The 144,179-nt window shown below is 47.4% G+C and overlaps 1 protein-coding gene across 1 annotated transcript; it reads right to left on the reverse strand.

Moving 5' to 3' along the window:
• Positions 1-51,689: 51,689 nt before the first annotated feature.
• Positions 51,690-54,080, reverse strand: LOC138473421 (nucleolar and coiled-body phosphoprotein 1-like). Its single transcript, XM_069612084.1, has one exon. It carries the CDS (start codon positions 54,078-54,080, stop codon positions 51,690-51,692), a length of 2,391 nt encoding a protein of 796 aa, XP_069468185.1.
• Positions 54,081-144,179: the final 90,099 nt, after the last annotated feature.

Here is a 144,179-nt window from a genome sequence, read left to right on the forward strand (position 1 = left end):
GGGTGGACCAATGGCAGCAGGCTAGCCTACACGGCGGCTCTGGGTCAGGAATCGTTGTCTCAGTGCTGGTTGGCACGTCTGAGAGCACTGGTCGAGGAGTCTTTGATGGCGTGAGCGACTGCGGCGTGACAACAGTCTGCTGTGCAGTCGGTTGCAACTTGAGGGGCTGGATTGACTTGAAAATGTCCTCAAATGTGGACGCTGGTTGATGATTGTTTGTGCACACCTCCTAGCTTCTTTGCTGGGCTTGTGTCGTCCTTTAAGGCCGATGGCCCAAAGCTGAGGAGAGTGTTGCAGGCAACGGCCTTGTCCTTCTTTTAGTTTGGAGACTCTCTGGCATTTCCCACCTAACAAGCTTTCTTGCAGAGCCCAGCAGAGCATGTGTGTGTGCTGGCTGGGTACTGGTTCTGGAGCTGCTAGAGGGTCCTCTGGATTCAGTATGTCCCTCTGTTATCTGGCAGATGTTTAGGGGAAGGATCTTGCTTCCATCTTGGAAATCCTTCACTGGAGGAGGCTGTAAGGCAGACTGTACCTTCAGCCAGGGTCCAAATGAGTCATTCTTGTTACTCCTTGCGAAGTCTTCAGATGATCTGCTAAGAGAGGGGTTCAGCCCTCTTTTAAAGCCAAATGGGCATCAGTGATTGGTGCAGGCTAAGCCTACCTTAATGACCCATTCCTAGGTCCCCAACAACAGTCTTCTGGTATGCGTGCAGTCATAACCAGAGTGCCCTCCAACATGTACTAGTAAGTCCCACCCATCTTCCTGTCTGTTGTATATCAAAGTGTCTCTCTGGTTAATTGAGCTCTCAGTGGCTCCTGATCAAAGCGCAGGTCTCCCTTGAAGTTATGGCAAGAACAGACTTTCTGTCTCCATAAAATCACATACTCATACTTTCCTGAATTGGATCCCCCTGCGGGAATGACCACTGTAAACAGTTGTCCGAGACATGACATTCACTGACTTTCATACTAAGGGGCAGGTGCTGACTTCATGTTGACACAGATGCATATCAAAAGGGTGTTGGGTATCCTGTCCTTTGTCAGTCCTGCGACCAGGACTCCTGCCGGCCTGCTTCAATTAACTCTCATCAGTATGCGCTGCCACCAGAAGTTGGGCAAAGCATAGGGCGGTTCTATGGAGCCTTTGATATTTAATTAGGCTGACCATGGCAGGAGGAAAGTGTTGCCCTTCTCTTCGTGATGCTTTCGTGTGTTCCTATCTGTCACATTCCAACTGAACATGACAGGAGGACTGCGCCTGTAGGCTGTGTCCACCCCAAGTACACGTGTGTTTGTTGTGCAGTGAGCACAGGAAAATGTGTGCGGATTAGCCCCACACATATTCTGAAGTTGATCTCCCATCATTCAATTCTTTAAAAAAATATCAAAAGAACCCAGGCTAGTGCACACCCGCTGTGTGGATGGTCGAATTCCTCACATGCACCCCAGCCTCAACATGTGAACCACCACCCTACTGGTTCGTCATCAAGGCAAAAGTACCGGCTGAGGCCATCTGCATTTCCATGCTGGGAGCCTGGCTTGTGCTGGATATTCATATCTAATCCCTGTAGGGATATGGCCCAACGCAAAAGCTTAGGGTTCTCCCGTTGCTTGGCCATTAATCATCGCAGAAGCCAGTGGTCTGTCTAGATCTTAAAGTGAGACCCAAAGATGTATTGTTTCAGCTTCTTTATGGCCCACACGATCATGTACGCCTCTTTTTCTATGACATCCCAGTTACTTTCCCTTTTTGTCAACTGCCGACTAATGTAGACGACAGGTTGCCCTACTCCTCAAGAGTTCACCTGCGCTAACACTGCTCCAATCCCAAAATCACAGGTGTGTGTCTGGATAATGAACTCCTGAACATAGTCTGGCACTTTCAGAACTGGGGCCCTGCACAATCCATCCTTTAAATCCTGAAAGGAAGTTTGACAGACGGGTCCAAGTTACCTTCTTTGGCATCTTCTTGGAAGTTACATCAATCAGGGGCATAGCAATGGTCCCATATACCTTGATGAATGACCAGTAGTATCCAATGAGACCTAGGAAGGCTCTCACCTGTGTCTGTGTGGTGGGGATGTCCCAATCCTTCATAGCCTGTACCTTTGCTTCAAGAGGTTTTCTCTTACTTCCACCGACTATGTGGCCTAGGTAAGTCACTGTGCCCATCGTTATCTGGCATTTCGTGGCCTTGATAGTCAGACCTGCAGTCTGCAGCGCCTAAAGCACTTGTTTTCAGGTGGGATAAGTGATCCTCCCAGGTGTGGCTAAAGACAGCAATGTCAACTAAATAGGCGACACTGGCATTTTCAAAACCAAACAAAACCAGGTTAACCAACCGTTAAAATGTGGCAGGGGCATTCTTCAATCCGCAGGCCATCACAATGAACTGATAATGTCCTTCCAGGGTTGAGAATGCGGACCTCTCTCACTCCATCTGTCTAGCTGACCTGCCAATACAATAGCTTGAGGTCAAAGGTACTCGGGTACTTGGCAGCGCCAAGCTTGTCAATGAGCTCATCTGCACAAGGAATGGGGTGAGCATCTGTCTTCATGACAGAATTGAGCCACCTGTAGTCCACACAAAAGCGAACTTCAGTCTTCGCACCACTGGCCTTTTTAGGGACCAGTACCACAGGGCTAGCCCAGGGGCTGTGGGATGGCTCTATCACTCCTAGGGACAGCATTTTGGAAACATCCTCCTTGATGGTGTCTCAGACCTTATCAGACATCCAGTGAACCCTACTCTTCACCAGTTTGCTGGCTCCAGTGTCCACATCATGGATGCACCAATTTGCGCATCCTGGAGTCAGAGACAACAGACCGGCAAACTGTCCCAGTAAACAGCAACAGTCTGTCAGTTGCTGTTCTGACAGGTCCGTTGCAAGGTTGACACCTTCAATTGACCCATCTGTGGCTTCAGTGTGCAAGAGGTCAGGAAGAGGATCAGTCTCTTTCTCAGTCTCTCCGTCAGTCACTAATGCCATGACCAAGTCTCCCGGCTATAATGGGGCTTTAACCGATTGATGTGAAAGACCCTGCACATCTGTTTAGGTCCATTCACGTCAATGAGGTAATTCACCTAACTAACTTTTTACAGCACACAGTAAGGCCCAGTCCACTTGTCTTTAAGGGCACTGGGTTTGACAGGATCCATAATCCACACCCACTGGCCTGGAGAATAGACTGTCACTCTGGCCTTCTGGTCGTGCTAGTGCTTCATCAGCTCCTGACTGACCTTTAGGTTCTTTGTCGACTGTTCCATGTTCTTTGCCATTCTAGACCAAAGGCCGAGTACATAGTCCAACACATCTCGTGAAGGGGATGAGGGTTTGCTTTCCCATCCATCTTTCAATAGACTGACGGGACCTTGTACAGCGTGTTCAAACAGAAGCTCAAAGAGGCTAAACCCGACTCCATTTTGTGGCACCTCCCTGTAGGCAAACAGAAGGCATGGCAGGGGAATATCTCATTTTCTCCTCAGGTGTTCTTCCAAGCCACCTATCATGCCTTTCAGGGTTTTGTCGAAACAGTCAACAAGCCCATTTATCTGTGGATGGAAGAATGTAGAGAACCTATAGATGACTCCTTTCCACATAGCCTTCATATATGCTGATATGAAGTTTGATCCCCTGTCAAAAATGACTTCCTTGGGGAATCCAACATGGAAGAATATCCCAATCAGAGCCTTTTCAACCACAGGGGCTTTGATGCTCCTCAGAAGGACAGCCTCAGGGTATCCTGCATGTGGCACGGTCTACCAATACCAAGATGTATCTATTCCCTGAGCTTGTTTGAGGAACCAAAGGACCCACAATATCCATGCCTATTCTCTCGAAAGGCTGCACAACCACGGGTAGTGGAATTAGAACTTTGTGGCACCACCGGACTTGCCAGAAGCTTGACAAGTCGGGCAGGAACGGACACATTCCGTAACCTTTATGATGAACTTCAGCAAGTAAAAGTGCACAGACAACCGGTCTGATGACTTAGTCACTCCCAAGTGACCGGCTAAAGGAATTTGGTGAGCGAAATCCAAAAGGAACTTTCTGTGGCATCGGAGAATCACCAACCTCCTGGTGCCTCACCCTTAGTGTCTTTTGTCTCACTGTACAGGAGTCCATCCTCCCAGTACACTTTAAACAGGCCAGAGGCCTCGCCCTTAACCTAATCCTCCACCTGCTTCCGCAGACCCACCAGAGTGTGACACACATTTTTCCAGGGCTTTAAAGAAGTCAGTCTGATCTGGGCCCCCAGCTGATGCAAACTCAACCAGCTTGGGCAGGCCCTTCAGATCTGCACCCACCTGGTCCTCCACCTCAAGTTCCTGTGCTGCGTCAGACAACTCTGAAGTCACTGAGTCCCCTTCTACCAAAGTAGGGTCCTCAGTGGCTAGTGGCCCCTCTCCCGCAGGAGTAGGCAACTCAGCAGTCTGTGGAACTGGACTAGGGGCTACCGGGCCACGAAGGTTCTTCCAACAAGCCCTCTGGAAGCACTCCAGGCCATAAGGCTCTGAGAGTGTTTAATCTGGTGATCTCTTTGGTCCTCGATCGAGTAGCCGCTGCAACTATTTCAGGAGCAGGAAAATCATTACCCTACAGAAATGAGACAGGGATGGAGTCTTTCACAGCTACACGGCGCTGGGTCATTTCACCTTGCCAGCTGAACTCTACTATCGCCAAAGGACACTTACTCTTTCCGTCAAACCCACTGACACTACAATCAGGTCCATCAATATACTGGCCTGGATGTACCCACTGCCGGGTGACAGCAGCGATGCTAGCCGTGGTGTCTCGGACCGCAGGAATTTTGTGTCCAATGATATAAACATGTTCTAGATAGAGTTGAGTATTATTGGAAACTGGGATCTCTTCTGGAGACCCGGTACCATTCACACTCCGGTGTAACCAATCCACATTGGGCCACCCCCTGGCCTAGTGGGAAGTCCTCCTCTAAGAGACCCACACTAATGATGCCCTCTTCCACGAGTCCAACCTTCACTATGGCTTGCATGGGTAAACCCTTGCACGCAGGATCCCCTTTCCTATGGCCCAGCTCCTTACACACGAAACAACCTTTGGGTAGAGGGAACAGAGGTGTCCAAGTATATGGGGTGCCTGCGCCCTGCTTTTCGGTGTGCACAGCTGAACTAGAGTTTTGGGATTTCCCTTCGTTCCTTTGGGGCCCTGGCTTCGAATTGGGTTGGACCTTTATCCTTCCCATCATTGTTTACTTTTTTGTCCGCCGATTTCTCTTTCGGATTGGGTGTGCTCGCTTGAGCCTTTTTCTGGGCTCAAGTACTCAAAACCTGTCGGCAGCCTTTGCAACCTCGCTAGGGTCTGTGATAGTCTTGTCCACAAGATGCTGGTGTAGGTCAACCTTACGATTTTTCAATATATGCTCACACACAATCAAAGTGTACATCCCTTTAAATGTGTCAACTTTGTTACCAGTCACCCACCCGCTCAGATATTTCAACGGCAGGTGTGTGGACTCTTCAAATGTCTGCCCACTTTTCTTTTTCCGAGCTCTCTGCAGCTCTTGAGATACTGTTCTGTGGTTTTACAGAACTTCCTGAGGGGGGCTGCCTTCATGCTTTCATAAACGGGCCTTTCCTCAGGAGTTAACTGAAGAATTGCATCAGTCCCTGGTGTCGGTAAGTGACTCATCAGGGCTGCACCCCACAGTACCCCAGCTAGCTCCTGTAGCTGAAAAGCAATCTTGAGCACTTCAAACCAGTCAAGACTATCCTTCCCCACTTCGTAAGCCTGCACTAAGTCTTCGGCACTCTGGTTTGAGCCACTAGTGCTGCTTTCGCTCGAGGTGGATCTGTTGACCTCCTCCTTCTCTTCAAGCGCCAACTTGCGCAGCTCTATGGCAGCCCTGTCCCACTGTATGGTGACCTTGTCCCGCAGTTTCTGTTCCTCTAGCGTTAGTCTCCTCTCCTCGAGCAGGAGCTTTCTAGCCGTTGCCTCATTAACAGCCGGAACAATTACTGGGCCACGTAGAGATTGTGCTGAGTCCTGGGACCTGCGGGATGCCGCACTAGCCCCTGTCCTCACTGACACTCTTGAGTGTTAAGAAACCACACTTGCCCCCCAAGCGAGATGATTGGCGAGAAACACCACTCATGCGGTCGTTCTCGATCTTCTCCCCCTCTGGAAGGTCGTGTTCATTCGGGTACACAGGGCCTAGCCCATCCCTTGGGGTCTTTTCCCCACTGCATTCACTTCTACACAAGCTTGGAGGCTGGTCAGCAACTCAGGTTTATTAACCTTAGTGCTGTGGGGAAGTCCATTCTCTTGACATATGACGCGCAGGAAATCCTTGGTCATGCCTCTTACAGTCTCCATGTCAAGATCCATGACTATTACAAGTACCTAGCAATGACTAAACATTGCCTGCAACAGTACTTTTATCATTGGTTGACTAAGCTGTGTGCATGGCTCCAACTAATCCTACCGCGTTGCCACCAATATGATGATTCAACTTCCAGGGCACAAGTGGTCCAGGGATGAATATAGGTTTTGAAACCATCAATCAGCCCCACACTTCTAGTACACCAGAAGGGCTCCGAACAGATTGGAAACACAAGTCAATTATAAACCTCAATGTCCAATTTCGGTAACGTGGATGGAACAGCAGGCTTATCTCTGCAAGATAATGGATCGTTGATTAGTTGCAACACAGCGGAAATACAATTATTACCCAATGATAAAAGGGACTGTCCAGTCAAGGTTGTATACACATATATACTTTATTATTATCCCAACAGACAGTTCTAGCACACTACAAAATACAACCTACCCTGTAAAGGAATACAGAGGACAGACAGTTTGAAGAAGGAAAGGGGGTGCACTCTGGATACTGACAGGAGGGTAGTTGGTAAAGTAATTAATCACAATGTTCAAGGATACTTGGTTTCAGCACAAAGGGAGCAATGGGTCGTAAAATGTCACTAGGGGCCTTCGGAGAAGGACCAGGAGGACAGAACCACAATGTACCTTATGCTTGTAGAGGTTCTTGGTGCTTGACATCATCAAGCCGGTTTCAGGGAACTTTGCAGCTTCTGCTACAGAGTTCAAGATGGGAGACAGCTGCGGGTATCAGGTGGCAGGCAGTTTGGCAAGCAAGGCTAGACGGATGGCAGCAGGCTGGCCTATACAGTGGCTCTGGGTCAGGAAGCATTGTCTCAGTGCTGGTTGGTGGGTCGGAAGCACTGGTCGAGGTGTCTCGGAGGGCGTGAGCGACTGCGGCCATACAACAGTCAGCGGTGTAGTCGGTTGCAGCTCGAGGGGCTTGACTGCCTCAAAAATGTCCTTAAAAGTGGACGCTGGTTGATGCTTGTCAGCGCATGCCTCCTAGCTTCTTCATGGGGCTTGTGTCATCCTTTAAGGCGGATGTGCCAAAGCTGAGGAGAGTGTTGCAGGCAACGGCCTTGTCCTTCTTTCGGTTTAGAGACTCTGGCACTTCCCACATAGAAAGCTTGCTTGCAGAGCCTAGAAGGTCATGCTGTGTGCTGGCTGGGTACCAGTTCTGGAGCTGCAAGATGGTCCTCTGGATTCAGTATCTCCCTCTGTTCTCTGGGAGATGTTTAGGGGAGGGTTCTTGCGTCCCTCTTGGAAATCCTGGCCTTCCTTCACTGGCGGAAGCTGTAAGGCAGACTGTACCTTCAGCCAGGGTCCAAATTAGTAATTCTTGTTACTCCTTGCAAAGTCTTCAGATGATCTGCTAAGAGAGGGGCTCAGCCATCTTTTAAAGCCAAATGGGCATAAGTGATTGGTGCAGGCGAAGCCTACCTTAATAAACCAATCCTGGGTCCCCACCAACAATGTTCTGTTATGCGTGAGGTCATAACCAGAGTGCTTCGCAACAGGAAAGGTAAAGGGGTGACAACATGTACTACTAAGTCCCACACATCTTCCTGTCTATTGTGGATCAAAGTGTCTCTCTGGTTAATTGAGCTCTCTGTGGCTCTTGACAAAGCGCAGGTCTCCCTTGAAGTTATGGCAAGAATAGACTTTCTGTCTCTATCAAATCACCTTCCTGAATGGGGTCCTCCTGCGCGGGTGACCACTGTAAACAGTTGTCCCAGGCATGATATTCACTGCCCTTCATACTAAGGGGCGGGTGCTGACTTCAATTTGACACAGATGCACATCAAAAGGGTGTTGGGTATCCTGTCCTTTGTCAGTCCTGTGACCAGCCCTCCCACAGGCTTGCTTCAATTAACTCTCCTCAGTATGCGCTGCCACCAGCAGGCAGACAAAGGATCAGCAGATCCATGGAGCCTTTGATATTTAATTAGGCTGGCCATGGCAGGAGAAAGGTGTTGCCCTCCTTCTCTTGATGCTTTCATGTAATCCTGGCTGTCATATTCCAACTGAACATGACAGAAGGACTGTACCTGTACACGTGACTTCTGTGTTTGTTGTGCGGTGATCATAGGAAAACCTGTGCAGATTAGCCCCACACATTTTCCATGATTGATCGCACATCATTCAATTTCTTTAAAAAATATCAAAAAGCCCCAGATGCGTGCACACCCGCTGTGCGGATGGTCGAATTCCTCACACCTGCAGAGGAGAGATATCTACCCCGCATTCTCTGCTTGGAGAAGCAACTCACCTGCAGAAAATTAGAAGTAGATGAGCAGAGGGCTCTAGGAGGAAGGTACTTAGGAAGAGAGAGTTATAGGTAGTGAAGGCCACAGCCCGAGAAAGCCTTATGGATGATACAGAGGGTCTTAAACTTGATCATTGCAGCCACCGGTAGCCAGTGGAGGGATTTCAGGGCCAGAAAGCTGCGGTGCCTGGGCTTGAGGCCAAGGATAATTCTTGCGGTCCTGTTCTGGATGAGTTGAAGAGAGCGAAGTGTAGAGTTAGTCAGATTGAGAAAGAGGCTATTGCAAGAGTCCAGCCTAGAGAGAACCAGGGCTCTGGAGAAGGTGAGCTTCTGGGGGAAGGTGAGAAAAGGGAGAATACCTCTGAGGGGGTAAAGCTGAAAATGGGCCTCCTTGGCAAGGTCTTTGATGTGTGGAGAGAAGGAGAGAGTGGAGTCGAAGATAACCCAAAGGTTTTTGGCCTCACAAAAGCATGAGGGCAGAAGGTCCAAAGGAAAGGATCTCAGTCTTACTGGCATTAAGCAGACATTGTTAGAGGTGCACCATGCTTGAATAGCAGGTAGACAGTCAGGGATGAGCAAGGAGGTGGAGAAGGCAAAGGGTAGCCTGAACGAGAGCTGCGTGTCATCCACATAACACTGGAAGTTAGAGGAAAAGGTAGAGATTAGGGCGGCCACAGGGGCCAGATAGACATTGAAGAGGAAGGGGGAGAGTATAGAGCTTTAGGGAACACCACATGTGGAGAGAGATGGTAGAGAGAAAAGACCCAAGCTGAAAATGGGAAAGTCGAACCAGGAGGAAGGAAGTTAGCCACGCCAGAGCCAGATCCAGATCCATGATGTCCAGGGTCTCACGGAGACGAGTAATCAGGATGTTGTGGTTGACAGTGTCAAATGCAGATGAAAGGTTGAGGAGAATAAGGACAGATGGAGAGTTAGAGTCAAGATCAGAGATCTTCACAGGTGTTCAGGAGTGCAGTTTCTGTGCCTCTGGCTGCTCTGAAGCCAGGCTGATGGTCAGGCAACCAACAGATTCAGTGTAGAGAATTAGCTTGGAGATAGCCAACTTCTCCAGGAGTTTGCCCAGGAAAGCAGTGACATATTTTTTTTTTTATTTATTGTGTTATAGTCAAAAGACGTTTCACAAATACAAAGAATACATATACAATTATTTCTTGTCAATTAAAATACATAAAACAATGTAGGGAATGAGGAACCAAATAGGGCAGAAAGGAAAGGAGAAAAGAACAATGGAGTGATAGAGATCTACGATAATTTGCTGGAAAGGAGAGGTCGGCAGAAGGCTTTTTAGTAGGGGGTGCACAAGGAAGTGCTTGAGAAGAGAGGGAAAAGATCCAGTGGCGAAGGAGTGATTACAGAAATCAACCAAGGGTGGGGCGAGAGGACCAATTTTGTCCTTAATGGTTCTGGAGGAGCAAGGGGTCACCTGTTTGGATGAAACTTTCATAGACCAGACCTGTCTGGAAACATCATCAAGTGTTGCAGGAGAGAAGGAGGAGAGAAGGAGAGGACGGGGGCGGCCAAGGTGGGCCTGAGAGAGGTAGAGCGAGAGAGAAGAGAAGAGGAGGAGAGAGCCGACAGGATGTCCTGGGTTTTAGTGGTGAAATGAGAAGCCAGAGCCGTGCAGAGGGCCTGACTAGGTGTAGTAGAGGTAGATACTGCGGTAGGATTGGCCAGTTCCTTGCAGATTTCGAAAGGTTCAGCTGTGTTGTTAGAGGCTGCAGATATACGGCATGAATATGGACCCTCTTTTTAGAGAAGATAGAGAGTCTGTATTGCCTCTGGAGCAGGCAGCAGGCCAGTTTGTCACAGGTTGCACCTGAAGCTCCCCATTTCCGGTCAGCTACTCTGCACTAGCATTTCAGAGCGGCCAGAGCAGAGTTGTACCAAGAGTTGTACTTGGTGGCAGGCTTCAGGCGGATCCTCATGACAGGGGCAAGGATATCCAGAGTGTTAGAGATGGAAAGGTGAAGGTTTGAGAGGGCTGTATCAGGATGGGAGTCAGCCTTAGGAGTAGGTGGATGTTGAGATCTCCATGGAGGAGAAGCTGGGAGGTAGAGGAAAGGAGAGAGGAAGTTAGGTCAACCCATTCAGAGAGGAAGAGGGTGACCTGGCCAGGTTGCCTGTAGATGGTGGCAAAGGTCAGAGAGAGGCCAGGAGAAATAGAGAGCCTGCAGACCAGGCATTGAAAGGAGGAATAGATCTGAGTGGGGATGATGGAAGCAGGGATCCACTCAGGAAAGATCAGAGCCACTCCGCCTCTGACATATTGTGCCTTTGCTCGGAGAGGATCTTGTAGCCCTCAGGGAGAGTGGGTCAAAACTTGTGACAGAGCTGGCCTTGAATCATGTCTCTGTAAGAGCGAGAAAATACAGGATCAGGATTTCAAGGAGATGGCAGATGTCAGAGGAGTGTTTGACAGCACAGCGAGAGTTGAGAGTAGCCATGTGATGCAGGTTGCCACTTTTGAAAGGCTTCTGGGGAGGGGTACAGGAGAGAGGAGTACCCATCAGAAGTGGCAGAGGAGCTAGAGAGGTTGAAGGAGGTGGCGACAGAGGAGCCAGAGAGGTAGTGAATGGCAAGGGAGATGGAGAGGTGGAGGAAGGAAATGGCAGAGGAGCCAGAGAGGTAGTAGATGGCATGGGAGCCAGAGCAGCAGAAGAAGGAGGTGGCAAAGGAGCCAGAGAAGTTGCACAAGGAATCGCAGGAGAAGGAAGGAAGTTGCTGAGACGTGGGAGGCACCTATCAAATAGTAGGAGATTGGGCTGAGGGCCCTGGACCATGACTCTGCCGTTAGGTAGACATTAATGATGATTCTGGAGGACTGGAAGGAGGCCAAGAGAACCGCCCACTGGGTTCCACCATTAATAGGGAATGAGGAGGAAGGAGAGAGAAGTGCGACCATATGAAGGGTTCATAGGTCGGAGAAGGGATGACAAAGAGGATGTCAGTGAGGATCTGTCTGGAAGAAGCACTGACATTGGTGTCAGCAGTGGGAAGGCCTGGATTGGAGACCTTGGTGTCCTTCTTGAACTTCTTCGTTGCAGTCTTAGTGAGAAGAGCAGGATAGGAGATAGAAAAGGAGTTAGAGAAGATGGGTGAAATTGAGAGCACCACTGTGGGTGTGATAGAGGAAAGAGAAAGGGTAGACAGGAGGAGGAGAAGAGAAGGAAACACTGCACAGAGTTATGCCACACAGAGTGCACAAGGAGGGGATACGGGAAAAAGGGGCGTAAACAGAGAAAACAACAGGCAACAACACAGTGCAGACAGAGACAAGTAACAGGCATTGAGTGGAAACATCGATGGGAACTGACCAGGCTTAGCTCAACCTAGAGGGGAAAAAGGCCTGTAGGGCAACAGTAGTGATGACAGAATAAGAGGGAACCTAGAGAAGAGGAGAAAGGCCTAGTGGACACAGCAAGCCATGTGCAAGCACACCCAGGAACACTTGCCTAGAGGAGAAATGCAGAGAATGCAGGAGAAATGCAAAGAACAGTGATGGAGGCCAAAAACATTCACCTAGAGGGAAAACATGCGGAAGATGCAAGAGAAATACAGAGAAACAGCTGCAGATACACAGTACCGCTACCTGGGAGAGGGGCAGCCTAGTGGATGTGTGGAGACAGTGCAGGGTGAGGTTCACATTAAAATGGAATTAAGCGCTATGTAGGGTAGTTTAGTAGGGCGCAGTAATGGCTACGCCCCCACCCGCACCTGTCTTACCTTGCGGTCACTGCTGGATGACAGCTGCGCTGCATTCTCGCACTCTGCCTTCCGACCCCTTCCTCGCCAAATGGCTGCATTGCACAACACTGAGACCTTGTCCTGTGAGGGCTTTGCCACACAGGGTCCGATCCTAAGCTCTTAAAGGTTTGGAAGCGTGGAAATAGCGCAACGTGCTACGTATCGACAGGGAGTGTCTCCTGCAGTCTTGCATCGCACAACATCGCAGCCTTGTCCTGCAAAGACTTTGCCGCAGAGGGTGCGATCCTCGTTTCTTAAAGGTTCGGGAGTGTGGACGCAGCACAACATGCTACGTATTGATGGGCAGCGTATCCTGCGGTCCTGCCATCATTAAATACTATCATCATGCCAATATGTGTTACCTTGTCACTCTAGCATAATTCCTAATGCATTCCTAGGTCTTGCTTACAGGGAGACTAGCACATCCCTAGGTGAACAGTGGGAAAGGGCTATGCTAGGAATCCTAAAAGATAGTCTTACAACATTCTTGTAAGAGGCCCCCTATACGAAAGCCCTGTATGTTTTATTGTCCTAGGGATTGTTATAGGATACCAAATTAGCATGCAACGATCATGTAGATTTCCCATTATATTCTATATGATTCCAACTTGTTTTTTTTACGGAAACTCTTAAGATGACTTCGTACAAGATGGCAGCAAATTGTGCATGAATCGCGCTGAGGAGTATTTCAAGAGTAGTGCTTGGAAGAGCCCCTTACCATAATGCCATCAATAGCCCCACAGCAATAGTGTGGTTTTAACATTCAATGTAGCCAGATACCTAATTGTGCCATTTAGTTCCGTGTGTGCACAAAAGTGCAATTTGTGTCTACCCTCTGCTTAAATTGGGGCTAAAGACAGCCCAACCACCACACCTACTGCTAAGAAACAGCACACATATCCGGTGCACCCACGCACCTTACACTCTCTCAATCTCAACTGACTTGAACTACGGTTCCCGAGGGCGTTCAACCTACCAGCGCTTTGAGATCATACCAATTATACATAAAGCGCTATATAAATGCAAAGTAACATAACATAACATTAATGTATGTCTGAATCTTGTGCATTTCCTCCTGTGGTTGCATCCTAGAATGCAGTGGGTTAACCTTTTCCTATCTTCCTGCTTTGAAAGGGACAGGACTCCCAGGGACAGTGTCATTGTTTGTCCCAGGTGACGGCGTGGGAGCAGGTTTCCCAGTAGAGGGCAGAGCTGTGCCCTTTCAGAACAAGGAACCTGGGAGGTGTATGCTGACTGGCCTGCTGGATGACCTTTCAGAATGCAGCAGTTTGATAGTTGGCTTACGGTTGTGAGAAGAGAGAGAGGACGAAGCTGAGAGAGATTGGGTTTATGTTAAGGGGTCCCATGAAAATGTCACTGAACTGGGTTTTTTAAATTCCTAAAAACACTCCTGGGGCTCGACTTCCTTCATTCATGGGATGGGGAGCCCTTCCCAAGAAGGAGAACTGCAGAATGTCTCTGCAGCGCATCTATGGCTTTCTAACTGGCAGTGACCCTTCAGAAGGGGGGTGTTGCTGCTGAATTAGGAAAAGCACAGCCCTTGTTTAGCTTTGGCTCTTCTGACTAGGTGTGTTTCCAAAAATGTGCGCCATGAGAAGGTCAAGCTTATCTATTCCTGTGGTCTTGCCAAAGGGTTGAACCCTACTGTGTGTCTCAAGTCAGGGCTTCGAGACCCACGATCCAATCGCTGTGCCCAAGACTGGAGAGAGGATTTCCACCAGCCAATAAGAGGCCATTCTAAAAACAGGTTTGAGAGCCTAAAGGCCCAGCTTACTTGCAGTTCCTTTTGTGGCTGTTCTTTCACTTTTGAGTTAGGTGTGAACAGGACCAACTCACAAACTGGTAGTTTTGGAGGGATTTTGGAGAGTTCCCAGAAATTGTAGGATGGTTTAGAATTGCTTTGGGATAGTATGTCAGTTGTTTGTGTGGTCAGTATTTCTGTCCTAACCCCTTTTAACTGTTGTGTGTTTTCTTAAGGCTCACTCTCTTATCTCTCGTATCTTCCAACTTTATCCTTATTACCTTGTAAAAAATGTTATAAAACAATAAAAAGATCCTCTGATACTTTCCCCTGTCCCTTTTCCTCTTTTCTCTCTGTGTGACCCTCACAGATGTAAAAAAAATACGTTTCCTAACAGCTTTCCTTTCCTGTGTTTGCAGAGAAACCATTGTGTGAACTGAAGACGTCTTGCTGTTCAGCGCGTAGACACCTTTTCTTCTATTTGTGTATGTTTTAAGAACCCTTTTTTTTACATCACATGAGTCTAGTTTGAATCATTTTGTTTGTCTTTCTCAATTCTTTTGTGTTTTGTACATTGGCACCTTAGCCATACTTGTGTTTGGCATATTGGGACCATAGGCAACATGTCCTTTTATTTGGAGGGAGTGACTAGGGAGAGGTAGAGCTTGGCTGCTCCTCGTCTTCCATGTCAGAGGTTGAGGTAGTCAGCCAAAAGGGGCAACCGGAACCTAAGGAGGATCAGACAGGCATTGAGACATATGTGGGGCTGGGGAGTGGATGTGAAGGGGAGACAGAATGTGAGGAGGAGGATAAGGTGTTTGTAGCTGCAGAATCACTCGGGGAGTGCCTGCAGCGGGTGGGCATACACATTGAACCTGGAGTTGACTATGAGGAGGTGGTAGTCAGGAGCAGCACAGCTAGGTAGCAGCAGAAATGCAGGAGGATGAGGGGCAAAGTGAAGATGAGGAGGTGTTAGTGCAGGAGACCAAAGAGCACCAGGCAGAGGAGACACTGGTGGTCCCCTGGCAGAAACTCAAGGGGGCAAACAGGAGCCACAGCAGCATTGCCTGCACATGTGGACGGGGTAGGGCAGTATCAAACGTTTCTCAAAAAGGTGAAGTTTTATCACAAGACATCCACAACCATAACTTCTCCACTCATTTGATCATGGATGTGGGACTACTTCCGCTTCCCAAAGGATATGACTGTCAGTGGGTAGGATGGATATGTAACATGCTACCTCTGCCAGACAGCTATTCAACGCAGCAGCCAAAGTAATAGCTCCTTGTACTCCTCCTTGATGCGCAAGCATGGCAGGCAGTGGCACAATGGTGTGTTCAAGAAGGGCGCATCACGTGATATAGACCCATATAGTTGAGCACCCTCCACCAGCCAGTGAGAGAGGCTGCAAGGCAGTGTTGGATGACACTCCAGACCATGACCTGTCACACGCTAGCAAGTGAACCCCAAGCCCTTCTGACTCTGGGCCAACCCAACCGTCTTCCCAATCCCCCATGTCTGGCCCAACACATCCAGACCCAGTGGAACCATCGACTAGCAGGGCCACTTTACAACCACCTAGAAGTGCAGCATCCTGTCGGTGGTGGTAGAATTCAAGTTGTGGTGCCATTTGGGCACAACAGGTGAGACAGAGTGATGAAGAATGCAAGCACATACTGCACTCATTGCCTGACCTCTGTCAGTCAGGGGGAGGTGGATCCCAGACAGTGGTAGATTCCACAGAGAGGCACATGCTCCTACTCTTTTCTAGATAAATGGGCAAAGGGGTAGTAAAAGGGGGTCATGGTCAACTGGGAGAGTGCAGAAAAAAGGCATTACTGTCTCAGCTGTTTGGTAGAGCCAGATAAATTAATGCAAACCCTCCAGTTTGTGCATGTGGTTTTCGTACTCATAGAGTGGCTTTTCTTGGTAGAGCAAAATAGATTGAGGCAGAACCTTCAGTCTGTGTGTGGTGCTAGGACTCAGAGAGTGGCTTTGCTGGTTGGTAAATAGTTTTAGGAAGAACCTCCAGTTTGTGCATGCAGTACTAGTACTAAAGGGTGGCTCTGCTGGTTGATAAGAGTCAAATAAATTGGAGCAGAGCCTCAGGATTCTGATTATAGGCACTGGGACTCAAAAAGCGGTTCAACTACTTGGTAGAGACAAATAAATTGAGGCAGAGCCTCCAGATCATGAGCGTGCGCTACTAGGATGTAGATGCTAGCCGCTCAATGAGATGGTAGAGCCAAATAAATTGAGGGTGAAGGAAAAACTAAACGTTTTACGATGCACTCAACATCTGCTCCAGAGTCAAAGTCTCCACCACATTTCTGCAAGCCGCTCCATCCGCATTACTGTGGCTGACTTGCACACACATCTTCACATCTGAGAATGTTGTTGTGTGTTTGTCCAAGAAATGGGCCTGTTGCTTCCTCCACTGTAGTCTTATATATGGCAGGTGGCAAGATGTGAAAATACAAAGTAGTGGTGGGCACCACTTTTCTGTTTCAAATTTCCTTAGTCTTAGAATTCTTCGAAAGTTGTATTGATACTTTCAGTTGCTTTGGCCTGGAGCTGCCAAAAAAGAAATGGTCCTATGACACAGGGACCATAAAAATATAATAGCAAAAAAACGAGGTGACACCACCTTCTTAGGACTGGTGCTCTCAGTTGACTCCCATAGGAGCTGTAATAATTAGTTAAACTCCTTATTATAAGTTCTTCGGCAATTTGTGTTCTTTTTTAGTCAAAGACAAATTAATGTCTCCATTTGCACATAAAAATTAAAAAAAATTAAAAAAATTGGAAATCATGAAACTTATTAAAACTCCAGGAACTGTTTAATGCACATTCCTGTGTCAACAATCGTTTTCCTGTTGCGATTAGTGAGGCGAAAACAAAGGTCTATTGTATGTACATATGACAATGCATTTCGGTGTAACAGGACACCATCTTCAGGGCTGTACAATATTCTACATGTATGTTTATATCATTGTTGTTGTTCCAAACATAATTTCAATATTTGTATTTCAACAAAACATAGTCACCATTTCCAGAGATTCAACATGTAGTTCAAATTTTCAAAAGAAACATAAATAAAGGTAACAAACCAATGTATGCCAATAGTGTTCATCAATAGATGCCATCAACAATCACAGGTTAGAAAAAGAGTTAAAGTGTGTCAATTATGATTCAATTTTAGCTGTAACTCTAGTTCAAATTTGACAACTAGTGCGTGTGGCTGAATCCTACCTCTCTCTACTCGTTTCTATTACGTATCATTCGTATCTTCTAATGTTGTATCAGTGCTGCCACTGAAAGGAATGCGGGACCTACGTGAAATGGAAAATATATATGAGCCATGTCAAGTTTTTGTGAAGATCCGCTGTGTAGTGAGCACTCACCTCTTGTTTCTTTGACCGTCCATCTACGAGTGAAGCGTGTGCGCGCGGCTTCACTTTCTATTTATATGTTGCCATGGTGACCAAACGAGGCGTTGTGCTCCCGCTGAACTGCAGGAGCATGTATGCCTCGCGCCCCACCCCTCCGCGGTCACGGAGGGGCTGGAGTGTCACCATGACTATGTTTGTGTCTATTCACCCTGTGGGCGTGTCTGTGCTGCGGAAAATTTGAATCAGTAAAATGCTAAATTGCGTGTGAGCTAAATAAATGTTATTCCACATGTATCTGTGGGTGTGTCTACCAAGCATAGCGTCTATGTTAAGTTTGCGTCCAATGCGCCTGAAACTGTGTATGTTTCAAGAGCATATTGTCTCTAATCAAGTTGCGTACAATAACAGTATAATGCTATATTGTCTCAAGGTGGATGGAGCTTTCAGGAATCTGGTCTAATAATGAGTAAAGTGTTATTCCTACTTACCGTGAATGTTATATGGGAAGAGCGATGGTCCAATGGTATTATATATGTTGTAATTCAAGCACTACCATCTATATTTATCTCCACTGAATCTCTCGAAAATAGGAAAAAATCATAATAATAAAGAACTTATAAAAGACATAATATTCTACTGAAACATAAAACTTTCGGTAATTATAAACCGATCCTGCAAACCACACTCTGTCTTCTTCGCTTGGTTTGTTAACTGTCTAAAGGCAACATTCAGGACCTAATGAAATTATAGATAACACATGTAATTAATATCTTCATTCAACCCCTTGGGTATCAGTGAGCTCATTCTGTCTATCCAAAATGTTTCCCGTTGATCTAGTCTTTTCTGAAGGTTTTCATATGGATTTCTTCTTTTCACAACTTCCAAAACCATGAACTTGATGTGTGCCAAAATGTGCTTTTTCTCTTGCCAATGTCTGGCTACCGCTGAATTGACATTATGATTTCGTATACATGATCTATGTTCATTCCACCTGGTTTTGGCTGCCCTTTGGGATTGGGCTGTGTAGTAAAGGCTGCATGGGCATTTGATTGCATATATGATACTTTGTGAAACGCAGGTCCCAAAGCTTTTGAATCTGATCTTTTCCCCTGTATATGGATGACTAACAGATTCACCCTTCTGGATGTATCCACAGTTACTGCAGTTAAGGCAGGGGTAGGTTCCAAATCGATCTTTTTTTTGTGGAGGTCTTGTATTCACCACAAGATGTGCACACTCCTGATTTTCTCAGAGGGCTACGATGGGCCCAAACCTCTCTACCTTCTGCAGTAGATGCTCTGGGGTGCTGTTGAATGTGGAATCAGGGCTGTTGATGTGACTGACTGCCGAGTTGTACTATAAGTTGCATGGGTTTATGCAGCATGTTGGAATACACACTAGCACACAGGGACTAGCTGGTGCTTGCTTCCTGTGTTCAGTGCTTGCACCTGACAATTACTTGTGTTTGTCAATGCTTGCACCCTCTTGTTCTTTCACTTGGTCTCCCTCGCTACCTATGGTATCATCACAGTAAAGGTGACCAAGTCTCGATCTGGAATCAGAGAATGCAGCATAATCTTTGTCATGTTCTTTATCGTCGTCCGTTTCCAAGGAAATCAGAGGTGGGGACTTTTCATGGATCCATTCCCCTTCTTCTAGGAGACTTTGACACGGTTTTTAACAAACTGACCGCTGAGTTCATATATGGGGCTTGGAAAGGGAGAACCAGCAAGATTCACTCTAGATTATTTTAGCTTCAGGTGCACATTAGATAGGGGCTACGAGTGATGAAGTCAAATGTCTCTTCTTTACTTCTCTCCCCTGGTGATGATCTTTTTAATTTGTTTTATTTTATATATGTTTTAGAACCACTGACTTAGGACATGTTTGGGCCAAAGTTTGTTGAGCATGATTTTAAGATTTTATGGATGGAATATGTATTTTAGCTTCTCTTTTAGATTATTGCATTTTTGTATTTGTGGATGCTGTATCCTTTGGTAAATGAGTGCACTCTGGATTTATATGCATGTTTATTCTGTTCATGAAAGGACTAACTAGGCGAAAATGCAGTACTAATCTTTCAAACTTTCCACCTCCTTAATGCACTAAGGATTCTCAGTGCTCTGGCCTACTCCTCCACCTGAATTCATCTGACGTTCTCAGTGCTCTGGCCTTCTCTGCCACCTGATAAATGCACAAGGGGTTCCCAGTGCTTGGGCCGATCTCTTTGCCTACAAAAAGCATCTGAGTTCCTGTTGCTTTGGCCTTCTCCTCTGTCTACTATATGTGTGTGGGCTTCTCAGTGCTTTCACCTTCCCCACCTACTAAATGCACAAGGGATTCTTAGTGCTTGGGCCCTCTCTTTGCCTACAAAAAGCACCTGGGTTCTCGTTGCTTTGGCCTTCTCCTCTGTCTACTATATTCGTGTGAGCATCTCAGTGCTTTGACCTTCTCCTCCGTCTACTAAATGCATGTGGGGTTCTCAGTGCTTTGGCCTTCTCCTCCGTCTACTAAATGCATGTGGGGTTCTCAGTGCTTTGGCCTTCTCCTCCTCTACTAAACAGACATGCGGTTCTCAGAGCTTTGGACTTATCCTATGCCTACTAAATACACATGGGGGTTCCTATACTTCTAAGCCTACTAAATGCGTGTGTGGATCTCAGAGCTTTGATCGTCCGTTCTGCTCCTAAAGTGCACATAGAGTTTTCAGTGCTTTGGCATCTTCTAAGCTTAGTAAATGCATGCTGGATTCTCAGTGCTTTGGCCTTCTCCTACACCTAAATGCATGGGAGATTTTCAGTGCTGCTTGGCCTTCCCTTGAACCTACTACTGTCCCCCCACCCACAATTCAGACCCACACCCACCCACAAACCATGTATCACCAAACTCCTTCCCTCCAGAAAATGTAACCTGATCCCCTAAATCTATCTAGGCCCTATTGTCGATTTAATTCTACTCTAGCCGACACTATCATAGCTACAACATTTCCTTTCTAATAAACTTAAGCCACCCTTCCTCTTCAAAGGCCAACCATCGCTGTCCCGAGTTTCTACTCATCTGCCTTTATATAGACGGTAGGTCGAACCCAGTGGAACCTCATCTCCAGATCCTCGGGAGGGGGGCCCCATACAGTTCGACCTGGTCAAACCCCTGGCAATGCTAGCGTAGCTCCCCCCACCTCCTCACTTGCAGGGAACAAAGAAAAAAATAAATGAAAGTAAAAGGATCTCTGGCGCGAGAAGCCACAAGGGGATCCTGTCAAACAAAAAGAAAAAAGGACTCTGGTGCAAGAGGAAAAAACGCTGCTCTGCGCAAGCGGGGCGCCTTCAGATAACGGTTCCCAGCCCTCACTTAGAAGGGTTGGGAGGTACTCTGCTTTGCGCTGTAGCCACCACACTGCCCAGGCTCTCATGATGGTGCTCCCCCTTCAGGCAGGGGAGCTCCTGAAATCAATGATGCCTTCCCCGGAGCAGCTTCTGTCTCTGCCAAAGGCCCAGGACATCTTCAATAGGAGCGCTCCCCCTTCAGGGAGCGTCCAACATTACAGCTGTCTTCCTGAACATGTAAAATAACCAAAAAACAAATGGCTCGGCCCCTGTCCGGTGGCCCCCAAGGACTCCCGGGGTCACTGTGAACAGACGCGGCCTGGTTTGAATGAGGTCTGTGGGCCTCCGCATCACCTGCAATTAATGCCAGGCTGCTGCTAGCATACACTGCCTGGCCATAGAAAAGTAAAGTGACTCCACCTATGTTGTGGCTCCTGAGTGCTGCGCTAAACCTGGCATAAGCAACCCTGGCAAGACAGGACTTTGGGGCCCCGCACGCTGCTGCTGCTTTCCTGTGAATATCCTGCCTGCCAGAAAATCATCTCAACACAGAAAAACAAACGTCATGAACTGCAGCAGTAAGGACCTTGTGACAGCACTGGCCAGGCTGGCTCCCAAGTAAGGGTTTTATAACGTTTTACAGTGCAGTGTACATAGACTTTATAAATATATTATTAAATGCTTTATTTATTTTTTTGCACATTTTTAAAAGAGCTCTTTATATATTGTTGAACTGTTTGTTAGTTATGCAGCTGCTTGGATAGATTTATACTGTAAATAGTGTTTTGTGATCCCTTATCATAAGGCACCTCTAAGCTCTAAAGAACCTACTTGTGAATTAGCAAAAGGTATAATGATGGTAAAGAACTTAAAGAACAACTAAAGAGACCGTACCCCAGCATATTGTTGTCTGCCTTTCCTTTTTCCTTTTCACCACACCCACTTGTGTTTTGCAACATTTTGTGTAAGTCATGCTCTTGGTTTCGTTTCTTGTTTTCTGGGGCGATGCACCTATATTTAATACATCTTAGCACCAGGTACCTAGACCTCCATCCATGTGAGAAATCTGAAGACATGCATGTAGAAGCCATCTACTTATTTAGTACATTTCGGTTCAACGACTGCTCATAATTTTTTTCATGACCATCATTATATATGCATTTCACGTAATAATGACCTCTTCATTGTAACCAATGTCACTTGTGACTTGGTGCAGTAAAAATAATTTGTGTCCTTGTTAAACCCATAGTTGCTTGTGTGTTACCAGCATAAAAATGGGTTTCATTAGTATTCCAATACAAACATCTCACTGTATCCATAGTGATGTACTCTTTTTCGTTTCTGAATGTTAACGTTTCCAAAGTTTTCATTCGCTATCTTATTAATTGCACTTAACAATGTTTTGGTCTTCATGTTTTGTTTATATCTGTCTATATCATTCATCGTTATTTTGGGCCTTTACAACCTTTACAATCCCTCCTTCCATGTTCATTTATAGCACTTTGTGCTCCATTCCAATATGGCGCCCATTTGTCCAATCAAAACAAAGGTTTTTTTTGGCAAAATGGCTGCTACAGTTTTGACAACGTTTTTTTACTAGTAATCCACCCTATAAATGACCTGAGTACGTTGTGCAGCTCTGCACGTATTGTCAGCAGTGGTCGCACTTTTTCTTAATCATCAGGTCTCCAAATACTAGTAACCCAAGACAATATTTTGTATTTAATCTTTCAATTTACATGTGACTTTGGACCGTATTATACGGATATTTGGAAGTTTTGCCCTTCTAGACAGAACACCCTTTTAGTTGGTGTTTTTTCTCCTTATTTTCTCCCTCTGTAGATTTGAAATTGGACTCTACAATACCACAGAGATACACATTTCGAGAGCGGCCAATGGGTGAGTGTGGTTATTTATATACTGCTATCCACACTCACTGCCAGAGCATTTCATTCTTTACGGATTGTTATTTAATTTCAATTCTTCTCTTTCTTAGGGTTTCCCCTCAATATATGGTGCATGCTGCAAAAAATGATTAGGGAGTGACAAGCTAGACCCGACACGCATTGGCAGTGTGCTCACTTGCTTTACAGGCATACTTACTCACCGACCATGGGTAAGACACTTCTAGGTTTTACCTGTGATTATGAATGTTAAAAAAATATTCTTAGCACATGTTATGACATCCCCATTACCCGGTATATCGGTAATATTTAAGTCAATTTCACCACCCAACAGACTCTGGCCCCTGAAGAAAATCACCATATCCACAAGGAGGGTTTGAAACATGTAGGGCAACAACACTGGGTTGAAGATAATTCACAACAGGAACAAAATCAGAAGTGTGTGAGACCCCAAGAATGTTGTCAATGTCTTTTTCCTTGATTAACTCAAGCACAATTATGTGTTGATATGAACAAGAGTATTGTAATTGCTCTGTTTTTAATTGCACAGCACTAATTGCAGCTTGTATTTGTGATATCAGACATGTGTACATGTTGTTCTTTTTAATGCCGCATATTTTCTCTCTCTATTTTTTTCTAATGTATTTTTTAATAAAACGTCTTATACATTTTTCATACACGGTTTCTATAAAGTTATATTCTACAGTTTCTTTAAGGCATCATTTCCTCCTTATACACTCTCTATCTGAGGATGCATTTCTAACTGACTTGGGCAGTTTTTGTAACTATTCCAAGTTATTATAACCCAGTGTTTGTTTCCTTAGGGTTTGGGGAATCCTGTCCTAACCTTTGCCTTTCTGTCCCCCATCAATTTTCAAGAAAGGTCCACCAAGGTGATCTTGAGCTCAGGTAAGCGGTGGTTGGAGACAGGTAAGAGGCGAGTCAAGTGTTAAAGTAAGTGACATAAAAGTATATTATTGTGCATGCCTACAACTGTTTCCCAATAAGCGCGTAATGACCACCCCTTGCTACAGTAGGGCTCCACGTTTTTCCTGATTCCCTCCCCATGCTTACCTCTTCCCAGGAAGCTCCGATTGACTTCCGTTGTACTACTGACAGCATGAGACATTTACCTTTGGAAGGAAAATGGTAGTGTGGATGAAGATAATGAGCACTACGGGTTGTTCTCACAAGACCCCCTACTGAACTGCTTTATGTGAGATAGCTCAGTAAAGTTGAGGGTCTAATGCCACAACTTCCTTGAAGATCATTTGAGTATTAGGTGCTAGTTAGACCTGATTCCTGCTGATTCCCTGATCCTGCGCAAATGAGCGACCTCACAAGATTGGTTGTATAGGCTCACATCCGGATCAGACTGAGGAGCAGCTGGTTGAACGAGACAGGTGTGTGCAGGGCTTGAAGTGGGCCCGGTCTAGCCAGGCAATCTTCCGAATCCTCTCCAGAACCGGCGCTCTGCCGGGGCTGACTGTAGTCCCCCGCTATCCCTGGTCAGTAACAAAGCTGGCCTGAAGTCTCCTTTGCATGCACAGCGCTTCATGGATCATGGATCAGGCCTGACCCTCTCCCGCCAACTCAGCAACGTGTCGAAATACTGTCACTACCACCTCAAACTTCTCAGATGCATTTTTCCCTAGCGCTCCTACCCGAACAGACTTGCCACAGTAATGTCTATTGTGATGTCGAGACTGGACTATGCCAACTCGCCATGCCTAGGAGCCCCGGCATACCAACTCAACAAACTCCAAAGAGCCCAAAACGCTGCTGCAAAATGGCTCCTTGCCCTGGGTCAAAGAGACCACATCTCACCAGCTCTCCGAACCCTCCACTGGCTCCCAGTCGGTCGAAGGGCCACCTTCAAGATCCTATGCATCACTCACTGAGCAGTGCACAAAACTGGCCCAATATACCTACAAGAAAAGATAAAACCATACCTTCCATCCCGCACCCTAAGATTGAGCACTGCCCTCCTTCTAGTGATTACAACCTCTAACTCTGTCAGGATCGGAGGATCCGCCTTCTCAACCTTGGCCCCAACTCTGTGGAACTCGCCTCCCCGTCATATTTGACACACCCAAGACTATATGTCGTTCCGTGACTGTGGCTCTTTCCACAATACCAATCACGACCATCTGATGCAATTGAACCCTAGCAACCCGATGACTAATGCTCAATGAGATCCCGAACAATGTCATCACTGAATATGCTCACAATGAGATCCCGAACAATGTCATCACTGAATATGCTCATTAATTCGCTATTAGCAACCGCATGCCTGGAATGCATACAAGAAAAGATCTCCTTAGATCATAACTCCACACACTCACCTCCCATATCACTATGCGTACTCTCTACACCATCACACAATTAGAGTGCAGCTACACCCCTTAATCAATTTGGCCTAGCTGCTCACATACGAACATTACCCCATGAACACCTCATCATTCTAATAAAACGCAGCTATACCCCATGGCAAACCGGCCTAGCTGCACACATAAGCGTCCTACAGGCTTAGCGCAGCCAGACTCCAGTCTTGGTGTCCACCCGCCAGACTGCATTCAACGGATATCAATGCCACCACACCTAATTCTAGGATGCAGCTACCATCAGGCAATTACATCAGCTGCACACATAACTGGTGCACCCAAGCACCCTACGACACCTTACTCTCTCAATTGACCTGGACTACGGTCCCAGAGGGTGTTCAATCTACCAGCGCTTTGAGGTCATACCAATGATACATAGAGCGCTTTATACATAACATAAATAAAAGCCTTTGCTTTATTTGTTGACAAGGGGGATGGGGGAAGAAAGGGAGATGATCACGCAGCTGCAACGTGTGAAAAAGCTGCCTGGCAGGGGTCAGCGTAGAGGCACCAATGGGCAGTGTACCTTTCCACGCACGTTTCAGAAAACCTGTCCGAGCGCATCTGAGAATGTTAGGCCGCCATTCATGCAGGCTCGTGCCACGTGCTTCCATGTGCTTCCACGTGAACGCAACTTTGCAGCGAGTCTAGTCCGTTTTCCTGAAACTGCATTCAAGTGTGCTTGTATGCATTTTATGGAGCATTTCTGCGAACATTAAACAGAGGCGGCTAACAGGGTTTTTATTCAATCATATCCCTAAAGCACAAACAATGGGTTTATTACGGTGCCCATTTAACAGGCTCTTTGCCTTGAAATAATACGCTCTGCCACCAGAAGAGGTTTGCTCACGGAAAGTGCAGCCTATGAAAGCAATCGGAAACCTGCACTTTCCCAGCACTTGCACTGCTGTGAGACAGTCACAAGCAGGCTTCCTGCTGTCGTCCACTGGTTAAAGGCTTACACGGCCAAGCTCACCAGCGCTAGCCAAACTGCAAATCATCGACACATTATCTTTTAAGTAAAATACACATAAATCGGTCACTGAAATCATTTGGGTGTGATACATTATATATTGCTCCATTAATTCCTGGCAGGGCGATATATTATTTGGGTTGGGGCAGCTAGCCCTTGCACAAGCAGTCGTGCCCCTTTAAGGCCACGCCCCATGCTCTATAGACCACGCCCAATACTTTTTCAGCCACACCCAGTTGTTACAGCCCCACCTTGATTTCTCACCCCATTTAAAGACTGGGTGCTTGACTCCTGTTCATAAACGTATACCACACATTGTAAATAGTGTATCTGTCTTGAACGCTGACAGGTGTTCCACGTGCAACTTCCATCCACCCTCGCCATCATATTCAATTTTGGGGGATGATTGTAATCGTAGTCCAAAATATCTGGACAGCTGCTGGTTGCAGACCCCTGAACTCTTACAGCAAAACAATAGAGGTAATGGCTGGAAGGTTCAGAAAGACGAAAGGCCATGGGCAAATCAGACCAAACTATTCAGGCCGGACTGCCCCTTTTGGGGTGTAACCAAACATGATATGCATATGGTCTTTGTTCTTTTGTAATGGCTTGGCAGATGAAGAACGATGCTCTGGAGGGTTGCCCAATGCAATGCCAGAGGTTAAGATTAATTCTAAACCTTCCAGCCATCACCTCTTGTGTTTTGCTTACTCACCCCGAGTGGGACGGGTATGCTCAGATGTGGGTCCTGTGCCTGCTGGGCCTAGGGACCCAAGCTACCCCTCACTGAGGAGGCCAAAACATGTCCGGGGATGTTTGTGGTGACATGCAAAAAGGATGTTACCAAGATGTTTGGACTGGACTTCCCCTTTTGGGGTGGGACCAAGCCTGATTTGCGTATGCTCTTTCCCCTTTTGAAATGGCTCGGGCAGGCAAAGAACAATGATCTGGAGGAAAATCCTTCACCTTCCCACCAAAGTTGTAGCACAGCGGTGCGGTAATGCCCGCACCCCTGTACTCGTAATTAAGCCCACAGTACGGTAAAAACTAAGCAGCCTGGTGACCTCTCTCCTGCTGCATGGGTTATTACTGCAAAGCCCTGTGTCGTCAGAGAGGGCTGTCGTCATGCTATTGTGATCTTGAGAATTAAGGGGTGTGTTACAGGCACATCTGTGCATTTGTAAACTATTGATGATCCCTGTGATTTCTTATCATGAGTTATTGGTGGGAACTCAAAGGGTTAATATTGGGAGTACCAAATATTCTGACGGGTTGAGGAACCAATGGAAAAATAAGAGCAAACGTAGAACAAACTCAGGCATATCTAGGTCACCCTGGCATTTGCACAAACATATTTCCCAATCCATCTGCCATGCCACATTGGCTGGGGTTGTACCAACCTCTGTTTGGTGTATGATAGCCTTCCGTCCATCTTAGTTACGAGGTCTGGCTAAGGCTTTGTGTAATCTTTAGCTGTTACTTACAAATATGTCTAGACCGAAGGCTTATAATCCTATATCACTAGTGTTTTATTTATACGGTACTTTCGCCAAAGCAGTATACACAGAACATTTGATAGATACCATCATTATTACCCAATCACAGCTGGTAATCATTTAAAAGCTGTATGGGAGGACTGGTCCAGGAGACCCCCATCCCATGCCTCTTCTCCCCCGGTGAGGTTCATGGCTCACCGGGTGTCCTTCCTGCCACCAGGGCCCAGGTGGTGGGTCGGGCACTGGCTGAAGACATTGACCAAACCTGTTCAATTTAGCTAGGCCCTGGAAACCATTTTGTATAATAAAAATGGCTTGAGCCCTGCGCACCGCCGCACGGCCCCCACCCGTGGAGAGTATCAATTATCCCTGTGGCCACAGCTCCCTGGCAGATCTGCTAAGAGCCCGTTCCCACGAGCAGACGGACATGAGCTAGTTTTAGATAACAACACTGTAACATTTCACCTTCCGCAGTGTATCACTGTTTCCAGCATGACCCGGCCAGCAGGGCCTGGGTGGAAAAGAACTGTACAATGGTCCCCTGACAAAAGCAAAGTCCCCAAATACTAATGAGCAAACCACCTTTGATGAAAGCGTTCTCTCCACAACCTCTCTGACTAAAAAACCTTTAAAATATATGAAAATGGCAGGATGGAGCATCCCGGTGGTTTTTCATGTTATGTGCATTATCGAAAAGACTGCACCCCACATCCCGCGCCAAAACTGAACTAATGCTGCTAGAGTGCAAAGGAAGACAAAATGCAACCATACTGAGGGCTTATGTAAGGGGTGCACGAAAATGCACCATATGTGTGTCCGAGCCCACTATGTGCCACTGCTGCCAGTCGCAGTGGCGGGTTGTTCCTGCGTGCTCCACCAACCTTACTACTACCTCACTTACCGTGTATGTATAAGCTATAACAAAATGTTATAATTGCTAGAAACGTAGTGTACAAGTAATGTGCTCAACCTGGCCATATGGATGGCACTAGCAATGTCAATAACATGAGCTTTGGAAAGACTTACTGAGTATTGTATATTATATGAATGTTTATGTCTCTGCCTCCTAAATTCTGCAACACACGAGGAAAATACCTTTGTGAGCACATGCAAGGCTATTCCCCCTTCCTCCCTTCCTCCCAGACGAAAAAGCAGAGGCCTGTGCCGCACTGCTCCACCTCCCCCAATTCGGCTGGAGCCGCTTCAAGCATTCGCATTCCCCCGCAGCACCCAAGGCCACAGCCTGCCACCTGAATTATTTGCAACCCAGCAGTAAACCCCGGCCTTAAAACACAGATCCAAAGGCGCCCTTTCTTAGACTCCACAACCCGCTGGCCCACCCTAGGTTAATGGCCCCTGTAAAATGAGGACACCCAATATTATGGCAACATCACAAGAGCACATCCATAAAGACTTCTAACAAGACATGATAACATAGACTGCCTGTCCCATGCCCCGAGACCCAACCCCACGACCTCTGATACCCGGTCAACAGGATGGTGGTAACCATGTATTGAAGAATCGCCGACAGACCCCACTCCAGGTGCATTCCTCTTGTGTTGCATTAACCTGTAGAATAACCTATTGGAAGATTTACCAGGAAAGATAATATTGCAATGTTGAATGACTGCGGTGTGCGTGGCCCTAGGGCAGAAAGTCAGGAAAGACATTCATCTCTGACACTGGTCACGGTTGGCACAACAACACCGCCCGGATGAGCCCAGCTGACCTGCCAGGCCCAGCCCAACCCACGAGGGTAACCAGTGACGTCCTCCAGCCGCGGCAAACCACATCGCAGCAGCACCTATAGCTAGTCGTCGCCACCCAATCCCCACAAACTTGTGCCCCCTATAGCATAGGTTCTTATGACATTTTTTGTAAATATATACGCCTGTCTTTGCTATTGTCAGACAGAGCGCTCTCAGAGTTTGCAGAGTTCTTTGCATGCCCTATTTTGATTGATAAACTCCCATTTAAGCTCACCCGCACTTTGTCCTGGCCTTATTTCCCATCTTGGGAGAGTCCATTATTGTCTCTCATTGCGGGGAGGATCGTGCTATCTGGGGACGCTTGCCTTCAGTGGTGACCCCGACGTGATTTTAACTTCTCTCCTAATATATATATATCCCTACTGTCCCCTTTGGCACGAAAATCTCCGGTCGAAAAGGGATACGCACGGTGCGCCGGCTCCGGGAGGCTGCCCGCCAACGGCGACCAGTACGCTCAGAAGTGCGCACTCACCAGAGAGAGGGTACGGCATCCCGGTTGAAAAATCCCCTTTGAGTACCGCTCGCTGGAGCTGGGGCCGACCGTTGAGCAAACGGCAACACTGCCTGGACGGACCCAGTTTCGGAGACTCTCGGTTCAAGACGGGCACGTGAGTATTGAGTGCGAGAGACCTTAAAGGGAGCAGGGGAGGAAATATAGGACGGGGAACGAGGCTGGTTGAAAGGGGGGCACTTTTGGTCTGCTAAGGACCATCCTAAACTTTCTTTGCTTTTTCTTTGCATATGGCCATTAGGATTAAGAGGTGAACAGAGATAAAGAGACGGGAACGTAGCTCCGCAAGGGGGTGGAAGGCGGCGCCGCATAGTGCTATCTTGACTAGTACTGGGAATATATGAAGAAGTGGAATATGAGATAAAGGTGTCTGGTAAAGGAAGACACGGAAAATACATTAGTGACTGCTACTATTTCTATTTTTCTCTCTGGGTTTACGGGTAAATAAAAGCGGGGTAGTACAAACAAAGATATAATATAAGTAGAAAAATAATTTTACATCAAAACTAGAAAGACAAATATATATATATCGGATTAAGACGGACAGGGATAGTAGAAAAGGAGGAAAGGGAGGACAAATTGGGCTGTGAATAGAGTGCTGCTTATGAGTGTGTATGCATCGTATATGTCAGAAAATATTTGATATAATAAGTGTGTAAAGGTGGTCAGAAATACGTAATTATGGTATGGTTACGGTAAGTGTGACCAGGAGAAACATCAGAAAGAAGAGTGTAATGTGGTACAGTGAGTGTTCATTTCTTTGATCTGCTGGGTTCAAGTGTCACAGTTATTGATGGTTTGCTATTGTACGTGCCCCCTAAAGAGTATAGAATAGAGGCTGTGTGCAGCCATTCTCATACTGTACAGGTGACGGGAAAACGCGCCAATGCTCAATAAGACATAAGTACGAGAGTTTACATGGTGACACGCTCAAAGTAAGAGACAGACATACATAGAGAGGTACACTAGCATCCAGTAAGTTCGATGTATGGGGGCAGAAACACCCTTATCACATATTTGGAAGAGCTTACCTGGGTACGCAAAACGGATTAAGAAATATCATGACCAGTGGATCACAGAGTTGAAGGGAGAAGGGTTACCTCAGATATGGCCAGAAGGGGGGTCATTTGACAAAAGCGTCTTAGATATGGTAGCCACATGCATTTGTTTGAAATATAAGGGGAAGCAACTACACAATAGGAGGGAAATATTAGACCTATGGATACTGTTTGAAGAAATACCCCCTCCTAAGAAAAGGGAATCAGATACTGACCTACCATCTACTACTGGCTACCCATTGCTGATACCAAAAGATGACAAGATACTTTCAGAAGAGAAGCCCCCGATTGAGGTAACTAGGTTGTACCCAATACTAAATAAGCCAGTGCCCGCAGAAGGATATAGCGACCCAACTTATGTACCCCCAATGACAACCACTACCACTCAAGGGCCAACTGCACCACCACCATATGAGAGTCATAGGGAACGAGAGCAGGTAAGTACGCCAAGGGTGGATATAGAGAAATTGACAGGGGATCTAGAATCCAGACTCTCTATAGCCAAAGATGAGCTCTCGAGAATTAAAAGTATATGTGAGCAGACTGCAATCAGCACCGCTAGATCAGAGCCTGCATCAGGAGCGCAGAGTGAGAATAGGACATTTGGAGAGGGATGGAAAAAAGGAGAGATACTGTTTAGGATAGAAGAAGAACCAACACGGATAATTGAACTAGAGGGAAGAGAGGGGTGTACTGGTGATGAGGTAAGAACCACAGGAGGCAGAGAGGAGCTATTGTGCGATATAGGGGATGACTTAGAAGAAGGTGAAAGGCTAAGTGCGGCAATGGGAGGGGGAAGCGAGGAGTTGGATGGTGCATGCTCAATGAGAACAATGGACGAGGAGTGGACCGGGCGACTAAGGAACAGATTGGGAAAAATGGCGTCATTAGGAAAATCGGGAGTAAGTATGAGTACAGATACAACGACAAAGGGGAAGCTACAACTCCCATTGATACATAGAGGAGGAGGGAGGTCGAATTACATACCCTGGGATCAGATGGGCAAGGCCAATTTGCTAAAATTATTGCCCCCGCTATCAGGAGGGGCAAGCAAGTGGATATATGCCTTTGAGAAACACACAGCCGGGGTACCTCTAGCAATAGGTGACGTGAAGAGTTTGCTAGTATCAGCAGTTGGGGATCAAGCTGACAGAGTATGGGTAAAAGCTGGCTTCCCGGGAGTAACGTTAGACTGCGATCGTCATGATGGTGCCTCTTTCAATACAGTACTTGCCAGGGTGTGGGATGCCTTGCGGGAAACGTTCCCAGATACCCCAGATTTACAGTCAGTAATGCAATGTACAATGAATGACGGGGAAGATGCTATGGATTACATTTTTCGAGTCCAAGAGATGTGGAGAACCGAAACGGGCACGCCCTGGTATCAGTCAACATCATTATTTTATTTTATAATAAAGAGGGGGCTCCCAAAAGAGGTGCAAAAAGCACTTGACAAAATAGCAGGTATTGAAGCAAAAGGTTGGCCGAAATTCAGAGCATAATAGTTCACCACTGCAAACGAATAAAAGAAAGGGAAAAGGAGGTGGCGCAGAGAAGATTGGCAGACGAAGCTAAACTAGTACAGACAAAGCTGGTGAAGGTCGCCGCGGCAGTAGCCGTGCTCCCAACAGCAGGGAGGGAGATGACGAGGAGGAGGGGCTGGTAGCAATACAAGGGAGGATGGCAACGAATTGGACAGGAGCAGGACAGAGGCAGTGGAACAAGCAGGAGCAGAACGGAGGTCCGCAGTGGCAAGAGTGTGCCCTTCGAGGGGGACGAGGTGGGTACGGGGGTCGAAGAGGAGGTGGACAAGGGTATGGGGAATGGGAGGAAATGGATGGCAGGGTCCCAGGGGTGCACAAGAAAGTTGTTGGAACTGCGGGAGGTGGGGGCACTTTTCAAGAGAGTGCAGAAGTAGACCAAACAACGGGTTTCCGGAGGTAGAACACTATGGCCATCCTCATCCGGGGAGCCCATATGGTCTCCCAATGGGACAACAACAAAGGGACCCAGGGCAGGGGTACCCTGAACAACGGCAAGGACACCAATACAGAACACAAAATCACCCGCAAAACAATGACACTATGCACTACACCCCAGGCAACCCTTTCGCGACAACAGCAAATGGAGCCCCAGCACCAGCCCCCTATAGCGGTGTATCAGTAGTTTCAGGGAGTGTGTTCAACCAGGGGGGTCTATGGGACACCCCGCATAGAATAGCCCATAGAGAACACTTGCGTGTCCTTTCCTATCTACCACCTACGATGCATCAGAGGAACCATTGGTAGGGGCGCAGATAGGAGACAACCAGTTCATATTCATGGTGGATTCGGGAGCGGAGAAATCATGTATTAGAGAGGGCCGGTTTCCGTTATCTAACCGGAGGTTAGAGACGCAGGGGTTCTCTGGGGCTGTAATTGAAGTTCCTTATACAGAAGCTTTGGACGTGACAGTGGGGGGTAAAACTGTAAAATCACCCTTACTGTATTACGAACAATCACCAATAAACTTGCAAGGGAGGGATCTTCTTAGCAAGCTTAACATGACAATATCATTCACAGAAAGAGGAATAGTGTGTTCAACACCAGGAATCTGCCCATTACGTGTAATGCTGGTAGTACAGGCTCAAACAACTGCTCCGGAAATACGCGGCCTGCCAGTGGATGAAAGAATGTTTATTGAAGGTTTGAAAACACTGGCCCAAGTAGTTCCTGAGCTAAAAAAACTGGATTGGAGAATACCCGCCGAATTCATCTTCCGCCCAATAGTGCACCCAGACATAGCACCAGGGTCAGTGGTATCATTAGACTTGCATGCTGTACAGGTATCAGCAAAAAGGATTGCAGTAATTGCGATGGACATAGATGGTTGTGAATGGCGCAATGTGCTGTGCGTCAACGCCAATATTGCCCTACAAGACTTATCTGATGAGGATCTCTTCTCTGATTCAGACAATGATGGTGAAATAATAATGGAAATAGCAATGCCCTGTGACATTTTGATTCAGGCTAGGCAAATTCCCGTTCAATTGATGGCACTAGTGGGAACACCACCGTCATTTTTTGACGATGACATGCGACTGGTGCCAGGAAATTTGTGGACAACAGGCCCTCATGATGTGGGGTTGTTGCATGGAGTGACGCCAGTGGTCATAAAACTCAAACAAGGGGCAATCCTGCCCTGAGTAAAGCAATATCCATTGTCCCGCGAGGCAGAGGAAGGAATAAAAGAGACAATAAGTGCATTATTAGCTCAGGGAATAATAGTGCCTTCAAACTCACCATGCAACACCTATATCTACCCAATTTGAAAAAGCAAAGGGAGGGGCTTGGAGGATGATCCAGGATTTGCGCCCCTTAAATGACGTCATACAGAAAGAGTTCCCTTTAGTCCCGAACACTGCTTCAATATTGTGCAGTATCCCAAAAACGGCATCACATTTTACAGTGGTCGATTTGAAAAACGCATTCTTCTCCATCCCCTTGGCTGAAGAAAGCAGATACCTGACAGCATTCACCTTAGGGGGAAAGAGATACAAACATTGCAGATTACCACAGGGATACTGTGAGAGCCCAAGTATATTCAACCGCATACTACACGAAGACCTGGGTAATTTATCAGTTGAAAGCACAATCATTCAGTATGTAGACGATCTGCTCCTCTGCGCACAGGATGAAGAAACGTGCAGAAAAGACTCAGTAGCACTCCTGTCACTGCTGGCAAACAAGGGGTACAATGTGGACAAGGAAAAGCTACAATACTGTCAGAAAGAGGTCTTATACTTAGGGCAGCTGATATCGAAAGACGGAAAGAGAATAATGCCCGACAGGGTAGAAGCCATAAAATCAGTAAGAGAACCCACAACAGTGAAGGAGATGCAGAAATTCCTGGGAATGTGCAATTATTGCAGAGCATGGATATTAGATTATGCAGCCTACACGAGACCATTACTGCAAGCACTGAAGGAGGCACAACACGAGAACAGGAAAATAGAATGGTCAGAAGAGATGAGTGACTCATTCAAGTCACTAAAAGAATTGATTTAGAGTGCTCCAGTACTCGCCAACCCTGATTATGAACGCAGGTTTTTCCTATTTTCACATTGTAAGGGAACACTCATGACCGCTGTACTGACACAAAAGACTTCTCTAGGACACAAACCATTGGCTTACTATAGTGACACCTTGGATGCGGTGATGCAAGGACACTTCGCGTGCGAGCAATCTCTCTCCGCCGCCGCGTTCGCCATTGAGAAAAGCGCCACAATAGTAATGGGATGCCCTGTCACATTGTTTGTGGAACATTCTTCATTTGCAATACTTGAAAGATCAAAAAGTACACTGACCACACAGCGAGCAACTGCCTATGAGATAATATTGTCGAGCGCCAATATCCATGTGGTACGATGCAGGACAGTGAATCCTGCAACATTCATTACAGAAGCATGCACACTGGAGGACATGCAGGAACACAACTGTGCAACTTACACAGGGGAAATAGGGGAGGACACGGTGGTGTGCGAGAATGCCCTGAGCGAGGGGGAGGTATACTTTGTGGGTGGGTCAGCATCAATTGACATGGACACGGGAGAGAAACATGTGGGGTTGGCGGTGGTGAGGTTGGAAGAAGGTTCATATGAGACACTAGTGCAGTATCGCCTTCCATCCCATTTCTCAGCACAGGCAGCGGAACTAATTGCCTTAATAGGAGCACTACATGCCGCTAAAGGTTGTGCAGTAACAATATACACAGATTCAGCTTACATGACGACAACAGTACATGGAGGTCTGGCAAGATGGGGGCGGAGAGGGTTTCGAAGACCAAATGGGACTCCAATGCAGCATGCAGAATTGCTGAAGGAGTTAATTGAGGCCCTAAAAGACCCAACAGTGGTAGCAATAGTGAAGTGCCAAGCACATACGTCCAACACAGACGTTGTGTCTTTGGGGAACGCGGCAGCGGACGCTGCTGCCAAGGAAGCTTCATACTTTGAAAAACATGAAACAGGTGAGTACATGCTGCAGCATAAGACAAACGAAGAGCTCCCAGAAGGATACAATGTGATGCCCATATCACAAATACTAGAATTACAAGAAGGAGCAAGTGGCGATGAAAAGATGATGTGGGTAAAACGAGGGTGCAGCCAATCAGCAACAGACTTACTCTGGCGACAAAATAACTCAGGAAAAGTGGTAATGCCAGTAAAACTATTAGAAATAGCGTTTCAACAATTACACTTCCCAGCACACAACACGAAACAACACATTGCAGCAGAGATACAAGAGGAGTGGTTCGTGCCATGTCTTCAGGAGCACATATCTAGATTGACAATGGAGTGCACAACATGCCAGATATACAACTCTGGAATGACATTACGTACACTCAGGGGAACAATTCCAAAACCTATTGGGCCATTCAGAGAGCTGCACATTGACTACGCAGACATGGGAGAAAGGTGCACTGGGGCACGCTACATGATTGTGGTTGTATGCCCATTTTCGAGGTGGGTGGAAACAGGCCCATGTGCACGACCTGATGCTAAAAGCGCTGCAAAATTCCTAGTAAGGGAAGTATTCCCGCGCTGGGGGATTTGTGACGTACTTCGCTCAGACAACGGCACTCACTTTGTGAACGAGCTCTTCAAAGAAGTAACGACACTATTGGGAATAAAACATAAATTGTGCTTGATTTATCATCCTCAAAGTAATGGCGTGGTAGAAAAGATGAACGGCCTGTTAAAAGGAAGATTATCGAAAGTATGCTTCTCATTAAAGAAGAACTGGATTTACTGTTTGCCCCTTGCGCTGTTTGAGCTGAGAAATCAGCCAAGCAAGGACCACCATTTGTCTCCGCATGAAATAGTGACCGAGAGGCGAATGCACACAGCACATTCCCCACTGCGCCAACATTCAGACGCGCACAGAAGCACTGCGATATTGGGAGATGAGTTCACAGACTACCTAAAAAAGGTAACTAGGGCAGCGCGCGCAATATCAAAGCAGCTCTCCCCACCATTCACAAGGGAAGAAGGGAACACAACGGAGTCCCTTACGGAACCTGAAACATCGGTACAACTGGTGCCGGGAGAGTTCATTTATGTCTGGAGCTTTGTGCGTCGGTGGAATGCACCACGGTTCCACGGACCATACGAAGTGGTATTTTGTACTCCTAAGGCTGTAAAAGTGAAGGGCCTTAAGTACTGGATACACTTGACGGATGTACGAAGAGCATATAATAGTGTGCGGGAGGAGGTGGATGAGGGGGCACAGACAACAGCAAACAATACAAATGAAAATAATGAGTGAATGTGAACATGTGTGTGACGGAAATGCACCTGATTGAGAAAGTTGATGACGAGAACCATTACATTTAAGGGTATCTATAAAGATGAAAAGATTGAAAAAAAAAATATATATATATGGACTACTAAATACTAATGTGATAAAAATGTATAGTGTCTGCTCCCTTGTCTGTACATACCCACCCCCCTACCCACTTCCATTCCCCTTCCATGATATCTTGGCACTGGTAGTACCAACAAAATGTTTACATGCATGCACTTAATGCACTTTTATATCTCAAACAGGAAATACCATGGCAACTAACGGGCAGCCTGCAACGGATAGATTTATTAGATATAGAGAATTTTTAGCTGAGAGATGTAGATATTCGTATGAGTGTGGATTCTCGATATGCATTACATTATTTTTTACAATGATGTTTGGCCTGGTTACGTATTGGTTCATAGCGTTCATCTCGGGGAGGGATCAACGGGACTAATGTGACAAATGAAACAGCAATTGAAAATACTAAAGAAGGTGATTTCTTGGTATGGGATGGAACTAAACTGGTATGGGGATATTACACGACACCATCCAATGTTGCTATCTCGCATAATGAAGGTCTGCAGGGAAAAATGCAAAACAGCACACTTTCCCTGCCGAAGGTATCTAATTACAATGCCCGCAGTCTAAATGATCGTAACCCCTCTGCTATATCCTGGTTATATAACACCCCCACCAGCAGGCCCACTCCCGTAACCAAAAACACACTGCCAGACAGCATAAAGAAGGAGAATGAAGAAATGACAGCGAGATATGACCTATTATATGATAATTGGGCAAAGGGGGGGAGAGGGAGAAAGGGGGACCCATACTGTCCATCGCCCATGAGGCCGGGAAATACCTTAGAAAAAGGAATAACAGGCGGAGAAGGGAGGCGGGGAGGAGGAAATATGATGAATATTATGGGTTAGGATTAGACAAAATGGAAGACCCACGACACCCCCACCAGACAAATAAATGGTATCCGGATATGAGTGCAACGGCTAAGCAAACAACGAACGAGAGCTGTTATGTCTGCTCCCTCATTCCCCATGCTTCAGGTACACCCAAAGTATTGTTACCGAAAGAGTTGCCTATTGTCGATGCCCAGTGTCTCCTTCATCTCACGTTGTGTAGAATTAAGAACACCTTCCAGGCACATGAGGTAACTTTCAGGATGCTGCAGAACGAAAAGACCTGTTACCCAAAGGCAGTAGGAGTGGTCTGTTTGGAGGAGCCATTTTTTATAATACAAGGGACACTTTTTTCGGACAACAAGTGGAAGGACGAAGAAATAATGTGCAAGGCTGAAGCGCTGCGGGGTGTGGCACCAGAGAAACTGCAATGGATAGAAGAGACATGCACGCCCATATGGAAGGAACACATCTCAAAATTGACTTGGGTAACGGCCATCGAAAAACCCTTCAAGCTGCAGAAAGAAATAACCAATGAACTGTGTTTCAAGGGAGACGGGAGAACCACCATGAGGGCAAACAAGAACTGTAACAAGACCCTCACCATCCCAGATATGAGAAAAGGGACAGCGGCCCTAATGGATACCTATTGGGTATGTGGCAACCCAGCATACCTGCACCTCCCACAATCCTGGGGCGGCAGCTGTTCATTGGCCACCCTGCGCTCCGCGCTAATGGTAATACCGGAAAGCCACATTGATGGGGGCAAGGAGACGTGAGGAAAATCTCAACAGAGTGGGGCCCCACCAACTGCAGAATCACAAGTATATGTCCTGTCCTCCGGAAACAAGGAAGGGGCGCTGTCCCGAAACAGACGGTCATCGAAGTACATATCAAAAGCATCATCAGAACTGCTGGCACAGATCCCAGATAGATATCGATTATTCATCTCTGCAGAAACGTTCTTCGCCTCACTCATCCCAAGCTTCCAGGCGCGAGCAAACGCAAAGTGGCTCCAAATCACACGTTGGGAACTGATCCAATTTGCAAATGATACTGAAGAAGGGTTTAACGTAATAAAAGTAGAACTACGAGCACTGCGGCTAATGACCATGCAGAACAGGTATGTCTTGGACCTGTTAACAGCAATGGACGGAGGTGTTTGCCGAAAAATTGGAAGTGCCTGCTGCACTTTCGTACTTTCTGAAGATGCAGATAACGGCTCCCTGTCCCATGTGATCGAAGCAGTACATAGCCTGGGAGAAAGAATGAGAATGGAAGGTGGAGCAGAAGAAAGTACATGGTTCGACAATATCTTCTCCTGGGTCCCATCATGGCTGGGAATGACTGTCAAGCTTTTGATGCCGGCTGTAGTGTTCCTCCTTTTCATCTTCTGCCTATGCCAGGTGGGTCTTCGATGTTGTGCCAACGCAGTGCCGAATTGTGCAATGATGATGGTGACAATGGGCAACGCACACGGTACAATACAAACTATGCAGGAAGCACAGATACAAACAGGTACAGATTACACGTCAAGATTCCAGATGGTGCCCATGTACCATGACAAGGATATAGTGGATAAGCTATGGCACACTACAATTAAAGAGCCCCGGGTACTCGAATGGTACGAGGAAGTGTGGGTGGACCTAGAAGGGGATAGCGGTTGTATATACCTGACCTGTACCCCAGATGAATATGCTAGGAGAGGTGAAAGCCTGCGAGGGTGTGCAGGGCATGGATGCCCATAAAAGGCACCCCTGCATGGGATGACGCTATAGCTGATGAGGAAGAGTGCAGGAGGTTGGAGGATTTAAAGTATTCATTACCTAAGTAACGAAAGGGGGGAAATGTATGGGAGGACTGGTCCAGGAGACCCCCCTCCCATGCCTCTTCTCCCCCGGTGATGTTCATGGCTCACCGGGTGTCCTTCCTGCCACCAGGGCCCAGGTGGTGGGTGGGGCACTGGCTGAAGACATTGACCAAACCTGTTCAATTTAGCTAGGCCCTGGAAACCATTTTGTATAATAAAAATGGCTTGAGCCCTGTGCACCGCCGCACGGCCCCCACCCGTGGAGAGTATCACTTATCCCTGTGGCCACAGCTCCCTGGCAGATCCGCTAAGAGCCCGTTCCCACGAGCAGACGGACATGAGCTAGTGTTAGATACCAACACTGTAACATTTCACCTTCCGCAGTTTATCACTGTTTCCAGCATGACCCGGCCAGCAGGGCCTGGGTGGAAAAGAACTGTACAATGGTCCCCTGACAAAAGCAAAGTCCCCAAATACTAATGAGCAAACCACCTTTGATGAAAGCGTTCTCTCCACAACCTCTCTGACTAAAAAACCTGTAAAATATATGAAAATGGCAGGATCGGTGCTCATATAACATTAGGGATAAAGCACCCACATCCCTGTAGCTATGTGCAAATGGTAAAAGCATCCCGGTGGTTTTTCATGTTATGTGTGTTATCGAGAAGACTGCACCCCACAGTCCCGCGCCAAAACTGAACTAATGCTGCTAGAGTGCAAAGGAAGACAAAATGCAACCATACTGAGGGCTTATGTAAGGGGTGCACGAAAATGCACCATATGTGTGTCCGAGCCCACTATGTGCCACTGCCGCCAGTCGCAGTGGCGGGTTGTTCCTGCATGCTCCACCAACCTTACTACTACCTCACTTACCGTGTATGTATAAGCTATAACAAAATGTTATAATTGCTAAAAACGTAGTGTACAAGTAATGTGCTCAACCTGGCCATATGGATGGCACTAGCAATGTCAAAAACGTGAGCTATGGAAAGACTTAATGAATATTCTATATTATATGAATGTTTATGTCTCTTCCTCCTAAAGTCTGCAACACACGAGGAAAATACCTTTGTGAGCACATGCAAGGCCATTTCTCCTTCCTCCCAGTGAAGCCTACCAGACGAAAAAGCAGAGGCCTCTGCTGCACTGCTCCACCTCCCCCAATTCGGCTGGAGCCGCTTCAAGCATTCGCATTCCCCCGCAGCACCCAAGGCCACAGCCTGCCACCTGAATTATTTACAACCCAGCAGTAAACCCCGGCCTTAAAACACAGATCCAAAGGCGCCCTTTCTTAGACTCCACAACCCGCTGGCCCACCCTAGGTTAATGGCCCCTGTAAAATGAGGACACCCAATATTATGGCAACATCACAAGAGCACATCCATAATGACTTCTAACAAGACATGATAACATCGACCGCCTGTCCCATGCCCCGAGACCCAACCCCACGACCTCTGATACCCGGTCAACAGGATGGTGGTAACCATGTATTGACGAATCGCGGACAGACCCCACTCCAGGTGCATTCCTCCTGTGTTGCATTAACCTGTAGAATAACCTACTGGAAGATTTACAAGGAAAGATAATATTGCAATGTTGAATGACTGTGGTGTGCGTGGCCCTAGGGCAGAAAGTCAGGAAAGACATTCATCTCTGACACTGGTCACGGTTGGCACAACAACACCGCCCGGATGAGCCCAGCTGACCTGCCAGGCCCAGCCCAACCCACGAGGGTAACCAGTGACATCCTCCAGCCGCGGCAAACCACATCGCAGCAGCACCTATAGCTAGTCGTCGCCACCCAATCCCCACGAACTTGTGCCCCCTATAGCATGTAGGTTCTTATGACGTTTTTTGTAAATATATACGCCTGTCTTTGCTATTGTCAGACAGAGCGCTCTCGGAGTTTGCAGAGTTCTTTGCATGCCCTTTTTTGATTGATAAACTCCCATTTAAGCTCACCCGCACTTTGTCCTGGCCTTATTTCCCATCCTGGGAGAGTCCATTATTGTCTCTCATTGCGGGGAGGATCGTGCTATCTGGGGACGCTTGCCTTCAAAACATCCGAAAGGATGGAAGGCTGAGTTGGTCTTGCCAGGATTCGAACCTGCAGCATGCAGATGTCAGCAGTAAACACTCAACCCGCTGAGCTATATAATTGGCTATACGTGCACTAGCCTGCCGCTAAAGCTGCAGCACATTTTGCCTTCTTCGGGACAGCCCTCCATTCTGAAAACCACTCCAGCCCATCCGGCCTATTCTGGAGGATTCTAGAATGCCGTTCAATGCCCTCCAATGCAGCACTTTCCCTTGGCTTTAACCCGCCTCAGCTGAGTAGAGCAGCATTCATTGATCACGTAGCATTACTTTCCAGCCACGTGGTTTCGAAGGGAGGCTGCAGGACACGAGCCGCCAGAGGGGAAATCAGCCAACAAGAACGCAATGTTTACTCCCCCGCCATCATGAGATGTGAGTTCTGACGAGCACTGTTTCACAGAAGGGCACACGAGGTGCCATTCGCTTGAATTAGTCTCGGATTCTGCACATGGTCCATGCTTCAACGATGGACATTATTTGTATGTTTTTTTTTCTCGGTTGATCCACAGTCAGAGTGCGTAAACCAGGACAATTACATATCTGTTTTACTGACTGTGGCCTGGAGATAGAAAACACTCAAAAAAGAGAGCATTGCAAAGTGGAACACCTGTCGCAGGGTCTCAGCCCCTGGTCATGCATTTGTGTATTCGCCTTGGCGTATGCTGGGTCTCTATGGTGAGTAACCGGCGTAATCTGGACCTGTGGACCTGCTACTAGCAGCTTGCAACCGTGGAACCAATGGCCATTGCTGAGGTCTTAGCCCCATCCTAAGCCAGGTCAGACATGAATTCAATCTGTGTTCTGTCTTCATCCATATAGGATCGGTATCTGCACCGTCATGGAGAAGGTTTGATAGTTCCTTGAGGCCTCCTGATGCTGTTTCGGCCCTATAGGAGGAATATGTGTTGGCCATCAGTGAAAGACTTGCCCTTCTATAAGCCACTGTCAGGGCAACATTAATATTCCCATATATTGCATCTTGGGAGGATAGCTCAGGGGCAATGTGCTCCCCTTGGAAGCAAGACGACACGGAGCACCACAGGTTCGATCCCCGTGACCGCGCTTAGAAACCTCTGGGTATTAAGCGCATTATAAATAACCAATCGTATCATATCTGTAATTGCCTCTTCCGGAGACATTGACGATCTGCATACTAAGCTGGGGAGGACACTTTGTTGGTACATGGAGCAAACTGTTAAGCCTCGCCTTCATACTCCTTACCGATGCCCAATGGGGGGGGTCTGCCACCCAGGGCTCATATCTGCAGACCTGTGCTCCGCTCTCGGACGGTGGATAGCCATGTCTGCTTGAAGCGTGCCAATAGCCCCCACGGAGCACCCTCTGATCTCCTGCTTATTCGGAAGCCCCTCTCCCAGCAGGGACCCTGAGTGCTCATCCACACCATACCCGGCCCCTCTAAACTCAGCAAGGGTTGCCACATGGGGAATCAGATCTGCAGAGCCACAACGCACAGCTAACAAAGGATGCATGTTGCGGAAAGCAGCAGCCTCTGCCCTTTCCCGGGCCTCTGCCTTGAGGCAGGGATATTCTGAGGCTTGCTGGGAAGTTAGTGTTATCCGCTGGTAAAGGAAGAGCATGTGAAAATTTGAAGAAAAAAAAGAAAGGGTTAACGAGATGGAGGTAGGTACCTGTCATGATTCCTGCCCCTCATGTCCCCAGCCCTCTAAGATGTCAGGCCAGAGCCAGGCCACGATCACCTAGATGGCCCTCAAGGGCCTCTCCATCCCTCCAAAGACCCACTTGGAGTCAGACTTGGTGCTTGTGGCACCAGACTCACTCACTCCCATAGGATAACATTGGGGATTGGACTTGTAGTGCATTGATGGGGACAAGATGGATGCCCCCACATATTTCGGTTCCCAGAACTGCATGTGCGGTCTAGTCTTTTGGGTGTGGTTAAGCCCAGAGACACCTGGGATATCCAGAGACTATTTAAGCCACACCCAGGCTGAGAAACATGCTTTGCGTTTTCTGCACCTGCAGCGTGACACTCACCGTGTTCAGATCGGTCTCCAGTAGGCCTGCATCTTTCTTCTGCGCTCAGCTCCTGCAAGAACAAGAACACTGTTAGGAACAGCCTTACCTTGCGGTGCTTCTGCCCATCATTCATCGCTCCTTCTGTTCTGCGGGCATTTTCGGCGGTGTCATTCCCATCCCGGCACGCCGCTTCCTAAGGAAAAGGGAAAAGAACTGAAAAAAGGCATTAGTAAGCATTTTGCAAATCTTCGCTTATTTTTAAATACTGTACGAGCTTCAAACGCTTACCTGAATCCAAGCCGCTCTGGGGGAACTCTGTCTCTGGAACTTCTCATCCATCTGCAAGAGGGAAAAGACACTGCAGGTTAGCGTGGAAACATCTAGAGGCGCCGCATACCGCGCTTACCCACCGCATTGGTTCTTCATAACCGGCATCCACGCTGAAAACGTCGCAGCACCTAAAAGACACAGAAAAAGAACTCAGTTCAATGCAAATACGAAAGGGGTGCATTGCGCATCGTGCTCTCACTCACCTTCAGCGCTACTCATCTCAGCAGCACGCCACCATCGCCGGACGCCGGCCATCATCTAAGGAAGGAAAGGAACGAAGTTAGAGAACTGTTCAAAAGACTCATTATACTTACCTGTCGGACTCTTGCCAGTGAAGTAACTAGGCAGCAACGAGCCCGCATCAATCAACTCGCCCCTGCGCTGAAAGCAGGGCGGAGAGCACACTATCCAAGAAAACAAGGTGAGCTGTGGATCAAAGGGAAGGGTTGGACCTCGGGGAAAAAGGGGTTCAAGCACACAGAGACAATAGGGAGTTAAACTCTACCAATCCTGTGTTTCAGGCCCAGTCTCCAGTCGAATAGCCTCCGGGGAAGGGTTTGAGGTCGTAAGAGGTCAGAACAGGCTGAGTGACGTCCCTGTGGATACCAGGTGAGCGTTACAGTACCTCATAAGAAAGTACTGGGAAAAGGAATAGAGACGCAGAGGTAATGGCCATTACTTATCCCAGTATGGCTGATGAACTGTGCTCCTTGTGCCCTGGCACAATGGGGTTTTCACAACCCGGGACGTAGCTCAGGGGCAGCGTGCTCGCCTTGGAAGCAAGACGACACGAAGCAACACAGGTTCCATCCCCGGGTCCGCACTTAGAAACCTTTGGGTATTTAAGCGCGTTATAAATACGCAACTAAGACAAAAAAACAATTACACAACCAAAAAAATAAAACATTTCCTGTAACTGCCCGCGGGATGTGTGAGTGCTTTCAAATTGCAAAAAATAAATATATAAAACTCTTCCACGTCCATGTGTGAGTGATGTATCTGCTTGGCTGCAGAATATGATTTGATTTGATGTGAGGTATTTATATAGCGCCCTTGGGATCTGGCTAGAGTCAGCCACCCAACACCATGAACCGCGCTGGAATACTTAAATAAAAAAAAGCATCCGCGACGGCAGCATTGCCTTTTACCGCGGCTTTGGCACTGGTGTGTAATGCACAAAGCTTGCTACATTTACAACTGATTCCTTTCAGTTGTACTTGTAGCAAGCATTGTGCATTACACAACAGTGCCAAAGCCGCGGCTTGTACATGTAGCGAGCATTGTGCATTACACACCAGTGCCAAAGCCGCAGCTCGGTAAGAGGCAATGCTGCTGTCACAGGCGTTATTATTATTTTTTTTAAGCATTCCAGCATTGCTGGATGTCCACTACGATCCCCGCCCCCTCTAGACCACGCCCCCTCGGGCACCGCTCCTCCCCCACCCCGGCCATTGTGTTGTGGGATCCCCCACCACATTTCTTCCATTTCCAACACTGGGTGTACAAGCATGTAGCAGTTTTAGGCAGTTTAGGAATCAGTGGCACAGCAGCATGTGGAACCATCTGGAAGCAATGTCATTACATAGCTGGCAACCCTACCCACAATGCATGAGCATGACTAAGGTGGCTAAGGGTTCCAGTTATCCCTTCATGCTCCTCCCTGGCCCTGGGAAGGGAGACAGGCCGAAGTAAGTCCTGATTGGATTGCCTGAGTACTGTCTGCTCTCCAGATGTGTGAATGGCGGTGCTGCGCCGTTGGTCTGTTCCCCCTGCTGGCGACATTGCAGTAAGCACCCTGCCTTTCATGGTACAACATTGGCTTTCAGAAGGAACCGCTCATTTCTTCCTAGATAAGACAAGGGGCGGAAGAAGAATATTTAGAGCCTGGCGGACCCCGGTCCATTTGTTCACACATGTACTGAAGCAATGGCGAGGAACCAGGGCTCAAATCGAGGGTACCAGCAGCCAGGGGTGTTGCTAGGTCTGGAAAAGATCCGGGGCTACGCTAATGTCGTGATTGTCGGGACTCGGGCCTAGCTAGCCTTCTGGTTGTAGCCCCTCAGATTCTATCTGTGGCTACAATCAAAAGACCTGGGGTTATAGCCCCCTTAGTCCCCCCCTAGCAACATCTCTGCCCGTGGCTGGACGGAGTCCACCCACATTTTTCAGAGGGTGGACTTTGTGTATGTGTTGATTTTATGAAAGGCAAATGCCATTCGTCCGGTGCAATTTGGGTGGTTATGCAAAGCCAATTTTACGAAATATGTATATGTCACCTTGATAAGCTAATTTCTGGCTAAGTCACATCCCATTGTTTGTTGATGAGCCCCCCACTTTAATTCTTAGGACTTGACCCCTGTGAGATACCAAAGGATATCCACTTTTTTCACAGCATGGCTGAGGCAGGAATTCCTGCAGCAATGTGGACCCACATGCACGCTGCCTCCACAATCCATAAGGACGGCTTGCAGAGGGCATTTATGCACACGTCCTCGCAATTAAGTTGAGGTAGGTTTGGAACTCATGACTGTCGATGGAAATAGTAATACTTCCTAGAACCTCGTTGTGGATATGAACTCAGATCACTGATTGGCGTCTGAAGCAATGCTGGAATGACTTATTCTGCCGTGTTTTAGAATTATTCCCTGTCATGTAGTGGAGAGTTCATCTTTGAAGGGGCAAAAGTTTGAAGTTCTCAGTGATCGACCTTTGAGTCCTCCACTGTATTAGTGGAAATGTAGTGGATATGGTATGACATCTTCCTGACCGAATGCACTCACCCATTTATCGTCTCGGGAGAATAGCTCAGGATCAACGTGCTCGCCTTGGAAGCAAGACGACACGGAGCAACACAGGTTTGGTCCGCGCTTAAAGCGTTATAAATAACATATCATATCATACCCAGAATATTTTTCCATTTCCAGCACTGGCCATAGTAGTTTACCTATATATATATATATTGATCTCCAGGTATGCATGCAGCTGACCGGCAGGACCCTCAGCCAAGGTTTTTGTTAGAATCATGACTGTTACATGTTGGTCTTTGTTTAAAAGTTAATATATGGTTAAGTGTGGATGCTATCACGTTATGCTGTGTGGCGCTTGGACGGACGGCGGACATGATGTATGAAGATGATAAAAGGAACCACTATGAGGAATTCGATCATCTGCACAGTGGGTGTGTGCTCCCCTGTGCTTTTTTGAAATTTTAAATGAAATTGAATGATGGTAGATCAACCTCTGGAAAATGTGTGGGGTTAATCTGCACACATTGTCCTATTCTCACCGCATGGCGTACGCATAGAGCTGTGTACTCTGAGTGAACACAGCCAACAGGTGCAATTCCCCCTGTCATGTTTAGTTGGGATCTGACAGGTGGCGTACCCCGTGCATCTTCAGAAGGGGGAGGGCCAAACCATCCCCCTGCCATGGCCAACCTAATTAACTAACAAAGGCTCCATGGATGGCCCCTGTGCTTTTGTTTAGCCCTGCAGCTGGTGGCAGCAATCACATACAAATCAGAGTTTCATTCCAACAGGCCCACATGGGGCCTAGCTGCAGAGGCTAACAAAGCAGACAAGAAACCACAAAACCCTTTTTTATTTTTTTTTATTTTTTTTATTTGTGTATGTTCATTTAGAACTTTACAAAAGGACGAGAAGATAGTTGCGCAGAGAAAACAAAAACAAAAGTCCAGTAGCTGCACAAGGGTGGGACCGTCAACCCTCTATCCTCTGCAGAGTATGTTGCAGTATTTTGATTGTTGCAAGGAGCCAGGAGGTCCGATCCCCTCCTATCAGTCTGTTCCAGCAGGTGTCTTCGTCCCACCCATACTCCTCTGAGCTGAAGTGCTTTATGTAGGCCGATCTCAGATCTAGGGTTTCTGGGCATGAGAGCAGTAGGTGCCTGATGGATTCTGTTTTGGCGTTGCACAGACGACACATGTTGGAGTCAGATAGGCCTCTGATGTTTAGAATCTCGTTGGTTTCGAGCAGATTCAACCTGATTCTTAGCATGTAGTTTCGTGCCCCCCTGTTTGGGAATTTTCGGAGATATTGCATCGGCTCGTTTAGTTTAGAGAGCGAGGGTGGGAGATGAAGAAGAAGTTTATTTTTGGTGGCTAGTTCTTGAGTCTGGATCCAGTCTAATTCTTTCACTTTCTTGTAAACTCTCAGAGGATTTGTGATGAGGTCAGCTTCCGAGCACATCACTGAATCCAAAAGGGACGTATTTTTGCCTTTCCAGGTTGTTAGCATTTTGACTTTGCCGCTTTGTAGTTCTTTGTTCAACAGGCCGAAGATTTGCTCACTGTCGGCCGTGATGCATTTCCTGAATAACCTGAGTGAGTTTAGGTTGACTGTTACTGTTAGTGACAATAAGCTTAGCTCCCGGCGGATTGCAGCAATGGATGTGGACTTTGGGAGACCCAGGACTGTTTTCCAGAACTTGCTCTCCAGTTTTTGCCAAGTTCTTTCTGGGATTGTTGGCATAGCCTCAGCTCTGTAGGTGATTGAAGGGACAACTTTTTTCTTGTAAAAGTCTATTGCTGGGATGCATGAAAATTTACCACATTTTGAATCAAACGCCTTTGCTTGGGAGGCTAATTTCTTTAGCTTTGTTTCCAGGGCGCTCTGCATGGATAATTTGTTTTTTGAAGGGTCGATCTGGACGCCTAGATATTTATAGTCGGAGACCCTCTCGATCTCTTTTCCCTCAAGGAACCATTTGAATTTTTCAGAGGTTTTGTTTTTCTTCTGTCCTCCTTCCAGTATCATTATTTTTGTTTTTTCTTGGTTTATTTTTAAGTTGTTTTCAGTAGTGTAGCTCAAGAGGTTGGATAGCTGTCTCTGGAGGCCGATCTGGGTCTGATCCAGGAGTATTAGGTCATCAGCATACAACAGATGGCTTATTTTCGAGGATGCGAGAGCCGGTGGAAAAGTATGCTCCAGATCTACTGAGTCCCCGTAATCGCCGATGTATGCAAGAACCAATGCAGGAGCTAGCGGGCATCCCTGTTTTACCCCTCGCCCAATCTGAATTTCGTCTGATAGGGTGCCTCTTTGGGAAAGTCGAACCCTGAGGGAAGTGTCCGTGTGGAGAGCTTTGATTGGTTGTAGTATTTCTTGTGGACAACTCCACCTCTCCAGTTTTTCCCATAAGCGCTGTCTGTCGACAAGGTCAAACGCCTGTGAGAGGTCGATGAAGGCGATGAAGATTCGAGATTTTTTTTCCCAGGCTTTGCTTTTTAGAGTGCTGATCGCTAAGATGTTCGCCGCCGTGCCCGTGTTTTTCTTGAAGCCCGATTGGTATTTATCATTGCATGGGGCAGATTCAGCCCAAGATTGAAAGCGGTTCAGAAGTAAACTTCCAAAGACTTTGCCGATGCAGTCCAACAGGGCAATTGGACGGTAATTTCGGGGATCAGTGATGTCCCCCTTTTTGTAGATGGGAACGATGATTGCTTTTGACCAGGACGGCGGCAGGGATTTCTGCTCAGAGCATTTCTGAAAGATGGAAGCTAACAGTGCTGCCCATTCCTGACAGTTGTTTTTCAGGTCGATGTTTGAGATCCCGTCCGGGCCCGCTGCTCTGGAGATTTTCAGTTTTTTGATATGGTTGGTGATTTCTTGTTGGTCGTCCAGTTGGATCCAGGCTGATGTCTGGTCTGTGATATCCCGGCAGGTGGTTTGAGCGGGGGCTTGGAAGACCGTAGAGAAGTGTGTGATCCATTTGTGCTCCGGCATGCCGTTGTTGTAGAATTGTTTATTGAAGGCACCGCAGATTTCAGCAAAGACCAAAATTCTTTGGCTTTGTTGCCACTGATGGCTTTTAGCATAATTTCGGCGTCTTGTTGGTATAATCGGTGACAGTGTTCTTTCACCCATGATTTATAGGTTACGATTGCCGATTTTAGTTTTTCTTTATTTGACGGATCGTTACCTAGTTGTCTTTTGGGTTTTCGGAGCTCCCTTCGTTTTGTCACCAGGGTGGGATCATAAGCATGCTTTGGAGAAGCGGAGGCCGGGGCTTTCTGTTTTAAGTTCACTCGGTGTTTTAACAGCAGAGGTACATAATCGAGACTCTTTGCGCCATTAGATCTTTCTTCCCCGGTATAATTTGCCAACAAAGATTTAACCGCTCGAGTTGTCAGGTTTAGGTGGTTTCCACGGGCATTTGATTCTACTTCCATGGTGTAGGGTTCAGGCGCCTTGTGGTGGTTTACCAGAGACATCGTCAGCTGATTGTGATCGCTGGCTGTGGTCTGTCGGACTTCAAAGGTTTGTACTTTGCTCAGGAGGGGTCTGGATACATAGATGTAATCTATGGTCGCATTTAGTGAGCCTTGTTCCCAGGTCGGCAGACGATTTTCATTTGGGAAGACGAAGTTCAGGTTTTCGAATTTTCTGGAGGACATCAAGGAAGACCATAGGTAACCTCTTTTCACTGCTGTTGTGGTTTGCGAGGATGCGTCCAGTGTTCGCGCTTCCTTGGAGCATTTGGCATTCAAGTCCCCACAGATGATGATTGAAGAGACCTGTCGTGTTGCTTGAATTTCGTCGACCAGGTTTTCCATCATTGAAAGGTAGGACTGGTGATTTATGGCGGCTGGGTTCCAGTAGGTATTAATCAACGCTATTTGTGATGGACTGGAGGAGGGTTTTTCGGCCCATTCGAGTAGTACTGCTAATATTGAGAGATTCGCTTGAAGGGTAGACTTAAGTGTCAGCCCGATTCCCTGTCGGCAGGCCAAAAGGAGACCTGATGTCGGCCAACCTAGGGCTCCTTTATTGGCTGGGGCCAGGATTGTATCATATCCATCCATAGCTGGATTTTGTCTGAGCCAGGTCTCTTGGAGACAAATGATGTCGAATGAGGCTAGGTTTGCGTCACCCGTTGTGGTAAAATGTAAGTGTCCTCTCGTGTTCCATGAGCAAAGGTGTAGTGAAGATATGAGGTGGTCGACATTCCGTTTTCCCGTGGGTTCGGCAGGCCGACCTGCGGATTGCTATTTTGTCGCGTGGGATAAGGCCTTTGGGAGCCAGGCCCACAGCCCCTGTAGTTTCGCGGCTGGTTTTGAGGGTGTAGATGCGCTCTCTGTTGGGGCTACGATGTTCGTCCTGTTATTTTGCGCCATAGACACGGTCTTAGTCAAGTTGAGTAGGTCTGCTTTTGGCTGTTTAGGCTTCAAGGTCGTCACTTCTATGGACTTTTGCGGCTTTTCGCGCCTGGGGGTGACGTGTTTGTTTTCTCAGTGGCTCTCATGTGACTTTGAGGATGAGTTTACCACTGTTCGAATAAGTTCTGGAAGTCTTCGTAGCTCCGCTTTCTTCTCTTTTTCAGGGATTTTGTCCTTTCGGACCGGTTTTCTTTCCGGTTGGGCCTTCTCCCGACGTTGCGAATTTTGAGGATCTCTTTGCACAATGTAACCTAGCGCAGCCAGGTCGTTTGTTGCGTCCGCAATTTTCGTCTTAGTGTGCTTTGAAACTGGGTAAATATAGGCTTTCGCTCTTTCGTTAGAGTGGTATGGGTCGATGATTTTTAGATCGGAGGACTTGATCTTCCGGAGGGTTGGGATCAGGCTGAATAGCATGAGGATCCCTCTTCTATTCAGTATGATGTCGTCGTCGTTTTCAGCGTGTTGTTCAAGCTTGATCGGGGACTCCCTCACGGAGCCGTGTCTTTTCCGGTGTTGTTCAGTCCTTGAAATGAAGTGGGGTCGCGGGTGTTGCCCCCTTTTGTCAGTTTTCCTTGGCTCCGAATATGTATCTTCTTTGGACTTTAGGTGGAAGTCCTGAGTTCGTCGCGTCTGCTGTGGGCTGTATTGGACGCCAGAGGCTGACTTTTTACAAGTTGGCCCCTCGCGTGCTGGTGGGTATGTGAATGACACTGCTCGGGAGCTCATAGGGCTACGGGAGGTAGCGGGTTTCCGACGTTGGAGGATTTTCCTACGCTCTTCCAAGGTGATAAAATTGTATGTTGAGTCCTCTTCTGACGATTCCTTGGGGTTTTCTTTTTTTGCATTTTGATCCCCTTTAGGTGAAGGAGTCTGCGGATTTGGTGGTTGGGGCATTTTCCCATTTTTGTCAGGTGGTGGATCTTGAGTGTCCTCGAAGTGTTGAGAGATGTTCATCAGGACCTCGTCTACTAGAAAGTTCTCTGATGTTCTGGGGGAGGCTTTTAATGTTGATTGGTTTGCGGCCGGACTCCGGGCCAGATTTCTTTCTTTCTCTTTCTTTTTAGATGACCGTAAACTTGATTGCTTTGCTGAGTTTGGATTCTGGGATTCGGATTTCCCCCCACGGGGTGGTTTTTCCGGTCTCGTGCCTGTAAACAGGGGATACGAGGGGTCTACCACCCTCACTGCCGGTTTCGAGGGGAGCGAAGCGTTGGCTGTTTCATCTGTGATAACAATCACCTCTTGTGGTTCAGGAATTGGTGAGCCAAGGTCCAATAGCTTGTGGGGGACTGTGCTAGAGGGTGGAAGTGAAGGTTGTGCTGAGGAGATTTGGCCTCCCTGTTTATCCCCCAAGCAGGATGAGGTAAGGAGGTTTGCCGTGTCTTTGTGGCCTTGTTCCATGACCAACTTTAGGGTTTTGAATTTGTCGTCTAAGGCTGTGATGTATCCTTCCAGAAAGGTTAGTTTCGAGAGCATTGTAGCTTGCATCGCTGTGTTCTCTTTCAGATTTTCGTTGATGCCTTCATATAGTTTGGTAAACGGGTTCATTGCGATGGTGACAGCTGACATTATTGAGAGAAGGACTCTCTTGTGTTGCACTGCAGGCTCCATTGGCGAGCCCTGGGGTGGAAGGCGCTGTTTATGAGCTGGCGAAAATGAGTTGGACTCGTTTAAGATCCATCTTACTACAGGCGAAGGGGGTAGATCAGGTAGGCCACCACTAAGTCGCCCTGGAAGGTATGATTTTAGTGGAAGAGCGGTTGAAGCGCCGTCCTGCCGGGTGCCAATCGGCCGTTCCTTATTTAATCTGGGCACGACTGCATTGTTTGAAGGAGTTTCAGGCTTTTGTTCAGTTTGCGGGGGGGTTGGCCTCTGTGTTTCGGTGGCTTGATCTTGAGATGACTGTGACCCTGTCTGCTCTGGAGTTTCAGGGAAAGCATTTGAATTCGGTTGGGTTGGATGTGGGGAGCCTTTACTAACAGTTTGTGGGGCTTTAAGGTTGACCAGAGCCGAGTTTACCCTGGATGGGGCTGTTTGCATCACGCCGACGAGCTTTTCTGTGGATACGATAGCTCGATTGGTTTCTGCTGTTTGTTTCGGCGTAATTTCCCTATTAGATGTATGTTGGGGCCCCGGTACTCCGTGTGGAGTCGGGCCAATTTGCTTTGCTGATTTCTCCTGTGGGGCCTGTTTCGAAGGAGAAGCAGATTGTATGTCGTTTGCAGAGTTTTGGTGTTGAACACACGGATTTGTCGGTGGGGTTATTTTCCTCTCTTTTTCAGGGGGTTGGCACGTTTTTATTGCCTCCAGTATTTCCTCATCGGTAAGGTCAGCTTCCCTGGAGTGAGGCTCTGGCGCGAAAGCATGGAAGAAGTCGGTTACGAGGGTGGCGACCAATGGTTTTATTGATTTCGAGCCCCCGGATTTTTTTGATGCTTGACCACTTTTTTGGTTTTTTGACATCTGTAGCCTGATTGTGCTTTTATGTGTTTTATTTGTAAGTTTTGGGGGAGCTTTCTTTCAGGTGGGTCTTGAGTTTCCTGTGTCGGGGGACTCCGCCTCTTTCCTGGTGCATTTTTTTTTGTTTATCGACCCTGCCAGGGGCGTAGGCAGGGGTGGTGTAGACTTTTCCAGGCCTGAGACCTGGTCTTCCTTTCCTGTAGTCCCCGAGGCTCTGTGCTCGTTTACTGAGTGACGGGGAAAGACTTTTGATGGCTTGCTGGAATGCACTTGAGCTTCGGTTTGTAGTGACGCGTTGGTGTCTTGGTTTACCTTGGTTGATTCTGCGTTACTTTCAGGACCTCTGTGCTCTACTGAGAGGTCTGTTAGACCATTTCGTAGCGGGCGAGGTGGCTGCGAGTCCTCCACAGTGGGGGGCGTGGCCTTGTGGCCATCGAGCCCTTCCCACTGTTTGTCGCGTCCTGCCGGGGGAGGAGCGATGGAGCCTGGCTCCTCCCCCAGAAAGGCCCGCGGATGCGCAGCCTCTCTCTGGGCCATTTCCGGGAAGGCCGTTGCCGAGGGAGCTGGAGTTCGTTCTCCCTCCAGGCTGGCTCGCGGCGTCTGATCCGTGCTTTCCACTGATGCGGACCTCCTTTCCCCCCGCTCACGGTCCTCGATCCTCCCTCCGGAGGTCATCGGGTCCCGGGGCTGTGGGGGTGGGGGCCGCAGGCGAGGGTGCGCTGGCCGGGTGCTGGCGGAGGCCGTGGCCAGAGCAGGAACTTGTTGGCGCGGGCGTGGGAGCGCCAGCGCGACGCTTTCAAGGTCCGGATTCAGCGGGTTTGGCGCTGGAGACACGGTTTCAGGTGTCTGTTGATGCGGGTCCTCTGCTTTTTCTGGGCTTGTTTTTTGGCAAGTTGTTACAGGTTTTGAGGTTTTTGGCCCAGGTTGTTCGAGAAGGTCCTGTTTCAAACGGGCGTTTGCCATTGTTACTTTTGGGGTTTTTAAATGTTTATGGGGTAAACCTAGCGGGTGGTGAGGTTGTGCGCTGCGATGTTGTAGGCTTTTTGCAGCGGAGCGTGGGCACGCGCTTCGGAGCAGACGACCCTCCTGTATTTCCGCGGGTTCACGGTCCGTGGCCATGTCCATGGAAGTGGGGTCCGCTGATGGTGCGGCCATTTCAGTTGTTTCAGACGTGCACAGACTGCCACAGACTGCAACTCTGCAGCCAACTCCGCGGCCGCTCCGTGGCTGGGTGGGGGTTTTATGGATCCTCCCACGTGTGAGGCTGGACACAGTAGAGAGACTCCTGTCTCTGGAGAAAGGATTGGAGTGACTGCCACAGACTGCAACTCTGCAGCCAACTCCGCGGCCGCTCTGCGGTTGGGTGGGGGTTTTATGGATCCTCCCACGTGTGAGGCTGGACACAGTAGAGAGACTCCTGTCTCTGGAGAAAGGACTCGAGTGACTGCCACAGACTGCAACTCTGCAGCCAACTCCGCGGCCGCTCCGCGGCTGGGTGGGGGTTTTATGGATCCTCCCACGTGTGAGGCTGGACACAGTAGAGAGACTCCTGTCTCTGGAGAAAGGATTGGAGTGACTGCCACAGACTGCAACTCTGCAGCCAACTCCGCGGCTGCTCCGCGGCTGGGTGGGGGTTTTATGGATCCTCCCACGTGTGAGGCTGGACACAGTAGAGAGACTCCTGTCTCTGGAGAAAGGATTGGAGTGACTGCCAAAGACTGCAACTCTGCAGCCAACTCCTCCTTTAAAACCCTTTAATATGCTCTGGCCCTCAGTATCGATTGACAGGGAAATGCCATGTCTGGGACTGCGTGTTTACAGTAGTCATCACCGCAAGGGGACCCCATTCAGAAGGTATGAGAATGTGGTTTTTCGGAGCCAGAGAGTCTGATCTCACTGCAGCTTCATGGGAGACATGTTGCTTTAATTAGTATCCACAGAGAACTCCATTAACCAGAGAGACCCTTTGACCCACAACAGATAGGAAGATGGGTGCGACTTAGTAGTACATGTTTTCACCCCTTTACCTTTTCTGGTGCAAAGGACTCTGGTTATGACCTCACGCATACAGAAGATTGTTGGTGGGGACCCAGGATTGGTTCATTAAGGTAGGCTTAGCCTACACCAATCCCTGTCGTCCAATTGGCTTTAAAAGAGGGCCATCCCCTCTTTTGTCAGATCATATGAAGACTTTGCAATGACTAACAAGAAGAACTCTTCATTGGATGCTGAAGGTACAGTCTGCCTTACATCTTCTGCCAGTGTAGGAAGGCCAGGACCTCCAAGAGGGAAGCAAGATCCCTCCCCTAAACATCTCCAACGGAACAGAGGGAAATACTGAATGCAGAAGACCCTCCAGCAGCTCCACAACCAGTACCCAGCTAGCACACAGCGTGCCCTGCTAGGCTCTGAAGCAAGTCTCCTAGGTGGGAAAGGCCAGAGAGTCCCTGAAACAAACCAAGGACAAGGCAGCTGCCTGCAACACTCTCCTCAGCTTTGGGCCATTTGCATTAAAGAACGACACAAGCCCAGTGAGGAAGCTGGGAGAAGTGCATCGACAAACATCTACGACATCCACCTTAAAGGACATTTTCAAGCCAGTCGAGCCATTCAAGCTGCAACTGACTGCACCTCTAACTGTTGTTACGCTGCAGTCACTGAAACCTGCTGAGACGCCTCGACCAGTGCTTCAGAACCGCAGACCAGCACTGATACAAAGATTCCTGACCCTGAGCCGCTGTGTAGACTAGCCTGCAGCTGTCCATCCAACTTTGCTCGCCGAACTGCCTGCCGCCTGATACCCGCAGCTGTCTCCCGTCTTGAACTGTGTTGCAGAAGCTGCAAGGCACACTGAAACCGACTCGACCCTGACGAGCACCAAGAACTTCTACAAGCACAAGGTACTTTGTGGTTTTGTCCCCCTGGTCCTTCTCTGAAGGCTGCTAGTGACATTTTACAACCCATTGCTCCTTTTGTGAAACCAAGTATCCTTAAACGATTGTGATTAATTACTTTACTGTCTACCCTCCTGTCAGTATGCAGAGTGCATCCCTTTTCCTTCTTTGAAACTGTCCTCTCCATTCCTTTACAGGGTGGGTTGTGTTTTGCAGTGTGCTAGAACTGTCTATTGTGATAATAATAAAGGAGATATTTGTATACAACCTTGACTGGATAGTCCCTTTTATCATTCGATAATAATTGTATTTTCACTGTTTTGCAACTAACCAATGATCCACAAACTTTCAGAGATAAGCCTTCCGTTCAGTCCAGGTTACCAAAACTGGACACAGAGATTTATAATTTGTTTTTGTTTCCAATCTGTTTGGATTCCTTCTAGTGTACTAGAGGTGTGGGGCTGATTTCTGGTTTAGAAACTGATATTCATCCCTAGACCACTGGTGCCCCAGAAGTTGATTCGTCACACCCACCCTTCCAGCGGCATGGCCACTGATACTAACACCGAAGGTGTCTGCAGTTCTTGTGTGGTCTCCCACCTTTTGAATGAGGTGCACAACAATGTATCACACGCTAGAGACAAAAACGATGCACAGAGGATGTTTTCTGTCTGCTACACGTAAAAGAACAGGACATGCGTTTAATATCACTTTCATTCATGTACACAAATCACAAATAACGTAGCCTTCCTACCACTTCAGAGGCGCTCTGACTATACAAAAGCACAACACAAATATGTAGATGCACACGGTTTGACGGCGGCTGGTGTACTATTACGCCGTGTTTGTGACAGCAAATCTTTGTCTAGTGTTGCAGGAACACATGAATGCATTCCACGGCCTTGCGTGCACTCAGTAATCCATCGCGCAGAAAAAAATAAGAGGAATAGTGAAATGAGAAAGATGACTTATAATCACAAAGCGAGTGTAATCGTTGTGCTATTTTGGGCCGGGTAATTTACTGGATGGCTGCTTTCATGCTCTCGTAAAGACAGCCTGCGCCTACTGTGCCGACTCCCCGCCCACCATCCTCCCCGGCGCTTTGAAATGAAAGAGGAACGCTGCCGGTGACTCACTCCCACCCGGCGTTTCGTTGGCGGCCTGCCGTGCGTGTCACTTTAAACATCCACACGGCGCCAGTTTCTGGGATGTATACAGCACTCGCTGCCATTTGCATGGTCTCCAGGCGCTCTGGTGTTTCTGAAATAGAGAGGAGTGGGTAGGTTATTGGGGAGGGAGGGAAAATACAAGACAGCTCTGAGTTTGCGTTGCTCTGTCTCGAGAACATAGAGACAGACTGCGTCCAACTGGGAGCCTCGTGTAGCCGTGGTGCTAGGATGTATCGGCCGGGGGTTTTGTGGTATATGCTGTTGAACTGTAGTGTCCTGTTGTTTCATGCATGTTGGAAGGTGGGTTCAATAGCCATAGGTGAGTGCCTTAGTTGGTTGATATCTTTTGCTAACATGCATTGCAGGCAGGGCCGGCCTTGAGCCAGGGGCGCCCGGGTGACCGCTCGGGGCACCATTAGCCCCTCATCACGCCAGTCCTTCAAGGGATCCCTGAGCTGGCTTGGTGGGAGAAGGCGCGGCAGTCGCCCGATTCAAATAAAATGCACCCTGCTCTTGTGCTGGCGCTTGGCTTTCCAGCACGGGACCGTGCCGGCACATTGAATAACTATAGGGAGCAGGGAGTCAAAAGAAATGTGGCCCATGGGGGGGTACCACATTTTCGTTTCACTGCTGGGGGCACCAGGGGAGTTGCTAGGTCTGGCAAAGACCCGGGGCTAAGCTGATGTCAGAACTGTTAGGACTGGGGGCTAGCTAGTCTTTTGGCTGTAGCTCCTGAGATTCTATCCGGGGCTACAACCAAAAGATCAGGGGCTATAGCCCCCTTAGCCCCCCCCTAGCAACGCCCGGCACTGCTGCAGCTAAGGTCTGCCCTGTTTTCATGTTCTTGAGAGAAGGTACAGACCCTGATGGCGTTGGTAAACCAAAGGGCATGAAATTGCGAATCTCAAAATGTCGAGATGGCAAAATCTCACTTTGCAGTGAGCCCATAGATCACAGTCGTCGACATCTTGCATACCCCACCCCTCCCCCTACTTACCTTTTCCGTGGCACACACAGAAGTGTGCAGCCGACTCTCCTATATCCCTGGAGCGTCAGTTCCCTCACACTCACGTGGATCGGAGCTGGCACCGCAGGGTCCCTTTTTCTGTTTTCTTCTTTCTTTTTTTTTCTTTATTGTTGCCTGCTTCCAATGGCATGGTGGTGGGGGACACCCCTGCATCCCCTGAAGCCCATATGCTGAACATGGGGAGCAGGGGACACCTCCACAATCCCCGCTCGCCATGTTCGGCATTATGGACTTCGATTTTTTGCGCAAGCTGAATGCGCAGTAAATGCTTTTTTGCTGTATTTTTTGGGAATACAATTTTCATAGGCCATGCTTTGCATGAGGCCGATGTCCCAAGCTGAAAACGTGCCTTTGGGTTCTGGGTGTGGGCTGGCTCGAGAGTGGCAGAAAGTGGCAGAACCTGTTATTGGACACCACTTCCTGTGGTTGGCCAGGGCCTGATAGGAAGTGGTGGGGAAAGGGGAATCTTTCATCCAGCGCTAGGACAGCCTTGCATTAGAGGAGGGAACGACTGTAGAATAAGGAAAATAGGACCTCTGGGTCCTTACTGGGCGACACAAGTTCACACCCCTCACCAGATGCTACAGTGGCTGCTATTTTACCAATTATATTCACCCTGATCTACCCAGTGCTCTGGGTCCTTACTGGGCGACACAAGTTCACACCCCTCACCAGATGCTACAGTGGCTGCTATTTTATCAATTATTTTCACCCTGATCTACCCAGTGGTCCGGGTCCTTACTGGGCGACACAAGTTCACATCCCTCACCAGATGCTACAGTGGCTGTCATTTTATCAATTATTTTCACCCTGATCTACCCAGTGCTCTGGGTCCTTACTGGGCGACACAAGTTCACACCCCTCACCACATGCTACAGTGGCTGTCATTTTATCAATTATTTTCACCCTGATCTACCCAATGCTCTAGGTCCTTACTGGGCGACACAAGTTCAGAGCCCTCACCAGATGCTACAGTGGCTGTCATTTTATCAATTATTTTCACCCTGATCTACCCAATGCTCTGGGTCCTTACTGGGCGACACAAGTTCACACCCCTCACCAGATGCTACAGTGGCTATCATTTTATCAATTATTTTCACCCTGATCTACCCAGTGCTCTGGGTCCTTACTGGGCGACACAAGTTCACAGCCCTCACCAGATGCTACAGTGGCTGTCATTTTATCAATTATTTTCAACCTGATCTACCCAGTGCTCTGGGTCCTTACTGGGCGACACAAGTTCACAGCCCTCACCAGATGCTACAGTGGCTGTCATTTTATCAATTATTTTCATCCTGATCTACCCAGTGCTCTGGGTCCTTACTGGGCGACACAAGTTCACACCCCTCACCAGATGCTACAGTGGCTGTCATTTTATCAATTATTTTCATCCTGATCTACCCAATGCTAATCTGTAAGCTGATAAAGAGAGACACGAAATATTGGCAATTCTGATGTCCCACTCCCCAGAGCTTCTAATCTTCTGCAAAACAAAGTTTTCGAAAGTAACCTTCTTTTTCCACAGGCAAGTACCCTCACCTAACTGACTGTGTATGGACTGCCTGCATGGTGGCAATTGTACGAAATTCTGGGTCACAGCCTAAAGCTGCACCCAGGGTGATGGGCACCAGCTTCCCCATTAATATTCAGGTACCCTCCGCTACCAAACCATGTTTGCATCAAGGAATGCTAAGCGAGCCAGCAGTCCCCCGGAAAGATACTATGGACGTATAAGGAGTTGTGTTTCTCTGTCCAGCTTCCCTGCATGCATCCCTCCCTATAGCTGTTCCTGATAGGAAGCTGCTGCATGTTTGCCTGTGACGTTTGAATTAAAGGTGTTTAGCACTGATTGGCCAATACCAGCACATTCAAATGAAAGCAATAATCTGATTGGGGCTGTGACCAATTTCTTCATTCCCTTCATACATTCTGCAGGCTCTGAGCCAGTACTTTCTACTTTACTACCTTGAAATGGGGACTGTATCTTTACCCATACAGTCCCCCACATCCCCCTACCCCATTTTCTTCCTTTTCTGCACTTATTCAGACCTACCCAGTCTGCTGCCATAAACACTGCACTTGTCACTTGCTGGCTGAACTACCACTGTTTATTGCCTCTATTATCCATTTATTTGTATTCATTATTATTTATCTGCTCCCGTCTGCTCCGCACTCTCCTCTCTCCCCTTCCATGCACTTTCTCCCCTTTCCCTTTCCCATGCACTTGCGTGTTGGCAATGTCACTGGGCCTAGTAAGATCGTTGATCTGTTCTCCCCTGTTCCCCTCCCTTGCCTCGTCGCGCTCTGAAACACTTGAGTATGAGCGCGGTACAAATTAAATATCATATATCATATCATACTAGAGATCCATGAGAACCCCAAAATAGTGTATTTTCCCAGTGGAGCTTTGTCATAGGACCCCTTCCTCCCTAGCACAGAGAGTCAGGGGCAAGAACCCTGGCACCTTCACCCAGATTCCCCCTGCATGCCAACCAAAGAATTTACCATAGCACGGAGAGGAGAAACCTACTGATAAGAGACACGGCCCGTCACAAGAGTATGAAATGGGCCAGAACAAGATGGAGCTCTCCCCGGCAAAGTTTGTCTTGCCAGAACACTACCGGAGCTCTGCTCTGTCCCAAGACCCGGGGCTATCACATGCAACTCCCATATCTACATAAAGCTTTTACTTAACTCGCTAAGTACTCACCTTAATAAAGTCTACACCCCGGCCTTAAAAAGATGTATTATATATCTCTGATTTAATTTGTTGCCCACTGTTGAATATTGGGGTGCTTGGACGAATATCCAATTGGTAGATCGAACATGTAGATTGTACCACCTGGAGACAGGAGCCGATTGTCACGTTTTAACATGCTGCACAAGGTTGAAGGCTCACTGTGTTAAGGCATATGGGAAATTTGTGGGTTGTATTGAATGCATTGAAATGGATCAATTCTGGAATACACTTGACTGCGCAGAATCCATTGTGATTACCGGAGCAGCACGTGATCTATGGAATACGTTTTTTAAATCTACTTACTTCAGCCGATGTTTAGCGTAAATTGTTTTAGCCAGCAGGATATCCAGTGTAAATCGTTTTAGATTAGACTAATTTTCATGAAGTGAAACTTGAATTGTATTCACTAATATTAATAGGAATGTTATTTGAATATATTATATCTTATAAAATGTGTGATATTACATGATTTTATAAAATGTGTGATCATAATTTTATGTGTTGTGATATGAACTATTTTTGTTTAACCAAATGCACATTCAAGTTTTATTTAAAAAAAAAAAAAAAAAGCTCTCATACAGCAGCAACACGTGCTTCAGAAGACTCGGCACAGGAAATTGAATATAGAAGCAGCCAAATCCTAACGTACTGCTCAGAGGTTCTACAAATTGGTATATATGCCCTACACTTTACAGACAGTTTTTTGTTAGAGTGAATATTGTTCCAATAACAGAGCAGAGTTCAAACCTCCATTACTCGCTTTGCTTCCTTTAATGAATCACTATCACAGATATCTTTCACACTTAAAATTGTGGGACTTCTAATGCTCCCAAAATGCCCTTTGCTTTTATGCAAATTAGCCAGGCTGAAGTTGCATGAAGAGATGAGACCTGGCCTGGGGCCACGCCCCTCGGTTCCGCCCGCTAGTCCTTATCGCACCCTTGGAGGAGAGGGTTCCCAGAGTACAATTTTTCAATTTCCAGAACTGCCCGTCACTACTGATCTGCACCATCTGCCGGCCAGCGTTGTGGAGGCGGACCATCCACCGCATAGATTAGTAGGCCTTCATTGGGGATGTGCATGAAAGGGTCAGCCGTGATGCACCGTAAACCCAAGGTAAACGACAGGTAATCCCTAACCATGGCATCTAAAAAACAATGAGCACCAAGTGGGATGACTCTGCTTGGAGAGACCACCCAATGTTGCCAACCAAAGACTGACCGCAGAACCTCTGCCTGCAGCACCAGCTCCTGGAACTATCACTGCCACCCGGGCCCCACAGCACTATGTACTCACCGCTTTGATCACTGAATACCAGGAAGTAAATCTATTCTGTGCCTGCGTACCTTGGCGTGCCTGCACCGCCCAAACTAACGTTCATTCCATCGATAAGGTCGAGCGCCGATGCACCGGAGCACCACTTACTCCACCTTTACACTACTGTCGGAAACCCCAGCACATTTACAGAACCAGCAGCCAGTGTCACTGCTATTCCAGGAGATCTGTCAGTTCAAAAGAAGGTAACATAGTGCCCTGCCCGGTTCCTATAAAAGGTCTATTGCCAACCACAATCGCCACCAGCACAACAGCAACAAGGACCTCTGGAAAGGGTCCACTTTAAGAAGCTGATGAGGACACAGACAAACTGCAGCTGCGAGACCTCTGATCTGCCAAGAACCAAAGGAAGCTGGAGCTCTTCAACCACTCGGACTAGGAACACCACAAAAGGGAATATCCACGTTGCCCTGATCCCGTTCGTGCACTTTCCAGATGCTGCGAGATCCTGCCTCAGAAATCAGGCAGGAGGATGAAAATAAGTCCCAGCTACAGCCCGGTCCCACCCAGAAACAAGGCCACTTACGCAAGCTGGACTGTGGGAGACGAAAAGATTCCCCCACCCACCACCAGCTATTGGAACGCATTCGCGCATACTAACCCTTCACCCTACTCTTTCCTATGACCGCAGTGGTCCTCGCTTTGATTTTGGGGTGAGAACACTTTGGCTTAGCGACTTCTAGTTTCTTCTAGGACACTTTATTTATTTTCTTGTGAGCATGTTAAAGATGATTTACTTCTGTAAAGGTACCTCTTACTGGACAGTCATCTTTGGCGTCTTGTTAATATTGTGTTATGCTGCACCCATCCTGCAGAGCATGGGCGTTCATTGTTTGAGGACATCTACTGCAGGTGAGGCAATGAAGCTCTGGAGCCCTGTCTGATCACTCCAGAAATAGCACACACCCTTGCTCAGAACAAGCTCTAGAATTACCACCTTCAAGGCTCCTAGTCACTCAGTCCCGGTACCAGCATCAAGGAGCCGGGCATTTTGTATATGGGACGAATGAGACATGTTTTTGGAAATGGATTTCTGGAAGGTTGAGTGCTCCAGATAAGATTTTGATGTGGGAGTATTATACTCGCTATTTTTTTATGTTGAGAGTAAAATAGTTTTTTTGCAAGTAAAGTCCAATTCTCAATGCCATTTTTTTATAAGTGAGTAAAAATGTTTTAACTGGAAAACCGGAAATGCATTGTAATAATTATTCCTTTGCACCAGTTATTCATACACATTAAAGGATACAGGTTTACTTCTTCCAATCAGGCAGTAATAATATTAGTTTCTTCATGTGGTGCTAAGTGCACCACATGAAGAAACAGATCCATGGAGCGGTGTGGGGGAAAGCAGGGGCACGTGGTTCCCATTTTTAGTTGGGAGTATTTTTACTTGCTTTTTTTACTTTTTGGGAGAATTTACCTATTTTTAGGGAGTCTAAAGTGGTCAATACACCCCATACCTTTAGGGCTGGTTGGGGTAAAAAATGATACCTGCCTAATTCCCTGTGTTTTTCCATTTCAAGAGCCATTAGTTCCAAATTCTCAATTGTGTATATTTGTTTTGGGCGTTCTTTGTCGTTGGAATGTTAAACCAGGAATAAAACCAGTGATAAAGGCATACATACTGAAGAGGGAAAATGGAGACCAAATCCATGCCCCCGCACCCCAAGCGCCTACATAGAAGAACAACAGGAAGAACAAGGAGCGCACTTATCATTTGAACCAGGCCCCAGCGCACCCATGGGTGACAAATATGCTGAAACACACCCACTTCACCAACAGTGCAACTTCCATGCTACATTAGAATCAATGCTGCAATATCAGAATCTACCAGCACAAAAATCCCTGTTTAAAGGCTTGCAAATGCCTATATGAACTAACATGGTCTAAATGCACAGTGTAAAGCTATGTTTCAGGAAAATTACAGCTAAGTTCATTTCACTCACTGAACACTGGCTGCGGGAGCCTTATCAACATTCCTCGCAAAACAAGTCCGACCTGCCAAGGCCGCAAGTTCAAGATAAGATTGTTTTCTGCAGACAGACATTTTTTAATTATCCACAAATGCGAATAAATCACGGCAACCCAGTGTGCTTTTTTTCTTTCTGGGAAAGAAAGACATTTTCTCAAGGACACGCACAACATTGAAACATAACTTGTAACAAGCCAGAGCCCAGGTGCGAACTGCTTGTTCAGCTAAAAGTTATGGGAACAAAGTCACATTGCAACAAGATTAGAATTAGGTAATGGGGGCTGGCACAGCTAAATCAACCCACTGACGCAGGAGGTTAATATCCAATTATCAGGCTCTCTATAAGGGCCACATATGTAACCCACCACTTTGCAGCCAATAACAGGAGGAGATAGGTTTCTGGGAGCTGATCCAATTCTGTGAGGTCAGCCTGCAGTGTGATTATAAAACTTACTTGCAAGACAGCTCCGGGGGAGACGGCGCCTGAATTCGTGGTGTGCACGATGCTTTGTGTGTTTTTTTTTTCTTTTCTTCGCCTAGAAATAAATGCAATTTGAAAACATGTTGCTACCTGCTTGGAACTCTGTTGCATTTCTGGGGGCCATATGGGAGGTGTTGGGACCTCCCATAGCTGGTGAGGGTATGGCTGCTGGCGCCCCACTGCCCTGGGGGGCGGGGGGTCCAGCTTCTCCCCGACAAGTTGGTGCCCTCTGTGAGGCTCATTGCTCATTGTAACATGGGTAATTGAGCTCTGCCTGCGCAAGCTCTGCGATGGACTGAGCTCCCTGCCGCCGACTCAAGGAAGCTGTGAGACCCTCGCCTGCACCTGAAGACCACCGGAAAAACGCGTAACCGGCTAAAGGCTTCGGGGGCCAGTTGGAAATACCCCGCTTGAGGGCAGGTGAGAGCCCTGCAGGAGAAGGGGTCCGGTGAAGCGCATTGAGGGAGTGTCCAGCAGTGGTGCAACTGCCAGTGCAGCATAGGAAAATGTAAGTAAACCAGCAACATGGGCTCTGAGGGGGGGAAATGTTTAAAGTAGAAATGTTAAAGTTTTTTTTTTTTTTGTTTTAGGGAGGGATTGTAAATTGGGTGGTGGGTGATTGTACATTGTCACAAAATTCAGCGCATTGGTAGTGATCGGCACGTGAATTGTAGTTGGGACTGGGGTGGTGGCAGTGGTCCCTTCTTGTGTTTTTGAGCATATTGGGTGGGGTAGTGACTCCCTACACATAGAACAGGAGTGCCGCGCTGATTGGTCTAGAACAGGAGTGCCGCGCTGATTGGTCTAGAACAGGAGTGCCGCGCTGATTGGTCTGGATGGTGATTTCATGTACGGGGTCTGGATTTCCTATGAATTGACGTTATAGATCAATGAGTAGATGAGGTTCCCTGCTAATTGAGCGTTTTAGTTCAGTGAGTGGATGATGTTTTCCCGCAGGAGGTAGCTAGATTGTTCCCGAGTGCGGAAGATAGTTGGCTGGTTAAGGTCCCCTGGTGAGGAGCGTATCATGCACTAGGCGACGCAGTGTGTGCAGTCCAATTATAAGAGTTTATTGTGGTTTACCTTGTTCCAGTTGAGACAGGAAGACAGCTGTGGGGATTGTGGGGTTTTATTTTGGGATTTTTTGTGGGGTTGGGAGAAATGGGTTATTGTTTTGTGTATGCACATTTGTCTTTTCATTTGCATTGTGTTTTTAGTTTGGTGACGTCACCTTCAGATTGATGCATAAGGACACAAAGTTTTGATGGTGAGGAGATAGTGGTGTGGTTTTGGATTTGGAGAATAGGTGACCCAGAGGTGGTGTGTGGAAGACACATGCGCAAGATTGTGGGGGTGTGCCGGAGAAGGCAATGGTTTGGTGAAGATGGATTGCACGTGGAGTGCACTGGCTAAGGTGCGGAGCAAAGAAGGCTCACAGAAGTTGAAAAAATGTTCAATTATCTTCTAACTTTTGCTCCCTGAACAGCGGACTATCGAAAATTTCGAATTGAATAGAGGTAAAATGTATCACACAATACAGAAATGACTCCCCTTCACTTGTTGTGTAGCACACAGCTTCCATGCTGAAATAAGTCAGTAAAACATAGTGTGCAAAGATTCAAAAGTACTGAAGGTAAATTAAAAAGACCATGGCTGCTCATAGGCGGCTTCTCCAGAAGCGTGCAGCAATCGCTAAGGACACACATACACAGCACTTACACGGGAATAGCTTTAAAAGCACATGGCTACAGTTGAACTGTGTGCACGAAGGAAAAGGAAAATGCGAGGGGTCAGCTGATGTTGAACAAACACGAGCAGAGGGAAGAGGGGACTCACCCTTCTGAACCTCCGGGAGTGTAATATTTGATGACACAGGGGCAGAGAAAGGCAGATGAGGACAAGTAGGCACAAAATAAATCATTCAAGCATGCGATGGGAGGGGCAGTTAAAAACAGCTTCAACACACACACACAAGAATCACAATAGCAGTGTCAACAATCACCACAATATGCACCGCCCATGTGGGGAGGATACATGGGGCAGGATGGGATCATTTCAGCAGACACCATAAGCACCAATGCAGGTACTCTCACCACTACATGTACAGACACAACAAATGACAGCACCACTACCCCAGGACTGACTAGAATGACAACACAGGGGCACTGCACAGCAGCCAGCACCCATACAGAACACTGACACAATAGCAATGGTACCGGTTACATGACTGGGTGGGGTCTTCCTGATGGGTAACAAATCTTTCAAAGGACATAGATTGACATTATACCGCTAATAGGACAGCCCAAGACAAACTTGATTTGACTCACTCTGCCACACACACTCATGCTCCACCTCCCCAACAGAGCGGGCGAGACGCGCGCCGACACACACACTCACGCACACGCAATAATGCAAAGGTCAATTGCATAGGGGTGGTGATATGTATCAAAACATTTTCTTTTCTGGGTGACAGTGGGGCGACTAGGCCATGCATTAGGGAAGAGACATTTGTGACATCATGAGCAATGTGGATATGACCACTTTATTAACAGAGAAATCCATAACTTGTTAAACACCAGGCATACACATGTTGAAAGTAAGGAAGATTGTTTAAGAATAATGGGGGTGCACTGTACAGAGGGGGGTGCATAATGATAGCGCATCACAAGAGAGTACATTTAGCTACATTTTTGAGCACACATCTTTCAGTGAGGAGATTGGGCTCATGAATACACGATTAACACAGAACAATCAAATGAGACACACAAGGTGGAAGAAGGTGCACTTGAGGGGGGGGCCTACATTTCATTGACAGTTCACGACAGGAGGAGAGAAATAGGGGTAAAGGGTGGATGATCCATGTTCCCAACAGAATTAATTTGGCGACACAATAACAGTGCAAGTGGTACTGCCACTAGCGCTTTTGAAAATAACACTGGCACAAATGCATTAGCCAACACACATAGGGAAAGAGGTCATTGCTGCACGAACTGGAGCATAATGGTTGTATTAAAATTTGAGAGCAGATATTGGGGGGAGAAATATATATTGTTTAAATGTAACAGTAATTAGAAATATATATTGTTTAAATGTAACAGTAATTACAGTAGTGGAGTAATAAAATACTAGACTAAATGAGTAATTAACAGAGTAGGTAGGCTTTAAAAAGTGGACATGGGGTGGGATAGAGAGAATGGGAGTAAATTGGTAGCGGATTTCATTAGTACCAGCTTAAAGTGCCTGCAGTTCACTGCGAGGCACGCCCTGAGAAGTGAGAGAGGAGCCATAGAAAAAAAAAAAGATTTAAAAACCCTGCGATTATTTTAACTAAGTAACATGGTGCACTTAATTTAGAAACACAGCCACCCCATATGACAAATTTACCACCCTGATGTTTCCCTATTTAGCTTGTCAGTGCCTGATGCCCCACGGGACAAAGGCACGCACTATAAATAACTTATAACAAAAGCACAGTAAATACAAAGATCCAAAGGCCCATTTGTACACTAGCACCCAAATTGCATATATATGATCCAAGTGTGTAATGAGTATCTTCACAAAAATTAAGTGCCTACCCATTTTCTGGGTACATTCCGAATTGTGTAATAATTTACAGTCAGACCGCCATTGAACGCCACCAGGTGGTGACAGGATGGTGCATAGGTGTACCATTGGCTCCTCCCACTAGGACACTGAATAGTGTGAGAGTAGTGCAGAGAGATTAGGTCAAGAAAATGAAGAATATGTAAATTCTCAGGTCTCAAGCGCTTCCATTTCATTTCTCGCCAGATACAAAGGACCCAGGGCAGGCCTGAAGACAACGGACAACCAACACCCAATGGCTATGGACTACAGTGGGACATTTTCCCCTCCTGACAGACTTTGTCAGAAGTGTAAGGCGTCAAGCCCTACAAAGCGGTGGCCACCCTGGCAACGAGGGAGCAACGATCAACAGGGCCAACGCAAGAGATTTTCATGAACTGCAAAATAGCACGAACTCTCCCGAGTTAGGGAAACATGGCCATCCCATGGTCCAACGCACACTAGCAACTAGAATAGGGACTGACACACGCATTTCCAAAGTTTAATTGAGTTTCATATTACATTTTGTGCACCTACAGCTGTAACACTGTTTTGTTTCTTCTCTTTTCCCCGCACATGCAGGTTGTTGCGTATGTATGCTGTTAGAAATGTGTAGGAAATTTCCTTAATGTTATCTTCCATTAGAAACTGTGAGGACTACTGATTAAAACATTGTGTAGCATTCCCCACTCAATTGCCCACCCTATCAAGAACCTCAGACCCCTTAGAGCATGTTTCCCTGAAGTATATTTCCTTGCTTCCATTGAATAAACAGCCCAAGATTTTCCCTACCCATATTGAGAAATTTTGAAAACACAAAATGTCCAGGGGGAGGTTTGATTTTTGCCCTTAGTGATTGTTTAGTTCGCGGAGCTTGAGGTTACTAACATGTACTAACGTATTAACGCTTTTCTTGCGATTTTCAGGCGGGCAACTTTATCATCTCATCAGCTGCTAGGACCCAGCAGCGTAAGTGGTTATCGGCACGCAAATAAGGACTTTTACCTTCACGATGGGACTATTAATGATGAACGAAATAATGGGGGTGGTAATTTGAAAATTAGTTGTAATAATGAGCGTTACCGCTGTATCCCCTGCTAACATTCCCTAACCTAAGCAGGAACAGTTACGGCGTCAGTGGGTAAGGAAAAGCTGCTGCTAAAGTAAAGAGAGTTAAGGGCAGACACAAAGGGAGTAAAACATACACATAACACACATATCAGAAGTGACCAACAACATGCACACATGTACAAAATTGGTAGGGACACCACTGGAGAGAGCTGTCCTGACTGTTCTTTAACATATGCCGGAAGAGAATTGATTACAACAGAACTTACTACAGCAGAGCACGACGCCATGTATGACAAGGTGTGAAGAAGATTGCAAGGGAAGACAGCAACATTGAGATTGAAAATAAATAAATAAATAAATAAATAAATAATAAAAGAAGAAAGAAAACAAAAAGAGAGAAGAAAAAATAAAATGAAAAAGACAAAAATATGATAAGTGCCTAACGGTGTGAGAGAAAAGAGCAAAGATGGTCACTGAAGAAGGACGTATACTGTTAAGGTACCAACGTTATGTTACCAGCACAACAATGACAAGAAGTGGACAATCATGCTGGATGAGAGAAGGTTGAGAGAAGTTGCGAGATGAGAGCAGGAACATCACTGCTTATGGACTACTATTGAGCACATGCATCCAAAGATCAAGAGAAACTACCACTGAATTGGGGAGGAGAGTGTTCATTGGTGCGCATCAGCATGCCCTTGTTGGTGATGACCAAGGAAGATGTGAAGAGTGACACATTAACAAAGATGGAAAACAACGGAAGAAGAGAAACAGACAGAGAAGTAAAAAGAGGGGGGAATTACTTCTCGAGCAAGAAAGAAGAATGAGTGGGTGCAGTACCAGCATACCAAAGAATGATCAGCAAAAAATGCATCTGAAAAGAGAAAGCAAAGAACTAGCTAGTGCTTGCATGGTAATGGATGACATCATGACTGCCTGGTTGCTTGAAGGTGATAACGGAAGGACGAGTACCGAGCACAGCACCATTGTGCAAGATAGAGATACATTGCAAGAGAACAACAGAAGAAGACATCGGAATGCAAATAAGAGACATGCTGAAAGGAAGAGCCGGACTAAGATAGCGGTGCGCAACATGGTTCCAGCAGTAATAAAGGTGGCCACTCCCTGTGATCAGAGGAAGTACGAAGGGAAGTGAGTGTGGTGGAACACAGAAGGAGAACACTCCTATATGTACTGTTCATCAACAACCATGCAGAAAATTATGGACACTTCAAGGAATTGGCAAGGATATGCAGACCGGAAAGAGGTGAATGTTGCTTGGTGGTGTGGTCGACAAAGTCGACCAGAGGGGGGACTGAAGAGGGAAAATGGAGACCAAATCCATGCCCCCGCACCCCAAGCGCCTACATAGAAGAACAACAGGAAGAACAAGGAGCGCACTTATCATTTGAACCAGGCCCCAGCGCACCCATGGGTGACAAATATGCTGAAACACACCCACTTCACCAACAGTGCAACTTCTATGCTACATTAGAATCAATGCTGCAATATCAGAATCTACCAGCACAAAAATCCCTGTTTAAATGCTTGCAAATGCCTATATGAACTAACATGGTCTAAATGCACAGTGTAAAGCTATGTTTCAGGAAAATTACAGCTAAGTTCATTTCACTCACTGAACACTGGCTGCGGGAGCCTTATCAACATTCCTCGCAAAACAAGTCCGACCTGCCAAGGCCGCAAGTTCAAGATAAGATTGTTTTCTGCAGACAGACATTTTTTAATTATCCACAAATGCGAATAAATCACGGCAACCCAGTGTGCTTTTTTTCTTTCTGGGAAAGAAAGACATTTTCTCAAGGACACGCACAACATTGAAACATAACTTGTAACAAGCCAGAGCCCAGGTGCGAACTGCTTGTTCAGCTAAAAGTTATGGGAACAAAGTCACATTGCAACAAGATTAGAATTAGGTAATGGGGGCTGGCACAGCTAAATCAACCCACTGACGAAACTGATCCAATTATCAGGCTCTCTATAAGGGCTACATATGTAACCCACCACTTTGCAGCCAATAACAGGAGGAGATAGGTTTCTGGGAGCTGATCCAATTCTGTGAGGTCAGCCTGCAGTGTGATTATAAAACTTACTTGCAAGACAGCTCCGGGGGAGACGGCGCCTGAATTCGCGGTGTGCACGATGCTTTGTGTGTTTTTTTTTTCTTTTCTTCGCCTAGAAATAAATGCAATTTGAAAACATGTTGCTACCTGCTTGGAACTCTGTTGCATTTCTGGGGGCCATATGGGAGGTGTTGGGGCCTCCCATAGCTGGTGAGGGTATGGCTGCTGGCCCCCCACTGCCCTGGGGGGCGGGGGGTCCAGCTTCTCCCCGACAATACATATTTCTGAAACTGCAACATCTCATGTTCGGGTAGGCGTAACAGTTACATATAGTTCCAAAGACACAGGCTACAATGGTTAGAGATCGTAGAAAATGTACAGTGAATTCCAATGAAATGAATGAGTCGCGTGATGTCAGAGTACACACAATTGACGACTAGTGAGTGGGAAGATGGTACGGGAGGAATGGAATTAAACTAGTATTTTAACGAGGGTAAAGTGCTCGCCCTGGGCACTAGTGCACATGTGATTAGTGAGGAAGACTATTAAAGGTGTGAGAGTACTTAGCACACCGCGGCACCGACAGGAGTCAGGATTTTTATTTGCATTGATAAAGCCCGCTGGCAGCCCAGTGGCATCGAGGCGCTGTTACAAGAAGATGACTTAGTTACATGGAAGGAGCATGTGAAATATAAGGAAGACTTTAGTTACAAGAAGCACCGTACAGATGTTACAGGAAAGACATTACTAGACGTTGGGCATAAAGGAGTCTAGGCGAGGGAGGTTCAGACAAATAAGATAGTTTTGATGGCTTTGCGGAAGGCTGCGTGGGACGATACTTCCCTACGGTGGAGGTGGCAGGGAGTTCCTCTGTGTGGCGGCAATCAATGGGAAACTGGATCCGCCAGCCGTGGGAACTGTAAATTGGCATAGGGGGTTCTGGTTGGTCTAGCTGAGGATGATCTGATGATCCTTTGTGTTAGGTATTGAGGGGAGGCGTGGTTAATGCATTTATGTGTAATGGCCAGAGACTAAATGTGTAATGGGATAGAGACTAAAGAGGAAAACAAGGAAAAAAGAGAACATATATAAATGAGGTCAATAAGGGAGAGGATTGAATCCGATTGCTTTTACTTAGTGAATCAACAGTCTAATAGGGACTATGAGTCACGAGAGGAAATAAATGAAAGATGTTATTTCTTATATGTTTAGTTTGCAATTGTTTAGGAAAAAGTATCATAAACTGTACATGAAATTCTTTTCTGTGTTTGTGTTGTGCATCTTCTTATACAGGGAAAACAACTGAAAAAACAGGGCCAGCAATTTGCTGCCTAATTCTCAAGTATGTACTAAGTGGCTATTTTGTTTTATTTTTATAACGAGGTTGAATAAATAGAACATAGTTTTGAAGAAAAATCCTTTTTTCTGATTTGATCATTTCTTTGAACTGTTTTCCCACTTTCTCTCCTGGCCTCCGGTTATCGGGCCAGATCCGGCAGTACCAATGGTAGACTCTCCACTGTTCGAGTTTAATGTGCTGGGTCTAAGCTTGCAAACACCGCTGACCGAGCCAATCGCCCAGTAGACTCCACTGAAAAGCAAACTAATGGCATAGCATCCCTAACCTCACCTACTTTCCATAAAATCCCCTGCACAGCAAACCCTGCACAGATTGTAACTCAACAATTGAGAAACTTTCCTTCACTGTTTCAGCAACTCTCTTCCTGGCTCTCTTTCTACTACCTCTTACTGGGGCTCTTTTAAATAAAGCCACCCGGACCCCCTTGGCTCCTACATCCTGTTCTTATTCCACCACATGTTAGAAACTCTCTTTCATCTACCTCTTACCAGGACTCTAACCAAACCAAGACCATCGTGTACCTTGCTAACTCCCTTTCCAACCGGTACCTCCTGCTCCACCATCACTAACCTGGACTTTCCATTCTTCCTTTCTACTCTTGTGCAGTCTATTCACCTCTTGCTACCTAGCACATACCATCCTCCCATGTCTTACCCACTTCCTTCCCCAGACTAGCCTGTGTTTCCTTTCTTTCCCCAACCAAAGGTAAGTCCTCCCATGTCTTACCATCTTCCTTCCCCAGGCTAGCCTGTGTGTTCCTGAAAAATACTAATCATGCTCTTCCTTTCTTTCCCCAACCAAAGGTAAGTCCTCCCATGTCTAACCATCTTGCTTCCCCAGGCTAGCCTGTGTGTCCCTGAAAAATGCTAATCATGTTCTTCCTTTCTTTTCCCAACCAAAGGTAAGTCATCCCATGTCTTACCCGCCTCCTTCCCCAGACTAGCCTGTGTTTCCATGAAAAATACTAATCATGCTCTTCCTTTCTTTCTCCAACCAAAGGTAAGTCCTCCCATGTCTTACCCGCTTCCTTCCCCAGACTAGCCTGTGTTTTCATGAAAAATACTAATCATGCTCTTCCTTTCTTTCCCCAACCAAAGTTAAGTCCTCCCATGTCTTACCCGCTTCCTTCCCCAGACTAGCCTGTGTTTCCATGAAAAATACTAATTATGCTCTTCCTTTCTTTCCCCAACCAAAGGTAAGTCCTCCCATGTCTTACCCTCTTCCTTCCCCAGACTAGCCTGTGTTTCCATGAAAAATACTAATGATGCTCTTCCTTTCTTTCCCCAACCAAAGGTAAGTCCTCCCATGTCTTACCATCTTCCTTCCCCAGGCTAGCCTGTGTGTTCCTGAAAAATACTAATCATGCTCTTCCTTTCTTTCCTAAACCAAAGGTAAGTCCTCCCATGTTTTACCATCTTCCTTCCCCAGACTAGCCTGTGTTTTCATGAAAAATACTAATCATGCTCTTCCTTTCTTTTCCCAACCAAAGGTAAGTCCTCCCATGTCTTGCCCGCTTCCTTCCCCAGACTAGCCTGTGTTTCCATGAAAAATACTAATCATGCTCTTCTTTTTTTTCCCCAACCAAAGGTAAGTCCTCCCATGTCTTACCCGCTTCCTTCCCCAGACTAGCCTGTGTTTCCATGAAAAATACTAATCATGCTCTTCCTTTCTTTCCCCAACCAAAGGTAAGTCCTCCCATGTCTTACCCTCTTCCTTCCCCAGACTAGCCTGTGTTTCCATGAAAAATACTAATCATGCTCTTCCTTTCTTTCCTAAACCAAAGGTAAGTCCTCCCATGTTTTACCATCTTCCTTCCCCAGACTAGCCTGTGTTTTCATGAAAAATACTAATCATGCTCTTCCTTTCTTTCCCCAACCAAAGGTAGGTCCTCCCATGTCTTACCACCTTCCTTCCCCAGACTAGCCTGTGTTTTCATGAAAAATACTAATCATGCTCTTCCTTTCTTTCCCCAACCAAAGGTAAGTCCTCCCATGTCTTGCCCGCTTCCTTCCCCAGACTAGCCTGTGTTTCCATGAAAAATACTAATAATGCTCTTCCTTTCTTTTCCCAACCAAAGGTAAGTCATCCCATGTCTTACCCGCTTCCTTCCCCAGACTGGCCTGTGTTTCCATGAAAAATACTAATCATGCTCTTCCTTTCTTTCCCCAAGCAAAGGTAAATCCTCCTATGTCTTACCCTCTTCCTTCCCCAGACTGGCCTGTGTTTCCATGAAAAATACTAATCATGCTCTTCCTTTCTTTCCCCAACCAAAGGTAAGTCCTCCCATGTCTTACCCGCTTCTTTCCCCAGACTAGCATGTGTTTCCATGAAAAATACTAATCATGCTCTTCCTTTCTTTCCCCAACCAAAGGTAAGTCCTCCCATGTCTTACCCGCTTCCTTCCCCAGACTAGCCTGTGTTTCCATGAAAAATACTAATCATGCTCTTCCTTTCTTTCCCCAACCAAAGGTAAGTCCTCCCATGTTTTACCCGCTTCCTTCCCCAGACTAGCCTGTGTTTCCATGAAACATACTAATCATGCTCTTCCTTTCTTTCCCCAACCAAAGGTATGTCCTCCCATGTCTTACCCGCTTCCTTCCCCAGACTAGCCTGTGTTTCCATGAAAAATACTAATCATGCTCTTCATTTCTTTCCCCAACCAAAGGTAAGTACTCCCATGTCTTACCATCTTTTTTCCCCAGGCTAGCCTGTGTGTCCATGAAAAATACTAATCATGCTCTTACTTTCTTTCCCCAACCAAAGGTAAGTCCTCCCATGTCTTACCATTTTCCTTCCCCAGGCTAGCCTGTGTGTCCCTGAAAAATACTAATCATGCTCTTCCTTTCTTTCCCCAACCAAAGGTAAGTCCTCCCATGTCTTACCATCTTCCTTCCCCAGGCTAGCCTATGTCCCCCTGAAAAATACTAATCATGTTCTTCCTTTCTTTCCCCAACCGAAGGTAAGTCCTCCCATGTCTTACCATCTTCCTTCTCCAGGCTAGCCTGTGTGTCCCTGAAAAATACTTATCATGTTCTTCCTTTCTTTCCCCAACCAAAGGTAAGTCCTCCCATGTCTTACCATCTTCCTTCCCCAGGCTAGCCTGTGTGTGTCATCCGCCGCCGCCGAGACTGGCGGATACTTCCGCGGTGTCGCTTGCAGCATGGGTTTAGTGGCTGGTAGTCCTTCCTCAATTTTTACGGCTCTAGTTGCCGTCCCAGTTCCCTCACCGCGGAGCCCACCGGGAGTATTTATTCCTCCTCCTCCCGGTGGACACTGTGTTGCAACCCCTCTGGATAATGTTCCCAGCTTCCGGGTTTACGCTTGCTGCTGACACTCCATCTGGATTGTCAGTGCTTTTGTCTGCTAATGACTTCGTCCTCTGTACGAAGTTTTCCTTCTCTTCGCTACTTTGCCTCTTACCGGTTTCATTCCGGTTCCTTTGCCCGGGTCGCGTCTCCCTCCTTCGAGACCCGGTGCCTTTGCTCTTTCTGCTTTCTCCTCTCCATTCCCCTGGTTCCCTCGTCAGTTGGATTTCCGGTCTGTTTCCTATTTTCGTCTTTCTCTTCTCTTACCTGAGTCGTGTGCTAACTGTGTCCTGCCGGGCTGCACTGGATACCAGCCACGCCTTCTGGCTTCACGTTTGCTACGGATCCTCGCTGTTTTGAGTACGCGCCGCTTCCTGCTACAGCCTTCCTTCCCAGCTGCAACACCACTTCGGAAGTTCCTACTTGGAGTCGGACAGAGTGCATTGCAGTGCCTGACAAGGATTTTTTCTGCCACTTGGCTTTTTCCCTTGTGCATCGGCTTGTTCCCGGAAAGGGAGCCACAGGCTTGCTGTTCCATCAGCGTTCACTGTGGCTTCCCTCTGTGACAGGCAATTACCACCAAAAAAGGAGAAAGACTACCTCGCCAGACGAAACCTGTCCTCCGAAAGCTTCGACTCAAGCAGCTCAGGTGAGGAGAGTGTGGAAGCAAGGGGTGAAGTGGGAGCAAAAGAGTCACAGAAAGGACAGATTGCAACGCCTAAGCATAACAAGATTTCGGCGGAGGAACAAGTTCAAGAGCTTTGGAAAGCTTTCCAAGCTATGTCCGTAGAGCTACAGGGAGTGAAGACAGAGAATGCTCTTCTCAAACAAATGGTATCGGCTAGAGAACATCCTACCGTGGAATTACCTCCCATGCCACTCTCCTCTGGAAAGTTTGATGGTTCTCCCAAAAGGCTAAAAGAGTTCTTAGAGGCTTGTACCGTCTATTTCACGTTTAGACCCCGCACTTTCGCTACTGATCAGGCTAAGGTTGGATTCCTAATCTCCAATATGACTGGGAATGCGTTGGCGTGGGCAACTCCATTGGTAACTAGTGCCAATGCTATACTGCATGACTTTACGGGATTCCAGAACCTGCTTAAACAGACCTTCGAAAGACCTGAGTTGTCTTTTACTGCTTGTGAGGACCTGTTGGACGTCAGACAAGGTCCTTTGGACGTCTTATCCTATATTTCTTCCTTCAAGACCTTGGCGGCTGGGGCAGGTTGGTCGGAACCCGCCCAGTACGCCATCTTTCAGAGGGGCTTAAGGGAGGAGATTAAAGACGAACTAGCCAGATCTCCTTGTTCACCAACTTTTTCTGATCTACTCGCAGCCGCTCTCCACATAGAGTTTAGAATCCAGGAAAGAAGATCTGAACGTCGCAAGCAACGCACTTCAGGATCCTTGTCGGACCCTCTTTCTCATCCTTCCTCTTCTCTCCTACTAAGTCTTCAGACGAACCTATGCAAATTGGAGCTACTAGGACACCCCTATCAGCAGCGGAAAGACGAAGACGGAGAGAAAAAGGACTATGTGCATACTGTGGTTCGGATCAGCATCTCTTGAAAGACTGCATGGAGGTACCCTACAGGAAATCGGGAAACGACTACACTCGGCGCCAGTAGGGACAGGCATCTGAGGGTCATCAAGTTCCATTTCTCGTCCCTACGTTTCTCTCTCAGTGTCAGCTCCGGACTCCCAAGAAGATTCGAGACTCATGGTTCTGTCCCTGGCCCTCAAATTGGAGGGTAAGCAAGTCGAGTCTTTAGCCTTGTTGGACTGCGGAGCTGTAGGCAACTTCGTTGATACCCTGTGGGCTCATAAAGTAGGCCTACACAGGATCGCCCGTCAAGAGGGCCAACAGGTCGAAGGTGTAGATGGATCCCCTTTGTCCTCCGGTCTAATAACCCATTCCACGGAGGATCTGTTCTTGACCATCAACCATCGCACTGAAATGCTGAAGTTCGACATCATACGAGCAGCCCATTTCCCCATAATTCTTGGGATTCCTTGGCTCCGGAGACACAATCCTCGTATTGATTGGACGAACAACCAGTTGAGCTTCTCTTCTACCTACTGTACCACCAATTGCCTTCCCTTAAAAGATCGGTGTGATTTACAGTCTGCAACAATCATTCTGGATACTCATCTTGGAGTGCATGCGCTACCCCGGTTCTGCTCACCTTTTGAAGAAGTGTTCCAAGAGAATCATCACGCCAGATTACCCCCACATCGACCAGAGGACTGCAGCATCGACATTGAGACTAACGCTCTAGTGCCATTTGGAAGAATGTTCTCCCTCACACTGTCAGAGAAACAGGTGCTAAGAGGTTATCTGATACCAGCTTGAAGAATGGCCTAATTCAGCCCTCAAAATCCCCCGCTGGGGCGTCTTTGTTCTTCATTAAGAAAAGAGGTACCGACGAGCTTAGGCCTTGTATAGATTACAGGGGTCTAAATATGGTCACCATCCGGGATCGCTACCCGATGCCTCTCATTTCAGACATCATTGAAGCAGTCCAGAGGGCCAAGGTGTTCACTAAACTTGTCTTAAGGAATGCATGCCACCTGCTCCGAGTAGCCAAAGGCGATGAGTGGAAGACCGCCTTTCGCACTCCATTCGGATTATACGAATACCGGGTAATTCCATTTGGCCTGGTGAACGCTCCCGCGGTATTTCAACGGTTTATGAACCAAATGTTTTCCGACATGCTCACCATTTCCGTAATTATCTACCTGAACGTCATTCTCATCTTTTCCTCCAACATGGAAGAACATATTCCTCATGTCACTCAGGCTTTGGATCATCTTCAAAGGAACCAATGTTTGGTCAAGGCCTAGAAGTGCATTTTTGCAGTTCCTTCAGTACCATATCTATGGTACATCTTATCAGCGGAGGGTATTGCCATGGATCGCAACCAGGTTCAAGCTATTCTTGACTGGCCTGCCCCTACTTCAGTCCGAGAAGTACAAAAATTCCTTGGTTTATCCAATTTCTACAGACGATTCATACCAGACTTCTCTGAAGTGGTGTATCCCATTACCCGTCTACTAAAAAAGAATGCTCTCCCTTTTCACTGGTCAACCGAAGCTGAAAGTAGCTTTTCCCTTCGCAAAGGACTCTTCTGTTCTGCCCCTATACTATGGCATCCGGACCAGACATTACCCTTCATCTTGGAGACAGATGCCTCTGCCATAGCCATTGGAGCAGTTTTGTTACAGACAGTGAATGAAGTGGAACATCCTGTAGCGTATCTGTCCAAAACCCTCTCTCCCAGCCAAATAAACTACTCGGTTCTTGAAAAAGAACTATTGGCGATGAAGTTAGCGTGCGAAGAGTGGTGGCACCTTCTTATGGGGGCACAACATCGGTTTACCATTCGGACAGATCACAAGAATCTGAGGCTATTGCAGGACAAGGAGTGTTCAAATTCCCGACAGGCCCGGTGGGCGTATCTGTTTTCTCAATACAATTTTCACATCACCTACATTCCCGGAACTTTGAATCGCTTGGCTGACGCACTGCCCCGCAAGGATATGAGTAAGGAGAAGTCTTCAGATCGCTCGGAGCCACTGTTTCGGAGAAACCAAATCCTGGTCCTAGTAAGCTCTTTCCTTCAAGAGGTGAAAGCCGCGGTTAGACCGGAGTATGCTCAATTACTGCTTCATCCTAATTCTCATTATTAGGAGAAAGATGGCTGGGTATTCTACAAGAATCGTCTATACATCCCATCCGGTCAGTTACGCCAGAAGATATTAAACTGGTGCCACAATCCTCGCACTGCAGGCCATAGAGGCTCGGAAGGTACCATGGAGCTGATCTCAAGAGTGTTCCTCTGGCCTAATCTGAGAAGAGATACGTTGGATTACGTACGAGCATGTCCCACCTGCACCAAAGCCAAATACCCTACAGGCAAACCCCTTGGACTGCTGACACAAGCGAAACTCCCCGCTCGACCATGGGGACTTATATCCACGGACTTCATAGTGGATCTGCCTCTGTCCGAATCCTGTACATGTATAATAGTCATGGTGGATACGTTTTCAAAAATGGCACATTTCTCTCCTCTTCCGGGTCTCCCCAGCACAGCGAGAATGGCTGAGGTTTTTGCCAGAGACATCTTCAAATTACATGGCATCCCGGATAAGATTATTTCGGATCGAGGGAGCCAGTACATCTCAAAGTTTTGGAAGGCTCTTTGTGTCAGACTAGGCATTGTAAGAGCGCTTTCCTCGGGATTTCATCCTCAAACTAACAGCCAGACCCAACGCCTCAATGCCACTTTGGAGCAGTATCTGAGATGTTACGTCAATCAACACCAGGACAATTGGGTTTCTCTGCTTCCCACAGCAGGGTTCACATACAACAACACCAAGCATTCTGCCATCAGTCTTTCCCCTTTCTACTGTACTTACGGGGTTCACCCCAAAGCATTTCTCCTCAATGTTCCAAGTCTCATCAACTCCCCGGCTGCAGAAGAAGTTCTACAGAACATTGCAGCAGCTCAGACCTCCACTTTACGAAGCCCGGAAGACAGTAGAAGACACAATAAGGAGCAGGCCGACAAGCATTGCAAAGAATGCTGAGGTTGGAGGCAGGCGACAAGGTGTGGTTGTCCACCAGATTCTTGCCCAAATGGACACATCCTTCTAAACTATCTCCTCGCTTCTTGGGTCCTTTTCCTGTCCTCTCTAGAGTCAATCCTGTCACTTATAGGCTTCAGCTCCCTTCTACCCTCAGTCGCATTCATCCAGTTTTTCATTCTTCCCTTCTCAAACCCTTCATACCTGACCCACACTGCAGAACGGTTCCCCATCAGGTTCTCTTCCCTGAGAAGAACAAGGATGAACATGAGGCGTCCTCAATACGGGACTCTAGGTATTACAGAGGTCGTTTGGAATACTTATTGTCTTGGAAGAGTTACCCCGAGTCGGAGGACTCGTGGGAACCCGCTTCACAGGTACATGCCCCTAGGTTAATTTCCAGATTCCACTGCTTACACCAGGTAAGCCAGGGTTTTCACACACTGGAGGGGGGCATACTGTCATCCGCCGCCGCCGAGACTGGCGGATACTTCCGCGATGTCGCTTGCAGTATGGGTTTAGAGGCTGGTAGTCCTTCCTCAATTTTTACGGCTCTAGCTGCCGTCCCAGTTCCCTCAGCGTGGAGCCCGCCGGGAGTATTTATTCCTCCTCCTCCCGGTGGACACTGCGTTGCAACCCCTCTGGATATTGTTCCCAGCTTCCGGGTTTACGCTTGCTGCTGACACTCCGTCTGAATCGTCAGTGCTTTTATCTGCTACTGACTTCGTCCTCTGTACGAAGTTTTCCTTCTCTTCGCTACTTTGCCTCTTACCGGTTTCATTCCGGTTCCTTCGCCCGGGTCACGTCTCCCTCCTTCGAGACCCGATGCCTTTGCTCTTTCTGCTTTCTCCTCTCCGTTCCCCTGGTCCCCTCTCCAGTTGGATTTCTGGTCTGTTTCCTATTTTCGTCTTTCTCTTCTCTTACCTGAGTCCTGTGCTCCCTGTGTCCTGCCGGGCTGCACTGGATACCAGCCACGCCTTCTGGCTTCACGTTTGCTACGGATCCTCTCTGTTTTGAGTCTGCGCCGCTTCCTGCTACAGCCTTCCTTCCTGTCTGCAACACCACTTCAGAAGTTCCTACTTGGAGTCGGACAGAGTGCATTGCGGTGCCTGACAAGGGTTTTTTCTGCCGCTTGGCTTTTTCCCTTGTGTATCGGCTTGTTCCCGGAAAGGGAGCCACAGGCTTGCTGTTCCATCAGCGTTCACTGTGGCTTCCCTCCGTGACAGGCAATTACCACCAAAAAAGGAGAAAGACTACCTCGCCAGCCAAAACCTGTCCTCCAAAAGCTTCGACTCAAGCAGCTCAGGTGAGGAGAGTGTGGAAGCAAGGGGTGAAGTGGGAGCAAAAGGGTCACAGAAAGGACACTGTGTCCCTGAAAAATACTAATCATGCTCTTGCTTTCTTTCCCCAACCAAAGGTAAGTCCTTCCATGTCTTACCATATTCCTTCCCCAGGCTAGCCTGTGTGTCCATGAAAAATACTAATCATGCTCTTCCTTTCTTTCTCCAACCAAAGGTAAGTCCTCCCATGTCTTACCATATTCCTTCCCCAGTCTAGCCTTTGTGTCCGTGAAACATACTAATCATGCTCTTGCTTTCTTTCCCCAACCAAAGGTAAGTCCTCCCATGTCTTACCATCTTCCTACCCCAGGCTAGCCTGTGTGTCCCTGAAAAATACAAATCATGCTCTTGCATTCTTTCCCCAACCAGAGTTAAGTCCTCCCATGTCTTACCATCTTCCTTCCCCAGGCTAGCCTGTGTGTCCCTGAAAAATACTAATCATGCTTTTCCTTTCTTTCCCCAACCAAAGGTAAATCCTCCCATGTCTTACCATCTTCCTTCCGCAGGCTAGCCTGTGAGTTCTTGAAAAATACTAATCATGCTCTTGCTTTCTTTCCCCAACCAAAGGTAAGTGACTCCCGACAAGACCTAATGAAATAACCAATTTAGATACACTCGGGAAATTCTTGAGCCATCCTTTTGTCAAAATACCCAATTGGACCAACTGACTCTCTCCCGAGCTGTAAACCTTGCTGACCTACTTATTTTAACCTCTTCTACTGCTTTCTGCCCCTCCTACTGTACCGCTCCCACCCAAACAAACTTTTGGTGGACCGCTTCCATCTGGCCTGCCCCACCTTTATGCCACCTTTAAATACTTAAAAATAACAAACTTGGAGTGAATATCTCAATATCCATGAGCCAAGACCAGTCGGGCCTGCTTCGATTCGCACCAACCTAGATATCAACAACCCAAAGGCACCATTCCACTTGTCCCTCAACAAACATCCCTCTTCGGGGCCAGCAATTCTGCTCTCCTCTCTCCTGCTTTTCTTCCAATTTTGGCCCAAATGCCTCACATGTTGTACCAACCACTGCTCTTCCACTACCTCCTACTATGGCGCATGAGAAGGTAAAGAACAAATTGAAGCCGCAGGAAGAAAATGAAAGTACGCCCTACACTCCTGAACTACTTCAAAGGTGATCAAAACCCCATGAAATGCAGGTCCATCCCAAAATCACCTTTCTCCTCCTTTCTAAAACTTATGATAGACCCAAGCGTGGCTGGACTACACTAAAATAACCGGATCTATGTGAATACTGCAAAAAAGAGAATTTCAAAGCCCAAAATACCAAATGTAAAAGAATTGTTAGCCCTTTTAGCCACATATTTATGCCGGTGAAACCCCCGCAGGCTCCCCAATACCCCTCCATCTTTTGTATTTACTTAATCCACACCCCAAAAAATATATGTGGTAAAATTGAGGTCTCGAATTTCGTATTTTTTACATTCTCTATTTTACTATGATCCCAAATAACCTCGAATCACTCCCATGCTGGATATTCTTTCAACATTGAAAACCGGCACAATCCACTGTGACACTGATAACTTTGATTTCTCCTTCTACCTGTACCACCCCCTCTTCCCACCCAAGCAAAAGTGGTACGCGGCTGCAGGAGTAGAACCAACGTCTTTCAACTCCCATGTATCGTCTGTCCAAAATATCATTATTTATTCACCTACCAACCATACCAACTTCTTACCTTCAGAATCAATTAACCAAGCCCCAGGGCAAATTTAAACAGATCTATACTATTACTAATACTCATTTGCATTTATATAGCGCTACGAAACCCAGGTATCTGAGCGCTGCTTATTATTACCCACAGTGTGTGGTGCTCATTTATTGACCTGGGAAGGATAAAAGGCTGAGTTTGGCCCTGCCGGGATTCGAACCTGCAACGGCAGGCTCTGCACGGATGTCAAAGTGAGCACTCTACTCGCTGTGCTAACCTTTGCATGCCAACATGCGACAAGCAGTTCTGCTCACCAAAATCTACCAATCCCTCATAGCCATCGGGCACTCGTGACACTGGATCCATCCCTACCTCCCTTAATCACTTAGCATTCCCTTGTCTGAAAACAGCTGCCCACCCACCCCAATGCCAGCCTGACAGCTATTCCTGCAGTTACCCACAATTCACTCTTACCCCACACACACCACAAAATATCCTAAAACCGCAACATCCCCTCTCCTCACTAGGTATGTGCCCCCACATGGCACCCTACGCAGTCATTGACCTAAATGTCCTGATGAGTCTTTGCCACAGTCGCTACTGCTCTCCTAAAAAAGCATTGCTAGAAGATAACACAATCCCAGTCCAGGGCTATGCCCGTATCCAGCAAGCATGCATACTACTGCTCTGTCCCCTACTCTTGCCTCATAGCGCTTCTAACGCTCCCACGAAGGCATCCTCCAAATTCCTCCTTAGTAGCGTGTAGCACCACCATTTCCCCAGGTCACCTCCCCAGTACTGCAGCCTCTCCACCTCACTGCCCCAGGATTAACCCTCCATAGCCCATAATCATCCCAAACGTGTTCCCAAAACTCCTTATTATGCAAATATCAGCCAGGTCCAATCTACTTGCAAACGTGTCCAGACTCCTTCACCTGATCACCTAAAGAAAGTTCCATTTACTTCCAGCTGCGGCTTCACTATAGTCTACTTCTCAGTAAAGGATCCTTCATGGCAAAGGTTCACAGCAAAATGGCCACCAGTGTCACGCACAGGGCAGGTTCTAGCCAACTTGGGTCCCAGGGCGAAACACTCGAATGAGCCCCCCCACCCCGACTGACACACAACACTCCCAAACTACACTTCTAGGTCACTCAACAAAACCCCTCCACGATATCAATAAATCATTGCTATACAAATGAAGCTGGTTTCATTACATTGTAATTCAATTACTTTACAGAAGAAATCTAATGAGAAAACACAGCTGTTGCTTCTAAAGTACATGGATCTTCTGTCACCTTCTCTTAGGGCGGGCCTTGCCTAAATTCAGTTTCAAACTGTCCATGCTGGCACACTGCGGGTTGAGCAGCCTGCCAGGGTCTGAGGGCCCACTGACCACTGGCCAAGTGTTGCAGGCGTTCTGTTCGTACCACCTCACTTTTATTTCACAAGGGGCACCAGACCAGCCATATGAATTATTTTCTGATAGAAGGTTATCATTCCAAGATGGACAGTCTGTTACCCTCTTTTTGTACTCAAAATACCTCTGTGAGAGTGGGAAAAGGGACAAATAGCACCAATGAGTATTCCTGTCTACTTTGCATTAAATCACAAGAGCATTTCGGGAATATAACAGTGATCAAAGATCTCTATATTTGATAAACAAGTCTGTGATAAAAGGGTTGTATGTGTGAATCTCTAAATGCATAAAAGAAACATTGCTTGGTGCTCACTTTACTGTTTACAACACACACCCGTACACTAAAATGTTTGTAACCATTAACCATACATACTCATTGGGATGCTTAGGTTTTTGGATGTGAGTATAAAGTGGCTGCACCATCAGCCACTCAAATGGGGTACAAGGGTTCTTTTGCTTCTTATTTCTGGAGAGTTCTAGATGAGGAGGGACGAGGTCTCAGTGTGAGCATGCCCAGTCGCCAGTACAGAAACATCTTTAGGGAAATGTATTGTTAGACAGGAACAGATACCCTACCAGAGGCACCCAATAAAGAGGGAAAAATGTTCAGAAAGGATTGTACTTCTTACAAGCGTTAGCTTGACCAGTAATACGTTGATGAAGCATCTTAAACAAAACCGGCTTCCGATACGTGGTATTGGGTCCACAGTTCCTCAGCAACTTCCCCCTCACCATTGCGCAGGCCTCGAAGGTTATTTCTGCAAAAAGAATCAAGCCCATGCTTTATCTAACCCAGCTGGCATTAGCATACCTGATTAGTGCTGGCCTGCAGCTAGTGAAATTCATGGTGTGGCGGTGTAGAAGGGGTGTTTGGCCTAGTGGTGGTACAATTTGAGGGAACGTCTTTCATTGCTTTATGTGTGGGGGGAGAATATGGCACACTCGTTAATGCTGCAGACACAAGCAATTCCTGTGATCTATTGAATCGACATGGGACACATCAAACAAAATGAGTCATATGTAGTTACATAGAGGAGCAGCACATAGACACCTTAACAAACAGGGTGGTGACTTGGGCAGAGCACAAATCATTGCTGCACACATATCACTGCATTGTTTTGCCATGGACTACTGTCTGCACAGTGACACAATGAACACTGTTTTCCTAATCAAGGTGCCAAATCACACTGAGGAGCCATCTGGCAGAGGTTGGCGTGTTAAGAAAATTAAAAGTTCTTTGCTGCTCAGGGGATGCATTTAGGCCATGTACCAAAACAGCCACTAGACCACTTAGGCAAGAAAATGACAGTTAACCTACGCAGACATGCGCCATATCTAACTAAAAAGTAATACACAAAAAAAGGGTTTGGTGTGTGAAATAAAAAGACATGAAAATAAAGAACATAGTTTTAGACTTTTTCTGTGTGGCATATTAATGCTCTTGGAATAATGCGTAGATTCGGTCGGCTAACTAATGGTTTGTGCTGGCCTTCAGAATAAAAATACCCCATGTTCAGTTCTTATCCCTGTGGTGTAGCAGCAGTGGATTGTTAAATAAGCCATTATTTCTACATTTCCCCCACTTTAAAGGCTCTATCAACACAAAGAGCATAAGCTGGACACTGGAGGCAGTGGGACGGGAGGGTGTGTGTCTCAACAGCATCTCAGAGGCCGTGTCCGCAATATGAATTGCTTTATTTGAACCAAAGTAATGCTTAAGTGTTTACCAGCTGTGACCTCGTAGGCAGCTGTCTAGGTTGGACAGGTGCGCCCTAAGCTCTGCTGCCCGGGAAGTCGCCCCCTCTGCCCACCCACAGGAAGCGGGGCTGCAGCTATGCTCCAGTCATGAAGAGACACTACCACATCACTGTGGGTTGATAACATGACAGTCGCCAGCCAGCAGCACCAACATAGCAGCAAGGCCAGGGACAAGCATAAGAGCACTGCCGAAGAGGAGTGCCTGCCATAAGTGCCTATCTATACAGATCTTACTGCCATGTTGTGATAGGCAAGTTTATCACTTGCATAATGATTTTTCCTGCATTTGCCAATCAGTTTACCACAGGAGAAAAGTATGTTTGCTCCTCTCTCTGCGGATAGACGGTAAACATGTTCTACTTGCCAACTACAGTATCAGAACAAAATGTTAAACATTATGATGTGTTTAAAGAAGCACCTAAACATTTCTCTTATTTCAAGATACAACCGGTATGCTATTTTACACTATGTGGATTGGTCTCTGTGAATTCCACATCTGCTATGGGTAGTGCATCCATCACCCACAATGAGTCGGTGGGAATTGAATCTTGCACCCCAAATATGCTCACACTGTGAGAAGCAACTGTGGATGGTGCCAACAGGGGGCAGGGTGCTGTCTGCCTCATGTGTCTGAGTTCCACTGGACAACAGTTGGGCCCTGGCACTTATTTCTTTACAAATTAAACACCGACTAGTCCCCACCTTGGAATCGCTGTTTGCAAATGTGTTTGGTCTGGTCTTCTGGAAACATTAAGATAATCAGACTCTTTGGGGGTGGACATGGGGTACTCTACACCCCCCTAGTATTATAAACCCTGATCAGAGAAGACTCCCTATGTTCCTCTTAAGAAAGGTCTGTCACAATGCTCTTTCCTTCCCCTCCAGGGCCAAAAGAGACATTTGGCGTTTTGAAGCCACTCTGTATGCAGGTAGCGCATTAAAGACTCAAAATAAATGCATACAATGTGGATTTTATTTTACATTTCCTGGGGGCATATACAGCAGTTCCTTCCAGACAGCACACCATAGAGACGGCCATTGGTAAGAGCATAGCGTTTATCCGGGAGCTGCATTTCCACAACCAATAAGAGAACACACAGCAAGCTCACTGAAAGCATCCGGTCCGTCGAGAGTGCTACGTAAAATGGGTTCCATATGTTAATATCCCTGCAAAAATGTCGCCATACAAGAATGGCGCCATATTCTTGCGGTGATGATAACCCATTAAACCTGCGGGGGACACCCCTGCAACCTCCATATTATTTTAAAGGTAGCAGGGGACACCCCCGCAACCTCTGCTCCCATTTACCCCAAAAATTGTGCCCACTTATAATATTGCCTATGGTCGTTCCCGGCGACCATATATATGCGATATTATTGGTGGAGATAATATTACCTGATACCGTAAAATGCACTGAGCAGCCTGGTTCTCACTGAATGTGCGCAATCACACACTAAAAACACTGGTAGGAATCCGCACCTAGTGGCACCTTGAAGCACAGTCTCACTGCCATGTCCCTCCCAACCCGGCGCATCTGGGTTTACGTGGGACACACGGGCAGAGCAACGGCACAGAGGGGGAGGCCAGGACAGCTATGCTTCTGCATCCCCTGATCCTCGCTATTTGCTCACAGCTGCACACGCAACATAATCCTATCAAATGGAGATGCAGAGATTGAAACCAGAGCGCTCCACCCGCCATGAAAGCAATAAAGTCGCTTCCGTTTCAGTGCTTGGGAAGGCTCCTAATCCCGGCTAATTACTGTGCGCATCTGCATGGCTGGAATCCAAAAGCAGTCACCAACAGTGAGAGGTGAAACTTGGGACAATGGTGGCCTGGGCACGTAGTGTTACGTGACGTAAGTATGTAAGAGGCAGCACCTGCTGCCGCTACTCGCCCGGGTGACCCCAGAGCAATGGCGCCCGCCCCTAGGCAACCGCTCCCCCAGGGCAATTCGAGACCACCACAGGGCAATTGCACCACCCCAGGGGCAATTGTACCCCTGGGCAGCCACCTGCTTCGCCCGAGCCAAGAAAAGGGCCTGGCCGCACATGCTGCATAGAGACATGACCACATCGCGCACAAAACTCCCGATTATACGCAGTGTTCATTCAGGTTTCCCTGCATTCCGACGCTCTGGTAAACCCATTTTCAGAGCAGAGGTGTTCCTCAGTGCTTTCCAGTTTGTCCTCTTGCGCCTGGCTTTCCTACCTCTCCTACCCTTCCTTCCCTCCCAACCACTCTCATCTTTTCTTTCTCCTGGGTGCACTCTCTCGCTCTGTGAGATTTCTGCTCTGACTCGTCTTCGGTTGTCCCGCCTCTGGGTATCCTAAGATGCTGTCTTCCTGGCATCCTCCACTGTTGTGCCTGGCAAGGAAGAAGGACTGGGATTTTGTTCTGCTTTCCGCTGTTTCCCCCAGGCTACTTGCTCATTCTGTTGGCCACCTCCCACTGTGTTGCTTTCACTTCAATCCAGTACAGTGTGCTTACTCGAACGAACCAGATTTTCCGCTATGCATCGTCATGCCGCCAAGTTGAGCAGGTTGCAGACACATTGAGGGCCTGATTCACAGAAGTGTTTTATAATGCTGCAATCCCATAGGAAAACGTCCTGTGAATCGGGCCCCCAGACTCTAGTGACAAACCTACGAAATGTAGCAGATCCTAGAACTAGTGACTGTAGTACAAGCTTTGAGCACAGAAGGCAGACCGTTAAGGCAAAGAATACTGCATTACACCATAAACATGGCTGGTCAAGACTCTCTCTCTCTAATGACTTGCCCCTGACACCCCTGCGTCCTCTAAAATAGACTCCCCTAAAAAATTGAAACCGTTTATTGATGCTTGCCCAGTCCAATTTACCTTCAAACCCTTATTCTAAGGAAACGGCAGCGATAAGGTGAGCTATGTAATTTGTAACGTGACAGGTAGTAAGTACCCTGGCTAACTCTTTTACTTACCTCGCAAAGCCGTCTCCTGAAATACATTCACTATGAAGGTTTTCATTATAAAAGTTTTGATATAAATACTGTATACCATTATGAAGGATTTCTTAAGGATGCAAAGAAGATGTTTGGGAGGCCAAACTCTACTTGAACTTTCTTTGGGCACCAAAGATATATTGATGTATATTACATGATTCCGATAGTTGGTGTCGGAAACAGATGGCCAGAAGATGCCCGGTTGGCCCTGTTCAGAAGAGGATTGTCCGAAATATTAAAGGATGAAGTCGCCCGTGTACCCAGGCCAGAGTCCTTTTCACCATTATTTACCTTGGTGATGCAGTTGGATTGTAGAATTCAAGAACGATGCCTTGGACTACCAACCAAAGATTCAAGGCTAGAGAGCCGAAACATGTCAGTGAGGCACCCGGACCTATGCAGATTGGAGCAACCAGGGGTCCCCTGGCGGAAAAAGCTAGAAGGTGCCGCCAACAGCAGGGGCTATGTATGTACCTCGATTCCAAAACATCTTGGAAGGGAATGTCCCTTGACCCTGCCTCAGCATTTGGGAAAAGCCAGTCCCAGCTCCTGAAGGAGCCTTCAGTGCGCAAAGAAAGACTTGGTTGGTCTAACTGTTCCCTCCACCTCGCACGTGGCTGGGTAGAATGAGGAAAACGTTTTGGTCTTGCTGGTCCATTTGACTTTAAGGTTCAGGTTCTAAATGCGAGTAGTCAGTTCTCATGGACTTGGGTTCGGCCAGTTTATTTATGGATGCTGGACGAGCCCTCTCTTCCGGACCGGTAATAGAAAATACATTTCCAGTGCCTGGGTCTCTTGCCTCTCACACAAGTCCTCTCATTTGATACAATAATTTTCCAATCAAGCTTGCAATTCCCTGGCTTTGTCTGCATAATCCTTACAGATATTGGGCAGCTAACACCCTGCACCTGGAATCTGAGGCCTACCTGTGGAGGGATGATGGAAGACGCTAACTCCTGTAGCGATGACACCGGGGTGGTAATGTGTTCAATTCCACCAAAGCACCAAGAGTATGGAGACATGTTTTAGGAAGCCATGGAAAGATGCTTTCCACCCCATCGTCCAGAGGACTCCTCCACTGATTTCATACTGGACTCCAGAGTGCCATTCTATATAGTGTACACTCTTTTAGATCGAGCTAGGGGACACAAATGCATTTTAGGTTTTCAGCTCTTCCACAAAGTCTGTGGGTTCCATGTCATTCCAATGGCCCCCTGAGAGCACATTAGTGGACCTTGAAAGACCAGAAAATGAAACTTCAAGAAACAAACAGAGACACAATATTAAATATCGCTGAAATGATCGTTTCTGGAGTCAAAACACACGGTTAAAGGTCACGAATGACTCCCCTTTTAAGCACTGGTAAAGAAGGGATGACAAAATAAAACATCTATAACTATGTTATGCTATGTTATGTTATTGTGATTTATACCGTGCACCACTGCCATTTTCATGGTCTCCAGACGCTCTGGCGGATCTGAAAGGGAAGGAGGGCTAGTTAGTGGGGTGGAGAGGGTGAGCGCAAGAAAGCTTTGTTGTGGTGTTAGTAGCTTCAGTTTGGAAAAAACTGAAACTGTGGGCCTCATTACAAGCTTGCCGGTGTGGAAATAGTGTTGCCGGTATATCTGCATCAATGATAAGCTAAAACACATTTAACGGGAAAGCACAACTCATGATGCTCAGCCAGAGAATCCAGAAGCTGCCACCACAAAATAATTTGTGAAGGCCCACACATTTGACAGGTACACTGCCTGTGAGTACCCGTGTCATGTCTTCATAAGGAATACCTTTAAATGGAATGCTTTTAGGCCAAAACTTCCATATTGAGAAAATACTTAACTACCACTAATATATGATTTTAAGGGGGCAGCATCACCCCATTCACCGTTTCCCACCCCTAAATACCCTCCCTCACCCTTATTGCAATTACTTAACCCTTTGCCCCACACACACATTTCATCAATATGTGTTTCCGTCATATGGGTTACGATATGAAAGCATGTCTAAATGAAGGATTCGTAATAAAGGCTGCAGACCGTTACTACCACTAAATAACAAATGCATTCCATTTAAATGATAAAAGTACTCTTGTCATGGACACATAGTTGATTTTCATCTGTGACATATTGACAACATTTACATCCATTTGTGTCAGCTGCATGGAAATTGTTAGAGGTAATGGTGTCTGTGAATGATCCATGTGAATGCAACAGCACAACACAGACCCCACACGCATCCTGACAAAATTCCCTTCTGGTACACGAAAAAGAACATATGCTATCTAAACTCAATTTTGCCTGTGCATGTTAGCCTTCTCAAATGAACACTATGCAGCCTGTGCCAACATTAAATGACAAGGAAATTGACATGTACTCTTTCTGTTGATGCCGTGCAGGTGATACTGGGTATCCCCTGATGCCATGGCTAATGACCCCGTTAGGCAACCCCACAACAGGCACGAGCAGGCGTACAATCGTGCCCAAGGAAGCACCTGCTGCACCATTGAGCAGACTTTTGGCCTGTTGAAGGCCAGGTTCTGCTGCCTCAGACAATCCGGGGGAGCTCTCATGTACAGCCCTGAAAAGGTGGGCAAAATTGTGCTGGCATGTGCCATATTGCACAAAATGTGCATCAGGCGCAATGTCCCCCTGGCCCCCGACATGGACATGCTGCAACCTGAGGCTGAGGACGTGACTGATGATGAGGAGGATAATGCCCAGTGCCGCGATGGTAATGATGGACGTCCCACACGTGGAGACTTTATACACCACTACCTTTGAGCACCTGCTACACACACGGCTCAGGACATCGAGCACACTGGACATCGAGCACACTGGGCACTGGACACTGTACATGAATAAATGCAATCACACTGAACGATCAATGTCCAGTCATGATTTTTTTCTCAACATTATTGTGACAAAAATATCTATTTAAATTTGTGATAGACCTTAACTACATCTACAATCCACCCAACTATCCCTCCCCACAACACATACCCAACTATCCCCAAACCTCCTCCCCAACTATGCCCACACCCCTCCCCAACTATCCCCACTCCCCATCCCCAACTATCAACACACACCTTCCCTAACTATCCCTCCCCACACACACCCAGTCTTTGTCCTATTTACATCCCCTTTTATGCAGAGGGGTGCGCGCTTCTGCAGGGCGAGCCCCCAGCTGCGACCTACGCCTTGGGCTGCTTGGTAGGGACCTTGTGGGAGTGGTACTTGAGGATGGTGCCAGTGGCAAGGTTAGCAAGTGTCTGCACCAACATGGCGATGGACTCCACCAGGGTTGACATTGACCCATTCCCCTCCCTCACATGCAGTGCCAGATGGTATATGCCTGCTGTGGCTCTGCCCAGCATCCATGCGGTTTTCCTGGCTCCTGGAGGTGTCCTGATGTGTCTCCCGCATGAGCCGGACCTCGTCCAGGTATTGTTGCACCATTGTGTGCATAGATTCTTGTCATGCCTCCATCCTAGTCAGGCGGCCCTCGATATTATGAACATTGCGTAGGGGTGGTTGTCTGAGTTGGGCGCTCATTGGGCCCACGGGACTGAATCCCTCAGCATCAGCATAGCTGTGGTCGCTGGATACCTTATCTGCACCACTGTCTTCCCCAATGTCATCGGGTAGACCCCCTTGCATAAGGGGTGCAGGTTCCTCCTGTTGGGGTGGTGGCTGGGCAACAGGTGCCTCCTGTCAGAGTGGTGGCTGGGCAACAAGTGCCTCCTGTTCAGGTAGTGGCCGGGCGGCTGGAGAAGTGGCCCGCTCCCGTCTGCTGGCAGATGCACTGGAATCCTGGGTGGAGCTGGTGGTTGGCCTGCGGCGGCATCATGCCCTGGTGTTCCTCGTTGTGGTCAGCTGTTTTTCCTCATTGCCAGATGTTGTGCCTGTGTGGGTCAGAAAAGCATGGCATCAGTGATGGGTGTGGATTTATCAGACAGACATAAGTACTAGTGATTTCAGATGTATGTGCATTGTCATGGACATGGTGATGGCCATGGCATGGTGCACACATGCATGTTTCGGGGATGCTGAGTGGGTACATGTGCAGTGTGCATACATGGTGTGTGCAGTTCCTGTTGCCTGGCGTACTGGTGTTTTCCTTTTTGGGTGTTATGGGTGTGCCACACAAGCTGTATGACATGAGGTTGTCTGATTGTGACACAGATGTGTTACACATGTGTCTGCTGTCTATGGCATTTGCTGCGTTGATGGTGATTTAGTGGGATGGGACATGGTGTGTGGGAGACGTGTGCCACATGTATCATTGATGTGTGCATCTTGTCATCTGCTGGTGGTGGGGGTCCTTAACACTGACGTGACTTTGGGCATGTGGTAACACGGTGCTGACAACAGCAGTTGTGCAGTGTCAGAGGGATGTGTGTCTGAGTGCCTGCAGGTGCAACTTGTGAGGGCAATACAAGGGACCAGTGTGATGTGTGAGTGGTGTGTGGGAGTGGGTTGCAGGCAGGTTCGATGTCGATGTGTGCAACCAGGTTGATGGTGTGTGGACTGCCAGCAGGGCTATGCTGGCCTCGGGTACAACATACTTGACATGTTGGCCTACCCATTAGCATTGGGGCTACAAGGTGTGTGATAAGACATTGGGATAACCAATGTCATATCACCAGCCTCATCGGATGTGTCATCTCCAGCCTCCGCATCTCCAACTCCCTCGATTGCCTCCAGGTGCATTATGCTGCTGCAGGTTTCCTCCAGGCCTGGAGTTTGATTGGTAATGGTGGTCCTCCTCCTGTGGCCGTGCCATGGGCGCGCTGTGCAGCAAGGAGGTTCCGTACCCGGGGACATAGATCGCCCCACCTCTTGCGGCAGTCCATAACTGTTCTGGGGGTTGTCCCCACCACTGACACCTTCCGGGCGACCTCCTCCCAGATGGCCTTCTTCCTCAATTGGGTTTGGCACCGTAGGTCACTGCAGAAGATGTCCGCAGAGTTCTCCACCAGCGTGTCCGCCAACATGTTCAGTTTGTCTGGGTACGTTTTTCAGTGCTCTGGTTATGACTCTGACTCCTGTGCACTGAGGATTGCAATGGATCGTGTTTTTTTAATAGCCGCCAGTACATTTCCTGTTCCAGCGATCATGTTATTTCTGGTCACGGTAATACCAGTGCTGGTAACAGCGGTGCCAGTAGGTCCGTGTGTGCAGACCTGGAATCGGAGTCAGCGTCAGCGAGACTGCTGCTATGGGGGAGTTTGGGGACTGTTTGATGGTGTTACCGGCATGCCGGTGCTACCGTTTCCGGCATGCCGGAATGCACACGCACGCTGGGAATCAACCGTTAATTCTGGCAGCACTGTCACACCGACACGGTAGCACCGGCATGCCGGTTATTCTGTTTTTTTACCAGCAAGCTTGTAATGAGGCCCTGTGTGTTGGGTATTCTTTTAGTTGGTAATGTTTGGTGGTGGTGTGTTGGTGTGTATAGGGTGATTTGTACATCTGTGTTTTAATTTTATGTAGTGTGTTGGGTTGAGTTGGGTGGTGCAGAGTGTGTACAGTTTGTGGTGGTTTCGGGTTTCTGCTGTGGTAGAGGTATGTGTGTTTTGTTTGGTGGTTGAGGGTGAGTATGTAGAATACTGGAACGTTTTTAGTAGGGGTAGGATTGTGGGATATTTTTACCCATGCCGGTGCACGCCCCACGACACCCCTTTGCCAAAGGGGGAACGGAAACTGCCAAAAATGGATATGCCAAACCCTGTGCGCGCCAAATCTGCAAAACTGTGCATGGTTTACAAATCACAAAAAGGCTGCACACCCTGCCACACAAAGTCAAAGTTGGTGTAAAAACAGGACTCCCTGAATGTCAGTGGGTGCTGTCACCTGTCAAATGAAGCAAGGCCACAGAAGGGCTAAAATCCGAAAATGCCTTTAAAATCCAGTTTTCCTAATCAATCGTGACCTTCAAAGTGCTGCTTTGGCGCTAATTTCAGTCATTTTCCCAGTGAACTATTGAAAGGAAAAGTGTGCTGAAAACACAGATTCTCCAGGTGGCTCAGAAATAAACCGGGCTTCACTGAATGACACCTGCATAAGAAAATTAGATGTCAAACCCAGTTTAAAGGTGTTTCTTTTTCCTGAAGAAATTGCAAAATGTGCCTATTTAAAGCATGTTTGTGAAGGGCTTAACTCTTTTAAATTATCAAGTGCCTTGTACACTGTGCTTATTTTTATATGTGTGAAATGAAAAGACTGTGAAGTGAATTTAAAACAACCAATGTATTGGAGTTAAGTAAATACTTAATTCTGACCTGATAGTGCCAGCCTGGGAAAGATTGACACTTCAAAACTGACTTTGCTACATGAAGCCTTAATGGTTCCCGCATATCGACAACAAGGAGCACAATGGACTCATCAGACTTTCGTCTGTGGCTGAGCCAAGAACAATGGCAAGCTGCCTACTGATCTCAACAGGGGAACTTCCCTCTCCAGGAAGAGGACACACCTCCCTGATCAAAGGACTGTGACAGCTGGTGCCTGTGAAGGGGAGTTACAAAGATTTTTTTTTAAAAATGCTGGAACTGTTTGATGTTTTCCTTATTTGTGATTACATTTGAAACTCTTTAACTGTGCAACCTGAAGGAGGATAAATCTAAAAATTGGTAGATGTTAACCTAATTTTAGGCTTTTGCTTTGAAGACATTAATGAACCCTGTTCCACCTAAGGAACCACAGTTACAGGAAAAACCTAATTGTAGCAAAACTCTTGATGCTACAAGTCTATGATTGTATATTCTTGCTCCAGTGATAATCGCCCAGATATGTACTGAATAAGAAATTATTAGTCTAAACTGTTAAGATTAAAATTGATAAAATTCTATAGAATGACGAAGGCAGCTCTCACAGCGATGAGGATTGAATGTGAACATAACCCATCAAATATGCAATTTATGTGTCCAATTTTACTAGGGGACATCATTTTAGAAATGTACATTTGTGCAAATGTTAAGTTTTGGGTTACATCAATGTGGGAATTCCTAAATACTAAATGGCTCCCAGTGACTGCGAGGATCAAGTTCAAAACCCTCTGCATTGTTCACAAGGCCGTCTGGGGCCTTGGGCCAAAATACCTTCAACTCTCTCTTCCTAAATATCTTCCTTCTCGAGCTCTTCGCTCATCCGCCTCCAACTCCCTCAGGGTCAGCCGCTTCTCCAAACAACGAGTTGGGGGCAGATCTCTTTCCACTGCAGGGGCCTCCCTCTGGAACCGCCTTCCTGCCTCCCTGAAACTTGAGGAGAACCACCTCCGGTTCCGGAAGCACCTCAAAACCTTCCTCTTTGCCTCCGCTTTCTCTCCCCCTCTCCCCTGCTAATATTACTGAAACTGCACTGAATCTGCAACTGGGCCATTCACCGTTCTCGGCCCAGCCACTCTCCCCTGCACTGCCTCCACGGCAACCCCTGCACTATGGGACTGTGTCTGTATCCATACAGCCCCCCCTTCCCAGCACTTGTCTGCACTTACCTCGCACTTGCCACCAGCTGGCCCTTGTTATTTATCCTGTATGCTGTATGCTAATAACCCTGTACTGCACTTTCCCCTCTCCCTTTCCCCCATGCACTTTTCCCTTCCCCTCTACCCTTGCACTTGCGCGATCTGAATGACACCTGGCCTAGTAAGATCGTTGTCTGTCTCCCCTTGTTTCCCCCCTGCCTCGTCGCGCCTTGAAACACTTGTGTATAGGCACATTACAAATGCCTTATCATATCATATCATATCATAAATCCCATCATAAAGATGACAGCTCTTTTCGGACTGCCAACCAGAACAAGGCCAGTGCCTGTGGCCACTCATAGCCGTGGGGGTATGTTTTGAAATTCTGCCCACACCATATACTTGTTGATGTCACTTGGTATGATAAATATAGGAACATCACCACACATAGCAGACTGCTTCCTGAACACATCCAGATTTCTGCACTGTGCTTTTTTCCTGACTTCTTCATTCTATCCAGAACCCTTCACCTTTCAGCTGACTCCAGATTTCTTGCAGAATACAGACTTTATCATTGCTGAACTCTTTCTAGCTAGATCCAAATTCAACCATCCCAAACTTGAGGGGATTTAAGTCTGATTCAGTTTGGCTTGCTACCATTAAGGCTTGCCCGCTGAAACTCGCATCCTGCTATCTACCATGTCCAGTGACCAGAAGGGCCCATCCCAATCCAGTCTGAGGTGCAGTCCAAAATTGACCAGAACCGCACTGCTGATTCAATCCCGCCAGAGGTGCCCTGCTGCCGGTAGACCTGACCCGATCCAATGACCAGAACCCTGACGGTCTAATTTTAATCACAAGGGACTGTAAGTATCAATAGGAATAACAGTGACCCATAGTATATTTGCATTGTCTTATCCCAATCTCAACCCATCCCATCTTTAACTTCAGAACTATAGTATTGTCAGAACCATTCTGGTGGTGATTTTTCTCTCATCTGTTTCATTAAACCATAGTCATTAATGATAACTCTCACTGATACCTAAGACCCACAACTAAAAACTGCATCACGGAACAGTGTATTTGACCCATTTTTATAAAAAATTGCATAATAAAATTTTGCCGCAAATTTGCAGTTTTCAAAAGCTTACATGTGTCTTTTTCCTATCCAAAGTGTTTCTCGACTACCATCCTGATCTAAAGTGTGTACTGTTGTTTAGCTGGTAGCTCATGTGTGTTAGGACCTGTTTAGTGTTGCTTTCCTAAGAATGTTTCCCCATTTAAGCATTTTTGCCTACTTTTGCATTGTGTCACAAAGCTATTTTCACCTGTCATTTTAAAAGTGTCAATTTCCAAAAACGGTTTTCTCTCTTGTTTGGGGAGGGAAGATTGCAATTAAACTCTAGAGATTGTCTTTCATTCCTGAATACCTGCTGATGAATTACATCTGTGTAGGATTGCTCATTTGTACCTTAAGTACTTTGCAGGGGGAAACATTAACCTAAACGCTATCTGTTCACAACCCAAAACTGTTCTTTTTCCTGTGTTTTACATTCTGCATTATTATAAGTGAATTCAATTACTTTACTTATTTTCGAATTGTATTGTCACCGCTTGGTGATTGCTGCACCATATATATATATATATATATATGTGAAAACTTATGTGTGATTTGAACATAAAATAAATAAATAAATCTTTACAAACTAGCCTGATTCCTGGTCCAGTGTGACTTGGGGGGTATTTTGAGATGGTGTAATATGAGTGGTATATTCAAAATATTGAACTTATAGACACAAATAAATAAGTATTTCATTGCGCACTACATGCTAGGGGAGACCTGGCCGTGTGCCTGATTGAAATCCTTAACAGAATTCAAAGTGGCAAAATTCAAAGCAGCAGACTTCAAAGTGGCAAAACCTCACAAAAGCAAAATTCAGAGTAAAGTTCAAAAGTGGAAAATTTGAAAGTGACACAATTCAAAGCAGCAAAATTGAAAGTGGCAAAGCTTCACATTGGCAAAATTCACAGCGGAAAATTCAAAGTGGCAAAATGCTCACCGCGCTAAAATTCACAGCAGCAAGATTCAAGGTGACAAAATTGAAATGTGGCAATATTCAAAGCGGCACAACTCAGGAGGCCGTGGAGGAGGGCACCAGGCAAACAGGGATTCACCCTTAGCCTCTGCCCTTCTCCGGCTGCCCAGGCAAGGAAGCCCTTGGAGGGTCCAAGAAGAGCGCTGTTTTGGGTCGCGTGACCAACAGCACCAATCAGGACCTGGTGTGGGCAGCCAGGGGGAGGGGCAGGAAGTTGGTAGGGAAGGGGATGGGGATTTAAGGTACAGATTGGACATCCCTGGAAGTTGGGTGTGAGAGGTGTGGGGTTGTGGGGCTGGGGGTTGCTCGAGGCCTAAAGGCCTTTACTCATCTGAGCTGGGGTGGGGTCATCTCTTCAGCAAGGCAGAAGCAAAAGAGTATAACCAGTAGTGAAGGATATGTTGGGAAGGAGCATGCGCCTTCCCAGACCCCAAAGCACTTTAAAATTAGGCAACACTTCTTTTGACTGATTCTAGGCACTACAAGATCCCAGGGGGGGGAGGGGCACTGAGAAAGCTTTTTCATGCAAATATAATCACACACACAGACATGGGCAGGCACTAAAAGAAGGCAGTTATTATTTAAATATAAGGTGCAAAAAACTATTAGCTGAATACATTTGTAAATGTTAAATACAATTTAGTTCTAAAATCTCAAAGCACGATAGAAGCAGGCTCTCTGCCAAAAGGAATGTGGCCTGCACTAAAAATGGATTGCAGGTCTCATGCAGCGTTGCGTCATTGAGGCTACCATTGGCAGAGCAGCACGAAGTAACTCAGCAGCTGTCTGCTGTCTGTCATAAGCCCACGCATGCTGAAAGGAGATTTTAACACACTCATGCACAACATACATAATTATGAAAACCAGGTTTAAAAGAAATGACAGGACCAGATAAAAATAGAAGCAGAATGAGTGAGGTATGGAGAGAATGACTGAAACATGTTTTTGTACCTTATATATTCATAGGTAGCAAAATGAAGGTACAGTGTATTTGTGCATAGGATAGCAATATGTAAAGTAGGGTACATGTCTTTCCATCAAATTTTATTTTGGGGGGGTCCCTCTCATGGCCCCCTGTTTTTAACCCTTCAAAACACACACCAAACAAAATTAACCCTTTAGCCCACAAAAATATGCATTTGATGCACATTTTTTCGTTGGAAAAACCATTGATGGAATATTTTTTCGATGGAAAGTCTGCATACCTATAAAGTAGCATGTCCTAAACAGAAATCGCCGATCATGAAGAAAGGAAGACTGGAGCATCCCTTGTATGGAAGCAGAATGAGTTGGGATGAAGCCATGCCCATATCCAGAGATGCCACTAGAGCACGTTATGAGTATAAAAGCTCCTGCCTGGCACCAGTTTGCAGGAGAAAGAGGAACAGTTGAGGGACAGAAGAGACCGTTCAGGCAGCAGAGTTCTTTGCTCCTATCCTAATTTCTGTAAAGAATAAATATGTTATCCTTGCAAGATAGACTCTTGGACTTACTTCCCTAGAGGGATGCATTTACTCTGGTGTGAGCGTGATTAGGGGTACCCTAATAATTAGGGATATCCCTGTAAATTGGGCTACCCTTACAGATCATGGGAGTTGTAGTCCAAAGCATCTGGCAAGACACAGGTTGCAGTCCCCTGACTTATTCCTTTCTTGGGAACATGCCAACATACCTCATTGCATTCAGGAGATTCTAGATAAGTCTGGGGTTTTCTTTTCATTCTAGAGCTTCTAGTGGACATGGCTGTTCTAAATTGAGGAGTACAAGTCCCAGAATGCAAAACAACAGGTCTCATCTGAATGGTGCAAGCTTGCGTGCATGTGAACATCTTGTTTAAGTTATTCTTTGCCATTGGGTGGTGGGGCAGGGAAAATATTGACATCTCTCTATGTGTTTATTCATAGTTCCCAGCTCTCTCACCACCGGAGGAACAACTCATGATTTTCAGAGCTGCAGTTGGCACATTAATATGCATTTCAATTCTTGGCTCCATGTAAAGATTCATTCTGTCCAATGCCTTTTCATTGGGAACGGGATCCTGTGGCTTTCTTTCTGCTCTGAATTGTCCATCGTAACAAATCTGTAATGTTGGCGGGCATGTTTCTGAGCTAGTTGAGGTGGGGGCTAGCATGTAAAGTAACCACAGGCTACACACTTTGAAAAAGTTGGAAAAAAGAGCATTTGCATATGAAAATAACATCAATAGCGTGCATTTGTGTAAAGAGCTGAAATATCACAATCCTGCAGTAGGGGGTTTTACTATTACCCGTACTAAGGGTACACATGTTGTCAAGGATAGTATGAACTTTTGTGTTGGCCTTACAGAGACTTTGACCCTCATTACAAGGTTGCGCTAGGCCGCTGTTAGCACTGGCGGCCTAGCGGCAACCTCGGCTTACCGTTTCCACCACCCGATATCCCTATAGTACAGTAATAGCAGTGGCGGAACAGTAAGTGGCGCAACAGGAATGGAAACACTGAAGCACCGGCACCGTTAGCAAGGCTCAAGTCAACGGTACACGCGGGGGAACTGAGTCCAACCACTTTATACTCAGTGGGTGGACTTAGTCCCCCCAGCTAAAATGAGAAACATGAAATGTCCTCTTTGAATTTATGAATTCAAGCGGACCTCAGGGATCAAACCACAGTCAGGTTTGTAGGCCAGACACTTCAACACTGCACTATAAAACCTGATGAAAAATAACAAACAACTAAAGGTGAAATGTCCTATTTCGGTACTGCTAGTCCCAAGGAAAACATTTGTATTGGTTCTTGGAGTTTAAAACATGCACACCTTTTAACGTTTTCAAAAACACTATTAGAAGAAAATATCCTCTCTTGGTTTTCTGTGTGTTGATTTTCTGAAAGGCAAATGCCATTCGTCCTGTGCAATTTGGGTGGTTATGCAAAGCCTATTTAATGAAATGTGCATATTTCACCTTGATATGCTAATTTCTGGCAACGTCACATCCCATTGTGTTTGTTGATGAGTCCCCCCACTTTAAGTTTTAGGACTTGACCCCTGACGGTTAGCAATGTTGCCAGTGCTTCATTGAATGATCTCCCTGTAGGTCAGGCCTGCCGGTAGTTCACTGCCCCTACCAGCAGACTCAGAGTATGCCGATTCAGAAAAGGGGCCGGTAACCGTTGTTACCAGCATTTTTTCCAGACCGGCATGCTCGAATGAGGTCCCTTAACTTGTGATCTGTTATTTACATGGAGATCTCTTCAGAAGGAACAATGCCCTTATTTATGTGACTTGGAAGCAGCCAGCGCCACACTAAACATGGGTCTTTGCAGCGGGCACATTACCCAACTACTTCATCACAAATAGAACGAGTGACGTGCAAGTCACACTTCTCTCTGCAGCATGTGCTCAACTCCATGAGCGATTTCACCAGCTCGACTAAGGTTCTCTTCATTCTACGCACAAACCCATCCTTCTTTTGGTAGGGCTGGGGCTTTTTTTACCCTATTATATACAGGTTTCCAATAAAAAGTTCAAACACACAGAACGATTAGTCAGAGTGTGCATCACACATGCACACTGAACTATCTGCACTTAAGAACAGGTGCGAAAAACACTAGTCTTTTAGATGCTTTTTGAAAATTCACTGAGGGCCCATGTAGCTGCCAGACTGAGTGCCTGTTCTCTCTACAAAACAAAGCAGATACGGGTTGTAACAGCCACTTTTACTCCCTAAAAATAGGCAAATACTCCCCAAAAAAATTAAATAGGGAGTAGCAATACTCCCAACAAAAGTAGCAAATACACACATGGGGCCAGTCCCCCTGCTTACGTGCGCAAAACTGCATGGATATGTTTGGAGCAGTGATACACGTAGTGCCACAGGAAGAAACTACTATTATTACTGCTTGAGATGAAGGAGTAAAAATGTATATGTTAATGATAAATATGAATAACTTGGTGCGAAGAAATATATATTAAAAAACGTTTTACAGTTGAAACATAATTTTACTTGCTTATTAAATACTCTCATTGGACATTGGATTTACTTTTTTACTCCCTAAAAAATCATTTTATTCCCAACTTTAAAACTAGGGAGTAAAATACTCCCACTTCAAAATCTTATCTGAAGCACTGAGTAGTCCATGGTGCAGGGTGCTCGGCTGGCTTTGAAACACTTCTGTTCAGTGTCTATGTGGTTAATTATCGTATGACGAGAGTGGCGGCTCGTCATACGTGCAAAAGCCCAAAAAGTTCACCTTCCCAATCAAGATCAATTCATGGTTTGTTCCTTCTTTCATTAAAAGCAGACCTGATACTGCCTCAAACTCTACCCCGGAAAAGGGGAAAGCCCAGACGAAGTGGTGAATGGGGTGATTTCCCACAGCACGGGTGTCACAGGAAACGGAAGCGGATATGTCAGAGGGTCTGTGGCAAAAAGTCTGGGTTTCTCTTGAAAATGGAGAAAAAGAGAAGCGCAAAACGAAAGCACAAAGCAAGCGAACTATAAAAGAGGACTCATAATTTACTATGTGCCGGTGTGTCAAGTCACCAAACAGCATAGGAATAGCAGAAGTGAAATGACATGACCCTTGACCCCTCACTGATGTCACAGGAAGTAGCTCAGATAACTTGATCCTGGACAAGAAGCCACTGGAGGGTTCTCAAAGAAATGGGATTGAAAACAGGGAGTGGGAAGGGTGGGGTGAGGGGGTGGCGGGTGGGGGTTGGGGGGTTCAGCCTGATAATAGTCAGTGATTGATAAAGGCCACACACAATCTACTGAATAAACAGGACTTCGAATGGGGTAATCTAAGCGCATCCACTGCATTGATCACTTGAGTTGGCGAATTTACCAGTAGGAGGCGGGTACAGAGGAGATTTAGCACACTGCGCGCCTGCTTTGATTGTAATGCTTGATCTGAAGAAGGGAGGGTGTCCTGAAAGGTTATCATTTTTCTGAGCTGGTGAAATGCTTTATGAAAACTATGGTTCGGGATTCTCGGAAAAAGATTATGCTTAAACGAAAGCTGGAAGAACGAAAGCTGTTGTTGCATTCTTTGACAGCGTTGTGTCATTTTACCACTTTGTGTTCCTGATTAGTGATTGACAGGCCCCGCTTGTCGACCAGTGGCTCCACCTGGGTTTCATAAAACAGTTTGCGGAAAAAAGTAACATTTTCAGTAGTGAATACTAGTCGTAACTAAATCCTACATCTCACCACAACTCCCACCCCTAATCAGTATTTACAAAGCAGGCAAGGGGACTTTGGCTGGGAATTGCCACTGTCGGAAAATTCACTGTTAGTCATTTTCCACTCAAATAGGGGAACGTTGAATATTTTGGCACCACATAGGCTATCTTACTTCCTACATCCCACATAGAGGAATGTCCTTCTACTTTCACACCTCCCGCTGGATCTACACCAAGAATTTCAAGGTGTATCTTACATGTGGTAGACTATGTTGCAAGAGAATGTTGATGTTTTGTGAATATGCCTAAAAGGGCACATTTTGGCACGGCACCTATTGACACGCAGCCGTGGCTCACCCCCCACTCCTACACCCTCCCACTAGCCGCCCGTCGAGGGAATGCCCACTTTTTCTGATCTGATAGCTGATTACGCCTGCCTAAGGTCTGTATGCGCGACCATACCTCCACAGCACAACAAACCGCACGTTCATCCCTACACCACAACAACGAAACAAACCCCACATAGCCATGCCCAACAGCACATGCCGGCTACCAACCTACGCTCAGCGAACGGTGTAAGCCGAACTGAAGCTGCCAACAGGACATCACAGCTCTCATGCTCTTTCCTCCCACTCTTTCCTCCCACTGCTAACTTACTCTCCTTCGCCCCTTGCTTTACAGATCAGCCAGTGCACCAAGAAACCACGCAGGTGGCAACCATGCGCGGTATAATAACCTTTAACATAGCATAACATAAAATGTACGCCGGCTCTATGACCATAATTTCATTCAGAAACAATGATGTACGCCCGTTTTAAATGGGGGGAATCTTGCTGCAGGATAAATGATTACTTTTAAATTCTTTGAGATTACACTTCTTATTCTGTTCAAATCTGAGGGATAAATTGGTTCAGACGAGCCCTTTATTTGGGTCAGAGAGAACAACTGTCCCATTTGAGCACACGGTATCTGTGAAAACAACTTCCCTTGTTCAGGGTTGGCTTCAAGTAAACGAGGCAATCCTGGGGGAGGGTGAAATTGAGGTCACACTCTCAAATCAAATGTCCCTTAGGAGCCCTCAGCCAAGCGATCGATGGTCACTTGTGCCATCGGACCATTTAGAGTGTTTTCCGCTATGTCTCAACTTTAAGCGACTTGCTGTGGCTTGATGCCAGCATGTGGGTCTGCACACAACTTCCTGTTTCACTTTGACATTACTTGCAACATCGCCCCACCATCGCTTTTGCTTAGCACGCTTAAGCTGAAAAGGGCCGCTGTGGGCAATCTGACCAACTGGTTCCCACTGTTAGAGAAGAGTACTTCTGGAGACTCAACGAAAAAAAAAACTCTGCCAGGTTCCTGCCCACTGGTGCCTCGAGGTTCCAGAACCTGTTCCTTGCAGTTGGTAATGTCTATGGTGCCATATTGAACACCCTTTTGGTAAACAGCACGACACTTTATATATGAGTGTATGTTGTATCATTCGTTCTATTTACACTTTTTAACCTTTCATCTGCACTCAGCGAGCAGATATATTCTGTGTTCTACTAGTAGAGTTAATCCACACATATTTCCTTTAGTCTCTTAGCACATTTCTCTGGTACAAATGTAACCATGTGTAATCACTTGTTTTAAACTCTGACAGCAACCTTGTACTCTGCACAGGAGTATACCACCTGAAACTCGCTGGGTGTTTTGTACTACAACTCCCATGATCCCTCACCATTGACTCTTCTGACTAGTGCTGATGGGAGTTGTAGTGGTAAACATTAAAGGTTGCAGACCGCTGCTGTACTACTCAATGAGCGAGAGCTTGACAGAGCTGTGCCCAGGGCTGCTGCAGCAATGTACAACTGCAAATAGGGGGTACGGGCTGGAAACTAAGCAGGACCCTAACTTTGGAGGCCTCTGGTGTGCATATTAGGTAATCCAGCCATGTTAAAAAATGTATTGTTTTTTTCAAATGTCCTATGCCAAAAAGCATAGGATTCTTTAATGCAAGTCAGGGTTTTTGCCCCAACAATGCTTGGGGGTTGCTCAAGGGTCCTCTTCAGTCTGGATTCAGGGTCTTGCGTGGTGGGCGACACTTGGATGATATTTTGCTGAAATATTGCAGGCGCTTCTGTGTGTGTTTCTGTACTTTCTGTCCGCTTTGTATATTTTGACAGCTGATTTTATTTGAAAATATATGAATTAATTGTATATAGTTTTTAGCTCGATCAATGTGTTGTTTTCTTAGGCGGGCGTTCGCGAGCCCTGCGTGTCTGCAAGCCTTCGCGTTGTTAAGTTGTCTTGCAGTGCATGACTTCACACCGCGCACTTTTATGAATTCACTTACAAGTGTGTGTTTTCACAGCCACACTGAACTATTTCAGGTGATTGCCCTAATTGAAAATGGACACAATGAATTCTAGTCAAAGAAACGGCAATGAGCTGGTCACGTGCCCATGTATTTCCCATTGACCAGACTTCATAACCATTATCCAGGCCCTGGTTCTTTTCCACTTGATGGTGGCACAATGTGCCAACCTGCAGGCAAGCCTCTGAGCTGAGAGGTCACTATGGGGGTAAAAGGCACAGCACCCAAGACTCCTTAGATCACAAGTCTTCAGGAAGGAATACTAGTGATATATAGGAAAGAGAGCCAAACTGCTGTGTAACCCCTTCCCATAAATGGGGGCTACCAAAGCCAAACCGCTGTGTAATCCCTTCCCAAAAATGGGGGTTACTAAAGTCAAACCACCGTGTAACCCCTTCCCATGAATGGGGGTTACTAAAGCCAAACCGCCGTGTAACCCCTTCCCATGAATGGGGGTTACTAAAGCCAAACCGCCGTGTAACCTTTTCCCATGAATGACCCCTTCCCATGAATGGGGGTTACTAAAGCCAAACCGCCGAGTAACCCATTCCCATCAATGGGGGTTTCTTAATTCTGCACATGTATATATTGTTATGAGTTTGTACAATAATCAAGCATGAAAGTGTTTTTATAACATAGTGCGGCCCAGGCTTCCCGGCGCGAGGGCCGCTCGCGAGACTTTACATGCATAAACTGTCTGGTCCTAAATGCTGCACAGCGAGAGCCATTGAAAGCATTAGTTCGGAGCCGTACTGCCCGAGCTCCGCCCGCAAAGCAAGCGCCCCGCTCCACAGGCCCCGCTCGGTCTCTAAATGTCTTACTGTAACCAGAGATTTAAGCTTTCTGTAACCTACGCCGTCGTACCCCCGGGTTTGGGCGTATAACAAATACAATAAATACAAAATAAATAAATAAATAAATCATACCTGATTCATCCCACCAGGGGATCCAGATTCATGCAGAACTGCCTGACATCGCGTGGCTGCCACCTTTTTAACTACAGCAGGCCCACTCCATTTGCTGGATCCAACTCGCTCCAGCGCTTCACCCCGGGTCACTCCCATTTACCTCAGGGCCCAGGACTTCATCACCACTGTCCCCCATGTCTTCCCCCTTGCTGAGGGAAAGGAAGATGCTCGAACAAAAGAGTGAAGCTCTGGACACTGAGAGTCCCGCTGGTGGGCAGATATTATATCCCCAGGTGTTGCCGCTTCGATTCTGCCAAGCTGTGCTGTGTGCACTTCAACAGCAGCGTGGACATCACAGGAGCCATCGAACCTTCCAATTGGGCTGCTCAAGGTTCTTCTCGCCATGACTTTCACCCGACATAGGGCACTATTGCCAGCACTGCGCCAGGTCTGTCCCCAGGAAGAAGGCAACTCATATTTCTATCGGTAAATCCTTCACTTCAAGGTCAAACTCAGAATTTGGTGGTGCAGTGAAAGCGGCAGCAATTCTGTTACCTCACAAAGAGGTGGTAACCAAATTACTGCCACTTTTTTACCACACCGCCAAAGTCATAATAAGGCCCAATGTCATAACTGAAAAATAAATTCAATAACAACAAAAGTACACTTCTGATGTATTCTCTATAATTAGATTCAAGCGGCATTGATAATGCATCCATCCTAAATGATTAAAGCACAACACTTGCTCAAGAGAGTATGTCAGCACCACAAAGTTGGTCAGACAAATGTTAACAAGAAAAGGTTGACATAGGTTTCGCAAACATTCTGGCCCATCCTTCTTCAGGACCTGTAGATTTAAATGGATGCCATGTTACCATGTACACAATAATTGAGGTCTGTAAAAAATGAATGAAGAAAGGAACAGAAAACCAGGATCAATGTATTTCCTTTATAAACCGAGAGATGTGTAGGGCACCAACATAAGAACCAAAAGCACCCACCATATTGCGTGTGAGGTGAGCGAAACTTACTTTTGCATATTGTTCAAGGAAACGATAGTGCGTGGGCAGAAGTGGCAGGAAGTGGCCACTTTCCATATTCAGGCAAGGCCATAGCAAAACGAAGAAAGACGAATACTAGCCCTGGAGTGCACACCAGGTACATAAACATATGTACTCAGCAAACAAGGAGGCTGGCTAGCAGGAGCTCAAACGTGTATCTCAGGGGAGAGTAACAATTCACACAAAACTGCTGCAAGTAAAGGCCGCCACAGGACAAGCATCAACCTGCCATTGGGACATCATAACACATCAATGAGAGGCAAACAAGGAAACCTCGCTCGGAGTGTGCACACGCCAGAAATGCATCAGAAATGGATCACGGATGAGCCAGGCGAATTTACCAAAGGCAAAGAAACGAACTGCCCAGAAACGCAGCGTGGATTGCGGCTGTAGAGATCAGACGAGGGGTGATTGCTTGTAGCAGAACCGACGCTTGAAGCGGGAAAGGGGCGCAGGAAGAACGTTAAACTGCAGCTTGATCTGGAGGAAAACAAACACAACAAATGGCATAAACCGCTATAACGGGAAGGAGAGAAACGATATCAAAAGTCATGAAAAGTAATGTAAAAACATTCAATGCATTAAGCATCAGTGAAATGCAAAAGGCAAAGATGTAAGTTGTTCCCCAAATCAAGGACTTAAAAATACAAAATCAGCAGGGGTCCAATGCCATAAATTAAAGGAAGTGAAAATTAGAGGCCATAGATCAAAATGTGCCTCTCTGCCCAATCCCATTCAGCACTTGGCCCCTCTGCATAGAGGAATATGAGTTTTATTATAGTCGTTTTCTTGTGAACTGTGTTGCAAAAGAGCAAGATGGTTCTCAAAGGATAAACAGAGCATCAAGTGAAATAAAACAAACGTTGGCAAAGCCAACAGTGTTCACTTTGTGTATGCATTTTATAGATATTCTTGGTACATCCATCGTGTGCCAGTCATTGATAATATGTGTCCAGGTAAAATCGCCATTTCCTCCAGTGCACACATCACCTACCAAAATGGTACTTTAAGTCTCTTGGTCTTATCTATCGTCATATCAGGTGACCTGAGGCGCTGTAGAAGATATAAAAGAAGGACAATTATATCAATGAGATCTCCCTGCAGGGTCCATGGGGGCTAGCAAGCAGCGTTAGCCAGAGGATGAAGGGTCTTGGGTGAGCCGAGCAGAGGGGCTGATGGGTAGCGCGGCTAAGAGGTGCAGAGAGCTTGTGCCAGCCCAGGAGAGAGGCTGGCAAGCAGTGGCCGCTAACAAGGGAAGACATTGTGTCAGAATAAACAGACATGGCGCGCACCGAGTCAAGTACTGGTGATGTACCGCTTGGCCGCTCTCCCTGCCTCTCTTCACGTGGCCCTCAGCTTTATTTGCTACATCTTACGGCATAACAAGCTGAATATATTTTAAATGGACGTTTGTTTCAACTTTGGACCTTTTTTCTGATACATTTGTTATTTCACTCTTATTTAGATCCATTTTGGGCTAATTTAATCACTGTAAAGCGGAAAAACAATTAAGCCCCGCCCTCTCTGGAAGTGAACCATGTGCACCAGGTACCGGTGAAGTACCGCTTGATGCTTGATGCTTCACCGCATTCGTCGCGGTGTCGCGGGTGCGAGTGGCGCTCCCCAGGTCCTGACTGTCGGTAGTAAACGTAAAAGGGAATAGTCTTTCTTTTTTTAACGTGAAAATGCAGTCTTGTGTATTTAATTTAAAAACTGGAATGCCCCCTCTAACTTCATTTAGTGATACTTTCAGTAAACCCAACCCACCTAAAACGCCCTCAAGAATACGAGATGGTAAACAAGGAAACTCCACCCCTTTACCTCGAAGAAGCTGAACAATGCCAAATTGATCTACAAAGCCTACCAAACATACGGACATACATGCATATTACAAGGACACGGACAGCACTGGCTCCCCGGTGGCAGGTATAAGAACTCCAGTTATGCCGTTACCGATGCAATCATCAAAAATTACTGCAACAAACACTGCTACAAATCCGCTGCTTGTGGAACCCTTGGTTGCCAAGAAAGTTTTGCAAGAACCTAATGAAACTGTTTTACAGACTGCATCTGCAAGAAAAGAAGTTCCTATCTATCGTAATCTAACAACTAATGTGAGTAACGTCTCATTGGCCGATAGCGTGTTATTATGCAATGCTCTTACTGCTCCACCAATTGCTGCTGTTAAGAACCATTCACAAGATGCTCTACCTGATCCTGCTGTAATAGATCTAGATTTGAATGATTCCTGTTTCTCCTCGTAAGACTTATCTGACAACCTAGCGGGTTCTTCCGACCTGTTCTTGGGCATTAGCCGCCCTAATTCGGCTCTAGCGGTTTCATATATTGCTCCAACTCTGCGGAAACCATATTCTCCAGCAGTTGATTCTGGGCCATCTAATACTCTGGAGCTGGCTAATAAGTTACTAGAAATTGCTTTAAATTCAATGAATTTGGCCATACATTCAATGACCAAACTCTTTGAAACTCTTGACAGTAAGTTGCTGCACAAGCTATTCAAATTGACCAAGTTTTAAAATGGCAAAATACTATGTCTGAAACTATGATCTTTAAAAGTGGTGCATTATCTAGCTCCGCTCAACCAATCAAAATCACGGTCACTACATCTACTCAAACTATAGTGCGTACAGATGTAATAAACTTGCCATTAAACACAATCCCTGTGGAACTTGATCAGATCACCCCTTTAGCACCATATATTTCTGACATCATTTTTGATCAGAATTCAATAATTGCCGAGGTGGCCCCTTCAATACCACCTATCATTAAAGAAGCTGCATCAGCTATATTGACTGCCAAACCAATGTATACTATTTGCTCTGCCCCTAATGCAAACCGAGTATCACAAGAAGAGCGACTTAAACCAGTGAAAATTGCAAAGGGGAAAAAACCTAAAAACATCAAAAATCAAAAACAGATATGTTCCTCACAAACAAAACAATTCATTAGAATATTGCGTCAAACACAGTCCACAGCCATGCAAGCTTCCAAGGGCCATAGCAAAATAATATCTCCAGCTAGCACAAGACAAGAAGCAAGCCTCAATAACTTGTGATGAACCGAGTATCCCAACCTATGGTCCGCTGGATGATTTGGTAGAGGCAGTCACAGCCGTTAACATAGCTGGTAATAGTTCTCAACCAATTATTCCGTTTGCAAAACAGCTTAACTGTATGCAGAATATTCCAAGAAATACTCCTCAATCAGTTACTGTTGACTATCGTCAACATATTAGACGAGCAGTTGATGAATATATAACTGCTCAACCAGCACAGAAATATTCTCTTGACTGCCCCACTAGTTCTACAACATTCTTTAAACCGAGCACGAGCTCTGAGAGTAAACAAAATAACACTCTTGTGAAATCCAGCACAAACATTAATAGATCACAGACTATACCTCAAAAAACAACGAAGATATAACAGACCTAGAAGGTAAAAAATCGAGTTTTTCTTCCAATACAAATCAGTTGAACACAGACAGCTCTACTCCGCATACTCTATTAGGTCCAGAGATCTTGCGTCTAATTGAATCTGCTATTACAAAAGTCACAGAGAAAAGACCACCTGCCCCTGAAACCCTCATTAAATGACAACCTGTTGCCCAGAATGTACAAACGCAACAAAAACCGACAGTTAAACGACCTGCCTTACATTCATTAATCCTATCTTGTCGGCCATTACCCAGCATTCAATATGACTTAAATCGCAAATCTGTAATGACAATATTTTCGGAAATTCCAGCATTAGATGACATTACCTCTGTAGACGTGGAACAGGTTGAATTTGTCCACAAAAGAAAGAGAACCTCTGTAATCCTATGGATTAACTCCCGGTGGTCTTAAATACCATCTGGCTGGCCAAAAAACAACTATATGTTTTGGGTTTCATTCTATCAGTTGACCCGCTGCAAATACCCACTACATTAGAAAAATCAGTAAGCATTATGACCAAATCTTTAAACTCATTGACTCACATACAGGCAGCACCTAATGTACAGTGTGCTTGTAGTCATAATCATAGCCAGCATTAAATAGATACAAAAACAGCCAAACAGCCACTCTCCCTTGTTAGCTGGAACTCAAGAGGATTCAAGCATCTTCTGAATAACAAGTCAGCGAATCTAGAAACATTCGATATAGTTATGCTGCAGGTAACTTTGCTTACCTCTATCCCTACCTGCAATAATTATGAGAAATATTTAGTACCAGCTAACAAGGCAGTACGTGGTAGACCGATGGCAGCGCTATTAATTGCTGTTAAACAGAGCCCCTCGTTCAAATCTGAAAACTGGATCTCTCCTAACTCATACATGCAAATGATAAAAATTCATTTAGGAAATACATCATACGCCTTGATAAACCTTTATTGGAATCCTAATGGAATCTCTGATGACTGTTTTATAAACGACTTATGTCATTTGTTAGATCTTGTATCATTGGACACGCCTATCCACCACATAATAGTGGCGGGGGATTTAAATCTCCATTGTTTGACACTAAAGCAACCTTGTTATCAAGGGCGCTTAGCACGCTGGCTTCATTTAACTAAACCACGGAATATATATGTATTGAATGGCGCGTATGCAGCTGACATTCCACCGCACCCAACATGGCATAGAGGGAACAGCACAGCCATTATTGACTTCATGTATGTTGATTTTAAGTTAATGTCTCAAGTCATTCATTTTCACATTATATTTACAGATATGAGCGATCATAATATGCTTATAATGCAGTGGTAAATGGTAAAATCATTTATAGACTCAAATCAAAATCAATCACAGGGTCTAATGACAATCAATCCCAGATGTAATAGATTACGTTGGTCATAAACAACATTGAGGAAATGTAATGACCACTATGCAGTCGAAATACATAAAAGTAATAATGGGCGTGGAAAACAGGAGATTGTTTATCACAAACTAATGCAAATATTTCAATCAGATTCCATTCGACATTTTCAGAAACAAACACTAAAGCTACATGTCTTTAGTTCTGAAATTAAAACAAGAAAAGCTCAGACTCGCATAGAAAAACGGGAGGCCATAAAACTCCCTTTAGAACAAAGAGATCCTATGTTAATAAAGATTAGAACCAGATACAAAAACTGGTTTAGGTCCTGGAAATCAACCATTTATCAAAATGATGCAGCTGGAATGCTGAATAAATGAATCAGTAAGAATACATCGCAAATATGGTCAGAAATAAACCAAACAACAGTAGGTCATCAAGTAGCTATACAATCCAATGTTGTTAAAGAGCAGGAATGGATTGAATACTACTATAAAATATACTCATTACCAGAAAGCTTCTAAATATTAATGACACCAATGAATTTCACCTTAAGTTTGATAAAGATGACATATTGTACTACAGTGACAAAGCAAGTGGCTCGAGAGCTCCAGGGCCTGATGGGTTATCCAACATTGTCCTTAAACTAAACAACATCTAGATTTGGGCTGAAATATTATTAAATATGTTTAACAACATAAATTACACCCAAACCATTCCCCAATCTTGGAAACAATCCATAACCTTACCAATTTATAAAAAGGGAGATTGTTGTAAACCATCAAGTTACAGACCCATCACTCTTCTGGATGCTCCAGGGAAAATATTTAGTCGCATTATTTTAAGAGAGTTAAATTATTGGTCCCTGAAAATGAATCAGAGGGATCCATTCCAATCAGGATTTGTATCAGGACAAGGCACAGTGCCAAATACTACCACACTGAACATGTTAAAATCTCAAAGCGCCATCCGAAAACAAACACTCTATATGGCCTTTATTGATTTCTGGATGGCCTTTGACTCAATTGATCGACAATTACTATATGCAAAATTACTTCGTTATGGATGTCCTACATCCCTAATCTCACTAGTGAAAAACCTGCATACAAAAAACTCTATGCAAGTACGGCTGACAATGGAAGGCCTGCTCTCTGCCGCATTTGATACCAGGCGAGGCTTAAAGCAGGGCTGTATATTGGCCTCCATCTTGTTCAATTTATTTATTTTGGATATGGGAGAATCCTTTATGGCTACCTTATCTCATGCACCTAAACTAGGCGCTCAGCGTATAGCCTGGTTGTTATATGCTGATGATCTGGTTCTTCTATCACAAACACCGAAGGGGTTACAGAACGTATTAAATAGTTTAACTATGTATGCTCAAGCAAATCATTTGGTGGTCAATCTGGAGAAAACACAGGTCCTGGTGTGCCGGAAGAACACTAAAATCCGCCCCATTAAATATAGATGGAGCCTCCAAGACACTAAATTGTCAATAGTAGCTGAATACAAGTATCTAGGTATGATTATACACAACTCTATGTCTGATGCTACATACACACAAAATTTGGATTGTAAGTTAGTTACACTAATCTCACAAGCCAAGATACTTGTATACATATATGGCAAATTTTCGTATAGTCACATCTTGATGTTTTTTCGACAAATAGTCGTCCCAATATTGACATATGGGGTTGAGACAACTCTTTATAATACTCAACAAAAATGGGATGTACTTGAAGCATGATTTTGGAAGAGTGTGATGAAATTACCAAACTGTACCCCACTACCCATATTGCGATATGAATTAGAATTGTTGTCTCTATCAGTCTATGTATTGTGGAAAATGTGGAGTTTACTTACAAAATGTTTGCTGGGACTCGAAGTAAATAACATCTTAAGCATGGTAGCACATTATTTGATAACATCTGAACATCAATTTCCACAGAAATGGTGTGAATTTGCTCTAAATGCTTTGGCAGATGCAAACATCTCTCTAGATCGTCTATTGAAGAATCCTAAACGAGCGAAAGTAAAACTGTATCATTACGACTGGTTGTGTAATCATGAAAAATGTACCACTTACAAAGATTTTGACACATTGTTGTTTGGTTACAAGAAAATAAAACAAACATCAGACTATCTAGTAAAATGCCCTTCACCCCAAATCAGACATCAGTATTTACGCTTCAGATTAAATTTGTGGCATACAAAAGACATATTAACTAGGAGATGTGTGATATCAAAGGAGTTGAATTATTGTCGCTTTTGTACTGATCACTCCCAAAAAGAAACGTTACAACATAGAATTGTTAGTTGTCCAGCATTAGTTTCACAACGGCAACTGTATTTTACCAAATTGTTTAATCTGTACAGACCTACACATTTTGACAAAATATGACAAAGCATCTTTTGCAGCTCAAGACTCACAGAATAGCGATAGTACATTATTTGGAATTACTAATACCATACGTCAACGTCAACATAAAGAAAACGGTTTAGAGAGGCAACTTTAATTTACAGACAGCAAGATAAGTGATCATTGAATAAGATTGTTCCACAGATTGTCTCATAGTGATGAAGGAAATCTGTAAAAATTAATTAATTTTAAAGAAAGTTAAAGTATATATACCCTGGTCTAACCGAATCTTAAACTTGGAACAGTGTTACAATATACACTTACGTGAAACGAAGGCAGTTATCCTTTATTTTACTTTCATTTCATGAAAATCTTATAGCCCCGTTGTAATGAATTTATGTGAGCTCTCCATTTATTTAATTACTTAATTGATGTAATAATGAATATTTGTTTTTTGTCTTATTCATCTCAATCTTTTTTCTTCTTCTTCCAAACGTAATTTTGTAAGTTTGTAAATGTATTTTTGTAAAATGAATTTGTATATTTGAAAGGTTGATTTTATCAGCTAACCAAATAAAAAATAAAATAAACAGACATGCTGAGGAAGAATACCTGCTGAAAGACAGAACGAAAGCTCGTGATACGTCAGGTGCCATATCACAAGGCTGTGGGAAAACCTGGGATCTCCCCTCAGCAAGATGGCTGATGCCGGAGTTGTATGCTGCCGTATTGAGAATACACCAGAGGAGGAGGCAGGGCAGTGGTTGAAGCGGGATATAATATCGAGTGGGGGTATTTTACGGCGCCATGGCCTAATGGATGGTATGTGACTCAAGTAAGGACCAACTCCCGCCTCACCTTTTGCTCCTTAATTGTAGCGCTAGCCAACCCTTTGCAGCCATCATCACCCTCTCAACATGTAATGGAGGGTGTCAAGGAATTAACAATCACCAGTGACTATGGTGAGAATGAAAGAGCAGCCACGCTGCATCCTGGAGCCTGTTGTGAAGGTTGCCAAGCAATTAACAAACACCAGTGATTATGGTGAGAATGATAGAGCAGCCACGCTGCATCCTGGAGCCTGCAATGAAGGGTGTCACGCAATTAACAAACAACAGTGAATATGGTGAGAAAGAGGGAGCAGCCACGCTGCATCCTGGAGCCTGTAGTGAAGGGTGTCAAGCAATTAACAAACAACAGTGAATATGGTGAGAAAGAGAGAGCAGCCACGCTGCATCCTGGAGCCTGTAGTGAAGGGTGTCAAGCAATTAACAAACACCAGTGAAGATGGTGAGAATGAGAGAGCAGCCACGCTGCATGCCGAAGTCTGTAGTGAAGGGTGGCAAGCACATAACAAACAACAGTGAATATTGGGAGAATGAGAGAGCACCCACGCTGTATCCTGGAGCCTGTAGTGAAGGTTGCCAAGCAATTAACAAACATCAATGAAGATGGTGAGAATGAGAGAGCAGCCGTGCTGCATTCTGGAACCTGTAGTGAAGGGTCCCAAGCACCTAACAAACATCAGTGAATATAGTGAGAATGAGCGAGCAGCCGTGCTGCATCCTAAAGCCTGTAGTGAAGGCACCAAAACATGCAACAAACACTGAAGACGGTGAGCGCGAGAGACAAACCACGCTGCACCACCAATACATATTGTGAGAAGGAAAGAGTCTTGCACAGAATTCTGGAGCATGGAGGGAAGGTTATCAAGTGTACAACATGTAGTAAATACACATTGATAGAGAAGAGAGACACCTGATCTGAATTCTCGAGTCTCCAGTGAGATTCATATAATGAGGAATAAAAACATGCCACGCTGAATCCAGAACCTGGACTGAAGGTTTTCTTTAATGAACAATATGAGGAAAGACAGCAGCCCTAACCTAGAGTGAGGTTCACCTTCTGAGCAAAGAGAAGAAACAGTAGTGCATTCGGGAACCTGGAGTCAAGGTAATAAATTAACATTGTGGGAAAAACAGAGAACCTGTAACCTGAAACAAGGTTCACATTATGAGGAAAGGAAACATCCCCTTTGCAGCCTGGAGCCTATAGTAATGGTTTTGAAGTGTGCAACAGTCATAAATGAACATTCGCACCCGGGGAAGGGCGCTGAGCCAATCAGGTGGCTGGAAGAGTGGGTGAGAATATAATGTGTACCGCCCGCTCTCACTCCATCCTCCTACCCCCAGATTTGGAACCCTTTCGCCAAGCCCCTCCCTCTGTCCCCACTTACCTGCTGGACTGGAGCTTTGTGCTCCGATCCCGGCGTTCTGTCCACCTGCGGCCCCTGTGGCCATCTTGGTCCCCCACCTCAAATATTAAACTATTTGCACCCCAGTCACACCCCAGGGTGCGAATAGCTATCAACCCCTCATCGGGGGTGCATACATGGCCAGTAATGGCCTGTAGCACTCAACGAGGACCTTGCTTCGCTTGGGCCTACCTAGGCTGGGGCTGGCAGGCCGTAACAGGCCATGTACACCCCCCCGACTCGGGTGTGATTGCTATATTGTGAGAAACGAGACGAGCCAGCAGTGCATTCTGGAACCTGGAGTCAAGATTTTCAAGTGTGCAAAAATGGTAAATGGGCATTGCGAATAGAAACACTTGGACAGTGTGAGATAAGTAAAGTGTTGCGCACGGCACGCGATACCTGGAGATCCACACCTGTGCCACATTAGAACTTTCAAAGAAAGAGAGGGACCAGTATAAGATTCTGGAATGGAATGAAGATTCCACAACCTAACGATGCATGCAACCACCTGACTAACTAAAATTGCAACAAAATGAACATTGTTATTAATATCATAATTTGTTCATGAGCTCACAACATATTGCTACCATGTACCACTGTTGCCATCAAAAGCCAGGATACTTATGCCATTTGCAGGTTTGGTCCAGCTACTCTGGAGCAGGGGTGGGGAGCTAAAAAAATGCCTACACTGCCACAGCGCTTCTCCACACGCTCGACTACTGTTCAAGAGAGTTCCACTACTCAGTGTCCCACAATGCATTATGTGAAAGGACACTCCTGCACTGAATGCTTGGAATGCAGTAATATTCGAAAGGGTACCTGGTTACTGCCTTGCTCTGCCCAGGTGGGTGCAGTAATATCAACAAACAAATGAGCAAGGTCAGGTAGATCTATCTGCTGTAGAGCGACCACTGCTACAACCCTGGGTGGGTCACCCCATGCGTGGGTGGACACAGAATTATCACAAAATCTGTTCTTCTGCAATAAAGCTTTATTTTAAATGCAGTTGGTGTAGTAATACACTGCTATTTTCAAAAACATAGGACATTCAACATTGAGGACGTACAGAGTGTAGTACCTGAGTAGGAACAATCAAGTAGTTAATATTTGAAAAATCTAATTCTTATGTTTGTTCATTCTCTATAGTTTCCTTGGGAAGGAAGCTAGAGAATTTAGTGGAATCATAAACAGGTAGGTAGCCCATTGGGTGTGGGCACAATCAAGAGTTGAACAACAACATAAATAACATGTCAACACAACAGTGTTTCGGCCATTTTGGGTGGAGCTAGGTGAGCTCTAGTGGTGTAGGCCTTCATCAGGACAGGGGTGTTTTTAGGAGTGGAGCACCCTATGTATTATCCTATGTAGTCGAATACGAGGAGCACAGTGGCTCATACTTCGAAGTGGGAGGATCCACTTCCACAGGACGGATTCTTCATCTTGTGCAAAAAGACGCGGTCGTACCTATTGCGAGCGCACGGTGCTGCAGAGATAGTTCATACAGCGGTGCGGTGTCTCGGAGGCAAAATGCTGCGAGTGCTTGGAATGCAGTACTTAGTTCGGCCACTTACATGACAACAAGTGGAAAGGGTTACAGGTGGCAGAGGGGCTTCTGAATGAGAGACAGACACAAGGAAAGTGTGAGAGTGTTGTGGAGGGAGCATCCGAGCACGAGGGGTGCAGAGTAAAAGAGAATGAGAGAGGAGAAAAAGAAGCAGAAAATATAGATGAGAAAAATCTGAGGGCCAAAGCAGCAGGTCAAGCAGTAGGTCAAGCAGCAGGTCAAGCAGCAGGCCAAGCATCAGGTCAAGCAGCAAGTCAAGCAGCAAGTCAAGCAGCAACTCAAGCAGCAAGTCAAGCAGTAGGTCAAGCAGCAAGTCAAGCAAGCAGCGAGCGAATAATGCGTATGTGCATGTCTGTGTGTATGACTTAGAGTTTAGTCGGGTCTGGTCAGCCCACCAAATAGAAAAATCCAAACAGGGTCTTCAGTATGACTCCAAAAACATTTTTAAATAAGCTTTGCTCCAATTCATAATATAAAGATATTGTTTTAAATGTAGTAGAAGCTCTGTTCTCTGGTTATCTTGCACTACACTAACTAGAATACTCTATTAACCGGCAACGGTAAATGCTGGTAATACTACAATTCTGGGTAAACAAATACCAGACAACAGAGCTTTAATGCAAGATAACAGAGCTTCCGAATGGCAGAGGGCCAGTAAACAGAGCAGATGGGAAGGAAGCTCTTTTACCCGGAATTTCTGTTGTGTCCCGGCTCTTATACATCCAGTTATCTGGCATTTCTGTTTATCTGGCGCCCCTAATTCCCCATTGGTACCGAATAACAAAGCTTTTACCATGTGTACATTCATTATAGAAATCCTGAAAATCGGATCCATGTTTTTCTGAACCCCAACAATGATTTCTAGACATGCCATGACACCAATGACACCTAAGCTTAATGGATATTCCACTCAATCAAGATCAGGTGCCCCTATATAAGATGTGAAATCCTCTACATATATAATATGACATGATATGATATGGCATTTATAACGCGCTTATACACAAGTGTTTCAAGGCGTGAAAGGAAAGTAGACAGCAAAACATCACTTTGTGTAGTAGTAGAATTCCCTGCAGCAGCCTTGGGTGGAGGCTGAAAATGCCAAAAGATGGAGGCCATCAGGGACTTTGAACCTCCCAGATCCCCGGCTGAGGTATGCAGTTTCCTGAGAATTATAAACTGATGTTTATCCTGAACCTGGTCACCTTAACAGAGCCACTAGCCACAGAGAGTGAGGACTGTGAAGCCCAGAGAGGTTGGTCATTGAGACCCAGCCAAGAAGGACTGTACAATCCGGAGAGGTGGGGCCATGAGATATGGAGAGGTAGGACTGTGAGGCCTAGAGAGGGAGCTCCGTGAGGCACATGGAAGTAGGATTGCAAGGTCTGTAGAGGCAATTGGGCAAGGTAGATTGGAGCCCTGAGGCCTGTTGTGCTTGCGGCATTAGCGGCTCTTAGCAATTTTAAAAGGTGCAGCACCAAGGTGGGCGGGGGTCATGAAATTGGGGGGTGTCCTACAAACCTGTAGGATGGAGCAGGGGGGTGGGGCTAAAGTGAGACCACACATGATTTTAAGCAGTTCCTAAAAGTGACTATATTTAGATGTAATGCATTTGGTTCTGGTTGTTAGAACCACGTGTATCCTCTAGAAGTCTCAGTGTCGTAGAAAGTTGACACATGTGGGACGGATCCTTAACAATATATGCCAATGCTGCCCCCACCACACCTTTTAAGGCAGGTGTGCCCAAAGAAAATTCTAAATCCTGTCCAACAAATATATGCTAGCATTGCCACTGTACAACAGGTTCAGGCTGCTACGGGTGTTAGATACACATAGAGCGGAGAGTGATAAAGAGATGGAGAGAGGGAATGAGTGATGGAACGGGGAACCACATGCTACATTTACTGGAGACTGGAGAACTGTTGGTGCCACTTGAATGTGCGAGGCCTTATCTAATGTTTATAAAGCCCAATCCCTTAACCTTACCTAACTCTCGGGAGGATAGCTCAGGGGCAACGTGCTCGCCTTGGAAGCAAGACGATGCAGAGCAACTGAGGTTCGATCTTCGGGTCCACACTTAGAAACCTCTGGGTATTAAGCGTGTTATAAATAACCAATTACATTTACAATTTACTTGTGTATAGCCTGCAAAATGTTTCCATGTACTTGATACCCCCAAAAGGAGGTATATTCCCTAAGAAGGACACTGATATAGAAATTGCTTGCAAAGTGCACAAATCAGACGTCTGACAATACATACATCCTTATATTAAGCAGTGCACAATTACAACTTTATTTTCCACATTTTGAATGAAAGACTTTGTTGAAAGGCTGAAAATCCGTTTTTTAGCAGACATCACGAACATACATTAAGCTTTAAAAGACATGCTTCACTTTAATTGTCTTGGAAAGAGGCACATCATTTGTAGGCAACTGAACCTCTCCTGCCCATCGAATGGAAATGCCCATAGTCCTGATTTTATGCAGATAACCAAAAGGTGTTGACCAAGTGATTGTCAGGACCTTGTTAAGAGACCAGACCTGCAGCAGTGCCTGGTAGACACTGTCTATCTGTATCATGCTGCCATCATAGAAACCCCAGAGGCAGCGATTTCTGACACTGTAGCACGTTTTACTTCAACCCCTTCGGGCACAATATTTTGGGTGCCTATTTGGGTCCCTTAAAGGGCCAAAATAAAAGGTGCATGACATGTTGCAGGTTTTGTACCTGGAGAGCCACCAGTGATGTGTTGACCAGAGAGATGGGGCTCCACTAGTATTATAGAGGAGCAGGTAGCTGCCTTCTCAATAGTTCCCACCCCCTCATCACCGTCATACTGGAGCGGTCAGAGAAGAGCAGTAAATGGGACCCCCTGTGTCATTCCCATACCGCATTGAGTGTATGAAAGACGCTATGCACTCAGGCAACAATACAGAACGTATCCTCACGTTGAGCCAGTCGAAGGATGCCGCATGGAAGGAAGCCAGCACACACCTATGGACATCATGGAGCGTTAAGTGAAATCCGATGAGGGCAGGGTGATGTCATAGGGAAGATATGTGAACCTATGTTGAAAAGATATGAACATTCTTGATTAATTATGTAACTGAAGCATGAAGAGAAACATGTATCTAAAAGCAAAAGTAATCATTACTACAAAGAAAATGAAGTTACTTATTCATCAATAACTGTAAATATGCAGTAACTCAAGGTAGAAAGGAAACATATCGAAACTTGCAACTAAGGTGTATATAACATGGCTATAATGGCCATGATAAACAAATGGACGCCGATTCATGTCTGATACAACCAAGCTACCTCAGAAACAGACTAAGCCTGTATGATCAGAAGACGCAGAAGAATAGTTCTGTGTGCAGAACGGGTGATGCGTTAAGGTTGGCCCAGAATAAAGGATTCTATTTTAAGGAATAAGCAAAGAGCACAATGGGAATTACACGGATAAGCTCTGAATAGGGGATGTTACTCATAGATTGAAGAATAAGAAAACATCTGAAAGAGCCAATTGTTGGTCAATTAAAAGTGTACAAATTTCATATGAGATAAAGTGAGCAAGTCTCTAGAGGCCAAGAGGAGCAAGTGCATACAGAATAATTAAATCAAATAGCAGAAAATAGAAGGTCGAAATGGACAAATGTGTGGTCTGCTAACACGTGATTTTGGAGAAGAGAACAAGGGCTATTCATTAAGGCTCAGGTGAAGATAGTGGTGTGCTTACACTCCTTTGAATGTTCCAGGCCAGTGAGCAGTCAACAAGGCCAACTACAAAAGGAAGACTTTGGCTCATGGCCTACCGATGAGAGGTGATGGACTAATTGGGAAAACAAGGAACAGTCTGATGGGAATCAAACACCTGAGTTTAGTTTTGCTTGCGTGCTGCTAAAATAGTTGAAAGTCTAAGCTTGGGATAGTATGCCAACCAATAAGTGGGTCTGAGGGACAATCTAACATACAATGTTGCATAGACCAATCCACTGACAGTTTATAATAAGTGCTGCATGTATTGAGAGGTAGTTCAACGTGTGCCCTACAGATAAGGGGTACCCAATGATGCACAAATCCTTAAATATTCTATAAATAGATATGATCCCTTAAGCAATCCTTCCCCTCGATACGTTTTGTATTTTATCACATAGAATGACGTCATAGATGACGCATATTGGGATGTAAAGACCTCTGTGTAATCAGGCTGCCTTGTGCGTGTACATGTATCAGTCCGATGTTCGTCAGGTCTCCCTACTTTATGAACTGAGAATAAAGTAGTATTTTGCCATATTCTTTGAGTCTGTCCGGTCATTTGGTCTGTGATCTTTATTTGTAATTCCATCTAGCACAAGAGACCCTTCAAGGTGTTAGAGCACAGTATGTCTCCAGGAACATGTGGTGTGAGTGAGGGCTACCAGGCCACTGAGGGTGGATTATTAAATATGAGTAAGAGGCTCAGTATATATTTATGTTAATTAGTCACGTTAGGCCAGTTTAGTTCATAGCAGTCTTTGCACGTCTTAAAGCCAAGCCAATACCGTCGGTCAAAAGCAGAGCTGGAAAGGTAAATGGGCATTCCAAACCGCTGAACCTTTAAAAAAAAAATATGTGTTACACGTTCCAGTGATCTAAAATACTGTTTATTTGGAGAAAAAAAAAGAATATCTGCGTGGTTCATTGACAACATTTGTAAAGTGCACGTCTAAGGAACAAACCATCTCAAGACGTTGTATGTGAAGAGGTTGCCAAAATACTGGCAGTCGGTCACATCATACGAGACCATTTTATATAACATTGCATTAATACTATGAAATTGGCATTAGCTGCTTCATTTAATAATTAATTGTCCCCCTTTAAAGTGAAATTTCCCCCATTAGACTTGGCTCAAATGGATATTTCGACTTTTGCGTTTCAGTCAAGCCTTTTTAAAACGACCATAACTTTCTTGGTGTTGTGAAAACAAGGCCAAATGCTACAACCACAGGGCTGTCAGGACTATACTGCACTGATGAGCCCTAATACGGGGGAATCCAGGTATGTAGTTGTCCTGGCAGCCTTGCAAATGCTTGTCTTGCATTGATTAAGCTATATGTAAAGTAGCACTGCCCTCTAAGACAAAGACAAATTCCTGGAACAAAAAGCTTGCATTTGGGCTAATTTGCATACCCACAATACCTTGCTGATGTGGCTGTGACCTGGAGGTGAACGTCCAGAGATGGCTTCGAGGTGGCCAAGTGGAGTGTGTGACTTGGCTCAAATGGAAACGTATACTACCCCCTTCAGAGTAAATTCTCCTTTTTTTATTTGTTCATTTTGTAGATCTACCCGTATTTCAAACATATTTAAAATTGCAGAAGGCCTAGTTTCAGCTACTCTCACCGCATGTTTAACACTTGAGCCAAGAAGTAATGACCTCTATTTCAGAAAAGTGTCAAGACAACATAGAATTAAACCTTACAGACCGATGTGGGGTCTGTAGAATACTGACCCACACCCCAAGTTATGGACTGACGCAAAGCAGTGAGCTATAAATTGTGGAAGGGTCATTGTCCCAAGGAATAATGGCCCATCCCAAGGTCTGTATGGGTATTAGCACCGAGAGATCTGCAACTAAAAAGCTAAAAACGAAAATGTTTTAATTTTAGGGAAAAAAATAGCACACACAAGTAACTTGTAATGTTAATTTAACTAACATGGAACTAGTTAATAAACTTTGCAGATTGTGTATACAATTGCTGTTTATTAGTTTGGGGACTTGAACTTCACGTGCACCTCTCTGCATTTACACAGCTGAAGAAAAATATTTCTGTGCTGATTTTCAGGCTGCAACTCAATTCAGAATCTTTGGACTGACGTCTATACCAGAAATTATAGACTGCATTCTAAGCATTCTGATTGGCAGAGAGGAAGTCTGTAATGGAATCCATTGGCTAATAACCATTTTAAAATGTTAAAATACAGTAGTAAAAATATATCACTGAGCTGAGTGAGGCTGCCGAGTGTGCTACAGTCTGTGTCCGTGGAGTCTATTTGCAGTTTCTATCGTTGGGCAGAGGAGGAGCCTGCCCTGCATGGCGTTTTCCTACAAAATCTCCTTGCGGCCGTGGAGCGAGCCGTGGAGTGAGGCTGCTGAGTGTGCTGCAGTCTGTGTCTGTGGAGTCTATTTGCAGTTTCTATCGTTGGGCAGAGGAGGAGCCTGCCCTGCATGGCGTTTTCCTACAAAATCGCCTTGCGGCCGTGGAGCGAGCCGTGGAGTGAGGCTGCTGAGTGTGCTGCAGTATGTGTCTGTGGAGTCTATTTGCAGTTTCTATCGTTGGGCAGAGGAGGAGCCTGCCCTGCGTGGCGTTTTCCTACAAAATCTCCTTGCGGCCGTGGAGCGAGCCGTGGAGTGAGGCTGCTGAGTGTGCTGCAGTATGTGTCTGTGGAGTCTATTTGCAGTTTCTATCGTTGGGCAGAGGAGGAGCCTGCCCTGCACAGCGTTTTCCTACAAAATCTCCTTGCGGCCGTGGAGCGAGCCGTGGAGTGAGGCTGCTGAGTGTGCTGCAGTCTGTGTCTGTGGAGTCTATTTGCAGTTTCTATCGTTGGGCAGAGGAGGAGCCTGCCCTGCACAGCGTTTTCCTACAAAATCTCCTTGCGGCCGTGGAGCGAGCCGTGGAGTGAGACTGCTGAGTGTGCTGCAGTCTGTGTCTGTGGAGTCTATTTGCAGTTTCTATCGTTGGGCAGAGGAGGAGCCTGCCCTGCACAGCGTTTTCCTACAAAATCTCCTTGTGGCCGCAGAGCGGTCCGCTGAGTGAGGCCGCTCAGTGAGGCTGCAGTCTGTGCAGTCCATGCGGTTACTGCGGCACGTCGGAATATATCACTTACCCATATTTAGATAAAAACAGATGCATTGATCTTATTAGTTGTATCCAGTGGTAAAAGGCTATTAAAGCTGTGCCATAAAGTAATGTATGTGGCATAAGGGGCTTCTGTGATTCGGAAACCATATGGCTATGAATGATAGAAATGAAAAGGTTGGACAGCACTTCCTAACCTCCTCTAACCCAAAGAAGTGGGGCAAGTGTCCTTGGCCAAGTCTATGTATCTAATGGACAGAAGAACATAAAATGGAAGGGAAATGTACAACCCCCAAATTCAAGGCGCAGGAATCTGTCACGTCATTCCCCCACCAGTTTGTGGTATATACTGCCAAATGAAGAGCACCCAGGCTTTCGTGAGCCAACAATTACCCATTTCTCAGATGGCTGATTCCTTATAAGTTGAAGGACACCCCACTGAGTTGGGTGTTTTGCCCACTTGCATAGCTATGGTATTTTCCCACAATAAACTGAGGGAAAATGGATGCCCTTATACAGAGACGACATCAGGGTCTTTCAACCTTTTCAGATGAAATGGCGAAATGGCCCGTGAGCCAATTACTGCACCGCAGCATATTTTTTTAATTCATGTCATTTAATGTGTTTTGCCATACGCATGTTGCAGACTGCCTTTGTTGGCTGCTGTCACCTTATTTAGGATCACGCACGTTACAGACTGCCTTTACTGGTCCCTAGTATCCAGCAGCGTTATCCCCGCCTTGCCTTTTACTCAGGGTTCGTCTGCATTAGCACCTTGTTAAATTAGAGCAATTACTAGCTTTTCAGTCAACATTTAGTACTTCAGCTCACGGCTGGCTGTGTGTCACCTGAGAATCTGCAGCGATTAACAACCTTGCTGCATTCCTTTGTATGCACCCCACTGGTGTTACACTGTTTTCCCTGAACTGTAGGCAAGAGGGCCCCCAAACATCAAATTGAAATGGGCACACGTGAGCCCTGACGAATATTCAGCTGGTCCTGCCCAGTGGCACATAGTGGGAGCAAATTATAGTCCGCATATACGACATCAGTATAGTTTGCTATGTGCATTACATTTGACTTCTGAAGTTCTGTGCCTTCTCCGTTACACCTCTTGCCGCCATGAAATGTGTGTGCTGGTAACTCATTTCTGGAAGCCCTGTCCAGGCCCCACACAGAAAGCGCCCACGTCCTCTGAGTAAAACTGCAAGGTCGCAGAAAATAGCAGCGATGGCCGCCGCAGAGCACAGGCATGGCCAACGCAACACGCAAATGACAGGGCAGGCGAATGCGCAAATTGCAGTGTGGTAGGCGTGCAGAGAGGAAGCCTGAGCCTCCCGGCCGGAAGCGGTCATCCGGTGAACAAAGGCGTCCGGATGTGGGGCTATCAAGAAGGCGCATCCGCAAACAAACGTCTCTTACTTACTGCAGCGCCCACAGTAGCATGTGACCACGGTGGGGGCGTCGAGGTGTGGGCGCAACGTTCAAACAACTGCTTGCCATTCTGGTACGGGATTCGAAAAAAACAAGCGGCCCTTATTTCCTGCGGCGTATCAGCAGACCCTAAGCCGCCACATTCCCCAACGAAAACAAGGCCATATTGGAATTACAAAAATAGTGCTGGTTATATATATATATATACATATATTTAATAGTGCTTTATTTCTTAGCATGTGTCATCGTGGAATTCCCTACACTTTCTCAAATGAATCCTTGGCAATTATGGTGCCCCTCAAGAATGAAGTCATAAAATGAAATATTACCAGTGTGTTTTTTTTGTGAGTTAATACAGTCAGCATCACGGACAGTATTTTATGAGTTTTTTTTCTTTGCCAAATCACTGAGCACATGACGTGTCTGGAGGCCAGTTTGGCGTATTGTCCCCACGCCTGGGGTGGAGAAGTTAAGAGAATGGGGAAGCGGGTTAAATGCAGAGGCATTGCCAGGATTGTCTAAAAGCTGGGGCCTGAAGCTAATGTAGTTAGACCCACCGTAGAGACATTAACATCTGTAAATGCCCACTCAGTCTTTCTGAGTGGGCATTTACAGATTTTGGGTGGGCCTTGCCCACTCAGGCCCTACTCTGTGTATGCCTCTAGTTAAATGCCACAGACGGTGCTGGCCTTAGCAGCGGCAGCACCCCGGATAGTAAAAGAAAAATGTGCGAAAGCATCAGCACCCTATTGTTATTAAATGTGCCCCGCCCCCACGCTGCAAAGCCCAACGCCAGCACAAGAGCGGGGCGCATTTTCAATTGAATACAGCGTCTGACGCGCCTTCTCCCACCACGTCAGCTTGGGGTAGCCCTTGAAAGACTCCACCGAGCTGGCGTGGCTGGGGGGTTTTATGGCTCCCCGGCCGGTCAGTGTGGCAGTGCCCGCCTTGTTCTCCTTTGCGCAGGGAAGGGGAGCAGGAAGCGAGTAAAGAAGCAGCAGAGGATAGTAAGTATGATGCGGGGAAGGGGAGGAGATCCGGACGCACTGGGCAGGTTTCGGGTGCAATATCATCACTGTTCACCTTTTTGCTCAACGTCCTGTGCATGAGCGTCGCCCTGCGAGGGGTTCCCCTATGTACTGGCCAGACAGGGATGCGCAGGCTTTCAATTGTAACCCATACGTCAAATGAGGGATGCAAGTTCCAATCCAATTCCCATTGTCTAATGATTCTGGAGTTAAGCGGGGCATTCTAAACTGCATTCCACCCTCAATCAATCCAAAGAAAATGACCCTCGGTTTTACTTTAGAATTTCCAGGCTCTAGACACCGGCAAAGACATTCTTTGCTTAGGTGCCAGCAACATGGACTCCTCAAATTGAATGGCCTTGTAGACCGGGCAACCCACTTTAAAGATACATGCTCCCAATGGAAGCCAGTGCAATCCTCCCTAAATATGGGAAGAATGTTCAAGTGTCTACTTTCCCGCTATGAGCTTTGCGGCTACATGAAATAACCCCTTGAAAGGAATCCTTGGTATGCCGTCATTTGAATGCGATCTATAGATCGCAGGCAAAAGAGGACGCATTTAGAAGGCTGCAGACCGCTGAGGCCGGCCAAGGCCCAAACCATGCTGCACGTGAATGCACACAGGGGATGATAGGCCCCAGCGGCCAGAAGAGGGAGGACGCACCCGCAGACAGGAGTTAAGTCTGTGTGTGCGCGCGCGCGCGCCAATATGTGTGTATGTGGGCAAGAGGGGCACAATATGTGTGTGGCAGGGAAGGGATTAGGGAGAGAAAAAAGGGTTTGTGGGGTGAAACCCTCCAATTAAAAGTAAATCCTTTCAACGCGGGCGAAGATGGGACAGGCAGCAGGTGGGGGGCAAGGGCTAGGGGTGTAAAATCCCACGAAATAGCAATTTTTCTCACTGTTGAAACCCTCACCAAATTGGCCTAAAAAACGCTGCCTTTTCAGCATGCATCCTCCAACCTGCAGGATTTAGACACAGAATTGTAAATTTTAATTGTTTATTTGTAATGCGCTTATATACAAGTGAAGTGCTTCAAAGCGCTTCAAGGCAGGAAGTGAACAAGAGAATGCAGTAGTCATTCTTAGGCCCTGAAGTTTCCTAATGATCTTACAAAATGAACTAGTATACTAGGCCAGATTTCTACTAGTCAAGTACACTACAGGAAGGCGAGAGGAGAAAAGGGAGGGGGAGAAGGGAAGAGCAAAACATCAATAAGCTGCCGTGCTAGGCCTCACGACTTGCCAGATGGTACAAATGCATGACAAGGAGTGTGGAGAGAAAAAGGGGGAGGAGGCGGGGGAAAAGGACATACAGAACAATAAACTACCGTGCTAAGCCTGGCGATACTCATGTTGAATAATGATAGGTCATCATCAATAATGCGCCTATGCACAAAGTGTTTCAGGCGCAACCCAGCTAGGGAGGGAAGACAAAGGGAAGACAGGACAAAGCAATCTTTCCATTCAAGGTCGCGCAAGTGCGCAGACAGGAAGTGAGAGGGTGGGCAAAGGGGAACAAGTTCGCCCCCAGTCCATCAGGGGCCTTGGGTAAGTGCAGATGAGGTTTCCCTCTCACATGGAACATATTCTGAGTGCAGAAGTGAGAGACAGAGTGCAGAGGCCCGGAGGCAAGTGTAGGGCTGGTGGGGAGCCCAGGACCTGTGTGGCTCTGGAGGTGCATCAGGCGACCAGTCAGTGAAACTGAGCAGAGTTGGCCCGGGAAAGCAGAAGAGAGTACAGAGGGGGTTAGCAGGAGAGAGGGAGAGAGAAAGAGGAAGAGAAGAGGAAGGTCTTGTGGAGTTTCCAGAACTTGAGGAGATCCGGCTCAAGACGGAGAGAGGCAGGGAGGCTATTCCAGAGGGAGGCACCTGCAGAGGATAGAGTTCTGTCCCCAAATCTCTATTTGGCGAAACGGCTCACCCGCAGAGAGTTTGAAGAGACCGAGCGGAGGGCTCTAGAAGGGGAGTATTTAGGGAGAGAGCATTGTAGGTAGTGCAGGCCCCATCCCCAGAAAGCCCTGTGGACTATGCAGATGGACTTGAACTTGATCTTTGCAGACACCGGGAGCCGGTGGAGACATTTCAGCACCAGAGAGATGCAGTCCCTGGACTTGAGGCCAAGGATACGTCTTGCGGTTCTGTTCTGGATAAGTTGAAGAGGTTGGAGAGTAGAAGTAAGAAGATTGAGAAAGAGACTGTTGCAGTAGTCCAGTCTAGAGAGAGCCAGTGCTCTGGAGACAGTGAGCCTCTGGGGGAAAGTGAAAAAAAGGTAGACTACCTCCGAGGAGATGCAGCTGGTAGTGGGACTTTTTGGAGATGTCGGAGATGTGAGAAGAGAAGAAGAGAGTGGAGTCGAAGATGATCCGCAGATTTCTTTCCACACTGGTGGGTGAATGTGCAGGACCAAGGGAGGCCGGCCAGAGTCCAAGTGGGAAAGCGGGAGCAGGTGTCCCAAGGAGGACGATCTCTGTCTTACTGGCATTAAAGCAGTGATCATTAGCAGCATACCAGGACTGAATTGCGGACAGACAGTCAGGGATGAGCGAGGAGCAGGAAGAGGCAGAGGGTAGCCTGAAGGAGAGCTGTGTGACATCCGCATAACACTGAAGTTGGAGGTGAAAGAAGAGATCATTTGGGCCAAAGGGGCCATGTAGACATTGAAGAACCAGGGGGATAGATTAGATCCCTGGGGAACGCCACAAGCAGAGAGAGTGATAGCAGAGAGAAAGGACCCAAGTTCCACTGATTCAACGTCACTTTCGGTGCTCCCATCACTAACGTATGACCTGCAATAGCCACATCCTGCACCACTGTCCTACATTTTCAACCCAGAGGAACTGTTTAATTTTGTTCAAAGTGTGTATAATCATAATAATCCGCCTGTGCCTTTTTTTCAATGTGCATTTTATTATGTACACCTCGATCTAAAAGGATGCTTCAGTTAAGACCAAAGGATCAAACAAACTCAGAGACACGTGGGACCTCTCCTTCACGTACCATTTCATTGCAAAGCATTGAGGCTTTCCTAGCCCTTGCAAGTAATGGAGTAGTAATACATGGAATTGTCACCTTTATTAGTTAAGCAGCATATAGTGTGAGAATAGAAATGCACCAATTGCCTTTGCTACTTCATGCTAATTTATTTGTAGCACAGTGATAGGACACTCCATATGCTATGCATACTCAATTCAGGTTTAGACCATGAGCGGAGCTCAGCTGGATGCATGGAAAGTGTCCTCGTCAGGGTACAAATGGGTTCAGTAAAATGTTGTACAGGAGGGTGCACAGTCTTCTGACAGGCCCATAGGTCAGTGCACACCCTTTAGTACCTGTAAAATGAGATAGCTGCACCTTGAGGAGGTTGGGGTGCAGGATACTCCAACACAGTTCAATAAGGACCACTCAAATGGATCAGCACAGAGACTGTTAAGTTCATAAAGATTTATTCCATTTCCCTGCTGACACAGTGCAGCACTATCTGCTATGGTCAAGTTCCCTGCCTCGAAAGAGAACTCCTCCCAAAATTACACAGAGCTAATTTATAGCAAAATGGGAGGGAGCAAAATGCCCCCACCTCTCCCTGCACAGTCTTAAGCAACTACATCGTTACATTAGCTCATTGGGCAATTAATTTTAACTGGACTAAAACCTTCAAAAATGAAATACGCTCTAACATGCATTCCTAACTCTGTTTCGGTGTTCGGTTCAACTTATAATTGGTGCCGCTGGACTTTTCAGATACGGGTTTCGACCAGGCCTGTCTAGTTTCTGCCCCTTAATCAAGTTTCTGAAGGCTTGATGTCCCTAAACGTCTCAACTTTTAAAAGGATCTCATCATTACACACTTTGAGCTCCTCAGTTCTTCTTGTTCAAGCCACATTTTGGTTACATGCATTTTCATTAAAGGCATTTTAGCCAGAACGATTTTCTATCTGTGTACAGAATATCTTATTGTCCATTCAGTGCTTTGCCACCTTATTACCTCATGGTAATGCCATTTTCGACATTATAAACACAATGCCTTTGAATACTAGTATGTTGTAACATTACAAAAAACTATTTTTGCATAATTGCACACCACATAAGTCCCTTTGAATTTCTCTGGTTAGGTTTAAGTGGGGGGGGGGTCTCCACTTCATTCAGCTGTTGATTCAATATTACATGGCCACAGTAGTGGCCATGTAGTTACGGTTAAGTTGCTGTTTCCATAGGAAGAGCACTTTTTGGGTGGCTTATAACTTCGCTCTCCCTGGACGGATCCTCACCAAACTTTGCAAACAAAGTAGTTGGGTCACTCTGAATTTTGCACAGTTTGGTGAGGATTCGTCCAGGGGGGGCAAAGTTATAGGGGGGGTCCCAAAACTTTTTTTTTTCCCATAGACATAATGGGAAAAAACTTTGCTCACGCCTACAGCCCAAACCGCTGGACGGATTTACACCAAATTAGCGGCAGGAGCGGCGGCTTGGTCCCGAAAGCGTGCTTTGCTTTATTTGGTGTAGATCCGTCCAGTAGTTTTTAAAAAAATGACAAAAATGTAAGTGAAAAAAATTAGTGATATCTTTGTTCGCTTCGCGGACACACTTCCCTGGTCGCTCCGCGGACAGGACGGTGATTGGGCCAGCAGCTTGCGTGATGTCCGCGGACATCTGACGTGCTCTCTCATTGGATGCGTGGAAGCGTACAGTGTGTCTGGCTTCAGAGACGCCCGCCATCTTTGTTCCTCGCATGAGAGGCTTTGTATCCCGCCTGCACAGTAAGTCCCCCACCCCTGCTCATGCCCGTGTCTGTCTCCTGTTCCTCCCAACTCTTGCCCCGTGTGTCTTTCTCCCTTACGCCCACCCCCCGCTCATGCCCAGCTCGTGCCCCGCTCGTCTCTCCCAACCGCCCACCCCCCCTGCTCTTGCCCCGTGTGTCTCTCCCCACCCGCCGCCCGCTCATGTCCGTGTTGTCCCTCCCCACCCGCCGCCCGCTCATGTCCGTGTTGTCTCTCCCCACCCGCCGCCTGCTCATGTCCGTGTTGTCTCTCCCCACCCGCCGCCCGCTCATGTCCGTATGTCTCTCGCCACCCGCCGCCCACCCCCGCTCATGTCCGTATGTCTCTCACCACCTGCCGCCCACCCCCCGCTCATGTCCGTGTGTCTCTCCCCCTCCCACCCACCCCTGCTCATGCCCCGTGTGTCTCTCCCCCTCCCGCCCACCCCCCGCTCATGCCCCGTGTGTCTCTCCCCCTCCCACCCACCCCCCGCTCATGCCTCGTGTGTCTGTCTCCCTCCCCCCCACCGCCGCTCTTGCCCCGTGTGTCTGTCTCCCTCCCTCCCACCCCCGCTCTTGCTCCATGTGTCTGTCTCCCTCTCCCCACCCCCGCTCTTGCTCCGTGTGTCTTTTCTTGCCCCGTGTGTCTTTCCCCCTCCCGCCCACCCCCGCTCTTGCCCCGTGTGTCTTTCCCCCTCCCGCCCACCCCCGCTTTTGCCCCGTGTGTCTTTCCCCCTCCCGCCGACCCCCGCTCTTACCCCGTGTGTCTTTCCCCCTCCTGCCCTCCCCCGCTCTTGCCCCGTGTGTCTTTCCCCCTCCCGCCCACCCCCGCTCTTGCCCCGTGTGTCTTTCCCCCTCCCGCCCACCCCGTTCTTGCCCCGTGTGTCTTTCCCCCTCCCGCCCACCCCCGCTCTTGCCCCGTGTGTCTTTCCCCCTCCCACCCACCCCCGCTCTTGCCCCGTGTGTCTTTCCCCCTCCTGCCCACCCCCGCTCTTGCCCCGTGTGTCTTTCCCCCTCTTGCCCCGTGTGTCTTTCCCCCTCCCACCCACCCCCGCTCTTGCCCGTGTGTCTTTCCCCCTCTTGCCCCGTGTGTCTTTCCCGCTCTTGCTCCGTGTGTCTTTCCCGCTCTTGCCCCGTGTGTCTTTCCCGCTCTTGCCCCGTGTGTCTTTCCCCCTCCCGCCCACTGCCGCTCTTGCCCCATGTGTCTTTCCCCCTCCCGCCCACCCCTGCTCTTGCCCCGTGTGTCTTTCCCCTCCCGCCCACCCCCGCTCTTGCCCCGTGTGTCTTTCCCCCTCCCGCCCACCCCCGCTCTTGCCCCGTGTGTCTTTCCCCCTCCCGCCCACCCCCGCTCTTGCCCCGTGTGTCTTTCCCCCTCCCGCCCACCCCCGCTCTTGCCCCGTGTGTCTTTCCCCCTCCCGCCCACCCCCGCTCTTGCCCCGTGTGTCTTCCCCCTCCCGCCCACCCCCACTCTTGCCTCGTGTGTCTTCCCCCTCCCGCCCACCCCCGCTCTTGCCCCATGCGTCTTCCCCCTCCCGCCCACCCCCGCTCTTGCCCCGTGTGTCTTTCCCCCTCCCGCCCACCCCCACTCTTGCCCCGTGTGTCTTTCCCCCTCCCGCCCACCCCCGCTCTTGCCCCGTGTGTCTTTCCTCCTCCCGCCCACCCCCGCTCTTGCCCCGTGTGTCTTTCCCCCTCCCACCCACCCCCGCTCTTGCCCCGTGTGTCTTTCCCCCTCCCGCCCACCCCCGCTCTTGCCCCGTGTGTCTTTCCCCCTCCCGCCCACCCCCCGCTCTTGCCCCGTGTCTCTTTCCCCCTCCCGCCCACCCCCGCTCATGCCCCGTGTCTGTCTCCTGTTGCCCCACACCCCCCGCTTCTGCCCCGTGTCTCTCTGTTGTTCCCCCACCCCCTGCTCATGCCCCGTGTCTCTCTCCTGTTGCCCCCCACCGCCCGCTCATGCCCCGTGTCTGTCTCCTGTTGCCCCCACCCCCCGCTCATGCCCCGTGTCTGTCTCCTGTTGCCCTCCACCCCCCGCTCCTGCCCCGTGTCTCTCTGTTGTTCCCCCCACCCCCGGCTCATGCCCCGTGTCTGTCTCTTTTGTTCCCCCCACCCCCTGCTCATGCCCCGTGTCTCTCTCCTGTTGCCCCCCCGCTCATGCCCCGTGTCTGTCTCCTGTACCTCCCCACCCCCCGCTCATGCCCCGTGTCTGTCTCCTGTATCCCCCCACCCCCCTCGCTCATGCCCCGTGTCTGTCTCCTGTTGCCACCCCTGCTCATGCCCCGTGTCTGTCTCCTGTACCCCCCGCTCATGCTCGTGTCTGTCTCCTGTACCCCCCCACCCCCCCGCTCATGCCCCGTGTCTGTCTCCTGTTGCCCCCCTGCTCATGCCCCGTGTCTGTCTCCTGTATCCCCCACCCCCCGCTCATGCCCCGTGTCTGTCTCCTGTACCCCCACCCCCCTGCTCATGCCCCATGTCTGTCTCCTGTTGCCCCCCCTGCTCATGCCCCGTGTCTGTCTCCTGTTCTCCCCACCCGCTCATGTCCCGTGTCTCTCTCCTGTTGCCCCCACCCCCCGCTCATGCCCTGTGTCTGTCTCCTGTACCTCCCCACCCCCCCGCTCATGCCCCGTGTCTCTCTTCTGTTGCCCCCCACCCCCTGCTCATGCCCCGTGTCTGTCTCCTGTACCCCCTCCCATCCCCCGCTCATGCCCCAAGTCTCTCTCCTGTTGCCCCCCACTACCCCGCTCATGCCCCGTGTCTGTCTCCTGTTCCCCCCACCCCCCGCTCATGCCCCATGTCTGTCTCCTCTTGCTCCCACCCATGCCCCGTGTCTGTCTCCTGTACCCCCCCACTCCGCGCTCATGCCCGTGTCTGTCTCCTGTTGCCCCCCACACCCCCGCTCATGCCCTGTGTCTGTCTCTTGTTGCCCCCCACCCCCGCTCATGCCCCGTGTCTGTCTCCTGTTGCCCCCCACCCCCCGCTCATGCCCCGTGTCTGTCTCCTGTTGCCCCCCATCCCCCGCTCATGCCCCGTGTCTGTCTCCTGTTGCCCCCCACCCCCTGCTCATGCCCCGTGTCTGTCTCTGTTGTTCCCCCCACCCCCGCTCATGCCCCGTGTCTGTCTCCTGTTCCCCCCCACCCCCCGCTCATGCCCCGTGTCTGTCTCCTGTTCCCCCCCACCCCCCGCTCATGCCCCGTGTCTGTCTCCTGTTGCCCCCCACCCACCGCTCATGCCCCGTGTCTGTCTCCTGTTGCCCCCCACCCCCCGCTCATGCCCCGTGTCTGTCTCCTGTTGCCCCCCACCCCCTGCTCATGCCCCGTGTCTGTCTCTGTTGTTCCCCCCACCCCCGCTCATGCCCCGTGTCTGTCTCCTGTTGCCCCCCACCCCCCGCTCATGCCCCAAGTCTCTCTCCTGTTGCCCCCCACCCCCCGCTCATGGCCCGTGTGTCTTTCCCCCTCCCGCCCACCCCCGCTCTTGGCCCCGTGTGTCTTTCCCCCTCCCGCCAACCCCCGCTCTTGGCCCCGTGTGTCTTTCCCCCTCCCGCCCACCCCCGCTCTTGGCCCCATGTGTCTTTCCCCCTCCCGCGCACCCCTGCTCTTGGCCCCGTGTGTCTTTCCCCCTCCCGCCCACCCCCGCTCTTGGCCCCGTGTGTCTTGCTCCCTCCCGCCCACCCCCGCTCTTGGCCCCGTGTGTCTTGCCCCCTCCCGCCCACCCCCGCTCTTGGCCCCGTGTGTCTTGCCCCCTCCCGCCCACCCCCGCTCTTGGCCCCGTGTGTCTTGCCCCCTCCCACCCACCCCCGCTCTTGGCCCCGTGTGTCTTGCCCCCTCCCGCCCACCCCCGCTCTTGGCCCCGTGTGTCTCTCTCCCTCCCCCACCCCCGCTCATGCCCCGTGTGTCTCTCCCCTTCCCCCACCCCCCGCTCATGCCCCTTGTCTGTGTCCTGTTCCCCTCAACACCCCGCTCATGCCCCGTGTCTGTGTCCTGTTCCCCCCAACCCCCGCTCATGCCCCGTGTCTATCTCCTGTTGCCCCCCACCCTCCCGCTCATGCCCCGTGTCTGTCTCCTGTTCCCCCCACCCGCTCATGCCCCGTGTCTGTCTCCTGTTCCCCCCACACGCTCATGCCCCGTGTCTCTCTCTTGTTGCCCCCACCCCCCATCTTATGCCCCGTGTCTTTTTCCTGTTCCTCCCACCCCCCGCTCATGCCCCGTGTCTGTTCTCCCCACCCCCCGCTCATGCCCCATGTCTGTCTCCTGTTCCCCCACCCCTCGCTCATGCCCCGTGTCTGTCTCCTGTTCCCCCCACCCCCCGCTCATGCCCTGTGTCTGTCTCCTGTTGCCCCTCACCCCCCGCTCATGCCCCGTGTCTGTCTCCTGCTGCCCCCCACCCCCGCTCATGCCCCGTGTCTGTCTCCTGTTGCCCCCCAGCCCCCGCTCATGCCCCGTGTCTGTCTCCTGTTGCCCCCACCCCCCGCTCATGCCCCGTGTCTGTCTCCTGTTGCCCCTCACCCCCCGCTCATGCCCCGTGTCTCTCCTGTTGCCCCCACCCCCCGCTCATGCTCCGAGTCTGTCTCCTGTTGCCCCCCACCCCCCGCTCATGCCCCGTGTCAGTCTCCTGTTGCCCCTCACCCCCCGCTCATGCCCCGTGTCTGTCTCCTGTTGCCCCCCCCGCTCAAGCCCCGTGTCTGTCTCCTGTTGCCCTCCCCCCCCTCGCTCCTGCCCCATGTCTGTCTCCTGTTGCCCCCCACCCCCCGCTCATGCCCCGTGTCTGTCTCCTGTTGCCCTCCACCCCCCGCTCCTGCCCTGTGTCTGTCTCTGTTGGTCCCCCACCCCCGCTCATGCCCCGTGTCTCTCTCCTGTTGCCCTCCGCTCATGCCCCATGTCTGTCTCCTGTAGCCCCACCGCCCGCTCATGCCCCGTGTCTGTCTCCTGTTGCCCCCCCGCTCATGCCCCGTGTCTGTCTCCGGTTCCCCCCACCCTCTCATGTCCCGTGTCTCTCTTCTGTTGCCCCCCACCGCCTGCTCATGCCCCGTGTCTGTCTCCTGTTGCCCCCCACCCCCCTCTCATGCCCCATGTCTGTCTCCTGTTCTCCCCACCCCCCGCTCATGCTCCGTGTCTGTCTCCTGTTCCCCCCCACCCCCTGCTCATGCCCCGTGTCTGTCTCCTGTTGCCCTCACCCCCCGCTCATGCCCCATGTCTGTCTCCTGTTGCCCCCCACCCCCGCTCCTGCCCCGTGTCTCTCTCCTGTTGCCCCCCACCCCCCGCTCAAGCCCCGTGTCTGTCTCTTTTGTTCCCCCCCACCCCCCACTCATGCCCTGTGTCTGTCTCCTGTTCCCCCCACCTCCTGCTCATGCCTCGTGTCTCTCTCCTGTTGCCCCCCACCCCCTGCTCATACCCCGTGTCTGTCTCCTGTACCCCCCTACCCCCCGCTCATGCTCGTGTCTGTCTCCTGTACCCCTCCACCCCCCCGCTCATGCCCCATGTCTGTCTCCTGTTGCCCCCCTGCTCATGCCCCGTGTCTGTCTCCTGTTCCCCCACCCGCTCATGTCCCGTGTCTCTCTCCTGTTGCCCCCCACCCCCCGCTCATGCCCCGTGTCTGTCTCCTGTACCCCCCCACCCCCTGCTCATGTCCCGTGTCTCTCTCCTGTTGCCCCCCACCCCCCACTCATGCCCCGTGTCTGTCTCCTGTACCCCCCCACCCCCCGCTCATGCCCCATGTCTCTCTCCTGTTGCCCCCCACTACCCCGCTCATGCCTGTGTCTGTCTTCTGTACCCCCCACCCCCCGCTCATGCCCCGTGTCTGTCTCCTTTTCCCCCCACCCCCCGCTCATGCCCCGTGTCTGTCTCCTCTTGCTCCCACCCATACCCCGTGTCTGTCTCCTGTTGCCCCCCACCCCCTGCTCATGCCCGTGTCTGTCTCCTGTTGACCCCCCACCCCCCGCTCATGCCCCGTGTCTGTCTCCTGTACCCCCCCACCCCCTGCTCATGTCCCGTGTCTCTCTCCTGTTGCTCCCCACCCCCCACTCATGCCCCGTGTCTGTCTCCTGTACCCCCCCACCCCCCGCTCATGCCCCATGTCTGTCTCCTGTTGCCCCCCCTGCTCATGCCCCGTGTCTGTCTCCTGTTCCCCCACCCGCTCATGTCCCGTGTCTCTCTCCTGTTGCCCCCCACCCCCCGCTCATGCCCCGTGTCTGTCTCCTGTACCCCCCCACCCCCTGCTCATGTCCCGTGTCTCTCTCCTGTTGCCCCCCACCCCCCACTCATGCCCCGTGTCTGTCTCCTGTACCCCCCACCCCCCGCTCATGCCCCATGTCTCTCTCCTGTTGCCCCCACTACCCCGCTCATGCCTGTGTCTGTCTCCTGTACCCCCCTACCCCCGCTCATGCTCGTGTCTGTCTCCTGTACCCCTCCACCCCCCCGCTCATGCCCCATGTCTGTCTCCTGTTGCCCCCCCTGCTCATGCCCCGTGTCTGTCTCCTGTTTCCCCACCCGCTCATGTCCCGTGTCTCTCTCCTGTTGCCCCCCACCCCCCGCTCATGCCCCGTGTCTGTCTCCTGTACCCCCCACCCCCTGCTCATGTCCCGTGTCTCTCTCCTGTTGCCCCCCACCACCCACTCATGCCCCGTGTCTGTCTCCTGTACCCCCCCACCCCCCGCTCATGCCCCATGTCTCTCTCCTGTTGCCCCCCACTACCCCGCTCATGCCTGTGTCTGTCTTCTGTACCCCCCACCCCCCGCTCATGCCCCGTGTCTGTCTCCTTTTCCCCCCACCCCCCGCTCATGCCCCGTGTCTGTCTCCTCTTGCTCCCACCCATGCCCCGTGTCTGTCTCCTGTTGCCCCCCACCCCCTGCTCATGCCCCGTGTCTGTCTCCTGTTGATCCCCCACCCCCCGCTCATGCCCGGTGTCTCCCTCGTGTTACCCCCCACCCCCGCTCATGCCCCGTGTTTCCCTCGTGCTACCCCCCGCCCCCCGCTCATGCTCCGTGTCTCCCTCGTGTTCCCCCCCACCCCCTGCTCATGCCCCTTGTCTCTCTCCTTTCCTCCCCACCCCCGCTCATGTCCCGTATGTGCCCTGTACCCCCCGCTCATGCCCTGTGTCTCCCTCGTGTTCCTCCCCACCCCCTGCTCATACCCCGTGTCTCCCTCATGTTCCTCCCCACCCGCTGCTCATGCCCCGTCTCTCTCGTGTTCCCCCCACCACCGCTCATGCCCCGTGTTTCCCTCGTGTTACCCCCCGCCCCCCGCTCATGCTCTGTGTCTCCCTCGTGTTCCCCCCCAGCCCCTGCTCATGCCCCTTGTCTCTCTCCTTTCCTCCCCACCCCCGCTCATGTCCCGTATGTGCCTTGTACCCCCCGCTCATGCCCTGTGTCTCCCTCGTGTTCCCGTGTCCTCCCCACCCCTGCTCATACCCCGTGTCTCCCTCATGTTCCTCCCCACCCGCTGCTCATGCCCCGTCTCTCTCGTGTTCCCCTCACCACCGCTCATGCCCTGTGTTTCCTTCCTTTTCCCCCTACCCCCTGCTCATGCCCCGTTTGTACCCTGTTCCCTCTCACCCCCCGCTCATGCCCATGTGTCTCCCCTGTGCCCCCCGAACCCCGCTCATGCGCCGTTGTGTTCTTTATACACCCCGCCTTCCCTTTCCATGGTGGCCATCTTGGTAAAAGATTTTCCTTCCTACACCGAGACGCCGCAGGTGTCCCGGCGTAGGAAGGAAAATCTTTTTGTTTTTTTTACCACCCGGCATTCCCCGTGTTGAGGACATAAGATGTTAGTGGTCTTCATCTATTGAAAAGGATGTTATGGTCACGTTGTACTAATAAAAACCTTTAAAATTTAGTAAAAAAAAAATGTTACAGGGACGTTATGGTTAAGTTGCACTAATAAAAACCTATGAAATTCAATGAAAAAACTTTGTTAAAAGGACGTTATGGTTAAGTTGCGCTACTAAAAACCTATGAAATTCAGGGAAAAAACTTTGTTAAAGGGACTTTATGGTAAAGTTGCGCTACTAAAAACCTATGAAATTCACTGAAAAAACTTTGTCAAAGGAACGTTATGGTTCCAAGTAAAACCGAAAAACCCTTGAAATTCGCCAGTTATGGTAAGCTAAGCAACCATAACTCGCGCCACCACCGTGCACTGCTAAGACTAACACGCAGGACATCAAAGATGACATCACAAATGTCATTGATGACATCACTGATGACATCACATGTCTGGCTCACTCTTTTTTCTTTTGCTGACATATCTAGGCCACCTGGTTTTCTTCAGTAACAGTCAGAAAATAAACATTTTATTTTATTTGTAGATGTATCCTTCAAGTAGGTTCTTACAGTAATTCTGTTAGAGTCCAGTCACATCATATGAAACATATACATACGGGAAGACACAAGCTTGAAAGACAGCAATCCTTTTTGTGCATAAAGATAATCACTAGACTTATGAGCACTTTCTGATAGTTCTGTTGTTTTTTTTATGGCTGTACTTTCCCTGTGGGTCCAATCACATCAAGTGATACATATACATAGGGTGAATAGCAGCTTTGAAACAGAGCAATAATTTATTTGCATGAAAATAATCAGTTAAGTTATGAATTGTTTCTGCTACTACTTCTGCTTTTTTGCTAACTTCACTTTCCCTGTATATACCCACACTGGTATGTGTTCTTGTGTCTTTGTGTTTTGTCTATAGTAATGTTTTATTAGCTACGTATTACATATTTCACAATACACAAAAATCTATTAAGAAAACAATTATCATTTCATTATTCAACATATTAACATTACGAATATTATACCTTCATCTTGTACACTGCACACCATGTTTTGTTTCTGTATCAGTAGCTTAGTATACTAGATAGAACTCCATAATAGAATGCTATTTATATCAATGCATCGTTCAATGCACTAATTAGGGTATGATATTTATTGCAATGATCCTTGACACTTGTTTCGCAACATTATAATAAGAATCCCTTGTACACATATTTCATGAAAAGTACATACACATGTGATGTAATCAGTGATGTCATCAATGAAATTTGTGATGTCATCTTTGATGTCCTGGGTGTTAGTCTTAGCAGTGCACGGTGGTGGCGCGAGTTATGGTTGCTTAGCTTACCATAACTGGCGAATTTCAAGGGTTTTTCGGTTTTACTTGGAGCCATAACGTTCCTTTGACAAAGTTTTTTCCCTGATTTTCATAGGTTTTTAGTAGCGCAACTTAACCATAA

The sequence above is a fragment of the Ambystoma mexicanum genome, chromosome 8, assembly GCF_040938575.1.
Source record: "Ambystoma mexicanum isolate Mex_15411 chromosome 8, UKY_AmexF1_1, whole genome shotgun sequence".
NCBI classification, from domain to species: domain Eukaryota; kingdom Metazoa; phylum Chordata; class Amphibia; order Caudata; family Ambystomatidae; genus Ambystoma; species Ambystoma mexicanum.

Bases quoted from the DNA above. Each gene is read 5' to 3' on its own strand.
- LOC138473421 (XM_069612084.1), bottom strand. From the start codon at position 54,080: ATGTCAAAAAACCAAAAAAGTGGTCAAGCATCAAAAAAATCCGGGGGC.